Genomic DNA, 141,598 nt, shown 5'->3' on the forward strand with positions numbered 1-141,598 from the left:
GTGGGCGGGGCCCGAGCCGGGCGGTCACGTGGCGCGGCGGGGAAGAGCGCGGCGGTGCCGGGCCGGGAGCGGCGCTCGGAGCCCGCGGTCTCGGTGAGTGCGGGCCCCGCTCGGGGCTGCCCTCCCTCCCTCCCTCCCTCCCTCCGGCAGCGCGGACCCGCCCCGGGATCCTGCCTTGCTTGTTTCCCTCCGGCAGCGCGGACGCTCCTTGGGGTCCCGCCTTGTTTGTTTCCCTCCAGCGGCGCGGAGCCGCCTCGGGGCTGTCCCCGGCAGTGCAGACCCTCGGGGGGTTCCCGCTTCCCTCAGTGGCGCAGACCAGGGGCGCTGCCGCGGCCTCAGGTGCGTGCGGACCCGCCTTGAGGGCTCCCGCCTTCCCCGTGCTCCGGGGCTGTCCCCGGGCCGTTGTCACCGTGTCCTCGGCGGAGAGGGGGTGCCGGGCTGCGTGCCCCGGACGGGGCGGGAGGGTCCGGGCCCCAAAACCCGCCTGGTGTGTGAGGGTGCCCTCAACCAGGGGGTGCCTTGGGGCTTCACCCCCACAGCGCCTCGGCGGCACCTCCGTGTCCCGGCAGCCCCGGGGCCGGCACGGCGGCTCCCGCTCGGCCGCTGCCCCGGGGAGTAGCGGGGCCGAGCCGGGCTCTGCTCCCGGGGGTGCAGCCGGACCCGCGGGTGCGCTCGGCCGGGAGCAGCCACGGTTCGGGCCCCGGCACGCAGGAGGTCCGAGCTCCCTTGGAAAATCCCTCCTGTGCTGCTGTCACTGGCCGGAGAAAGTCTCGGAGCGCTTGAGTCACTGAGTGGCTGTTCCAATTCTGGGCTGCTCAGCTTGGCCCTCTGAAACTCCTTACTTAGTGTTTATTCTGTTGTCACCTTATGTCACCTCATGATGGCAGGGCTCTGTGCACAAGCACCTTTTTCTTATTAAAAGCATAGTGTGGTTATTCTAGAAAAGGGCAAGTAGTTGTTGATGCTGCTTTGGGGTGAAATCTCACAAAAATGAGCAAGAACAACGCACCTTAACTGTTTCTACCCTTTGTTCGTGTTCTGAAAATTGTATGTAAGTAGTGTAGTGTTAAAATCTTAAAATCTCTTGCACAGTCAGCAAAGGTTGAGTTTCTGTACTTAAACACTTGTTGAATTGTGTGGATGTAAATAGGCAAAGATTTGGTGTTGTGGGACTTTGTGTGTATGACAATGCCCTGTGTGAGCAGAGTTTGACTAGAATTTAGTAATCATTATGTATTTTCTTAGTAAAGACCTGAAGCTTTTTTCCTTCCCAGGTGGCAAAACAGGGAAGCAAAAGCTAACATTATATGTAGTTTGCTGTCTTAATCTTCTCATTTTTACTGTGTAATGCATTCCACGTTGTTCTGCTGAGTACTTTGAGACTGAGCCTTAGACTAAGGAGCCCCCATTGACCTTGCTATGCTTACATAACAAGGGGTTGTAAATTATATTCTACTCATAATATTTCCTTTGATTCTTCAGGGGTTGTAAATTTTATTCTACTCATAATATTTCCTATGATTCTTCCAAGGGAACATTCATGTTCTCCAAAAACCTGACTTCAGGAGGAAAGCCAAGAACGAGTTAAAGGATTTGCTAAGAATTTGTCTCAAATACTGTAAAACTCATTAGAAATGAAGCAGAATGTTTGCAATGTGTGCTTTTTTTTTTTCCCCACGCAGTTGGTATAGAAATGAATTCCCTGAGAGCAATTTCCATGCTCCGCTGACCAAGCAAGGCTTGTTAAAGTCTTGAGCAATGTGAATTACAGCCTATTTCAAGTGTCACGTAGCTGTGCCATTTATTGCAGATGCACAGTTTCTCTCTCAGTGATTAAGCCTCACCAACCCATGGGCCTATCATCCATATCTCCTACCCAGTCACCTTTCCAGTGGCTCTGTTTGCCCATGAACCCTATAAAATCTCCTTCTTCCCTGTTGGACCCATCTCCTGTAGCACCTTTCAAGCCCAAGGTTGAGATGATGCAGCTTTTTCCCTCTCCTGCCCTTTGCTCTTTTCCTTAGGGACAGGCACCTTTTTTTCCATTTAATGTAAAAGGTAATTTAGCTTTCTGCTGCCATAAATAGAGAAGCTAAGTAGCACTTGGCCATTTAGAAATTTAATAAAATCCAAAGGCTTTAATTAAACCTGTGAAATTCTGTTGCTGGCGTTTGTGTGGTATTTGCCAAGCTGTGACCTCTTTTGACTTCAGGAGCTGTAAATTCAGGGTGATTACAGACTGGTGAGAACTGGAGCTGTGCAGGTAACCAGAAGCATCTGTCTGCCCTGGCTGTACCCCTGCTAATCCCAAAACTGGCACAAAGTGTATCTGTGGGGCACACAGCTCTGCTGCTCTGGGTGTGCTCAGATATTAGAAGCACCAAAGTGCCTTTTTAGGGTTAAATGGGATTCTTGAGTTTTTACTGGTCTTGTAACTTCCTCTTTGCATTGTTCATTTTTTTCAATTTTTTTTTTTTGGTAGTGTGGGTTTATGAATTACTTAACTTTAACCTCATCAAGCCTTATTTCTTCAGATATTCTACTGACAGTGGCTGGTGTCACACCAAAAAACTATTTAGAGAGATGAATGAGTGTCTCAGTCACCTTGTGCTTGATCACTATTGAATTTTCCTTTCCATAGGGAGAAATTTCTGTTGGAAGTAGAAATCCCCTCTTTCTATTGCTTCATTTACTTCATAGAAGCACTAACTGACTTTCTTCAAGAAAATGGAACTAAACTCAGAGCTGGTAACGCCTAAAGGGAACTGCCATTTCTTTGTGTTGTCAAATCCTGAAATTCTTTACTAATTTATGGTAAAGGTGTGTTATAGATGGAGCAATTGGTTAAGAATAAAAGCATTATTTTTTTCTCTAAAACCTGTGTAATCCACAATTTAGCATCTCAGGTCTTTTGAGCACCTCAGTTTCAAGTCTTTTTCTATAAGAAAATAAATTATAATTAAAAGGATGTGTCCATGCTAACTTGCACAAGTTGGATGTGGACTATATGGATTGCTGCAGATATTTTGACTTCTAAGTCTATTTTCTTGGGAAAATGTTAATCCAAATGAGGAGAACTGAGATTAAATTGTTAATATTTGTCTACCTTTAGTGTGCATCCAGTCCTAATTCATTGGTGTAACAGGTATTTTCAGTCTGCTTAGTCATGGACTTCAGGAAGAAATATAACAAATATTTCATTCAAGTTTCAGCCAAATTCTTTGAACCTTGAAGCACTTGTAAGGGAGGCAGAACACCAGAAATGAAATGAATATGACAAGGTAGAACACAGCCTGAGATGGAATTTAGCTTTAACTGGTTCTCCTGGGAATTTTGCAGGAGGAGGAAAAAAGGATTTGTCTATTTAGAGTCACTGTGTATAACCCTGCATTTCATTCTGAGAACAAGATCTCTTTGAAGCTTCAGGAGCACTGGAAACCCAGACAGTTTGGCTTTTGGAAATTTCAGCAAGGCTGCACAGGAAACAGAGTTTGAGAAACAGCTCATTAACAGTTCAGTGTTAATAATAATGTTGGAGAGCCCATTAGATTTGGATATGTTCTCTAAAAGATGAGACAACCTGTTTTTAAAATTAATATAAAAACTGTTAACAACCTGAACAAAGCAAATAAAAAATCCACATTGGTTGTTTAAAATTAGTAAAAAAACTGTTAGCAACCTGCAACAAAGCAAATAATCCACATTAGTTGTTTAAACTTAGTGTCAAAATTGTTAGTAACCTGCAACAAGGCAAATAAAAATCCACACTGGTTGTTTGAAATGAATATAAAAACTGTTAGCAACCTGCTCAAAGCAAATAAAAATCCTCACTGGTTGTCTTCCCCACCAGCAGGGATCTGTGGGTGGTGCTCATGTCAGAGAGATCTGGCTTATCCTTAATGGAAGGTCAGAGGACAAAATGAAGAGCCAGTTTGGTCCAACAGATAAATTCTAGTGAGGGAAGCTCTGGTTTCAGTCTTGGTACTTCAGGGCCTTGAGGGGTAAAAAAAGGAAAAATAAATTTTAGGGATTTTTTCTAATGCCTGTATGGTTTTTGTTTTAATTTCAGCCTCTTCCAGGAAAGGATTTTCTCTGCTGTGTTTATGAATAAACACCAGAAGGGCAAGGAAACAGACTGAGAAAATGGAGGAAACACTTTGTCCATACAAACTGTAATAATAATAGATGTGAAAAGAAGTTTAATGTTATTTTTGCATATTTAAGCAGTTGGGGTTTGAATGGTTGGTGGGTGTTTGGTGGCAGTGCTGCTGGTTACTGTAATCAGTGTTTATTCAGTGTACTGGGAGTGTGATTGCTGTTTGTTTAACAGAGAACCTTTAACATTGTATCCTGGGTTTGTAAAAATGGATATTATTGTATTTGCAGCTTGAGTCCCTTAAACCAAAGCCCAGGAGGGCAGGCAGGAGCTCAGCAGGTTTTCTCTGTCACAGCTGTACCCCAGCTCTCCTCCAAGGCAGCATCTTGCCAACCTTTGATTATTTCAGACATCAGCTCACAGCCAAAGTGTGCCCTTACTTTATTTTTGTTTTCCAAGTACAGTATCAGTGCAGTTCAAGTTGGTCATGTACCTGAAATGCTTTTAAATTCAATTAAATTTTTAATTTAATCTCCAAACCTTACTGGAGGGCAGATTGTTCTGTCTGGGCTGATTTTATTTAGTCCCACATGCCTGGTTGTGCTCTCAAAGCTCCCTGCACGTTTCAAATGCTTTTTGTGACATGATTTGTGTTTCAGGCTGGTGGGAATGTTGGTGTGTCCCTGCCTGTGGGGTTACGGAGCTGTCCTTGTTTGTGGGTGTGCACTGGGCATTCCTTGGGCACAGAGCATCACATTTCCATGGCATGGCAGGACAGCAAGAGTTTCCTTAGGTAACTCAGTGGTTTTTCAGTATTTTGTACCTCTGAGTGTGCAGATCAGCCTGAGAAAGAGCTGCTGTATGAGATTTGCTTAAAACACACTTTCATGTTGGTTGATAATTCTTGTGACAGTTCTGCATTTCTGTTGTGTGTGACAATTCACACACAAATATCGAGTGTTTCCAGCAACTCAGCTCTTAAGAGCAGGGGAGAGTTGAGATCTGTAATAACTCCTAAGGAAGAGTTGTCTCATTTCTCTTCTTAGCAGGGATGAGATGTATTTAATCTCAGCATTCCCAGTTTTATACTGTCAGTGCTTGTTAATTAAGTTCAACATTTCATTCTGTGCATCAGGGAGGTAAACTGGTTTCAATGATGAAACTTCCTTGTGTTCTTACATGGTTTGTGGCACGTCTCAAAGTGAAAGCAGAGCCCTCCAGGCCTTCTGTAACAGAGAACAGCCTGGAAATGTCACCGTGGAGCAGGAAAAATTTATTTTACCTAACATCAATGTAATTGAGTTTTCCAAGATAAGTCCTGAGGGTAAGAAAACAAGTTAAGCTTGTGCTTCACTTCAGCTCCTCAGTTACTCATCAGATTTTACTGCTGCTTCCATTGCTGCCAAACATTAACTGTGATCATTTCCCTGGTCACTGACCTCTCTGGTAATAAAACCTTGCATTACTTTTTTCAGCATATTAACAAAATAATCTGGAGGTTTTTTTCTTGTCCCCTCTTTCCCCCTCAGTCACTTAACAGTTTGTGCATTGGGCAAAAGAAGTCCTTTCCATTAGCTGTTATTTCTATAAATCTCATTTAGGTTCAAAAATTTCTTTTTCCTTGGCTTGTCTTTATGAGCAAAAATAGTAATTAAACTCTTCAGAGGAGTAGAAATGGGACCTTTCTGAATGAGGTGTGGCAAAAAGCTTGATTTGCTGCCTGGGCTAACTCAGCATCACTTGTTTTTGCAAACAGAGGGCAATGTATGAGAGAGAGATGTGGAAAAGCAGAGTTACCAGCTGTGTCTGATGTGCCATCCTCTTGTTTCAGGATTCCAAGAGCTGCTGTCCCTCTCTCTCTCCTGCTTCCCCTAGAATTTAATATCTCACACCAGTGAACCACAGTTTGCTGCATGTAATTAAATGATCTCCTGTGTATCCCAAAATTAATAATAGGTGTCTGAACTCTTCCCTGTTTGGAGAATTCATGGGAATAAACACATGGAGTTTTCCATTCTGTTGATACCTGCTCAGGTTTTGACATCTACCAGAGTCACATGTGGTGAAGGAGTTCCTCTGTTAACCCCTTGAGTCCCAGAATGGTTTGGATTGGAAGGGACCTGGAAGCTCCTCTCACTCCAACCCTGCCATGGGGATTCCTTCCACTACATCTGTTTTATTTCAAATTCTGTAGGAACTGATGTCCTGATGGGTTTTGGCCACCAGCAATGAGCAGAGCTGAGTAGAATTCACCATGGAGGCAAAGTCTGTGGCCATCGGCGTGGAGGGGATGACCTGCAGCTCCTGTGTCCAGAGCATTGAGCAGCACCTTGGGAAGATAAATGGCATCCACAACATCAAAGTAAGTCTAACACTGCTTCTGGCAAAGGTTTGGGTGAGAAACCATGAGAAATTGTGCTCGGAGAGAGGAAAATAATGTAAGGAGGGTTTATTCTGTATGTTTCTTGGCAGGCTGATGGTGGAGGTGCATTGGTGTATTTCTGGTAAATAAGAGAAAAACAGGTGCTGGCTTCACTGCAGAGGGAGTTAAGTTATTATTGCTCTTAATTGATTATCTGCTTTACCATTAACTCAATATTGTGAAGTAATGGGGGAAAAAAAGGCAAGAACAGGATTTGTCCTAATTCAGGCTTTCTTTGCCTGGCTTAGTTTTAACTTTTTCCTTAGCTCAGCGGAGATAGACTAACAATGTTGCTTTATTCTGGCATGGGCTAAATATTGGACTGTAAAATATTCCAGGGTGAACTGATCATCCTTGCAGAATACAAAATTTTACAGTAGTAGTAATTGAAAAGTAGTAATGGAAGTAATTGAAAAGCTGGCAGACTTCTATGAATTTTGTAACCCAGCCTGTGGTAGAAAGAACAGTTCTAATCACAGAAAATTGAGAAGTTTATTTATTTAGTGTCTGTGTTCTGAAAGCATCCTCCTACCTTCTGTGCTTGCTGACTTTACTCCAAAGAAAATCATATCTTCCTGGTTTTATCAGCAGTTAACATCTGTTTTATGGGGCTGTCTTGGGTGAACACTTCCCAGAATATGGGTACAGTTTTAATTTGGGGTGTGTGTGATCATTGTCTGGAGCTGGTTTTGCAGGACCTATTGCAGTGCACTTCCCCTGCAGAGCAGGTCCTGCCCAGCTCAGAGCAGTTCCCTGTGGCCTGAAATAGGTGTTTATGTACAGAGATTTTGGTAAAAAGCAGCAAAATTTACAAGACAGCTCATTTTTCATCTCCCTTCAGCTGTAGAGGAGCTTTAATGTGAGCTTGTGCTGTGACAGCTCTGAACAGCCCCCTGTGCATGGCCAGATAAATCACTGGGTGTCTGCAAGCATGAGCCCAGATAAAGGCTAAAAGCAGCCTGTAAAATAATACCCCTAAAAATCTGATTTCAGAATCTTCTCTTTCTCCTTATTCTAGCAAAAGATGTCATTTTGTAAGCCTTGTGGTTTCTGAGAATACACAGGTGATCTTGGATAGGATAGGGAGATTTATACAAAGTGTATAAAGTGTATATGCAGCCCCAGTGTCCTTACAAAAGGAATGAAGTAGGTTTTTAAAAGGACTGTATTAAAGCTTTTGTGTTTAGGTTTTTAGGGAAATACCTTATCCCAAAGCTAAATGCTATTTCAAAAGATGCATTGCAAAACCTTAGTCTGAGTAGAGCAGGATTCTTAAGAAACTTTGAGGTCCTATTTAATAATTATCCTTCTTACAGCATCAGAGCTTCAGTCTAGGCAGATCAGTTGATTCAGAAAATTCTCTGGGAATAATAAAACAGGGATTTGTGTAGTGATTATGAATGAGGTCAGCAAGGGACATGAATGTTAGATGATTAATATAGACAAACAGCTGCTTTTAGGTTATTCTGCAATGAAACCCATAAATGTCCATGTTGCTAATTCTGCTAAGGCTCATAATTGGGACAGAAACGAGGAAAGGTGGTTCTTAAAATGATTTAACTGATGTAATTTAATCATGGCTCTGGTCTTTAGGTTGTACCTTTGCCCAGAGGAAAGATAGAATTGAATTGGTAATGTGGGCCTCTGGCAGGCATTGCTTTTTCCTTTTGGAAACTGCAGTTATTGTGTTTGATGCATCATCTGTTGGGAGCAAATTCAATTGAGGCTATGTGTACCATCAGATGGGAAAGGTTATTACCAATGAGGATGTCTGTGCATCACCAAAATGTACAGAGAGAGGAAAAACATCTTTAATGTTTGTCACATATCAGGTGTCTAAAGTGAGTTCTGGTGAAGTCTAATGTAGGTTTTTGGTCACAGCAAGTTACCAGCCTGTGCCTCCATTGCCTGGAAATGCTGGGTTCCTTTCACTGCTGCTAAAAGCTGTGGGTTTTTTCAAAGAGTGTTTTCTGCCATCCTTGTAGCCTGGGGCAGTTACTCCTAACTGCATTAGAATTACTGCTAACCGATTCCAGTTTCTTCTGTGGGCTCTTTTGCTCCAGGGGTTCAATTGGGTTAATCATCCTAATTGAAGGGAATTTGGCTCTGGCAGTTTCATGAGGTGGTTGGTGCTGTCTGGGTGTTGCAGTAGAGGTGGCCAGGCAGACTCTGGGGCTGGGATCTGCTCTCTGCAGCCCTGTGGGTGCACAGGAGAGCAGCAGTCACTCAGTGTGCCTTTGCTCTCTGAGTGAGTAGTGAAAGTTGTTCTGGAGGAGTGTTGCTAATCTTGGCAAGCCAGAGCAGTTTGCAGTGTGGGGCAGTCTCTCCCAGCTCTAGTGCTGTTTCCTCACTTTGTTTGTCCCCTCCAGGTCTCTCTGGAGGACAAGAACGCTGTCATCATCTACGACTCCAAGCTGCAAACCCCAGTGAGTCTGCAGGAAGCCATCTGTGACATGGGGTTTGATGCAACCCTGGCTGATTCAAGCCCACAACCTGTTCTGCCTGACACAATTTTCCTCAGCCTGCCTGCCCAGTCAGCCCTGACACCCAGGCAGATCTGTGCCACGCTGCTGAGCCACAAAGGCATCCTGGATGTGAAACTGTCCTCTGATCAAAGAACTGCCGTGGTGGCTTTCATCCCTTCTATCACCAATGGCAGGCACATTACCCAGATGGTCCCAGGAGCAGATTTGAGCATCTCTGTGCCAGAGGTGACACCTGGAACGTGGGAGGATTCCAGCTGGTCCCAGGCCAGCAGCGCTGTGCTGCGCCTGAAGGTCGATGGCATGACCTGTCACTCCTGCACCAGCACCATCGAGGGGAAGCTTGGCAAACTGCAGGGAGTTCAGAGGATCAGAGGTAAAACCTTTGTGTGTTTTTATGGAAATTGAAGCTGGCAAGCTGCAAGGAATTCAACAGATTAGAGGTACAACTTTAGTGAGTTTTATGTGAATTGAGATTGGCCATGCTGTTTGCCCTCTGATGGCGTTGCAGGTTTTAGATGAGATAGCTGAGCGTGACAGTGACTCTTTGTGGGCCCGGGTATTTAATTAGGTTTTTAATGTGGACTTAGTGTGATGGTGTTCACAGGGTCTTAGGATGAGGGGAGAGATGAGGATCTGACTCCATGTTTCAGAAGGCTGATTTATTATTTTATGATATATATTATATTAAAACCGTACTAAAATAATAAAAGATTTAATCAGAAAGCTAGCTAGGAATAGAATAGAAAAAATGAGTAACAAAAGCTTGTGTCTTGGACAGAGTCCAAGCCAGCTGACTGTGATTAGTTATTAATTAAAAACAACTCTATGAGATAATCACAGATGCACCTGTTGCATCCCACAGCAGCAGATAACCACTGTTTACATATTGTTCTTGAAGCCTCTTGGCTTCTCAAGAGAAAAAATCCTAAAGAAAGGGTTTTTCATAAAACATGTCTGTGACATAACCTTAGTGAGTTTTGTAAATTGAGGTTGGCCATGCTGTTTGCCCTCTGATGGCATTGCAGGTTTTAGATGAGATAGCTGAGTGTGACAGTGACTCTTCGTGGGACTGGGTATTTAATTAGGTTTTTAATGTGGACTAGAAATGAAGGAAGGAACCCACATTGGGGGAAGGATCTGCCTGTTACATGGGTGATGGTGTTCCGTGGTTGTTTTGCATTTGGTAGGCAGCCTGGAGTAGTCATGTTCCATAATTTTATTACCAGTTATAGAAATCTCTAATAACAGATGCCTTTTTAAAATTGTAATTAATAATAGTTCATATTTTCTGTCCAATTAAAAATCTAAAAGGCAAGACCAGCTTACTGATATAGTTACCTTTGGGATAAGTGTATTGCCATAGACCCCAAAACAAGGAGAAATTCAGTAAGAAGTAGTGATGCCATTTGTGAAAATCCTAGGGAAAGAGGAAAAATTTGAGGAGGAATTGAAAATTGTTGTAGTACTAGACAAAAACTGGTTAAAGAACTAAGTTCTTTGACCAATGAAATCAATGAAATCTCCTTTCTGTTGCAGTTACATTTGTGACCATTTAAAGTGTTGCTGCAAAGCTTTGACAAGATCCTGTGATGTGGTTGTTATGCTTAGGGCAGTGACACACACTTATTTTATTGATTAATTTCCAGTGTCCCTGGACAATAAGGAAGCTGTTGTTGTCTACCAGCCTCCTCTAATCACAGCAGAAGAAATAAAACAGCAAATTGAAGCAGCAGGTTTCACAGCAGCCTTCAAAAAGCAGCCTAGACCCCTGAAGCTCAGTGGGATTGACCTGGAGAGGCTGAGGAATGCTCAGCCCAGGAGCTCTGAGGCATCACAGAGAGAAAACTCCAGTGGGACTGGCAGCAAGACAGTTGTGTTCAGAGTGGAGGGGATGCACTGCAATTCCTGTGTCCTCAACATCCAGAGCACTGTGTCAGCTCTGCCGGCCGTGACGAGCGTCGTGGTTTCTTTAGAGAACAAATCTGCTGCTATAAACTACAACCCAAGCTTGATTAGCATAGAGAAGCTGAGGAAAGCTGTGGAGAATGTATCTCCAGAGAGGTTCAGAGTCAGCCTTCCTGAGGAGCAGGAGAACCTGGCACTTTTCCCCACGCTGGCATCTCCCCTGAAATCCCACCCTGCTGCCAAGGATCCCAGCCAGCCCCTCACTCAAGTTGTTGTGATCAATATTGAGGGCATGACTTGTGGCTCCTGTGTGCAGTCCATTGAGGGAGTGCTGTCCCAGAAGGCAGGTGTGAAATCTGTTCATGTCTCTCTCCAAAATGGAACTGGGACTATAGAATATGACCCACTGCAAACAAGCCCAGAAGACTTGAGGTCCTCAATAGAGGATATGGGATTTGATGCATCTTTTCCAGGTAATGACATGTGAAACTTTTACATTTACAAGAATTGTGCAGTTATGTTGAGGATTTGGTACTACCCAAGGTGAAATTTGAGGTCATTAAAGATAATGTGCACATCCTTTAACACATCAGATTTATTCAAATGATTGAGGTGTCTGGCAATATAAATATGTCAGATAAAAGCTGTTTTATGTCAATAGCTGCAGAAGTGGTTGGGTGCTCACGTTTAATCCTTTTCACCCTGTTCCTGCACAAACAGCATCCCCTGAACTGCTGTAAGGAGCCTGTAGTTCCAGAGCCCCTCTCTAAGGTAAAAACATTGGGGTTGCTTATGAAACATGCACTTGCATACAGAATCAGCTTTGTGCTCCAGGTAAAGTCAGTGAAACTGTGTGTGAAACGAAGGTTGCAATGCTGAGGTTTCAGGAGAGGACAAAGGATGTGCAACAGAACAAAGACAATGAGGAAAGGCAAAAGGAAAATAGTAACAAACCAGTAAGTTAATCAGTGTTCCACCTTTGTCTTGTTTTCTTTTGCTGTCTCCTTTGCAGCAAAGGCAGAGCTCCCTGTGGCCAAAGCTCAGCCCTGCCCTGAAGCACAGCTGGACTCTCACAAGCCTGAGCCACCCTCCAAAGTGCCCCCAGCCCACCCTGGCAGGCAGGAGAGCAAGACCATCTCCAAGTGCTACGTGCAGGTGACAGGAATGACATGTGCCTCGTGCGTGGCCAACATCGAGAGGAATCTGAGAAGGGAGGATGGTGAGATGTCTGTCAGCATGGTCTGTTACATCTCCAACAATTTGTTTGGAGAATCCTTCTGGCTTTTGCAGTGTTTTTAAGGGGTGGGTTGTCAGGACAGGTGTTCCTCCTCACTTCTGGCCCACAGGGTGGGAGCAGGGACATCCTTGCTGCTTTATGGACGTGCTGCCCAGACTCGGCTGTTGCAGAAGCAGCAGCTCCAGAGAATATTGGGGTCAAATAAGGGATCCTTTTGAAAGTAAAACATTTCTTTCCTGCTGGAGGGAGGTTCCCAGGTATGCAGCTGAAAGGCAGAGGCAGATGTGAGCTGAAGGGACAGTGTGAGTGGATTAAAGGGACACAGGTTAATTTTAGCTCTGCAAGTCAGGGCATTGCTGTCTGTGATTATATTTGCAGGAACAAACGGCTGCATGACTGTGATGTAACAGAGTCATTAATGCAGACTGTGTTTAATTATCATAATGAAGATGGACAAGTTTCAAGTCCAGCCTGGATTTTAATGTTTTTCATTCTAGGAAATGGATGACTCTAAATCCTCTCAGTGCCCAGTAGGATTGCACTGTTAGATCTTCCCTTTCTCATGCAGGTTCTCCTTTAAAAAGGCTGCAGGAAGTGGTAAATGCAGATCAGAGAAATATGCAGCACTGTGGTTTAGAAGAGCTTCTTTCAAGGAAAAATAGACATTTTTTCATGTAGCATGGACAGAATGTTTGTAATGAGACTGTTAAAGGCATGCTGCTCATGTGGAGTGATGCTTTATCTGTCACACCTGCACTGAGGTGTTGGTGTAGCTTCCAAACACAAGGATGTTTCTCTCTATATACAAGGAAACATTCCCAATTTCAATAAACTGTGTCGTGCCCTCGTGTTACAATAAATGCAGGATGTTTCCTAAGCCTGATCTGCCACTCACACACTCTGTTTCTCAGGAATCCACTCGATCCTTGTGGCCCTGATGGCAGGGAAGGCAGAGGTGAGGTACAACCCTGCAGTGATTCACCCTGCAGCCATTGCAGAGCTCATCCGGGAGCTGGGCTTCGGAGCCACCGTCATGGAGAACTGTGGGGAAGGAGATGGAGTTCTGGAGCTTGTTGTAAGCTGAGCAGTAAACCCAAACACCTCCAGCTTTTACTGCTTTTATCTGTTGGATCTGCCTGTGTTAGTGCCCACTGCCTAGAGTTTAATAGTGTAATAGAGATTAATTTATAAAAAAATTAAATATAATGGTACATCAGGTGTGTGTCACAGATTTTATCTGTCCTGCAAACTGTGCTGGCTTAAACTACTACACTGAAAATGTAGAGAAATATTCCTGTATTTTTCTGTTTGCTCTTCCTGTTGCTAAAATATACTTTTTTTTTTTTTACTTTTTGTGGCTGAGTGTAGCTCAGTGTCCCCCAGCTCTGAGACTGGACATCCAACAGAGCTTTAGCAGGGCTTAATTACCTTGTCCCTGTGCTGTGCTTCCTCTAGAAGGGTTGGAGGGGGCCCTGAGCAACATGATCTTGTGGGAGGCATCCCTGCCATGGCAGGGGTTGGAACTGGATGGTCTTTAAGGTCCCTTCCAGCCCAAATTATTTTGTGATTCTACAGTGCTCACACCCCAGATCAAAGCAATAAATTATGCAGCATAATCACAAGCACTTTTCCTACTTGCTAAGGTGCATTTGTCAGGTAACCTGTGCTTTGCCAACAGGAGGAACCTTTATTTTCCAGGTGAGAGGGATGACCTGTGCCTCCTGTGTGCACAAGATAGAATCCACCCTCATGAAGACCAATGGTGTCCTGTACTGCTCTGTGGCTCTTGCCACCAACAAAGCCCACATTAAGTATGACCCTGAGGCCATTGGTCCTCGAGATGTCATACAAGTGATAAAGGTGAGTTTCATGTGGGCACCAAGTCTCCTAAAATACCCAGGGTCCTTGGAGTTACACACCCCAGAAATAGAAAGAAAGGCTGCTGAAGCAAAAAAATAGATCTCTCTCCTTCCATATTCTTTCTTCTTATTAGCTGCAGAAACCTGCACTTTGTTTGTTCTCCCTTAAAAATGCTCTGTTACAGCTTTGCCTAATTTTTAAAAGAAATACTGTGAAAGCCAGGTCATGGAGATACCACCTATAGGGTTGTAGAAAAATCAAGAACATTTATTTAAAAATAAAATACAGTTGCAGGTGAGAGGTGAAATAAGTTTCTCAGCCTTCTCCTTCAGTTTCTCAATTTCTGTGCTTTAGGAACAACCATTTTAGAAAGCCACAGTTTAGAATAGTATTTTGTTCCAGAAAGGTTAATTTCTAGATCAGATTGCTTTTCTTTCCTTGAAAAGTAACTAAACAATAGTAACAGACAACAGGAACTAAACAATAATATTTTATACCAGAAATATTAATAAAGTTAATCAAAGTTAAGACTGGCACCATCAGTAATTTGGCAATGACTGAGCACAAAGTGTATTTTAGAACTGACTGTTCTCCTTTTTATTTTTGTGCTTTTTTCCCCTTAGGATTTAGGTTTTACTACTTCCTTAGTCAAAAAGGATAGATCTGCCAGTCATCTGGATCACAAACAGGAAATCAGGCAGTAAGTATTCCTGAACATACAGATTCCATAAACATCTTTGATTCTTTTTTGTTGCTCAACCATCAATTTATGGTTTTTTTCTGTGACTGTGCAGACTTACCACTTAAAATATCCAGCACCTGACTGCAATACAAATTGTTTTTTCCTTTTTCTTTTTTTAAATCTGAGGTGGAAAAGGTCTTTTGTGGTGAGCCTGGTTTTCTGCATCCCTGTGATGGGGCTGATGATTTACATGATGGTGATGGACAGCCAGCTCTCGCATGCTCACGCACACCGCAACATGAGCAGTGAGGAGATGGAGACCCTCCACTCCTCCATGTTCCTGGAGTACCAGCTCCTGCCAGGATTGTCTGTCATGAATTTCCTATCATTTTTACTCTGTGTCCCTGTACAGGTGAGTGGGGTTATGCCAGCTCGTGCTTTATTGGGCTTAAATGCTCAAATTGGAAGGTGATGAAGAAATTAAGTTTGAAAAGTGAATGCAATTGTGCTGATGCAAAATGCTTTTGAGGTTCTTATGTGCTTCTGCTGTTGCCAAAATAATGCTGAGGTGCTGGGGACTCCAGGGGTGGGGCAGGCTGTGGGGAGCTGTTCTGTGCTGGTTCCTGGCTTCTTTTTTCTACCTGTGTCAAGGTTGGGATTGAAGGCACTGGAGATGGTATTTTGTGTTCAGACTCAGGTGTTGATTATTTCTTACCCATGTTACAGTCTCACAGCAGTGAATTCTGCAGTTCTTCGCTAACAAGGCATAAAAATGGCTAGCAAGCTTTCTTTACAAGGTCTTTTAAGTCTTAACTATCCAACTAAGAAGTGACACCTAAATTATTTTCACTTTTGACTCAATAACTAATCACCTGAAGTCTCTAATGTGGACTTTTCTGTCCAATTACAAAATACCACCCAAACCCATGGAGAGGACGGTGAAGGAGAAAAACCAGCCACTGCCCTAAAACCTCCATCTTGCCCCATATATATTGCTATATTCTAAAATCTTAAACTCTGAGTTTTCCACCCTGTGATATTACACACTTCTAATCAAACTACACACTCACAATTTCAGTGCTGTCAATCAATTTTGGAAGCCTTCTCCAAGGCCTCAGGTCAAATATAGAATTTTATTGTGTGTCTGTGCCCTTCAGCGTAGAAAGTTTCAAATTCTCAGCATGCAGAACTCCAGCAGCTGTGCACCTGAGGCGGCTCCTGAATCCCACTGGGAGGGCACTGGGAATACCTGAGGGTGCTGTGGGAAGACCACAGCCCTGACTAGACCTGGGATTATGTTCAGGGAAAGTGGAAAATAGCACAAATAAGCTGGAAAAGCTGCTGCTGCTGTGTGCTGGAGCTGTGTGAAATGCCCTTGCAGGTGTTCGGGGGGTGGCACTTCTACATCCAGGCCTCCCGAGCACTGAGGCACAACACAGCCAACATGGACGTGCTCGTGGTGCTGGCAACATCCATTGCCTTCCTCTACTCCTTCATCATCCTCCTGGTGGCAATGGCTGAGAGGGCCAAAGTAAACCCTGTGACCTTCTTCGACACGCCCCCGATGCTGTTCGTGTTCATCTCGCTGGGCCGCTGGCTGGAGCACGTGGCCAAGGTGAGCAAACAGGAACTGTTCCTTCTATTCTTTTAGTGTAGTTTTAATATATCATTTTCTTTTAATATAATATATATCATAAAATAATAAATCAGCCTTCTGAAACATGGAGTCAAGATTCTCATCTCTTCCCTCATCCTGAGACCCCTGCAAACACCACCACAGAAAACATCCCATGCAAAAGCTTTGCTGGGTTCTTTAACCTTCTGTGTCATAAAATCATCTTTAATAACTCAACTAATAAAAGTTTAAATATCAGACTGTTTGCAGAAAATGTTTTGTTAAAAGGGTAAATTGCAACGTACACAGTTGTCATTTACCCAGATTTATTTTTTCAATAGTATAGTCAGAAAAATATGAAAATTATTATTCTAGGGTAAAACCTCAGAAGCACTGGCAAGACTAATTTCATTACAAGCTACTGAAGCTACTATTGTTACCTTGGGCCCTGATAACGTTCTTTTAAGGTATCTTGCTTTATCATTTGCTTTTTCTGTTGTGCCTTTTTTGTTGTTAATATGCTTAGTTCACAGACAAATTTTATTTTTCTATAGAACTATGAAGCAAATAACATCAGATTTGCTGGCAGATAAAAATATTAAAATGCAGAATTAACACTGCTCTGCTTTGCTTTATTGCTATTTTTTTCTGTGATAAGACAGAAAAATAAATAGATAAAGTGGATTTTCTTAAATAGATAAAGTAGATTTTCTTAACTGGAAAGTAAATAAAATCATGATAAAATAGGCCATTTCAAAGAGCACTATGAATTTCTTGTGATAATTTTTGTATGCACTAATGCCAGCCAGTGGGGTTGTGCTCTGTGTGTAGTGCCAGCTCCTTTGCTTGGGTGACTCCAGTTTTATTCCCTTACAAAACCTTTGCACCATTGCAGTGAGGAGCAGGTGGATGTGGAGCTGGTTCAGCGAGGGGACATTGTCAAGGTGGTCCCAGGAGGCAAATTCCCAGTGGATGGCCGTGTCATTGAAGGACACTCCATGGTGGATGAGTCTCTCATCACAGGTCAGCATTTGCTTTTTCCAGGGGTTAAACTCTTTTCCTTTAAACAAATCTCCAGAGGGGAGGTTGAAGCTGATGTGTTTGGATTTGGCAGCTGTCCCAAGGTGCCTTTTTCAGCAGTGCTGTGTCTTGCTATTTTTTTGCTCTTCCTGTTGCTGGAATTTACTCTTTTTTTTTTTACTTTTTGATTAGAATTTCTGATCAGAATTTCCCTTTGCTCAGGTGAGGCCATGCCTGTGACCAAGAAGCCTGGCAGCACAGTTATTGCAGGCTCCATCAATCAGAATGGGTCCCTTCTCATCTCTGCCACCCACGTGGGAGCTGACACCACCCTGTCCCAGATTGTTAAACTGGTGGAGGAGGCCCAGACCTCTAAGGTAGAGTATCACCCCATTTAACACTTGAGGTTTTGCTGTCTCATGCAGGCACCAGCACACCAAATCACTGCAGGGGTGGCTGAGACTGCTTGGATTTGAGTTGAAGCTGCATAATGAAGTTTCTTGCTGAGTAAGGACTCTGATCCTGTCTGCTGAGCCAAGTCTCATCCTCTTATTAAGTAAATCTGTAATTACCAAGTGTGGCAAGCCAAGTGTGCTGCAAGCAGCAGCTGTGATTCTTCTGTGCCTTCAGACACAAACATGATGGTGCTGAGTGATGTTTCTCCTTGCCAGGCTCCCATCCAGCAATTTGCAGACAAACTTAGTGGCTACTTCGTTCCTTTTATTGTGGCTGTCTCTGTGGTTACCCTTTTTGCCTGGATTATAATTGGATTTGTGGATTTTGAAATAGTGGAAAAGTACTTTCTGGTAAGTAAATTTCTTTAAACACCTTCTGAAATATTTAATAAACAGCTTTACAATTCTATTAGACTGCAGTGGTTCCCTTTCTGGATTACCCTTGCAGGAAGTTGTTGACTATTACAGCTCATGTTATTGCATGTTTTACATTATATATTTTTTAAAATTGTGTATTTCCTGCAGTTATACTAGAAGAGAATCCACAGTAATTAATCAGCTCTTCTAAGTTAGGATTTTTAAAAAAGCTAATTAAAAGAAATATTAAACATCACAAATTTCCCACCATCCATCCCTCCTCTGTGGGAAAAAGAAGTCCCTCCTGTCACAAGCTCCAATTATATATGTAGCCCTGTGTAAGTTCATCTTGGCAATCAGTGGACTTCATCTTGGTTACAAATTCTAGAGGAGGGTCAGGATCCCAGCTTGGACTTAAGCATTGCTCAGGTCACAGGGTTTCTTGTTTCAAAACTAATTAGAATTTCTCCATTTCCAGGAAAGCCATCTTCATTTCTGCTTTTTCTGTACCTTAGTGTATATATATATATCTTTGATACAGTATCTTTTATTACAGTGCATGATTAAAGAGTTGTAGTATGTGGTGTCTTGTTTAGAGGAATGTCCTATAAATGAAACAGTTGAAGGTAATTCACAGAATTCACAGAATCACATGGTTGGAAGAGACCTTCAAGATCATCGAGTCCACCCCAGCCCAAACACCTCACCCAACCCCTGGCACCCAGTGCCACATCCAGGCCTTGTTAAACACACCCAGGGATGGGGACTGCACCACCTCCCTGGGCAGCCATTCCACAACTTTATCACCTTTCTGTAAAAACCTTTTCCTGCTATCCAGCCTGTATTTCCCTTGGCACAGCTCGGGGCTGTGTGCTCTGGCTGTGTCAGTTCCTGCAGACAGAGCCCAGCCCCAGCTGAGCACAGGCACCTTTCAGGAGCTGTGCAGAGCGATGGGGGCACCCCTGAGTCTCCTTTTCTGCAGGCTGAGCACCCCCAGCTCCAGTGGGTGGATGCTGTATGTTGCAGTGTTGTGAGGGTCCCCAGGATGAGATGAGAGATGAGAATTTGACTCCAAGTTCTCAGAAGGCTGATTTATTATTTTTTGATATTATATTATATTAAAAGAAAATTATATATTAAAACTATACTAAAGAAAGAGAGAGGAGACATCAGAAGGCTAGAAAGGAATGAATAATAAAAAACTATGACTGACCAGAGAGTGCAACACAGCTGGACTGGGATTGGTCATTAATTACAAACAATTCACATGGAACCAATCAAAGAGGCATCTGTTGGTAGCAACCTCCAAAGCACATTCCAAGCAATCAGGAAATTATTGTTGACATCTCTTTTCTGAGGCTTCTCAGCAGAAAAATCCTGGTGAAGGGATTTTTCATAAAATATCATGGTGACATAGTACAGAACACAAGTTGGTTAATTAATCATTAATTTAATCATTCACCTTAGGTTTTGCATACTTTGCTGAGTGTTAATACTCGGCGGATACACGAGCAGATGTTTCCAGCCTCCAAGACAATGCGTAGCCAAATGAGTTGTTCTTGTTTCATTTCTTCCCTGACCCAAGACAATACATACCCAAATGTGTTGTTCCTGTTGTTTGATTTCTTCCCTATTTCCCCTCTGTGCCCAGGGCTACAACAAGAGCATTTCAGCAGCAGAGGTGATCATCCGCTTCGCCTTCCAGGCCTCCATCACGGTGCTGTGCATCGCCTGTCCCTGCTCGCTGGGCCTGGCCACCCCCACTGCTGTCATGGTGGGCACGGGTGTGGGTGCCCAGAACGGCATCCTCATCAAGGGAGGGGAGCCCCTGGAGATGGCACACAAGGTGGGTGCCCCAAGGCTGCCAGCCTGGGGGTTTTGCCAGCTCTTTGGAGGAGATGATGATGGAATGTCCGGTGTTGTATTGCAGTAAATTGTAGTGGTGTTCACAGGGGTCCCAGGATGAGGCAAGAGACGAGGATCTGACTCCATGTTTCAGAAGGCTTGATTTATTATTTTATTATATAGATATTATATTAAAACTATACTAAAAGAATAGAAGAAAAGGATTTCATCAGAAGGCTTGCAAGGAAGGAATGGAATGATAACAAAATCCTGTGTCTGACCGGAGAGTCCGATACAGCTTGGACTGTGATTGGCCATTAATTAAAGATAACTACATGAGACCAATCACAGATGCACCTGTTGCATTCCATAGCAGCAGATAATCAATGTTTACATTTTGTTTCTGAGGCCTCTCAGCTTCTCGGGAGAAAAAATTTTAAGGAAAGGATTTTTCATAAAACATGTCTGTGACACTAAATAGTTTATTTAGTTGTTGTTTTGCACTGGGTTATTGGAGATTTGCACAGAGTAGTCTTTATATTGCACTGAATATAGTTTGCTATATCATGTGGTGTCACTATAGGACACAAAACAACACGAGCACACACCACTGCTCTCAAGGTGAAGAAAAAGGAAGTTTATTTTCTAACTCCATCACTTACAGCTTTCCAAAAGTGACAGTGGATTGGAGGGTGACAGTGCCACCTCTCCAATGACACTGGACAAACCAACAGTCCATCAAATTTCTCCTCCTCCATAAAAGAATGCAAAACAATAAGTTATTTACACAAAGTGTATGAGAAAGTTTGCTACAAGAATGTAAACATCAGAAGGCTTAAAAAATCTTAAAAAATCAGGGTGACAATGTGGTTTGTTATTCCCCTCTCCTATCACATGGTTTCTCTCTCATGCACCCCTCTGCCCAATACCCCCTGGTGGTCTCTCCCCTGGTCAGTGCCTCCCCATTTGTTTGATTGGTTGTGATCCTCCCCTGCCCCCCATTCCCCTCGGGTATAAAAGTCTCCTGCCCTGGGTCCACAGCCTCTTGCCCACCTTGGAAATAAATGTACCATGGAGGTTCCCATGTAGGGAAGAGCACTTCCAGTCTTTTGTTTGGTATGTGTAGGATCTTGTGGGCTGGGGTCCATTGCTAGCTGGAGTTAGACCCCAACAGCCCATCCCAGACATGATCTTACAGCCCTGGTGGGTCCCATCCAGCTCGAGGTGTTCCCTGTTAGGTCATGACTCTGTGTTCAGAGTTAAAGTGGGTGCTTTGCCAAGGAGCCTGCACCTCCATGCTCGGTTCATTGAGTGAAATCTTCCTGCTTTCCTGCAGGTGAAGGTGGTTGTGTTTGACAAAACAGGGACCATCACCCACGGCACTCCAGAGGTGATGCAGGTGAAGTTCCTGGTGGAGGGGAACCTCCTCCCTCGGCACAAAATGCTGGCGATCGTGGGGACAGCAGAGAGCAGCAGCGAGCACCCCCTGGGAGCTGCCATCACCAAGTACTGCAAGAAGGTACTAGAGGGGCTCCCACACACAGCCTGCTCTCCCTGGGCAAGAACCTCTGGCAGGACTTCCTCAATGCCACAAGGCTGTTTGTGCAGGTTAAGCAGTTGCTGTGTCTCAATCTCTGCTGGTCACAGTGACCCCAAGATGTGTTAGAAAGTCTCTTTTTCCAGCCTGGAAGTCAAAGATGGAATCAGGATTCTTCTGTTCTCATTCTCAAGGTTGTTTGTTTATTGTTTCTTATGTATTACATTCTTTCTCTGGCCTGCTGAGGTCTGTCCAGCAGGTCAGACAGAGGCACACTGACTGCCTTGGGGCAGTGTTATCTTTTTATACCAAAAACTACACCTACATTATTTACCACAACTTCCCAATACCCATCACCTATGTTAGACAGTGAGCTTCTACCTTAAACCAATCCAAAAGTGCCACCATCACCCAGAACATGGAGGCCAAGAAGAAGAAAGAAGGAGGACAGGATACACCCAAATTCCTCCATCTTGGGACCCTGAGCCCCCATTCTAAAACCCCAAAAATCAAATTTTCACCCCGTGACAAACTATTATTCCCTTAAACTCTCTTGACTTGTAGTTCTTCATATAAAGGTGGTAATTTGCTCTATGGGTCAAAATCAAAGGCACGGGTGTCTTGGGCTCTGTGCCAGGGTCTCTGAGCCCCCTGGCAGGGGCTTGAGCCATCCAGGACAGCCAGAGGGATGTCCTGGGTTCCAACAGCTGTGTTTAATTGGGAAAGCTGAAAATTGTGGAGCCACATAAATCACACTGTATTAGAGGCACCATTCAGACCTAGATTTTGATGATTCTTTCCCTCCTCATCTCTGTTCTACTGCACTTTAATTTTGTGGGCTTTATAATTGCATTGTGATTTTATGTATTTAAAAACTTCATCAGTTTCCATCCTCTTTTCCTAGGAGCTGAACTCAGAAACCCTTGGGACATGTACAGATTTTCAGGTAGTTCCTGGCTGTGGCATTAGTTGCAAAGTCACCAATATTGAAGCATTGCTCTACAGGAAAAACAGAATGGTTGAAGAAAACAATGTTAAAAATGTGACACTTGTGAAAATTGAGGAGAATGCAGACGAATCAGTGCAGACTCCTTTGATCATTGATGCTGAACTGCCAAGTAAGTTAATTCTGGGTTTGAGAATAAAATGGGCAGGTTTTGTTTCTGTGTCTTTAGGATCCTTAGGAATGAGGTCATTTATTTCCACCTTGTAGAACTGGGCTGACATCAACGCACACATTAAATTGTTGCTCATTAGTTTATTTCGTGCTCATACATCATTCAGAACATTTAAGTTAAATGCAATTTCAAGTTGCATATTGAATATGGAACTGGAAAATCAGACAGGAGTTGTCTGTCAGCTCTCTCTGGCTTTACTTTGCTTCATCCCAGGTTACCATTTGCTAGCCAAAATTATGTGTATTTGCATAACTGGTTAGTTTTCACTCAAGAACAACTCACTGTTAGGCCTTCCAACTCCACTGGGCTGTTCAAAGAAATCAGAAGCACTGAGAAGGTTACTTGGTCCTTTAATGTCCTTTTTCCTGTGGTTTTTGGCCCTCTAACATGGGTTGGCTCCCCAGTACTGAAGAAATGTTGGTGTCTCTCTTGTAGAGGTCACACAAAAAGATGGCAGGGCAGAAAGTTTTGAGGAGTTCTTTATTTCTGTTTGGATTCCCTGCAGTGCTGTTCCAGTGCACACTGGGAGAGCCTGGCTGTGATGAGCTGCAGGGAACCTCCCTGGTTTATCCACATTGTGTGTTCTTCCTTCAGCTCCTGTGACCTCTCAGAAATACTCAGTTCTCATTGGGAACAGGGAATGGATGACCAGGAATGGCCTGGTGGTGAGAAATGAGGTGGACAAAGCCATGATGGAGCACGAGCGGAGAGGCCGCACAGCTGTCCTGGCAGCTGTGGATGGTGAGTTCAGGGCTGCTTGCTGTGTTCACCCACTAAATATCACATGAAACATCACATAGAGATTAATAAGTAGTGATGTCATAGCAGCTACAGCTGGAGCAGAGTAATGGGATGAAAAGAGATAATTCATCTGTTTTACAGCACTTTCTTATGGGAAAGGCTCTTCCTTCACTTCTTAGCTAACAGGACAATTGGGCATAATAATACAATGCAGAGACTTCAAATAAAGCAAAAGGGAAAAAAAGGATAGAAAAAAGGAATTTTTATGTTATGGTGGTTAGACAATCCATGTTCTATCTTACTGCCTTAATACCTCTTATCATCCCACCCTTTACTGTCAGTATGAGCTGGTTCTGGAACTGGACTTACTGGGGAAGTTAATTTAAATTGATAAAGCTCTTCATTACAATCACTTTCTTTCTGCTTTCAGGAGTGCTCTGTGGCTTGATAGCCATTGCAGACACTGTGAAGCCAGAGGCTGAGCTGGCAGTGTACACTTTGAAGAGCATGGGCTTAGAAGTTGTCCTCATGACTGGTGACAACAGCAAAACAGCCCGGTCCATCGCCTCCCAGGTGGGCTGGGGGCCTGGGGCTGCTTTCAGCAGGAAGGGTGGTGTGGCATGTTCATATTGCTGGTGGCTGCTCTGCTGTGAAAGATGGCAGTTTTAAAAAATTTGGAATCAAGATTGCAAGAAGTTTTTGAATGGAAGTAACATCAGCTGTGAATTCAGAGCTGTTTTCATATCATCAGCTGGGTTTGCTCTTTAGCTCATGAATGATAAAATGGGTTTCACTCTTCCTGGCCACATCATTCCTGGCAGGAGCTTTGAGAGCTGCTGGAAAAGCTGTGTCCTCTCTCTCTCTCTCTGTTCAGGTTGGCATCACCAAAGTGTTTGCAGAGGTTCTCCCCTCACACAAAGTGGCCAAAGTGAAGCAGCTGCAGGACGAAGGGAAGCGTGTGGCCATGGTTGGAGATGGGATCAATGATTCCCCAGCCCTGGCCATGGCCAGCGTGGGCATTGCCATTGGCACGGGCACCGACGTGGCCATCGAGGCAGCTGATGTGGTGCTCATCAGGGTAAGAAATCAGAGTTAAAGGTAGGAGGGGTCAGAGGGCCCAGGGTGTGTTGGGTGTGCAGGGGTGCACAGTCCCCATCAGCTGGAGAACTGGAGCAGAGGTTCTGCTCACCGTGTTTAGTGCAGTGATTATCCCCCTTCCACATTTTCTGGGTACTGCACATTTTGGGGTAATTGAAGTTTGAGAGTGGCAAAGAAAGCCAAAGTGACCTATCCTTTGGCAAACATAAATTACATTTGGGTAGCTCACCGTGGCACCTCCAGGGTTACAGGCACTTGTTCCTACACATCAGCTGCTCCCTGGCAGACTGTGGTCAGTGTTTGGAGCTGTCCTGGGAGGGGCTGGGGACATCACTGGGATTGTGATGGATTGGCCTGAGCAGAGCAGCCTCCAGAGGGCTCACTGTGCTTGGCCTGTTCCAGTGCACTGTAGTGAGCTGTAACACAAGTGAGGACACCACCTGTGTGCTTTCTGTCTTTGAGTGCTCCAATGAACATTTTCACTTGCAGGATGACCTGATGGATGTGGTAGCAAGCATAGATTTGTCCAGGAAAACTGTGAAGAGGATCCGGATCAACTTTGTCTTTGCTCTGATTTATAATCTCATTGGAGTTCCCATAGCTGCAGGTGTGTGAGTGCTGCCTGCACTAATTGGATTGGGCTCAGTGAGTAGAAGATTGCAGTGATTTACTGTTGGGTGGGAGAGTTTCCATTGTCTTTATTTCTGGCTGTCAGGGCAGAGTTTTCTGCCTGGGCATGTTGCAGTGGAAGTATTAGCTTTTATATTTTTCAGATTTTGTGCTGTCTTAGTGTGGAGTTCTGAGCTTCATATTAAGTGTTGGTGAGCTCTCTTCACAGAGTAGGGAGACAAAACAATTCCCCCTCTACCTGGGGACCAAGGACAAATGATCCAAATCTCAGGCCCCAAAAGCATTAACAACAGTGAACTGAAGAGTGAAAAACAAGAAGGGAGGAGTTAATTGGACAATTAACTCCAATATGCAAATGCAGCAGAACTTATAAAAGTGAGAGACCCTGTGACCAAGTCAGGGATTTTTGTGACCACTTTGGTTCATCTTGGGTGCAGCCCTGGTTGGGCTCTTGTGCTGCCCAAGGTGCATCCATGGAGGCATTTTAATAAATCCCTGCTTTATTCTGTAACTCTGTCCAGCCTCTGTTCTACATCAGCCTTCTCAAGGCATGAGTGAGCTGTTCTCCTCCCACTCTATGGATGTGCTCAGAACAGCTTCAGGATAAAAGGTTTATTGAAAGAGCCTGTGAGCAAGCAGTTTTATTGCAGAGTGGGCAGGACATGCCAGCTCTGAGTTTCAGGCTGAGGTTCTAGTTGGGATAAGCCACAAATCCTTATGTATTAAATATTGGTCATTTAAACTAAAATCCCATTTACTAACAAATTACAAAACAACTATAACTGGACAGTCTGTGTGAAATTGTATCTATTAATATATGAATAATGCAGTGTTCCTGCTCTGAACTTTCTGCTGATGTAATTTTCTAGGTGTCTTCCTGCCCATTGGTTTGGTTCTGCAGCCCTGGATGGGATCTGCAGCCATGGCTGCCTCCTCAGTCTCTGTTGTGCTTTCTTCTTTGCTCTTGAAGATGTGAGTAGGAACAGTCTTGTGGTTTGTAACTTGGATTTGAAGCTCAGGTCTTTTTTACTTTGAGTGACAGAAAATAAATGTGGGACTGTGAGAGCTTTTGAAGAGCAGTTCACAAGTCTGTGTTAAGCAGACAGCAGTGTTTAGAAACATGTAATTTTTAATGGGAAGAGATGTACAAACCAGAAGTGCTCAGAATGGGAAATTCCTAAATTATTGTATTTGCACAGTGCCCCATGGCAGGAAGGAATGATGAATCTGACTCTATGTTCTTAGAAGGCTAATTTATTATTTGATGTTACTATATTATATTAAATACTATACTAAACTATACTAAAGAATACAGAAAGGATACTTGCTGAATGCTAAAAAGATAATAATGAAAACTCAGGACTCTTTCCAGAGCCCTGACACAGCTTGGCCCTGATTGTCAAATAATTCAAAATTGTCAATAAGTCAAAGCAATTCACATGAAACCAATGAAACAATCTCCAAACACATGTGAGCACAACACGAGAAGCAAATTAAATGATAATTTGTTTTCCTTTTTCTCTGAGGCTTCTCAGCTTCCCAGGAGAAAATCCTAGGCCGAGAGATTTTTCAGTAAATATGACTGTGACACTTAAAGACCTTTGTGTGTTTGTGAGAAATCTTGTTGGTCAAATTATAAATGCCTCTGACTTGTGCATAATCAGTTCATATTTCAGTGTACTTCAGCTTCAGAGGCATTGATATATTATTGGAATAATTACCAATACACCCAGATAGGGCGTGCCTGAGCTTGTCTGGTCCTTGCTGCTTGACCAAATAGCGGCACTGTGGTGTTTGACCCCACAGACACTTTTGGCTGGTGGGTGTGTGGTGTTTGACCCCACAGACACTTTGGGCTGGTGGGTGTGTGGTGTTTGACCCCACAGACACTTTGGGCTGGTGGGTGTGTGGTGTTTGACCCCACAGACACTTTTGGCTGGTGGGTGTGTGGTGTTTCACCCCACAGACACTTTGGGCTGGCTGGGTGTGTGGTGTTTCACCCCACAGACACTTTTGGTTAGCTGGATGCTGCAGCTGAGTGCTAGAGACAAGTCCAGGCCTGCAGGAGCTCTGGTGGTGCTGGGATGGAGCTTCCCCCCATAACAGGGGCTGCTCCTCAGGTTTCTCTCTGGCAGAGAAGCTTTAAGGCGATGGTGAAGGAAAGGAGTCGTTCTGCTGGAGGGTTTGGATCCAGAGCTTTATTCTGGCCCACAGGCCTCTGAATGCAGCACCAGCTCCAAGAGAACTCCCTGAGCCCGTGGTTGCTGCTCCTTTAACAGGGGAGAGGGGCAGGGAAGGGAGTAGGGAGCCACTAACCAGGTACAGTAGGGGAGGTCTCAAGGGACAAAGGACACCTGGATGGCCCAATGCCCCCCAGGGGTAGGGGGCATCTTTTGAGTTCTGCCAATCACTCAACACCCTTCAGGAATGCCAGGACTGACAGTGCTGGGAGGGGAAAGGAGGGGTGACTGACACTCGTGGCAGGGAATTATCGGGGAGGGATCCGAATGCAACAATACATTTTGTTTTTTCCTTGCCCAGGTACCAGAAGCCGAGCTCAGAGAAGCTGGAGTTCCGTGCCCGTGGCCAGCTGAGGCACAGGAGCCCATCAGAGATCAGCGTGCACGTGGGCATCGAGGAGAGCGGGGCTGCCTCCCCCAAGCTGAGCCTGATGGATCGAATCATCACCTACAGCAGGGCCTCCATCAACTCCCTGCTCTCAGACAAGCGCTCTGTGAACAGCATCGTCCTCAGCGAGCCTGACAAGCACTCCCTGCTGGTGGGGGACTTTGGGGAGGATGATGACACAGCCTTATGAAAGACTTGCTCCTCCCACCCCACTGAGGCAAAACAAAAATACCCTGAAGCAAAAAACACAACCAAAACAGCTCTCGTGAGGTCTGTGCGTGTCCTGATCCTTGTGAAGGTCTTCTGGATGCATTTCTTCTTCAGTGTAGAGGTAGTTGTTGCAGTGACTTTCCAGAGTCTTTTGTGGTTTTTAATCTAGACTTACCAAAAATATCTGGTGCAGGGCTGTTGATGCTCACAAACAGGGCTGTGTTCCCATTCCATGGAGCTTGCAGTATAGCATTTATTTTGGCAAATTGTCAAAATACAATTAAGGAAACTAAGGAAGCAGAAACTGATTTCCCAGCCTTATACCAGGCTATTTTATCCATAGTGGAGTTCAGTACTGTGTGAAAAATTGTGAATTTGCATCTGCAAAATCCTGACAGTTCTGTTTGCAGAGAGATGTGCCTTACTTCAGAACCCTGTCACTCCCACAGCCTGCCTTCTGCCAGAAATGAGTTCTCTCAAATGCCTCTTCTTGTTGTCAACATCTGGTTCCAGCTTTTCACACTCCAGGCTTCAAATCATCTCCATGGGATCCAGATTCCTGCGTGGCAGCAAACAGGGAGGATTGGGGCCATCCCCACAGAGCTCTGCACGTCCTGCCCTGAGACTCTCTGCCTTCCTGAAGGTTTGGGCTTGGGAGGTTTGCTCATTCCCAGCCTCTCCTAAGCCAAAAACTCCTGCAACACCTGAATGCAATATCAGTGTGAGCTGATTTTAGCCAAAGTGTTCAGCTTTAGGAATGAGCAGTGCCCACCACCAGGATCTACTGGCACTACTCCAGTGAACCAGGGGAGTTTGTCACAGACTGCTTTAAAGTCTCTACAGTTCAGGCTTTGCCTGTCAAGTGTCTGTATTCTAGGAATGGCCCAGCATTGGTTGATCCAAACCCCTCTGCTTGTTCTGTGCAGATCCAGGCATCAAGAATTCAGACAGTTGTCATTTGTTGCTGAACTGCAATATCAAAATGCAGCTCTTGATCATGAAATCATTAATATAAAAAATATCCTCAGTGAGAAAGAGATGCTCATCAGCAGTGGCTGTTACCTGTTTGTTACTCACTGAACCTTGCTGTCCCCTTCCCCTGCTGAGGCAGTCATTGGTAGGAATTGCTGGGTTCAATAATGATGAATTTTATAATGAAGTGCAGTCCATGATGTAAATGTGTACCAGTTGTGCTTGTAGAGGAGAAATACTCAGTGTGGTGGAGACAAAGAGATTCTCTTCAATGTTCTGCTTTTTAACTCAAAGCCTGATGTCAGGCCATAGATTGTGTATGTAAAAAGTCCTGAGTAAACAACTCTTGCATTTTATCTGAGAACCACCAGAAAAATCCCATTGTGTGAGAGCAGAAGAGCTGTGCTGGGGATGTGTTTGTGAGGAAATCAGGGTACCTGTATTGCAGTGAGGGGAGCAGTATCATGTGCTGCTGGCTCGAGAAACAAAATATTTCTGTAGCAGGATTTGGGTTCTTAATATCTCTACATGAATACAGAGTATTTTTATAAATTAGATTACACATGTATGTAATATGTGGTGTTGTTCCATGCTGAGATCTATCACTGCACAGCCATTCCATGAGGTTTTGTTCTCTGTTTGCAGCAGCAGAGCTGTTTTTACAAAGCAGATTGTTACCCAAAGTTGTTTGATGTGTGAGGATGGGTTTTAGTGCTTCACAATCATGCAAAGATTTCAGTTGTCTTGTTTATCCACCCTCCTTCTCTGTGTTCCTAGCACGTTGTGCAGGTGCAAGGGAGGTATTTCCATATTTCTGTCTGTGCTCTGGGTGGTCTCAGCCACTCCTTCAGTGCTGGCTGGGGAGTGGATGGCTTGGAAATGCCACATCACCTCCCACTGCAGGAAACAGGGAGGTAATTCAGGGCTGCATTCCTGGTTAGCAAATAAAGCAGCATTAAGAACTTGTTAAACAATTTCCAGATGTATTTTTAGAGCACTTTCATTGTCCAAATGCTGTGTAGGTTGAATGTTTACAGCTTTACCTCCAACTTTTTCCCAACACAGGTATTTTTCTAGGCTTTATCATTTTCTGTGAAACTCAGTGTTTGATCCAGGTACAGCAAAATAAGGCTCTTTTTCCAAAGCAGGACACTTAAAGAGGTGCAGGATGATTATCAGGGAGTAAGGAACAGCAGCTGCTGGCTGGGGGGGTGTGCCAGCAGCTTGTAGGGACAGCCAGAGGATCAGGCTCTGGGGAGAGGAAATAACTGAGCCCGGGGTGGTTGGGGGCAAGGTGGTTGTGATAAACTCAGATTTTTTGAAAGCAGGTTCTCTGTCCAGCACTCCCCAAGGGTGAGATAATGACTTCTAGGATGTTTATATTGAGATTAAAATATTACAAAAGGTGCTTTACGTTGAAGAACCAAAATCCCTTTCTGTTTGAATGTACAGTGCAAGTGGAATCGTGTGGGAGCTCAGTGTTTTCCCAAATGTGAATGTTTTAATGTGTAAATAGGTTGCTTCTGTTGGAGACAGTTTGGATTCAGAAATTTAAACTATCACGTGGAAACACTCAGTTACAAACAATATTGTATTACTCCTTTGTCTATTTTATTGTTTTCTGTGTCTAGCTATTTATAAACCTGTGCTCTATTTAATAAAAAAGTACATATGCTCCAGGCTTTAAAAGTTACTCTTTGAATCTTACCAAACTTACTTTTAAGAGTTTAAAACACTTGAAATTTTATACAAAAAGAAAAAAAAAGAATGTGAAGTTGCCAGAACACAATGGAAGCAAGAACACACTTTTATTTATTCAAAACTATGCCTTTTTTTTTTTTTGCTTAGAACTTCCAACAAAATGTTTTAAACTGGAGAACATTTGTTACTCAGTTTTAGGGATGAAGAATGAAGAAGTTAATGCTGGTTGGAATGTTAATGTAGGGCTGTTACAGTTCTTTGCATCTCAGAACATGTTGTCTCATGTTTCCTGTTCTTTTAAGACTGTGCCTCCATCATTCTAATGGCAATTGTAAGCTCTGTAATAAAAATGTAGCATCCAAAGGCTGGTTTAAAGCATGTTCTTTCATCTCCTTTCAATATCTCTAGCTGTCTCAGCAAAAGGCCAAGGATTGGGGTTTAGGTGTAATTCCAGCTCTCTAAACACAACCTTGAGCAAACACTGAGCCTGTAGAGCTGGGGGCAAGTGGGACTGGTGAAAGTTGGGAAATTCTGGAATAATCTCATGTAGGAGCATCCCTGTGTTAGCAAATGGGGGAAGAGCAGAGGCTGCTGGAGCTCACACAGTCAGAACTGTCCCAGCAGAGCCCAGGACTGAGGTTTGTAACATCTCCAGGTGTTTCCAGGGGTCACTCACCCTTACAGTAAAAATGGGGTTTCTTGTGTTGATATGACATTTCCCATTTTGGTTTGTGCCAATTAACCCTTGTTCTGTCACTGGTTTCACTGAGCAAGTCAGGTTCAAGTTGCATCCAAATGTTTCCAGGATGAAGAATTTTGCTTTTCCTTAAGATCCAACCCTGTAATTTCATCCTCAGCCTGCCTCAGGCCTAGTATGCCCCATCAGGTGTGGAAAACCACAATTTTAGTGCTGGTTTGGAAAATGCAGGTTTGTTGCACAAAAAATAGTAACCAAAATACTTGGAACTATTTAATTTAGGCCTTGAGTCATTTTGAGTTAAGGCAGTATGTGAACCTTCTCATTTCAAATGGAACTTTGTTTTAGCCCTGACTGAATTAAAAATAAATAAAATTTTAAACGAACCTTATTAAGTAGCCAGGAGGCCCCACATATTACGGACTAAGTTGTGATACATAAATCTCTGCATTTGTCTGGCCAACACCTTTCATTGTGATTCAAGAAACAGCAACTTTGATATAGAACTAAAAATTAAGATTCTCCTGGAGTTTAAAATATCTCTCCTTTCCTGGAACCTGACAAGTCAATGATGTTTCCTAAGTGAAACCATGAGCTGTCCCAGAGTCAATTCTGTTACAAGCCCCTGATTTCAGTTTTTCTTGAGCTCAGTTTAGAGTCTCACCTCCCTTGGTGGCAGTGAGCACGGGTGAGGGGTGAGCAGAGCTCTCACATTCCATAGCACTGTTTTGTTAGGGAAAAATGGGTAAGTTATATCATCAAATTGAGGTTCAGTCTACATTGTAAAAATCAGTGGAACAAATACCACCTTTAAGGGCTCTGATAGAAAATGATACTGTAGATAATTAGGATTCATGTTCATTTAAAACTGTCTGTGGCATTAGAGAGACAGAGCAATGCTGTGTTCCTGCAGCCTGCCACAGCCAGGGTTCACACTGGAGCCTCTGCAGCCTCAAGCATCACCTTTGCAGGCTTCATGGAATCCATTTTCCATTTCACCAGAGTGCAGGTCCTGCCTGGGTTTTTGATGCTTCCAGTTCAGGGTGGCTACATCATCTTTTAAGATACTCTTTTTTTTTTTTTTTTTTTTTTCTTCTTAAGTAACATTTTTAGATCACATTTCTGCAGAGCAGTATGACAAGCCTTTAAGGTCAGACTCTGATTCCAAATTCAGCATCTGCCTTGATAGCAGAGCTGTGCTATGGGCAATGTGGGTTTTTTTTTTTCTTCCAGTTGACTGGGCAGTTTCAGTAGTAGCTGTGAATTTGTACCATGTCTGCTTGGTCATGAAGGAAAACTGCTGACCAGGTAAGATTGGGTTGCCTGTATCCCATCAAACACATCTCTAAATAATTTTTTATGGAGAGCTGTACACACACACAAACTCAGGTGCAGGAAAAAGAGACACAGAAGATTCTTCAGCACTTTTTAATTAACCCTTCATTCGATTTCATGCATGGACAGCCTGAAGCCTTTGTCCCTGCAGGTGTTGGGAATGACATTTGCAGGCATTGGTCAGGTGAGGGAGCAGCCAGGAGCTGTCTGCCCTTATTCTCTGAGCACTGTGCCTGTTTTTCAGGCAGCTTTTCCAGATTGGGTGCTCTTTATCTTTCCCACACGATCCCTGTGCTGGGATAATGACCATCTCCACTGCAGGGAGATCAGAGCACTCAGACTTGTGCCGCTGCCTGTTTTTAAGAGGAGGTTTAAAAGCTGTGGGTGGCTCCAAAAGCAGGAAGTTTCTGCAGCCTGGGTCACAGGACAAGGATGGAGATGCAGATTATTGGTCTCACAAACACACCCCAGAGCACCAGAGCCTTTGGTCTGCCTAAACTTGCCCAGTCCTGTTCCTGTTGGAGAAATGAAGCAGGATCATGCAGGAGAGGGATGTGCAAGTCTAAAGTGCAGCTGCTGCTTCATGTTCCTAGGAATGACTCCCTGGGACGGTCACAGGTCCAACCCCAGCTCCTTGGGTTTGTCATTACCAGCCCTTTGCCCTCCTGGCTTTGCTGCACTGGTTAATTTAAAAGTGCAGGGGTTGAACTGTTTGCGTGGGCTTTTTTTTCTTTAAATATTTGCAGTATATTCTAAATATTTCACAACAGGAGGGAAGGACAGAGAGGTGACTCAAGCGTGGAAGTGAGCTTTGAGTGTGTGTCTGTTTTTTGTAACTCCTTTTATAAGACAAAAATTCTCATGCCTGGCCATTTCCCATCTGTAATTGCATTCTGCCACCCCAAGTTCTCATGTGACATCCTCCCTATTCCTCTATCTCATGTTCTTCACACAAAAAAAATGGAGAAAAAGCAAACAAGGATAAAACCAGACAACACTGAGTGAGCTGCACTTCTGCCAGAACAGTGATCTTTGTAAGTGCACCAAGATTGCTCCAGGCTCTTATCCAATACTCTCCTACCTATGGGATATAGTGGAGTTGGTCCTGTGGAGTAGAGTCCTCTTGGTCATTTTTATTTATGGCTTGCTTGGTCCTTTCTTTCTGAATGTCCTGTCTACCTGGGGATTCACCAGTGTCCGGCTGTCCCTTTCCCCTCAGCTGTGGCACACAGCTGTCCCAAAACACAGGACACCACACACTGTGACATTCCTGCTTCACACATTTTTACCCCTAGGAGGTGACAGGAGAGCTTTTGAAATGAGAGCCTTGTCCTAATGAATGAAGCCATTTCCCAGGGAAGGCAGGGCTGCGGGCTGCAGCTGGGAAGAGCTTTCCTTTCTGAGTCAGCATTGAGGAATTTAACCTTTGCCTTTGGAGAAAGCAGCACAGCATGAAGTAGTACAGGAAGAAAGAAAGGGATTAATTTCAGAACAGTTAAAGAGTTACAGCTCCTGTGGATCCAGAGAAGCCTCCCTTATCTCCTCACAGGAGTGCCTCTAAGTGTCCACCTGTCACTTGTGCTTCTGGCTTGGATTAGAAGTGGCTCTGGCCAGCTGTGCTTTGAGTGGGCAATCCCAGCTCCTGAGGGGAGGCTGGGTTCAGGAGCACTTTAGGGTTTGACTCTCAGGCCTCGGTGAAGAATGGATTCACAGTGACACTTCCAGATGTCCCTGCCCACAGGGGACACTGTGAGCACTGTCCAGGGCTCTGGGTTACAAGGACCCCCCTGGTGACTGCAAGGTTGGCTCTGATTTGCTGTGTCACAGGAGGGACCCCTGGGTACCCCCCAGGTTTACTCTGCAGTCAACATTGAGACCGTTACTGCACCTAATTTAATTTGAACCTTGATTGTAGATTTACAGCAATATGAGATAAACTACAGTGGCAGACACTGACAAACTAAAGTGATGTTCCTGGTCTCCTCCATCCTAACTGGTGACCACCTCACAGGAGATTTCATGTCACCCTCAGTTTGTTCCCACTTGTGTATTTCAGGGTTTATTGCTGTTGGAACCAACACCTTTAACATGTCTGGGAGGCCCATCCAGGCTTTCCTGAGTCTTGCAGCAGGAGACTCCCACCCTTCTGCCTCAGGCTGGGTGTTTGCACTAGCCTGGCTCTCTAGGAACCTTTGTGTTTCATTTCTTGTCAGCGTGTGCTCATTTGACTCAGAATCTTTTAGGTTGGAAAAGACCTCTGACACCACTGGATCTGATCTTTGACCGATCACCACCTTATCAATGAGCACTGAGTGCCACATCCAGTCCTTCCTTGAACACTTCCAGGGATGGTGACTCTACACCTCCCTGGGCAGCCCATTGCAATGTTCAACAACCTTTTCCTTGAGAAATTCTTCCTGATGTCCAACCTGACCCTCCCCTGGCCCAGCCTGAGGCCATTCCCTCTGCTCCTGTCCCTGTTGCCTGGGAGCACAGCCCGACTCCCTGGGCTGTCCCCTCCTGTCAGGAGCTGTGCAGAGCCACAAGGTCCCCCCAGTCCCCCTTTTCTCCAGGCTGAGCCCCTTCCCAGCTCCCTCAGCTGCTCCTCATAGGACTGACTCTCCAGACCCTTCCCCAGCTCAGCTGCCCTTCTCTTGACTCCCTCCAGCACCATCCTGTCAGCAGAGAACTGACTTTGTCACCACCACTTTCTCAGCGGTATCTGTACATTTTTGTGAGCGTGGCAAAAAAATAACCCTGTCAGCAACAGAAAGGCCTATCCTATGGGCAAAACACAAAAGACCATGAGCTCCTTTTTCACCCAGTACAGTGCATTGCCCTGTGCTATTGTCACCCAATGCACAGCCCAGTGCACTGCGTTAGAGGCTGCACGTATGTCGGGGCAGGTGATTTTGGGCTGCACCCAGAACCTGCTATGGAGGCATGGAGTGACACAAAGGGAATGGCTGTGACCTGGCAGAGGGCAGGGTTAGGATTGCCTCCAGCTCTGGGGTCCCTGCACAGGAGGGACATGGAGCAACTCCAGAGGAGGCACCAAGATGATCAGAGGGATGGAATACTACTCCTGTGAGGAAAGGTTGAGAGAACTGGGATTGTTCAGCCTGGAAAAATGTAGGCTTTGTGGCCTTCCAGTACCTGGAGGGAACCTACTAGAAAGAGGGAGAAAGACTATTGACAAGGGCCTAGAGTGACAGGACAAGGGGGAATGGATGCAAACTGAAAGAGAGTAGGTTGAGATTAGGTTTTAGGAAGAAAAAAATCTTCCCTGTGAGGGTGCTGAGGCCCTGGCACAGGGTGCCCAGAGCAGCTGTGGCTGTCCCTGGCTCCCTGGCAGTGCCGAGGCTGGGTTGAACACTGGGGCTTGGAGCAGCCTGGGATAGCGGAAGGTGTTCCTGCCCACGGCAGGGTGTGGCATGAAATTATATTTAAGGTCCCTCCCAACTCAAACCACTCTGTGATGCTACTAAACCATGCTGCTGCAAGGTGTATCCCTTCAAACAGTTGTTTTGTCCCCGCTTGTCTTGAGAAGTATTTATGTAGGTCACTTAAAAATATCCCGGGTTTTGTCTCGTCCTTTACAGTCGACGCGTGGCCTCCCCAGGCCTATGGCTCAGCCGTGAAGCGCCCGCCCTTCATGTGAAGGATTCGCACCAGCCGACACACGTTTGGACACCATTTATGGGTGATTTTCCCTCAGATAAGGTGCAGAACGGTTAATTCGGTACTCAGGGACAGGACCCCGCACTCGGCCGGCGCCCTCAGGGAGCGGCGGCTGCGTGTGGGACGTGACCGGGGCCGGCGCCGCAGCCCCGCCCCCGTGAGGCGGGATGCCCGCTGACTGACAGGAGGTTTGACCAATAAAAATGCAGAGAGAACAGCACGGACCAATCGCTGACGGGAGGGGCGGGGCCAAATGCGCTGGGTGGTGGCGGCGCGGGCGGCGCTGCGGCAGAACGCGGAGGCGGCGAAGCGGACCAGCTTGAGCGGGACGGTGTGCTTGCGGCGGGTAGCAAACATGTCTCTCTCCAACAAACTCACCCTGGACAAGGTGGACGTGAAGGGAAAGCGCGTCGTCATGAGGTGAGGCGTTGCGGGAGGAATGTGCGTCGCCTGCGGGCCGCCCTGCTCTATGCTCCACGCTGGGGCCGGGTCGGTGCCCCCCCGGTAGCAGCCCCTTGCCCGCGCCTGGCGCATGTCGATTTGTGCGGCTTTAATTTCATTATTTTTCGCTCGCTGGGTGTTGGAGAGGCTCCTGCATCATCGTGGAGCCGGCCCGGCTCCCCTGCGGGTACGTGGCGGCCGGGCAGGGTGTAAATCCCGGCCCTGGATCACCCCGCTCGCTCGCACGTGTGTCGGCCACAGGAGGCTGCAGGGCAAATCCAGCCAGCCTGCCGTGCTTTTATCCCAGAGAACTACCCCAAAAAAAGCTTATTTCCCAGTAATTTTTTTCCTTAATGCAAATTAAAAAAGCACTGCAATAAAAAAGTGAAGATACGGCTCTGCTTAGCTGTCCAAATACCAATAATAATTAATTTCTTAGCAGGAATCGAATTATAGAATCACAGAATGGCCTGGGTTGGGAGGGACCTTAAATAAGGCCCATCTGTTTCCATCCCCATGCCAAGGGCACGAACACCTTTTGCTAGACCAGGTTGCTCCAAACCTCTTCTAGCCTGGCCTTGGACACTTCCAGGGCTGGGGCATCACCGCAGGGTTTCAGCACATCCTAGTCTGAAACCCTAAAATAGGCAGTCACTGCTTATTTATAAAGCATCAGTGCCTGAACGCCTCATGTTAAAATTGTTGCCAAGTCCTGGGAGATAAGGGCACGAAGGTACATCGTGATACGTCCTGCTCGAAATACTTTAATTATGGGGTAGTTTGTTCAAGGTCACTATAACGTGGTTACCGTGTGTGTGTTATCTGCTCTGTGAGTAGGCAGGGATAGCAAAAATATAGCTCCTGTTAGTCACAGTCTGATAGACAACTTGCTCTTTTTACCCCTTGTTTCTTCAACCTTGTTTTGAACTAGTTCCCTAATTTGATTATGAGAAACCAGCCCATGTAATAAGTGCTGAAGAAGCTTGCTCCGGATTTCCGTGCACTTTCTAAGTCTGATACAACAAAAGATCTCTGTGTAGAAATCTGTACCTGACTTTTTTTTTGCCATCTGACTGGTTTTTTTCCATTTCTGAGTCATGTTACAGAGAGCAGCCGTGCATTGGCAGGCGGTGGGCTGGGTTTGCCCGCTCAAAATCTCTGTTAATTAATGCTAATTAATTAATTTTGCTGTTCTGTGAGGGGCTACCCAAACCCAGCAGGTGAGCTGCCAGGCTCAGTGTCTCCTGGAACGAGTCACCACGTGCTCTCAGTAGTACTAAAATCGATACCTCTTCTTTTTCTCCTCATGTTCATGGTAATTTCGGCTTACTCACATCCTGCTTAGCTTCGGGTCCTAGTGCCGAAGCTTCAGGAAAAGTTGAGAATGGGGAGGAGAGAGCGCTCAGGGAGCTCAGATTTCAATGGTAGGGGGGAAGAAGGCTGAGCTGGACCTTTCTTTTGTAGTTTTGACGGCTCTGTAAAGCAAATTGTCCTTTTATTCTCTCCCTTTAGGATAATGCTTTTCTTTGCCCCTTCTAGAACTCGACCACTGTGCTGTGGGCTGCCAGTTCAAATTCTTTCTGCTCAGCTACTCCTGTTTTGCTGGCAGCTTTTGTCCTTTCTTCCCGTTTGTTTCACGTGCTGAGTGGGCTGCGGGGGGATTCATTCCCTCAGCTTGCTGAACGCAGTGTTTTTAATGTATAGAAGGATGGAGGATGCACGCTGTGCTCTCTGCTCCGGCCATGGGTGTTCCCTCCCGTGGCTCTGTGAGCGATTTCTGCCTCCGCGGTTACGCAACGCAGCTTCCTGCACATGGGCACAGGGATGCCAGGCCTGAAACTCCTCCCTGCCGCAGCTCCAGCTGGCACGGCTCGGGAAGTCACCTCAAGATCCAAGTCAGGTCTTCCAGGGAGAATGTGATAAGCCACAGCAGGGAGATTAGAGCTGCAGAGGACAGAAGTTAAAGCTTCCTTCAAATGCCTGCTGGCCACAGTAGTCCAGCCAAGTATTTCTGAAGCCTCATTTGGGGACACAAGGTCACTAGTCGTTCATTTCCTTTCCTTTGGATGTTCCTCGTTGGGGTCTGAAATCATATTGTTTAAAAATGAAAAGTTGTATCTGGGTTTATTTCCTGCTCAGCATTACTGCTGCTCTGGTCCTGAGCGTTAGGATGTGTTGGTGGCCCAGTTTTCCTGAGTTACTCTAGCATTTGTGATGTTATCACAAGCAGAAATGGCTGATAACACATTGATTTCAGAACAGAACTTGTCGACAGGCCATAGGTGAACATCTAACTCTAATTGTAACACTGCTTTTCTAGCCAACACCTTTACTGGCAGGTTCCTTCACTCATTTGTTGAATATTTAAAACTAATTAAATAAGTAGTAAAATAAATCTGTAGAATATTTAATTTTGCTTCTGATTTTTTTTTTAGGGTTGACTTCAATGTTCCAATGAAGGATCACAAAATAACCAACAATCAGAGGTGAGCTGTAATTTCCATCCCAAATGGAGGTTCTGCTGTGTCTGACTTCACCCCAGTACCTGGAACATTACCATGATTAAGCTGTCACTGTTCAAACCAGAATATTAAAGGTGTCAGAGGAAGTCCAACAATTTTTAATTAAACCCCCTGCAGTTGCTAGCAAACTACACTTAAATACAAAGGTGATACTCACTGTGGCTGCTGTGGAAAGCATATGGAAAAAATATGTTATTTTAGAGATTAACTTAAATTTCTTAAATTGGCTGTGGCCATTTCGCAGCCACATCCCTTAGGCTGTGTGTGAAAGTTGTCTCTCTTACTATCCAGAAGTCTCTGTGCCTCCTGCTTACCCTGGGGCTGTGGTAACTTGTTGTCTTTGTTAGAGTAATTGTTGCTGTGCAGCACACACAAAACCCTGGAGTTTACAAACAGTGATGCCAGCTGTCTTGCCCTGCTTGTGTGCCACTTGTAGGAGGTGCCAGCTTTGCTCACCACAATATTCTCACTGCTCATCATTTCTCTACTGGTGCAGGATCCCAGAGTAACCCAGGGAGCCTGGTACTGTTCAGGTGTGTCCTGGTATTTCTTAGCTGAGCAATCAGCAGAACTTAGATTACAAAATGCATTTTAATTCCATGTCCATGGAAGATAACAGTGAAATGTATGAAAACAGGCTGGGATGGAGAATGTTTTGCTCTTGTGCTCTGTTTCTTTTGCCATTTTCGAGGGACAGCTCCTGGGGCTCATGTGTAAGTGGTACTGATCTGCTTGCCTGGTAAACTCTAATTGATTCCTTATTAATTAGCTGTTGTGTGCTGTTGCAGAATCAAGGCAGCTGTTCCTACCATCAAGCACTGCCTGGACCATGGGGCCAAGTCCGTGGTTCTCATGAGCCACCTGGGTCGCCCGGATGGTGTCCCCATGCCTGACAAGTTCTCCCTGGCCCCAGTAGCTGTGGAGCTGAAGGCACTCCTGGGCAGGTAAAGTGCAAAAGCAGCCTGGTGTGCACCAGACCCTCCCTGCTGGGGGACCTGGATGTTTTTCTTTCCACCAGGAAGCCACTGGTGGGGTTACAGTGTGTGGCTTGTGTTTGCAGGGAGGTGTTGTTCCTGAAGGATTGTGTTGGTGCTGAGGTGGAGAATGCCTGTGCCAATCCTGCTGCTGGCTCAGTCATCCTGCTGGAGAACCTCAGGTTCCATGTTGAAGAGGAAGGCAAAGGCAAAGATGCTTCAGGGAACAAGGTGAAACTCATGTGTGCCTGCTCTGGTCTTACCTGCTGTTTGTGCAGACTGCCAAGGAGCCAGCAGCCTCTCCAACACACTGATTGTGAACCTGCTCTTAACAGGATGTCAGAGATCTGTAGTTCACTGTGTCCCACTGTTGTGCAAAAGCTTTGAGTGGAGTGTAGTGAATTTCCAAGATGGAGCATCTCAAGCATTTCCAAGACAAAACAGCTCAAGTGGAAGGCTATAGATGACTCTATAGCCTGACTCTGTCAAAGAAGGAGAAATAAACTAAATAGAGCTGTGCAAGAAACTGCTGCTTGTTAGGCTTCAGTATTGGATGTCTAAAATTTCGAGACAGTTTGTTGCCACCAGGCCCATAAGAATGGTTCTTCCTTTTTGGGTTACATGACTAATATTTCTGCAGCACAGGGCTTATCAAACCCCCTAAGCCTGTGTGCTCTTCAGAGCAGTTCTCTAGAAGCAGGCTGCCTTGCACCTCTGACATTTTGCTGAAGGTCAGCAGAGTGCTTGCTCCAGACAGCTGCTTTTCTTAGCGATGGTGACCCTGCTGGCTCACAGAGATCCTGTGCTTGGAGGGAATGCTGACATGGAGTGTGCCCTTTATGGGCTGACACAGGACTCCTGCAGCTTAGGAACACAGCACAGAGTTGGTGAGCCTGTGCAGATGGCAGGGGGAAATTGAGCAAATCTGGAATTATTCACTGCTAGAACTGTGTGCCACTGCAGGTATCGTGGCAGGGAGAAGAGTGGGGCAAGAATTTAATTTTCTCTGGGAGACAGTCCCTTGGTTTTGTGTGTTTCTGCAATTCCCAGGTGATTTAGCTGGGTGTGTGCATATGGAAGCACACACTGCACTGAGCACAACAGGGGAGGGGTGCCAGTGTCAGAGCTGCCTCTCCTAGCAGAGGTGAAAGTCAGTGCTATGGAAACAGTGATGCAATACAGGGTTGCTGACTGCTGCTTGAACTGTGTTTTTCCAAAGTAGATGCAGTGGTGGTGGTTCCTTCTGTCAGAGCCTCTTGTGTTCTGCTCACAGATGGAGCTGGTTCCAACTGGAGCACTTAGTCTCTGTGCAGCCAGAGTGAGGGAGACGTTGGCAGCATTGTTGCAGAATCTCTGTGGTCCCTTGCACTTGTCTCCTGCACAAAGTCTCTGCTTAGTCTCTGCTAAAAAGGGCCCCAAAGCTTTGCTGAGCCCTGCTGCCATCTCTTGGAGTGCCTTCCTGCCATTGTCCCTGTGGTGTCACATCTGGTGCTGGCAGAGGCCTCCCTGGGGTGCTGAGCTGACTGAGCAGAGCCCTTGGGAGGGGTGGCCTGGCTCCAGTCTGGGCTGTTCCCTGCACCAAGGGGCTGCCAGCTGCCCCTGAGCACTCACCTGCTGCTTGTGGGCTCTGCTGTCTCCTCATGCTGGGAGGGAGAGCTGGACTGCAAAAGCCATCCTGTGAGGATTTGGTAGGATGCTTGGAGTAGTCTTTTCACAGAAATACACCTGTCCTTACCCACTACATACTGCACTTATCTGCATTTCCAGCACTGGCTGCTTTCACTGTGGCCTGTTACAGTGTGCAAGCCTTTTATCAGACTGTTCATTGGTTAATCCTCAGTGCAGTTGCTAAATCAGTCCTTCAGGAGCTCAGCCTTTTACTTGTATCTCTTGGAGATGATGCTTGCTTTGTTCAGTGAGTGAGCATGAATTTGTTTAGCCTGATCCCTGCCTTGTCTCTCCACACCCTTCCTGTGCTACCTGTGTTCACCACACAACACTGGAACTCTGTTGGAGAGAGACTGGAAGGTTTGTGGTGCTGCAGTTCAGAAGTGGGAACAGTTTCAGCAATAGCAGTCTAGGGGAGTTTAAAGTGGAATTTAAACCATTTAAACTTTGTTGCTTCTGCTGGACTGGAAAAAAGCAAATGGAAGAGAGTGACCCACTGGATGGGCTGATGAGTTCCTCAAACTGACCTTTGCTTTGGATTTCAGTCAAATAGCTGACTTTGAGTTCAGATTCAGAGTCAAAGTCTCAGGGTACAAACTTGTCCTTCTTTCTCTTTTTAGATCAAGGCTGAGCCTGCAAAAGTGGAGGCTTTCAGAGCCTCTCTTTCCAAACTGGGAGATGTCTATGTCAACGATGCTTTTGGCACTGCACACCGAGCTCACAGGTGAGTCCCATTTCCCTTCCCCAGGCAGAACTGCAGAACAGTATCTGTTGTGGAAACACATCAAATACTGCCCCTGAGGAGTTGTAACTTGCTTTTGGGCTCACCCCACTGTCATTGTGCTGTGTTTGTTCCTCAGTAGTGGATTTACTGGAGGAGGTTGTCATCAGTGTATGCTGTTTCAGGTTTGTCTCTTGAAATGAGATTTTAAGACTTTTTTTAGACTTTGAAGATCTAATGATTACTTAGGGCTTGTATAAATTGTCCTGCAAACACAACATCCCTTTTTCTAAAATACTAATCTCTCCAGAGTTATTATTTTCATGGAGTGTGTTTGGTTATGTGTACTTGCAAACTGTAGTCCTCTTGGAAGAAGAAATCCCTGCTCTTGGGAATTCTTAATTTTCCTCTTGTTTGTTGGATCACTAGTTGAGATGATAAATGTCTTGCAAATCAATATTTCTGTGCAGAACCAATGTCAGAAGTGAGGCATGCACAGCTGTCTTATCAGGCTAGGAAAACAAAGCCCCTGTGTGTGTTTTCATGCAGGTCCTAGCTGTTCTCATTGCTGCAGCTGACTAAAGGGTTGGCTTTGTAATGCTGTGAAAAAGGAAATTTTTCCTTTCCTCACTTTTTACTTTAATTCTGCAGCTCCATGGTTGGTGTCAATCTGCCTCAGAAGGCTGCTGGCTTCCTCATGAAGAAAGAACTGGATTATTTTGCCAAGGCCTTGGAGAGTCCAGAGAGACCCTTCTTGGCAATTCTTGGAGGGTAAGGCTCGAGAACATTGTGACTGTATTTCTCTAACTGCCCTAACAAACGACATGTTATTTAAGCAAGTGCTTTCCTTTCTAGTGTACCTGCAGTTCAGATTAGTAGCTGACTCCTGAGATATGAGATGTGGATTAGAGAGGAGCTAACTGATACATCTGCTCCTGTGATGATACGATCTGACAGTTCATTGTTGTTCCCCAAATCAAGACAGTCCCCAGCAGTTTTTGCCCAGATGAGCCAGCAGAGCAGTTTAGCCATGAGGTGGCCCAGACATTGTCAGTGACCTTTCCCCCCAGTTCAGGGTACAGGAGTGCTCAGGCTCTGTAAATTGACATGACCTCTCATTATGCAACTGGGGCTGCATGGGCTCTGCTGGGCAGTCAGGGGAAATCAGGCTCTAAAGGGCTAATGAGGTTTATATTTAAATAGAAAAGAAAAAAAGGAATGCTGAATAATGCTCCAGTAAGCATTTTAATGCTGGCCTGCTAACTTGCAAAATTCTCTTTTTGCCCATTTCAAACAATTTTTTGTTGGATCATTCTCTAGAACAGCCTTGACATACCAAAGTCACAATATTCATTATTAATTCTTTTTCCTTTTCTCTCTTACAGAGCCAAAGTTCAGGATAAGATCCAGCTGATCAATAACATGCTGGATAAGGTCAATGAGATGATCATTGGTGGTGGAATGGCATTCACCTTCCTCAAAGTGCTCAACAACATGGAGGTATGAGGAGAACAATTCCATGTCTGCTCCTAGTGGGAAATGTGGTCTGAATGCCCCTTACATGTTCTGGGATTGAGCACAGGCTCTCTTGGCTCTCTGCAAGAGTAGGGAGCACTGAGAAATTACTTGACAATCCCTTTGCAAAACTCAGATTGCTCCTCTGTCTCTCCATGTGCTTTAAGAAAACAATATTTCCAGAATTGCTGTCTGGGCAGTTTGAGTGCTCATGTTCTCTTCTGTCATGACCAGGAGCTAAACAAACACCTCTCTTACTTTTCCCAAATGTTTCCTTTAGATTGGCAACTCTCTGTTTGATGAAGAGGGGTCAAAAATTGTCAAGGACCTGATGGCCAAGGCAGAGAAGAATGGTGTGAAGATCACTCTGCCTGTTGACTTCATCACTGCTGACAAATTTGATGAGAATGCACAGACTGGGGAGGCCACAGTGGCTTCAGGCATTCCTGCTGGCTGGATGGTAGGTTTGAGTGGGACAGGGACTGACAGGAGGAGAGGAATAGGATGGGTAGAACACCTCTTAAAGGAGTAGAAAGAGTAATTGTGAGCCTTGGCACATGTTCCTGAGGGCAGTCAAGCTGTGTGGAGTTTGTTGGTTTAATGAAATTGAAGCCCTGTTGTTTGTTCTGAAATTTTAAGTCTAAAGTAGCTTCTGTGAGATTTGGATTAAAACAGCAAAATTCCTCTCTGAACATGCAGATCTGAATGCAGTAAAAATCCCTTTTATTTGACTGGAATTTACGTAGGGTTGGCAAAGTTTTCTAAGGCTTCAAAAATCTGACATTGATTTAAAATTGACTTACTGGAAGATTAAGAAGTGTTAGGAAGATAAATACCCCCCCCAGACTCCACCCTCCTGCAGCAGCTGCTGGCAAATCTGTCTGTGAATGGAGAGAAATTCTTGTTTCTTGTCTGGGGTGAGGGAGAAGCTTCTGGCTGGGCATGGGGGATTTGAGCTGGGGGTCAGCAGTGATGACTTCTCTCACTTCCCTTAGGGCCTGGACTGTGGCCCTGAGAGTGTGAAGAAGTTTGTTGAAGTTGTGGGAAGGGCCAAGCAAATCGTGTGGAACGGTCCAGTGGGAGTCTTTGAGTGGGACAAGTTTTCCAAAGGAACCAAAGCCCTGATGGACAAAGTGGTAGAAGTTACTGGAAAAGGCTGCATCACCATTATTGGTAAGTAGTTGTGTTCTTGTTCTTCTGTTTCTAAATGCATGGAGGAAGCTTATGATGGCCAGTACTGTGATAAAAATACTGATCAAATTATTTTCCAGAAGTTCTCCTCTGTCCTTCAGTTGGACAAAAATCTGTATTTCTTGTGTCTCATGGATTCTGTTTGTGCTACAGGTGGTGGAGATACAGCCACTTGCTGTGCTAAGTGGAACACTGAGGATAAAGTCAGCCATGTCAGCACAGGAGGTGGAGCCAGCCTGGAGCTGCTAGAGGGTAAATCCTCTTTTATCTTCATTTGTTTTAGTAAATATGGAGTTCTGGGTGCTTTGCCATTAGCATTTATCAGGAAAGCACAACAACAGAGTGTCATGGTTTGATACTAACCTCTTTCACCAACCAAAACAACAACAACAAAAAAATCCCTTAAAAGTATTCTACTTTTAACCCCCTATATTCTCAAAAACATATCCATGTCCTCAGTAGCCACACCAAATACCAATATTCAAATCTCAACACTAATTAATTTAACCACAAACTCCCAAAAAACTCACTTCCTTATCAAACCAGGACACAGAGAAATGTCTTTTCTGTGCCACCATGTGGAGTTAGTTACATGTAGCTTTGGAGCTACAAGCTCCTCTTCTCCTGTTCTGTAGCTCTCACAGAGGAAGAGAGGAAGGAAAATGGAATATTCCTGCAGACAACACAGTGTGCTCCTCCCAGAAAGGAAAAATACTGGGATAGAAAACAAGAGTGGGCTGGATTTGGTCACTGATCCCTCAGGACATGGCAGCCAGTTGAAAATGCCCGGTTTCTGATGGGGGAACCTCATCAGAACAGTCTGGAATTCTTGCCAAAAGCCTCTTCTTCCTGTTTGGAATTCCCTTGGGTTTGGGGAGCCCTCTAGTGCTCACCGACAAACCTGCACGAGGGTGCTTGGAATTCAAAATGGAGAGGATTGAAGGGATTCTTGTAACGAGTTCCATTGTTCTCGAAACGACTTTTCATTTCCTCTGGTAATTTGCCGTTTCCCAGTGTGTGTAAATTATCCAACGCTGTCAACTCCTCTGGAGAGGAGAAACCTCAATAAACTGCCTTGCAGCTGCTGTTTGCAGGAGCAAGATGGGAGACAGAGCTTTTGTTTCTGTTGCCTAGGGAGTGATGGGGAAGGGAAAGAATGCAGATGGCTCGAAGGAAATGCTGTGTATTCAAAAGCACAAACTTGTCTAAGTTTTGGCCCAAAATATGGGTTTGTGTGTGTGATCTTTTAAATGTAACGGAAGTCTGGCTAATTAGAAAAGCTTCTGAAGATGAAGAAAGGGGAAAAAATCCCTGAAAACTCAGCAAACTAGTGAGTTGTGAACAGTGTTACAATTCAGTCCTGCTGCACAGCTTGAGCATTAGAAGGTTGTTTTTCTGAGGAAAGGCAAAACCAGAGTGGTGTCTGTTCATTATTAAAGTAGGACAAAAAGCTAAAAAATGTTTTAGAAAATGTTGCACTTTATTAATCTAGGCCCTTGTACTCAAAGCTGAGAATATTCTTTGCTTCCATCAGTTGGAATGAAATGTATAAATGTCTCAACCTGAGTGTTTTAGTTATTTAAAGACCTGAGACTCATAGGAGGCCTTTTCTCTTAATTCATTCTTAAAATTTCCACCACACTCCCCAGAATTCTATTTACATGCCACTAGGGATTTAAGAAAGTATGCAGCAACTCTTTAAATCCAATCAAAAATCTGTTTGCCATCAAATTTCATGGAAAAGGATGTTGGGTATTTGGATCTGGCCCTAGAGAGACTTGAACAGAAATGTGCCATTGCTGTTAATTGAGAGTTGGTGGCTGGGCTGTGTTAGGAATCTCTGCTGACATCTGGGTGGATTCACTGTGTGGAGCAGGTCCATGGAACCACCATGGTCAACTGTAGCTATGGTATTTTCTGAAAAATCCCTTTGCCAGGATTTTTTTTCCCAAGAAGCCTCAGAGAAAAAGAAACACAATGATTATCTGCTGCTGTGGAGTGCCACTGGTGCACCCTTGATTGGTCCATGCTGGTTGTTTCTAATTAATGGCCAATGATAGTCAGCTGGCTCAGTCTCTCAGAGTCATGAGCTTTTGTTATCATTCCTTTCTATTCCTTGCAAGCCTTCTGCTGAAATCCTTTCTTCTATTCTTTTAGTATAGTTTTAATACAATATATATCATAAAATAATAAATCAGCCTTCTGAAACATGGAAGAGATGAGGATCTGACTCTCTTCCTGAGACCCCTGTGAACACCACCACAGTCAACGTGGAGCCAAACTCTTCTGTTTTCAACCTATAATTCCTGATTCACTTTTTAACATTGCATCTCTTTGAATGTTGCAAAGTTGCTTGAGAGGTCCCTAACCCTGCTGCTGTGTTTTCTGTGTCCCCAGGTAAGGTTCTCCCTGGTGTGGATGCCTTGAGCAATGTGTAGAGAGCAGAGCCCCAGCCCGGTCCCGTGCACAGCCCCTGAGATCCAGCACTTCAGCGCTTCCGTGTTCCAGCTCTGCCAGAGGCACATCCCAGAATGTAAACCAGAACGGGGCCTGGGAGCAGGAGGGAGCAGCAGAGAGCAGAGATTTTCCTGACTGCAGTTTACATGATGTGGGTTTGTCCACTGTTACCCCACTTGAATTAACGTAGTTGAAGCTGTTGTTGTGAATTTAGAGTGTATATATTTATATTTTGCCTTTTCAAAGAGATTAATCCCTGTTAGACATATATCTCAGAAAGGAGTGCACTGTCCAGCTTCCATCCTAAAGGCATTTTCATCACTTGACACGGTTCAGAAACCAGAGAGACTCCAGTTTTTTGGAGGTTGGTTGTAATAGCTGCTGAATAAACATATTTCAAGTGCTCCCAGTTTGTATGTTGTCCTTATTTCAGATTTTTAGAATGGTCTGCATTAAAATACCTTCTAGCATCTGGAATCTGAGCTATTTCTCCTATTTCCTCTTTGTTTCTAGATCTCCTTTTATGTTTGTCTAGTGGTTCTATAAGCACCCAGTCATCATCAAAGTGAACTTGGTAAGGAAGTAAATTGCCAAAGATGTGCTGTTATGTTAAAACTTCAATGCCCCTCTTAAAAAAGTAAGATGAAAATTTGAATGTACAAGTAAGAAAAATGCAAGTTCAGCTGCTTGTCATTTACAGAACTTGCCTGATAGTGGGCAACTAATGTATTTAATGTCAATACAAGGGGAATTTTGAAGACTGAGACAGGTACAAATGAAGTCCCTGGCAAACAGAATTGTGCCTCTGTTCCAGTTTGTGGTCCTACAAGCACTGAAAGTAGCATGGTGAAACTGCCCAGTTGGACACTGAGGTTTGTGCGTGGCTTCCGCACGTGGCAGAATTGCAGCTGCTGTCAGTGGAGGCCCAGCAAGGTGCTTCCAGTGCCTGGAGCTGGATTTCCACATGGGCTGCCCTGTGCTGGCTCCTGTGCTCACTGCAGGGCCCAAATGTGAGCACAAAACCAAACCTGGGACTTGTCCAGCCTCAGCTTTGGGTTATGGCAGCAGTCACAGCCCTGCTCTGAGGAGAGGCCCTGCTCCAGCTGAACTGCTGCTGCATCTTCCTGCTGGATCCAGGAAGGGTGAGTGGTGTGGGGCAGCCAGGGCCTGCTCTGATTCCCAGTGCAATCCCAGTGGTGCTCCCAGGAGGTTCTGCACAGCACAAAGCATTGAGGATGAAACCATGGAGGGAATCCCTGAGGTAAGCAACAAGTCACAACACAGATTCTGCTTTTCAGTTCATTTCTATATATGAAATACTACCAAAACAAAATGAAAGTGTGTGTTAGAACACAGACACTGCCAAATTTTACCTGGTCATGAGGGAGTGTGAATGAAAACTCAGCAATGCTGAAGTGTGGTAAAGCTGCCATGAAATATTTAGCTGTTACAGTTTAAAGCTAAAAGTGACTATTGCAAAGAAAGTAGAAATAATGCAAATTACTGCAGCACTGTGATCTCCTCTTCCTCCCCTCCTTTGTAACTCTCCCAAGCATTGTCTGATGGCACATGAATGATGCACATTTTTGCTGTGCTGTGCTCATGTTTTCCAGGCAGGGGTGCAGACCTCCAACAGCTGCAGGAACGAGGCAAAGAAAGGAGGGGGCTTGTCAGCCACAAAAAGAGCATGGATTTTGGAAATCCAGTACTACAAAAACAAACATTCCACCGTGTCTTGTAACAGATCCTCGTTGTCTGGCTCTGCCAAACAAGACCTCGTGACAGCACAGCCCATTTTTGTGTCACTCTTGTGCCCCTGTGCTGCTGGACTCCCATGGAGCAGTAACAGCCTTTCTCCCAGCCCTCCTTTCTGGGTGTTTACAGTGGAAGGTTGGTGTGTGGCCACTACCTCTGCTGGCTTTTTCCTCTCTCCATCAAAAGCAACAAAACAAAGCTATCTGTAATTAAATACAGCAAGCAGTAATAATGCTCTGTACACACAGATGTCTCTGCTTAAAACCATTTTTCCACCTGAATTTGGATGCTTCCTACTCCCATCTCTAAAATATCCTTTTGTTTCCATATGGCTTATTTTGTGTACTGTGTTGAACACAGGAAACATGGCACAGCAGGGCCAGAGAGATACTCAGCTTTAAATAAAAATAAATTGTAGATAAAAATGGAGGAAGCATGTAAACACGAGACCGTATGAACTCAACCCTTGATGGCCAGCAGCTGAGTATTTCACTGACAGACTTGCCAGGGCCTTTCTTTAAGTTTTGCCTGCTAATACTTCTTTGACAGGTTGGCTTTTTACATTTTTATTGCTTTTGTTGAGAGTTTCTGGGGCGAGGAATGGTCCTTGTCAGAAACATGGTGGAAGAAAGTTTAGAAGCAAAGCTGTTGCAGAAAACTCATGATGTGATGGAGGTAATAGATACAGCAGGTTTAGGGGGCTGATAATAAGAGCCAGGTAAAATAAAAAGTAAAGAACTTTGGCCACACCTACTCCATGGAACAGTCCAGGCTGGGCCAGAGGGGCTGGAAAGGGCCTGGTGGGAAAGGCCCTGGGGGTGCTGCTCAACAGTAGCTGAGCATGAGCCAGGTGTGCCCAGGGGGGCAGGAGGCCAAGGGCACCTGGCCTGTCCCAGCCATGGTGGGGCCAGCAGGACCAGGACAGTGACTGTCCCCTGCCTGGGCACTGCTGAGGCCACTCCTCAAGTGATGTGTTCACTTCTGAGCCTTTCAGTTCAGAATGCCCATGGAGGGGCTGGAGTGTGTCCCGGGCAGGGAACGGAGCTGGGGAAGGGGCTGGAGCCCCAGGAGGGGCTGAGGGAGCTGGGAAGGGGCTCAGCCTGGAGAAAAGGAGGCTTAGGGGGGACCCTGTGGCTCTGCACAGCTCCTGACAGGAGGGGACAGCCAGGAGGGTTGGGTTCTGCTCCCAGGGAACAGGGACAGGAGCAGAGGGAATGACCTCCAGCTGTGCCATGGGAGGGTCAGGCTGGATATCAGGAAAAATTCCTCATAGAAAATGTTGTTAAACATTGCAATGGGCTGCTCCCAAGCAACCGGTGATAGGACAAGGGAGGTTCAGGTTGGATATTGGGAAGAATTTCGTCACGGAAAAGGTTGTTAAACATTGGAAGGCGCTGCCCAGGGAGGTGGTGGACTCCCATCCCTGGAGGTGTCCAGGGAAAGACTGGAGGGGGCCCGCAGCGCTCTGGGCTGGCTGACAAGGTGGGGCTCACTCACAGGCTGAGCTCGCTGCTCTCAGAGGCTTTTCCAGCCCCGCCGGTGCCGCGATTCCCCTCGGCCGAGGCGCGCTGCCCGCAGGCGCCGGCGGCTCCCCCGCCCGTGCGGAACTACAGCTCCCGGCCGGCACCGCTCGCCGGCCCGCCGGGGGATGCCGGGCGCCGTAGTTGCAGCCGCCTGCTGAAAGTTCCCCACGGCATCGGCGGGGGGCCCTTGCCGGAGCTCCCCGGCGTGGCCCAGCGCCGTGCCGGCCCGGGATGGATGTGCGGGCGGCCGCGGGGCCCGGCGGCCGCGGGGTAAGGGCGCTGCGCGGGTGAGGGCGCGGCCGCGGCGGCGGGGCGAGGCCGGCGGGCGGCGCGGGGAAAGGCCGGCGCTGTCCCCTCAGGCACCGCCCGGGACGGGCCCCCGAGGCGGGGCAGGGCAGCCGGGTGTTCCCGCTGCCCGCATGGGCATCTCCTTCTCCTTCCCCGGGCGGTGTGGGGCGGTGCCGGGGCTCAGCCCGCGCTGGTGGTGGCTGTGGGGAGGCGGCGGGGCTCGGGGGCTGTGGGAGCCGTCCCTGCTCCCCTGTCCGGCCCCTCCCCGGCTCCGCTGCCGGGTCCAGGTGGGGCCGGGGATGTTTTGTCACCCTCAGGCTCTGCCCTAGCGCCAGGGATGGTCCCTGCCCTGCCCTTCTCCTCCCCCGCACCTGCCCCAGCTCTGAATTTAACAGACATATCTCCAAATCCTCCTGCTTTGATCTCCGGGAGAGCAAATTTGGAGGGTGATAATCCCCAAAGGGTTAAAAGCTTTGCATCCGTGCCTTGGTTCGGCCGTCCCCGGTACGATCATTGTGGATTTCATTCACAGACTGAGTCAGGCAGGGCCATAAATATTCACCGTGACTTCTGCCACACGGTCTGAGCTGCTCAAACCCCTTCTGCCTCAATTCCCGGGTACTTTTTGGGGAAGGTGAGGGCTGGAAAGCCAAATCCTCATTGTGGAGGGGCTGTGGTGGACACAGGAGCTGGGGGGATGTTGAACACCCATTGCTTTTCTGGGTGCTGGCTGCAGCAGGTGGGAGAGCCCAGCGCTTCCACATTTCAGACTCCTGGGGGCTGAAATAATTTGAAATAATTCGAAGCTGAAATTTCAGACTTCTCACGACATCCACACCCCAACTCTGGCATCCTCACCTGCACTCTCCCATCATAACATGCATAAAGAAGATCTCCACTCAGTTTTCAGGTTAAAATTTTCAGCATCACACCTCTGATAAATGATTTTTAATTCAGCCCCAATACAATATAAAATATAAAATTCCGTTTTAGTTCATTTTTCATTTTTATTCCACTTTTTAATGATATTTTTTTCATTAAGCGTCTAATCACATCCGGGCATTTCTCATCAGTAAGGCTCAAGGTGCTTTACAAAAGAGGGAAAAATATGATTATTATCCTTATTAAGGCTTAGGTTTTGGGCAGCTTTTGCAGATAATACAAGCCATAAATAATTAAAAGTACAATCTAATTAGGAGAAATCCCTAGTTGTAAACTGAAATGCCACACTGTAGAAGGTGGTGTGTTACAAGGCATGGCCTGGTAACCTAATCTCCCTGATCAGAACAGTATCCCATTAACCCACAAATCTCCCCTCTCCTGACCTGTGTGCCCCTAGGACAGGTAATTCCATGTGCAGGATCCAAGGGAGGGAGTCTCAGTGACCAAAAAGCAGCTTGGAGAGTGTTCTAGTGAAGTTGCTTGGCATTTGAATAAAGGTCTTGTGTTTACCAAAATATCCAGCCTGAGCTGAGCAGGGTTGGGCATATAACTGATGGAGTATTTTAGCAGAAATAGGGCTCAGAAATAAGAAGCATTGCTCAAACTGGAGTCCAGAAGACACAAAAAAAAAAAAAAAAGGTTGTGGCTGGATCCAGTTCATCCATGTCCTAAATAGAATTCTCACCTGAAACTTGCTCTGAGCTCTTTGTCAAATTTCAAAAGTTGGAGATGGGCTTTCCTGTTTGGGAATTTAGTTTGCTTGTGCTGAACTGGGTCTGTGTATCCCGACACCTGCTGTCCTGCTGGGGGCTGGCTCCATCAGGATCACTGTTTATCCACATAACTCAGCAGCAGGACTATGTGGATGAAGTCCTTGTTCTCATTCCAAGTACCTGCTGTCACATCTGAGTTATTCTGTGGCAATGTTTCTGCTCTGATCTGTGCTTACCCAGCTCTCAGCAATGACCTAATTGCAACCTTCTCGTTAGGCAGAGAAATTTCTGAGTTTGGCTTTGCAGTTCACCTTCTCAGCAAGTAAATCTCTGCTCTGTGCCACCACCTACCATCACTTCAGCCCAGTGTTCATGAGGGATCATGAGGCTGATGGGGGCACTGAGTGTCTCTACAACAGCTTCTCCCACTGTAGCACTGCCATTTCTAACTCAGAGCAGGTGTAGACTATGTAGTCATGAAAATTCCTGAGTCTGGTGATCTCTAGCAGCTTTTTACCACTAAAGGAACTGCACCTGTGTTAGTCTGGTGGTGTGGAATTTCCTTGTAAGTGGGTGATATAAGAGCAGCTGAAAAAGCCCAGACTGCCTTTCTGCCTAAGCCTGATGTGGCTTAATCTTGGCCAAGTTGATGTAATTTTCAAATGTAACTCAAAGGGATGCTGATTGAAATGAGTCCCAAAATTCCTCAGCGTCTTGGACAGACCTGTATCTTGATATGTCTGTGTTGTAATGTCTTCATTTGTGTTGTGTTGTCATCTCATTGCTGGAAGCCCTGAGTAGTGGGGCATGGCTGGAGCTCCCAGGAATGCTGGGGGTTCTGGGATGTGCTGCACATGGCAGGGGAGGATGTGCAGAAATGAGGAAACTGGGATTGCAGACATTTTGAGCAGCAGAATGAGGGAGGGTGAGGGGGAAAAATAGAAAAGTCAGGAATAAAAACTAAACCACCACCAGGATTGTGGGTGATGGGTTCCCTGAGAACATTCTCGTGTGCTGCTGAGGAGAGGGAGAATAGATTTCCTGGAGAAGTGCATTTCAACAATGAAGCCTTTGGTTTCTTCCCTTGCACATTTGTAGAGCACTCACATCTTTCTTTCCCAAACCCCAGGAGAAATTCCTATTTCCTTTCATTTCCCAGTGTTTGTAAGGAGGTGAGCCACTGTTGGGCTCCTTTATTAACTTCACCTGTGGGAAGCTCCACGTGAATCCCTGGATTTCCCAGTTCTGACACCCAGGAGGTGTTTGTGGAGTCGAACACAAGGTGGAGGTTCCTGCACAGGGAGGGTTTGATGCTGTCCCAGTCCTGTGACTCTTAATCCTGCTTTGCTTTGAAGTCTGAAGCTCAGGAGTCTGCATTAATGATCAAGGGGCAGAGCTGAACACAGAATTCCTATGGCACAAAGGTAAAGGTGTGGGTAGGAATGTGGGAAGAAAAATATTTAAGAGCAGCCTGGCATGTATAGTTAATAATATTAAAAAAGTAATCATGTTAATGTCCTATAGGTGCTCAGGTTCTCAAGGCTTTGAGCATCTTCTCATCCCTTGTAGATCACCTGTCTCTGGCTGGATCCTGTCATGTGCACAATATTAAATTCCTTGAAGAGCAGAAAACTTCAGGTTTGAAAACTCTTGTCCTTGTCTGCAGTGGGAAACTTGCTCTGCCCCCTTAGGCAGGAATGTCTGTTCCTCATGCAGTGTTTCAGAGCTGTGCTTGGCGTTTGGCTGTCACTCTGTCCCACTCTGCCAAGTGTCAGTGATCCCTGAATGCTTCAAGAGTTCCTTAGGACTCTCAGCAAATGTGAAGCTCTTCTAAATTTGAGATCTGTCAGGAGCAGAATGCAGTAGAACAATTATTCCTGACTTTGACTTACAACTATGTTAAAACTCACTTATTTTTACCACAGAGTGTGTTCTTTTTAGGGCTCTAAGCTGTTTCTCTAATTCAGGAGCTGTTCTTCCCAAGTTTTACTTCATAAAGGAATATAGTCAAAAGGGCTGTATATCTCTACACATAATATACAGATATATACAGCATTGTGAAGTCTTGTGTATTTTTTTTGTTAACACAGGATTTCTTTATGTATTTAGTACCATAGTGTAAATAAATATTTATGGAGGTATCTGAGGTTTTCAGGTCAGCTCTGTCAGGTAAAAATTTCATCCAAATCCCAGGAGAAAAACCCCACCTCTGACATTGCTTTCCCTTCTTGTCCCCAGGGAATTGAAAAGACAAAATATTTTAAGACATTGAACGTGCACTGAGCTTTGGTTCATTAGCTGAGAAGGAGTAGGATGTCTTTCCACAGCTACATTCAACAGTGAAGAACAAAAAGCTACCTTGAAAAATGGCCTTTGGGAAGCAGATGGCAGAAGCCAAGAAACTTGAGCCCTTTGCTAATGAATACTCTGTCCTTAACATTGTCTCTTTTGTTTCCCACACTTCCATGAGCTGCACATAGATTCAATTTGCCAATTTTTAACCCTTCTTCCTGGTGCCTGATCTGAGCACAGTCTGGGAGCTGGGACAGCTGGCACTGAGGTTTTTGCTGCCTCCTTGTCCCTGTGCAAGCTCTGGCTCAGGTGTGTGAGGGCCCAGGAGAGATGGCTTGGGTGCATCCTGGGGAGAGGGAATCCAAGCTTTTCCAGCTTCCTGGCAAAGGGTGGAACAGACACAGGGCTGGGAGCAGGTTTGCTTTGATGAAAACACAGCAGCATTCCCACTGTGGCTCCTGTTGGGGAAGGTGTTGCAGCTGGGCTAGGACTTTTTAAAGGAGAGCTGTTTTTCTTGGCATAGCCCAAAAATTGATGGAGAGTCAGGGTGGAGCCAAGGGATTTGGCATTATGGGAATTCTCACACCAGCTTGTCTTTGTGTGGCAGCACCACAGAAGTGCTTTCTGCTGAGAGAAGCATTTACATCAGATGTTTATTTGAGGCAGTGAAATTTATTCCGGTGAGTGATGATTGCCCAGAGTAAATGCAGTTCTTAGTAATGGCTGTGTTGTTTCCAAAAGCATAGCTAGCTCCTAGAGTTGCTGTTTGCTAAATTGCTAGGGACCTAATTAATCATCAATTTAAAACAAAAATGGCATTTCATATCAAGAACATAATGCACTTTCATCCCTCATTTTTCTCTTGATAATTGTTGAGCAGAGATCACCAGCAGAGAGTGCTGGTGCTCTTCTAGAATGTGGCAGCTGCTTTTGAAAATGATGGTAAAATCTAATCAGACTTTTTTCCATAATTCTATTTTTAGTTTTTCATTTACATGAAAATGAAATGTTAATCAATTACCTGTAACTTGATATCTTGCTCTCTCTAATTATCAGTCTTTTGTAGCTTACTACAGGGAAAAGACTGCTTTTAGGAGCACATCCATGTATTCATAAAAATTCTAATTGACACTTTTTGAAGAAGTTGTTTAAGAGAAATGAATCTATTTTATTGCAATATGTTTTTTGTACCTAACTTTTTTTTTCTCCTTTCATTTCTCTTCTTTAATTTCATGTTCAGAACAAGCTGATTACAGTACAGCTTCTCTGTAGCAGGGGAAGATGGCTCTGCTCCTGCAATTACAGAGCTCTTGCATGCACATGGCACTCAGTGTTTCACTGAGACCATGCCTTTACCCTTCCCAGGCACTGCAAGGTTGCTCCCAGCCAGAGATTGCTGTTGGTTGGGCCTCTCTCATTTCTCACTTTTGAGTCTGCTTCTGATATCAGCATTAAAAATGAATTGCAAGAGCTTTAAATCAAAGAGCACCCCCTGTCCCCCATTCCTGTGGTATTTATCAATACAGCTGCACCATTTTAAGGCCTGCAGGCTTTGAAGAGGTTGGGTTTTTGGTATCAAACCAGCCATGGTTGTCCCCTCTTAGGCTTTATGGTCATTGAGATATCAGGATTAACAAGTCTGGTTTTTGCTGCAGAACCTGCTGTACATCTTTTTCACTTGTAATTTCACACAATCTTTAGTCCTTGAGAGCAAACAAATATTGTGCCAAAGTTCAGTGCTCCCATGCTTTACTCTTACAGTTCACTCTGCTCCAAATCCACTGGAACTTGAGGGAATCTTTCAGTTAACTCCAGCAGATTTTAAAGACACATCTCTTTTTAAGGAGACTTGAGGGGTAAGGGTGCAGGGAAGCAAGGGAGTGGTCAACTTTCCTACATCAAGATTGTTAACATATAATAGACATCAGCTAAAGGCTTACAGGCCCATCTTTGGGAGAAGAACAGTGTTTTGTAAGGAAATCACTTTGTCCAGACTAACCTTATTTTGCCCAAACTACATTTAACTGCAGGGCACTGAGGTGTGAATGTGTTTAGGGCAAAGCTGCAACATTTGTTTTTCCATAGTTGGCAGTTGTTTACCACTCTCCTGGATACACAGCTCTCTTCTGCAGTTCTGCACAGACAGGGGCCAAGGTTCAGCAGTTAGAATAATTCTCCTTACAGGTGGTACCTGATCAATCACCTCATGGGTGACATGTCACTGCTGACCTCTATATTACATTTCACTGTGGTAAGCTGTTCCTTTTTTCCCCCTTCCTTGCAGGCCTTTTCTTCACCCCAGGAACCACGCTGCACTTGAGTTACAATCCATTAGAGGCACCTCCCAGACTGACAGACTTTTAAAACTCTTCACACACAGCAGCATGAAAAATCTTAGATGAGCTGGGGCTGTGTTACAGTGTAAATCACAGGAGAGACAGGACATCAAGTTGGCTTTACAGAGGTTTCTGTATCAGTTACTTCCCTCCCAGAAGTTATGTGGTCATCAAAGTTTTATTGTGTAGAATTGGTAAAATAATACACTTGTATGGAGAGACACAGCAGTTACTTAGTGAAGGCCAGAGGAATAAGTAGTGTGTAACTGTTCCTGCTCATGTGTTTTGAGAATAGAATTTTTCTAGCAATTCCACGCATGTCAAGTTTGATGGTGGTAATTTCTGGTGCTTTTGATCTGTGAATAGCTGTTCTTGCCATCTTGGTGAATAATAACTCATGTGGTTCATGCCTCAATCCCTCATCTGTCTGATTCCCTTTCCATTCAGAAATCTTAGTGTCTCTCCAGCCATATCCAACACAGGACCCAAGGGTGCTTTTCAGGCCTTGTTACAGCTCAGGGCTGCATGTGGCAGCAACACCAAATCCTCTGCAAATGACTCAAAGATGGCCATGGCCAGCCTGAAGGTGCTGGGTGCTAAAACCAGGTGGTGAACCAGCAGCCAAAGCTGTCTGAGCTCACTGCATGTGGGCAGCAAGGCAGGGCCTCTGCAAGTGCAGCCTGAACTCCCAACCTGACTTTGGACCAACCACTCAGCCTTCTGGTACCTTGGTGCTTTCTCCACACATTTCTTGTGATTTTTACAAGGCTTTGAAATCTTTTAGTCTTGTTTTGATCTGTGTTCCCAAACATGTGGTGTTGGTTCGCTTACTTCCTTTTATTCAATGAGTATCTGTCAAACACACCTGGCAGTGTCCAAGGCCAGGTTGGACAGGGCTTGGAGCAGCCTGGGATGGTGGAAGGTGTCCCTGTCCAAAGCAGAGGGTGGCATGAGATGAGCTTTAAGGTCCCTTCCAGCCCAAACCATTCTGGGATTCTGTCTTTGTCTTCTATGACAAGAAATACACTTTCCCTTTTCAGAAATTCCTGTTCCTTGCTCCTGGCAAACATCCTCAGTTCCTCTTCTTAGGTTTTTTTTTTCCTGTTTCTTTGTATTACTGTCTGTTTACTGTCGGGTCATTATTTTGCCCAATAATGTATTTTATAGACAAAGAACCCCTCACTTTGGTGGGAACGTTCTGTCTGGCCCCAAGAGCTAAATGCCACTTCTGAGCCCTGCTAACACTTTATTTTTATGTGCGAAAAGAAAAGCTCTGTTAAACTGGCTCAAGATCAGAGCTGCAGGGAAATGAATTCAGGGCCCTGTGCAGAGTGGTGAGTGGATGCTGAGCTGAGCTGTGTCTGTACAGGAGGGATAATATCAGCAGCTTCCTGAGCTCCAGCTGCTGTGGACAAAGGGCGCCTGAGCTACAGCCATTCCTGCAGGCAGGAACTTTAAGATGGAGGAATTTTAAAGAATGTGAAGGACAACCTCTTAAAAAATTGTAGGTGGAGCAACTCTAGCTTTTCCTAAGCCTGAGATTTATTCTCCTGCTTTGAATTAGTTGCCGTTGTAGCGCTTATCTTTTGTGCTTTTTAGCACAACCACCGTGACCTTTGTGTGATTGCATAAATTGGCCCGAGCACGCTGGAACAGTTATTAGGAACCCCTTTCTTGTGCTGTTTCCTGAATTCCCACATTGTGGCGTGATGTGTGTATGGAAACTGCTCGCTTCCTCCGCTGGCAGCCGTTCAGATGGAGCTCCTGAGCACCGGCCTGGGCGGGGAGCTGGGTGAAGGGAGGATACAGGGGGAGAGTGCTTTAAGGAAGAGAGTTTGGATTTCATGCAGCTTTGTTCTTTTGCAGCCCCGATAAGGCTGGTATCTCCACTTGTGTGGGTTGAACACGAGCGGTGCTCCTGGAATAGGCAGCAGAGGTTAACACGCCTCGGGCAAGGCTCGCTGCTCCCCAGTGCCGGCGTGAAGCAATGCTTGTGCTTTCCTGATGGCTCTGCCTCCTCTCTTTACTCCCATATTTTCTTTGAGCATGTGGGAGGGAGACAGGATGTGTGACTGAAGCACAGTTTATAACTCTTTCCCTCGCTCGAGCTGTGCAAATTTCCCTTACAACGCTGCCCCACAGCATCCAGCAAACGTTGCCTTCAGTAGCTGCTTCTCCACTGGCTGTTTTTTTTTCCTTTGGCGTTTCAAACTGTAAGGTTATGGGATGTTAATGAGCTGTTTACATGTGTTTCTGCATTTCTTCCATTAAAACATTCCAGTGAATGAATGTTGGTTATGAGGGGGAAAAAAAAAATAGATGTTTGTAGATGCTGCATTTGGGATTTCTGTAATTCGACTTCCTGAATTTTTGGCCAAGTCTTTCTTTTCAATGTTAACATTTAGGAATGTTGGAAGGGATTTATTTGCTCAGAGTGATTAAAAGGTAAATGGCTGAATCATGCCATCTCTCCTCACATGAAGGCCAAATTTCACAATGCAGTTTTTGCACTTTCAGGGTTTTTTTTGGAAACTGGTGGCATCTTAGCCTCAAACCTTACCAAATTGGTGCTGCTTAGTGGACTTCATATTTGCATGATCAGGCCTTTATGCATTAAATCAGCTGTGGACACACTGTGACAGCTGCATTCAGTTTTCTGTTTCGCTGTTTTTTGAAATTACAATGTAATGAGCAGGAGCCAAGTGGAAGCTGTCACTGGGAGATTGTCCTCCTCTGGAGTTCAGGACAGGAATGGCCTCGCTGGGGGAGGATTCCAGTGCTCCCTATGCAAAAGCTGGAGGAGGAGGTGAATTGTGAGAAAGGCAGGGTAGATTGTTTGTACACAAATAAGTCCCTACTGAAGGACCAGTTTGTTATCTCTGGGCCTTGTTTAGACTGGGGCTTTGCCCTGATTACAGGGATGGGGTGAGCAGAAGCTGGTGTTGCTTAGCCCATTTCAGAACAAGAGCTTTGCCTCTCTGGTGCAAAGACTGGTTCCTCTGCAGAGCTGACTGTGTTACTGCCATTACTAATCCTCTATTAGGTCTTCCAAAACTAGACTGCCTTAAGTATTCCTTTTTAGGAGCATTTTGGGACCCTTTTACAGGCTTTTGAATGGGGTCACATGCACAAAAAGGTGGTGAGTCCATGCTTTGCTGTAAAGGTTGTGGAATGCTTAAAGATAAACTGTTTTAGGAGTTGAAATTCCACACTCTGATTCCAGGCACTAAAGCCTTCAGCAAAAGCTACCTCTGAATGTGGCCACCATCTTTTATCATGTGATAAAATGCTGAAACACAGCAAAATCAGAGTTGTATGTGGGAAGAACTGAAGTGTCTTCAGTCGTATATTTTCACACTGACAATTATTTCCAGCTGTGGCAGAGTAGTAGAGGTCTGTGGATATTTCTTTTCAGGATAGCCTAAGCTTTGGAAGATCACATGATGTACATTTTGGTTTTAAGTAGAACATTATATACAGGGATCTCCTTTAATACCCTGCCTATATGCAGTTAGTCATGATCAGTTCTTGCCTTGCATTTATTTTCAGCATTTGGCCAGCAAAAAGGGGGGTGAGTCCTGGGCTGGTGTACATTGCTATGAACCCATTTCAGTCCAGGGGCTGGGAAGGTTGGTTTGGTGGGGCTGACTCCTGTGGGTGCTTCCACAGCTGCCCAGGTGTGGCAGAGGGATCAGGGCTGTCCTGGGGGGCACGGGGCACAGCATCACCAGCCAGGCCAGGGAGGGATTGTCCTGCTGTGCTGTGCTCTGCACCGAGATGTTCTCACCTCCAATGTTTTGAGCCATTTTGGGCGTCACAATATAAAAAAGATATGAAGCTTTTAAGAGAGTGTACAAAGGAGGCCACGAGGATGGGGAAAAGTCTAAATGGAAACTCTTATGAGGAGTGCTGAGGTCCCTTGGTGTGTCCAACCTCGTTGTGTCTTCAGCATCCTCCCAGGGGCACTGGAGGGGCAGCTCCGATCTCTCTCTGTGAGCACGGACAGGAGCGCAGGGAGCGGCTGGAGCTGTGTCAGGGAGGCTCAGGCTGAGAATTCGGGAAAGGTTCTCTTGCCCTGGTGGGTGCTGAGGCACTGCCCAGGCTCCCCAGCGAGCTCCAGGAGCGTTTGGACGCCGCTCCGGGCACAGGATGGGGTGGTTGGGGTGCGTATGCGGGGCCAGATCCGCAGCGCTGCTCCCCGCGGTGGGCTCGGGCCCCTCCATGTGTCCGTGTGTCCGCACACAATAGCGGCAGCAGCGGCGGCGGCGGGCGGAGCGGAGCGGAGCGGGGGCGGTGCCGCGGGCGGGCGGGGCGGGCCCGGGGGCGGCGGCGCTTCCTGCCCGCCCCGGCCCAGCGCTCCCGCGGGCCGCCCGCGCCCTCAGCAGCGGAAGGAGGCGGAGGAGGGAGCCGTGCCGCCCGCTCTGCCCGCTCCGTGCCGCCAGCCCGGCCCCGCTCCGCTCCGCCGCCGCGCACAGGTAACCGAGGAGCAGCGAGCCCAGCCCAGCCCGGCCGGGCGCGATGCCGCGGGCCGCCCTTCGCTGCCGGGGCCGCGGGCGCTGCCACTGCCCCGGGCGGCGCTGCCACTGACAGCCCAGCTGCCACCGCCGGACGCGGACTTTCCCCTCTTTGTGTTTATTCTGCCGCTCTCGAGGTACCGCTATCCTCCTCCCAGCGACCGCGGGCAGGTCCTGGCTGACTCTGGGATTTTTTTTAACCCCCCTTCCAGCTCGATTGCTTGTTCTGAAAGTATATTTATTTTTAATAAAAAGTCGAGCCACAAATCCAGTTTGTATCACATTCCCCGTACTGTGGAGTCCGGTTTATTTCTGCGGTTAAAAAAAGTTTACTCCCCCTCCTCCAGTTTTATTGACACTGAGGATGAAGAAGGATTTGCAAATGAAAGCGCCTTGAAATACAGCATCTTTTGGAGAGAGCTCTGCAGTTCTCCAGCCCGTTAAATCTCGAATTCCACCCTTTGCCCCTGCTGAATCCACTGTTCTGCCCTTTACTCTCTGGGGTAAAAAACCAAACAACAACAACAAAAACCCGAGGGGAAAAAGAATACCTTTGGCAGCAGGGAAGCTTTGTGTGACTGACCCAACGAGCTACAAGTGTCCAGTTTCTGAAAAGAAGAAAACCCTTTTGTCTTCAGCAGATCACTAGGTAAGAGATGTGCTCATGCTGCAAGGGACTCTGCATTCTTTCTCCAGCCTTAACCTGGGATTTAGACTGGCTCTCTTCTCTGTCAGCTTTTGTCCATCACTTCTCTCTCCTGTAAAGTTTGCTTTTCATCTTGCAAAAGAAAAAAAGAACAAAATGCGCTCATCCACCTATTTCACCAGTGCTAGTAAATTGCCAAAACGAATAGTGATGTACTTGTGTGTAATTGGATTGAGTAAAACTCGGTGGAAGTCGCTGAAGTGGGTTTGTGTCAGGCTGTGTTTGAAAGCAGCTGTTTCTTGTGGTGCTCTTTTCTTTTGAGAAAATAATTGCAGTCATTGTGCTTGTAATCCACGTGTTGAGATTGTCTTTGCTGGTCGTGCTGCACAGAGGAGCATCTCTGTGCATTTCTGTATCACACGTGCAAACGGGGCTGCCACGATCGGCTGATTTCTTGTTTCACACTGGAATTTGTTTTACATTAAGTGCTTTACTGCTGTGTCACAAGGTGCAAAAGTGTTGCACCCATAATTAGCACGCCTTAACAGATTATTGAACATGGTCAGGAGCATGCTTGGCACTGTGCACAGTGAATATGAGGGGATGTTTTCTTTGTTTTGAGATTTTTTCTTCCCGAAGTAAGACTGAAAACGCAGCAGGGACATGTGCACATAATAACTGGATGGAGGCCCAGTCTCTGTGCAGGGAAACATATTTTGCAGAATACTCCTTTCTGTAGGGGCCAAGTGCTGAGTGTGTCCTGGTTTACAACTGATAATACCACAGAGAATGTCTCATTTTCCTTCTCCCCCAGCTCTGTACCCACATTCCTCCTTCCTTCTTTGCTGGCAGGCATTTCTGCAAGGGAAGGACCTGTGGAATTTTGTGTGGCTGCTAGTAGGACTCCTTGTGTCAGGGAAGATTGTATTGTTCCCTGTGGGATCACACAGCATCCCCCAGCAGGAGGAACTGCCTGTTCACGTGGTGGAACCAGCCTTGACATTGAGCTCTTCCCCGCTGCGTGGGTTTTTCCTGTGGATGATACAGGAAATGCTACATGTTGGTCTGTCCTGCTCCCTGTTCCTCTTTCTTTTTTAAGGTTTGTTTTTTCCCTTCCTCTTCCCTGGAGGGATTTGTGTGGGAAGAGAAGGTGGGATAGGTGGGGCAGCAAGGCAGGGTGCTGTGAGCTGCTGGGCCCTCAGACCTGGGGGTGCCTTGGTCTCTGCCGAGGTGCAGCAGCCACTGGGGCACCTTGAGGGGACTGACCAGGATCCCTCCTGGGGCACAGGAAAGGGGCTTGGTTTTGGCTGCTGTCTCACATTTTTCTGCTTGACTGTTTCAGGGCACTGAGCCTTTTCTACCAGGTCAGGGTGGGAACACTGGAGCTGTGTTCTGGAGCTTTCCCTGCGCCCTCATGCTGCTCCCGTGTGAGCATGAGCAGCATCACGTTGGGTTTTCAGGGCTGCTGTGAAAACATGAGCCCTACCATCAGGCCCATGACCCTGTTAAATCTCTGGGTCAGACTTTCACCAGGGTTACCTCAGTGACTGCTCCTCGAGGGAGCAGGGTCACGAGCTGAGCCTGGAAAAATTTGTGCTGTAGTTGAAGTTGCAGGTTCATCTGGGACACCTGGTCTCCCTCTCTTTTACTTACAGGACACTTATTTGCAACATAACCCCATCCTTCAAAGATTCCTATGAGGCAGAAAGACAAGAATGATTTATTTTTCTTGGGGAAAGGGTGGCATTTCCAGAAGGAGGGAATGGGGTGCTCATCCCACGAGTGCTTTGCCTTTTGGATTCTGGAGGTGTTTTGCAGGCAGTGCTGGCTGCCCTGGGGAGGGGGCTGGAGGCAGAAGGGAGCTGGGCAGAGTGGCCATGTGGGATGTGATCCTGGAGCTTGCCATGACACTTGAATTTAAATTGTGCTGCTGGCTGGTTCATGTGCTGATAGCGTGGTTCATCACCCTGCCTGCTCTGGTGACACACAACATCAGATTGTGCCATGAACGTGGGACAAGCAAAGCATTCCCCTTTCCCAGAGCACACTTTGCACTAATGCTTTGTGGCAGGGAATGCCACAGCTGGGCCACAGGGTTTTCATATGCCTGATACAAATGTATAAAAATTCTCTGTGGCCTCTAATACAGCTCAAAGGGCAGCTGATTTAGACGTGCCTGAGTGTTGAGGTCAGGAGATCACATTCCATAGGTTACTAGATGAAAGTGCTTCAAGAGGGTATAGCATAAATATTTGATTCATGTAGAAGGGATTGGTGCAAATCCTTTTGTTCCTTCCCCAAAGATGTTCTGGAGGAAAAGCACTGTTAGGAGGGAAAAAAACCAAACCCACCGAACAACAGAAAACTTGTAACTTCTTTGTGCTGGAGGAAGCTGGATGGTAACGTAGTGTATTATTGCTGAATTCCACTAAAATTCTTCCCGTGGGATACATGGTCTTGGAGAACTCTGAAGGGAACTAATGTTTTTAAGTGTAAAATGACTCATAATGCATGGGCTCTTGAGGTTGGGTTTAACATTGTATGCAAACATTGCCAGCTGGTGGGGATCTTTTGGGATAAATAAGAACTGTATTTGCACAAGAAGGCTTGAATGATGCATTTCAGATGCATCCTGATTAGCATAAGCCATTCACTTTGCAAAAGAATAGCCAGAATCCCAGAAGTGGAGATAATTTAATAGTTCTCTTGTTCTCTTTAGTCTGTCTTGCATCAGCAGACTGACCAATCTTTTTGTTTATTTGGAAATAAGGTTGCATTGCTTTGCTGCCACGTTTTCCTAACCATGACAGTGAAATTAAAAATTTGCAACCCCCATGCTTCTCCCACTTCTAGCCCTTCCTTTTGTTTCCAGTTGAGTGTAATGTGATTTATATTTTTTTTTGGTGGTTATTTTGGTAGAACAACTTGTACCATTTAATTCTTCCTAGGGCTCAGCACAATGATGCCTTGCTCCATGGCTGGGGCTCACTGTCACTGCAATGAGCAAGCAGCTCAAGGAGAATCTGAGCTCATTAAAGCTTAATTTTCTTAATGTGGAGTAAAATCTGAGCTTGGTTTAGATTGTTGTAGTAATGTATACACAGGAATAGGTCTTCAGTTTTAGAATTATCGACAGTCCAGGAGTGTGTTAATGTTTAAATACTTCTGGCAGTGAAAGAATTTGTCTGTTTATACCCCCCTAGTGGGGCAGAACTCCTTGTGCACTTTTTGTTTCATTCTTACTGGTGGCTTTTAAAGAGCTGCAGACCTCTGACCTGCAGGGAAGACAAAACCCAGTATAATAAAGATCTTACAAGTCCAGAGTATGCATTAAACTCAAACCTGGCTCCAAACACCTGTAAATGATGAGATTCTCTGATGCAGAATATGTTGTGAATTAAAAAGAAAATGATGACCTTGTTCTTGGCAAAAGATTCTTGGATTAATGGATGTTCCCACTTTGGTCTGAAGTGTAAATGCTTTCAGAATAAAGTAAGATGTCTGTTTTCCTCTATCTGGCTGTTGTTGCACATTCCCACATTTCAAGGTATTTTCAGACACTCACTTTTGAAGAAGTCCTCTCAAAGGGTTCCTAATCAAAGCAGCCTTATGGATTTTTCCCCCTCCTTGCTATTGTGGAGGATATAGTGGGAGTGGAATGTCCTTAGTTGCCAATGTTTGCTGCTAGGTATCCCCCTTCCATGGAGACCAAGTGTTTATAAAAGTGTGAGAACAGCCATTCTTGGGGATTGGCAATAAGGTCCAGGCTCTCTTTCTCCTCTTCTGTCCACTGGAATACAAGAGAGGACTTGGTTCCTCATAGAAGTGTTCCAAACTGCCTGTTGCTGGGCTTTTACACTTGCAGGAAGCACTGGAGGATTTGTCAAAGTGATTTAGTCCATTGTGTTGAATCTGGGCCACAACCCATTTCTCTAAGCTCATTCCTCTCAGGAATTCTTTGCTTTTTTTACTTTCTGATGAGTAGGTACTTTCTAGGTTAGGCTTCCACATACCCTGTACCTGATTTTTTCTCTGCACATTCCCCATATGTGGCAGCAGCATCGTATTGTAGACTTAAATCATTGTCTTTTATGAAAGAGCAGGCACCTACCTGCCCTGTGAGTCCAGTTTGGCTGCAGGAGTTGTTCAACCCTTTTATACAGGACAGAGTATATTCCCAAGCAGCTCTGGAATGCAGTGCTGGCCACAGGAAGAGCTTCATGCTGCAGCCTCCATGGCCATACCTTCAGCCTTTCCAAAAGCATTTGGTCCATGCTTTGGACAGATCTGATACTGGAGATGTGTCCATGTGAAAGGAATGGGCTGTATGGAGAACTCCAAAGTCAGCAAATATCCAAGTCTTGCATATCACCTGGCTCTCCAGAGCAGCCTTGAAATGTCTTCAGGACAGGAAAAAGATCCAACAGCTTTGGGGAAAAATAGTGTGAAGTTGTTCCTAGGAGCAATAATTTCTTACACATGCAATATAATCTTTTCTTACTTGCTTACTATGCCTGTAAGTAAATAGAATTTTTTGTGGTTGATGGAATTTGTGTTTATATGGACGCTTGGATGTAATTTTTAAAGTAAGAATAGATTTAAAACATACCTGTGTATAAATGGCCATTCAGGGCAAACCAGGCATTTGATGTCAGCAGGAGCTTGGTGCTTGAGAAGTGAATAGGAATAGAGAATGAAATATGAATTAAAAAAAAAAAAACAAAACCCTGAGAACAGAATTCAAAGGCCTGTGGAAACAAACCCCTGAAAGCTTTAAGATGCTGCCTTAGCAGAGTGGAGAGGTTTGTGTGAGGAGCTCAGCCTGGGTGCATGAGGAACGTGTGTTGGAGTCTCCCTGGGATGGAGCTGTGGGTCCCTGGCTCTTGGATGTGTCATCCTTGTCCTGGGCAGCTCCCACAGGGCTTGGCTGGCCCTGGACAAGTGAGGGCTCCCTCCTGTTCCCAAGGGCTGAGTGTCTCCTCTGCTCCTGGCAGGCACTCTGCATTCCTGCTCCTGCAGAAGGGCTTCACAGATAAATGCTGCCATTCAGCCTCGCTGCTTTTTTACTTTCTTGTCCTCTCTGAGAGTGACTCTTGTCTAGTTTGGTTGTGTCTCAGCTTAAAATAACTTTTTTTTTTTTTTTTTTTAAATACTAAATATTTGAAATTCCTGGGGAGTTTGGAGAGGTCTTTGGTCATTTTCCTTGGTAACCACTGTTGGGCTAAGGCTCATCAGTATTGGTCACAGTACAGAACCAGACTTTGTGTAAATGACAAAAAAGTTCTCTGATCCAATAAAATTGGTTTTTAAAGGCTTATTTGTATTAGCAAAGCACTTACAGTGTCCAATTGTAGACCAAGATGTTGTTGAACAGTTCTCTTATATGAATGTTTATGAATTAAGCCAGTTTAGGATTTTGTTTAATTAATTAGCATTTGATTAATTGATTAATTAATTAGCATTTGTGAGACCTTGTCTAAGAGTTGCGTCGTGGTAATATTTTCTTAAAATGTTTTGTTTCTCTACAGAACTTGTTTTTTGAAAGAATTACTTAATATATTAGGATTTTTTACTGGAACCCTCAAGGAAAGTAATTCCACATTTCAGTGACTTTGTTCCCATCAGGGTTTGGTGGACTTTTCCTGCTGTTCTAATTTGGGTGGTTCTGTGTTCAGCTGAAACAAATTTGATTGCTTCATACTGGGGCTAGCCTGTCTTGTTGTGGGGCTTGGGAAAATATATTTTCCTTGTTTTCCCATTGTCTTTTTGAAAAGAAACAAAGCTGAAACCGCCTTGGTATTTTTTGGAGAGCCAGAATTTAAAACCAGTGTGAGATGGCATCCCTGCCTGTGCTGGGGGGGTGGAATGAGATGGGTTTTAATGTTCCTTCCAACCCAAACCAGTCTGGGATCCTGGGATAGCCTGTGGAGGTGCACAAGGAGCTGATAATCTGGAATTTTCTGGAGTCAGCACAGCTGAGTGCTGATATTTGTGTTGGGTAAAAACAAATTTGGAACACTTTTTACTGTAAATGATGAAGGTTGAAGAGACCAAGAGGCATTACATAGCCTGTTCCACCCTGCCTTTGGGTAAGATGAGGGATCTGTGGAGAGCAGGCACAAAAGAGCACTCCAAAGTTCCATGAGAAAGAGCAGCTTTTGCTCTTGTCGAGCTGGGATTGGGTGTGGAACATTTGGATCTTCTTTAGAAGAGAAAAAGTTATAAAAAACGCTTAGCACTGCTGGGGGGAAGAGTGGATTCAGCATGTGCTGAAAGCCCAGTGGATTTCTGATCTGGGGAGCAGGGCTGGCAATAGGAACTGTGTGTGGGACACTGCTGGCCCCATCCCCTGCTGCTCAGGGGGTTTGAGGGGAGCTTCCAAAAGGCTGGGATGGAGGTCAGGGCCCAGGGAGGTGCTGGGGGAGGCACACTGCAGGATGTGTTCCCTTGGGAGCCCAGGACAGCAGCTGTTCCTGCCTGGAGAGGCCCTGGCGCTGCGTTCCTCAGGCAGGGGAGAGCTGAGGGCATTTCCTGCACAGGCCCTGCTGGCATTGACTGAGCTCTCAGGGGAGCAGGGAGGGTAAATCACCTTGGATTTGTGCTCCAGGAGCTGTGTGCTACCTCTGCTTTCTGTGCACTCACTGAAGCTCATTTAGGCTCTGAATCTTTAACTATTTTCCTGCAGCTGCTGAGGATCCTTTGCAGAAGTATCTTCTCCAGCTCCAGTATCTTCTTCTCCAGTAGAAAACTCTCAGAGGGTTCCTGTGCCTTCTGCTTGCACAAGTCCTGGGGTGCCAACATCCCTGATCCATTTAGGCAGGATCTGTGCTTGCTGTTACTACAGAAAATCTTCCCAGCAGTGATGAAGTTTCTGTTAGCAAGGCAGAAGTTGTGCTGGTGTGGTTTGCACGAGGTTTCCTAAGCAATACACCTAAACCCAATTATTTCCTACCGTAACTGCATCTGTTTTAGAGTGGTTGCTGGAATGCTCACATTGAAAGAAATCAATTCCCTGAGTGACATAGTTGTGGCAACAAAAAACATCAATATAGGCCAAGGCTTAGCCAGTCACCACTGTGCTAAAATGAATGGAGTAATATCGTCCTCCCAGTGTGGTGGTGAGGCTCAATTAATCATCTTATAGGTAATTAAAGGTTTTTTACAAGGTGCACATGAAAAGCCCAGGTGGTTATGATAAAAGAACAACACCAAAACCACTTTTATAACATCCTTGCTGTCTAAAAATACAGTGGGCTGGATCTTCTGTAGGATTTTAGTTTTAGTTTTAATTCATGCTTTTAACCCATGACACCCACTGAGATTTCTCACTGTTGGGCTGTCCCAGTACTGCACTGGGTTTGTGCCCTTCCTTGGGCCACAGCACCTCTGGCTGATAATTGGCAATTTATCTGTATTTTAGCTGTTTCTTTTTCTAAAGGAAACAAAAAGCAGACCTGAGACCAAAGGAGGGGACATTCCTGCCTGCTTTCTGGATTCTGTGGCTAGTCCCTTTAAATTCTGTGAAACAGCATTCTGAAATAAGAAGAGCTCCTCCATATGGGGCTTAAAATAGTTGAAATTGTGGTATTGCTAGAAAAAGCCAGAAAATTCCATAGTGGTTGTTTTCTTCTCTGCATCCTCCTCCACCTACATTTTTTATTTGTGTCAACTTACGATATAAATTTTCAGGATGCCACAATTGACATATGAGGAAAAACTACCTTAAGGTGGCACAAAATGGATGTATCTCTTTGAGGATCATATTTCCATTGTTTTCAGGACTGCTTAAGCTTTTAGCTTCGAATTTTGATTTTATTTTTAACCTAGATGGTGATTCCAATCTTTTTTTTTTCTTTTTTTTTTTTTTTTTTTATCTCAGCAGCAATTAAAAGAGTCTGATCCTATCTGTAGGGACAAATGATGCACTGTCAACATTTTGCTCCCTTCTGATAATGCACATGAAACTGGTTTGCGTGTTTGAAGATTACATTTTACTCTCACATGGTTTTCATTATCTGAGAGCCCCGAGGAGAGGCCTGGACTAAATCAGGGGAGGAATGGAGAAACCACACAATGCAATGAAACTGGTGCTGAGGCATATTTGGGATGGTTGTGGGACAGGGGCTGCTGACGACAGAAGCAGGGCGCTGCCAGAGTGCCAGCAGCAGCCAGAAGTGGAGCGTTCTCAAAACACAAAACAAAGCTTGATCTCGAGTTCAAACTGCAGCAATTCCCCAGTTCTGCAGAGATAATAACTGGGAATCGCTGGAGTTTGAGGCAGAGGAATCTTGCTTGCTCTGTGCTGGGAGGAATTTCTCTGAAATGAGACCTGGTGTGGCTGCAGCTGAGTGAGCTTGAAGGTTTTAGCAAGAAGACATCTAAAAGGTGAGATCTTGGCCTTTCTGGAGTTGGTAGCAGTGGAATTTGTGTTTCATTAATGATGCAGAAATGGCAGAACCTCCCCTACAGGGTTGTGACTGTGCACATGTGTGAGCAGGGTTAGGTAGTGCTGCATAACAGTGTAAGTAATTGGGTATGTGATGTCTTCATGTAGAAATATTCTCCATAAAAACAGCTGGTTTTCCTATTAGACTGGTATTTTGAGAATAAATTGTCCTGCTCCTGTCACTTTTAAAATTTTAGGGAGGAACTTGAAATCCCAAAGCATTCTTTTCAAAGTGCTTAAAAGCCACTACACATTCCTATTTATACTGGGCTTTGTAAGTGTTTATTCTTTTTTTCCTTTGTAATATAAAGCCTGAATTATGTTGGTGAAGATTATAGGAACTTCCCTGTGAAGAAATTGATACTTTTTAGTGAGGGGAGCAGTAATTCAAAGGTCAAGTAAGGTCTTGTCAGTTTTTTCCTTTGAGATGTAATTTAGAGGGGATCTTCCCATCTTGATGTCTTGACTTATTTATCTCCAGCCAGGCCAAGCAACTTGCTGCCTTTTGTTCAGCCTGCCAGGCTTCCCTGTGCCAGTGACATGTTTGAGGGGCAGGATTAGGGACAGCCTAATCCTGGCTCAGGTGGACTCAGTTTGGCAGGGAGAGTTGTTAAAACCAGGACCAGTGTTTGGTTGTTCTCCTGGCCTTTCCTTGCTGCAGCACGATGATCTAATACAATGGGTATGCATCTTATTTGCCCCCCTCCGGGTGACATTGTTCTTGTTTTTCGTTAAAAGAAGGAAGTTTTTCTTGTTTGCCCGGTGACTCTGCCCTTCTGGAATGAAGATGAGTAATGCTGGCAGCACTCCATGCACCTGCTGGGTGCCACCCTGCGGGATCACCTGAGCCAGGGGTAGCAGATGGAGGCAGGCAGGGCCAGGAGGGTTGGATGGGAGCTGGGGAGGTGTTTATGGATGGAGTCTGGAACTCCTCCTGGTTAGGAGCAGGTGCTAAAATGATCTCACAATGCTGGGACTTGTTGGGTGCTGCCTTGCAGGTCTGGGTGTTGGCGCCAGACGTTGGGAATCTTTATTCTCCAGGACTAGCCTGGTGTGTATTCTCTCCCTTCTCCTCCTCCTCCTGGTTGGGTAGGACTGGAAGAAAGCAGTGGTAACCTCCACTGGTCATTAAATAATTTGGGACCTTGCCTCTGAGTCCCTGATGCTTCCAGCCACTCCAGAGTGAGCCTTGGTGCAGAACAGCCACGGTTCAACGACACAGGTTGAGTGAATTCTGCAGGATCAGGGATCAGCCTGCTGGGCTTTGCGTGGGCCATGGAGCAGCAGAGTGTTTCCATTACCCAGGGGTGACTCAGCATGGGAGTATTGCCCAGGGACCTCACAGCTGGTCCTTTCCACACTGTTTCCTGTCCCCTCCTCTATTACAGAGTGCAGGTCTGACTGAAGAAAGCTCAGCACCTAAAAACCAGCCAAAAACTTCATCTGCCTGGTAGCATCTCATCCCCTCATCCCCTGCTGCCAGCCAGGATGAGCAGTGTCACAAGCACATCCTTTAAGAAACCACAGAATTGCTCTGCAGAATTTGCTGCTGGAGTTTGAAGTCTGACACTGGATTGTTTGGCGTGTGAGTGACACAGAATTTAGGAGTAAAACTGAAAGTGCTTAACTGTAGTGCAGCCCTGATGAGGTGGTGAACCTGTTCCCATCCCACCTGATGTGTAAGCTAATTAGCTCCTTGGCTAAGCAGTAATTCTGGGCAAGTATGCACAGGCTGTCCTCACAGGGACTCTTGCATTCCTCTTGGTTTCACAAGCTAAAGAAAGATGCTTCTCTTTGCTTGTGAGGTTATTATTGCTCCATGCAGGTTAATTGAGCTATAGCATTAGAGCCACTCATCAAACAGTGGTGAGTCTCTCACTTGTCTAAGCTTGTTTATTTTTATAATGCTGGAAAATATTTGCATGCTGTACAGAAATGTGCTGCTTTGGTTCCCTACAGCCTGACAGTATTATCATTTTAAATTCTTCATTAATCTTCCTTCCTCACGAGGGACTGGCAAGGTTCCTGTGCATAATTACATGATGTTTAAGACAGAAGCCTCAGCTACTGGGTTTTTACACAATGCCCTGCAAACATGAGGCTTTTCTTCCTTAAATAGTACCTACACTACCCCCATTTTGTGCCCATTCTTGATCTCAGCGTGGTGAAGCATTATTTGCAATTCCTGTCTTAGTTCTACCAGTTCTAGGTTCTGATGTTTCCCTCAAATTACCAGCAGTAATTTCAGACCAGAGTTTAGAATGAGGTGTAAGATGATAGAGCTGCAATGCTTGGGAGCAAATTGCAAAATTGATTCAGCCTGGGAAATCTCACTGTGGTTGCTTGGATGAGATTTGATCTAAACCTGAATTTTCCACTGGAAAAGGTGTTTCTAGGCTTTGTGGCTATGGAAAGTGCACCATCCAATCAATACAGTTTGGCAGAGCTCTTGTCACTCTGATTTCAGCCCTATCAATCATAATAGATGTAGGCTAAACCCCCAAATATGTCTGTTTAAAGTATCTACAGAACCTTCCCAATTTCCTTCCAGCTCTATCATAACTTTTCCAGTGCATCTCACTAATTTCCATCTTTGGCACAGTGAAAACTGAAATTGCTGGAAGAGCCTGACAAAAAAAATAGAGTTTGGTGTCCAAATAAATAACACATGGGCTTCAGCACCAATTGTACTGTTCATTTTTGTGTTTTGTTAATAGAAAAGTTAACTCACTGGTTTTGCCAGGAGTTTTCAGCCTGCTCAGAAAGCAGACTCCAGGAATGTTGCCACCCAAGTTAGTTGCACAAGATTTTCTTTGTTAATTAAAAATAATGGGATAAATCTGGAAAAAAATAGGCTACCAGTTGGTATTTAAAGAAAGCGGATTTGTTGGCCAGAATATCTTCATATTATATCTCAGCCCACCTTTTGCTTTGGGTTTCCAGGTTGATTTCTAGTTTACACCCACACTAAAATTAGTAGTATTGAGTTCCAGCAAATGTTTTTCAGTGTGAACTGTGCCCTCCCTCCATCAGCTCAGCAGAATGAGCTGGTAGTGCTGAGGAGTGAAGCTCTGCGTGTGAAATGGTTCCTGGAGCATTTGAAGGAGTTAAACATGCACAGATTGGATTTGTCTGTTGAAAAAAAATCTTTAAGGCAGAGAGGCTGAATCTCAAGCTGGATTGTATCTTTGTATTAAAAAAATAAACAATCCCCCCCACCACCACCTCCTTAGATTTTTCCAGTTGAGACAAAAGAAATCTTTGGGTGGAAAGGCAGCATCATATTGCATAATAAAAGCCTTTTTATACTCTAATAAAAAGGGTTGCTCAGGGCAGCTTGGTTTTAAAAAAAATTATAAAAAGAAGAGTCAGTGATGATTCTGGTGTGGGGGGGATGAGGAATCCTTAACTTCTGTTGTGCAACACTGAGAAAAGAGGCTAGAAATTGCTCTAGTTATCTGCTATCTTTAATGCCTGCTTTAAAGGTTCTTTCCTGCATATTTGCTGGCAGCTGTTTTCAATATATCCCTCTTGAGCTAAGTCACCAGTTAAGAATTTGACATTAGCTGCTTTTTTCAACCACCATCTTGAAGTACCACACCACACAACACTGCCTTGTTCTCTCCTTAGATATTGTTCATGTGCCTTGAAATTGCTGTTGACACCTCAAGTATTTAACTTCCAGATCTGAGATAGTTTTTGTTGGGTGTGGATTTGTGCTGTAATAAGTCAGAGACAGAAGTATCCACGTCTGCATTCCTTCACTACATCTGTTCACTTTATTTTTTGCAACATTCCAGGAAATTAAGTTAAATTATACGTATCAATGAATATTTTTAGTTTCACTAGTTCTGTTTTCATTGCCTTTTCTTAAAGTATGAACACACTGAGTGCACAAATATGTTCCACATCTTTTGCATTGCTTTTTCTTTAGGACACCTTCAGTAACTGCCTCTTGTAACATGCCTAAATACACATTGTTCTGTATTCTCCTGCTTCTCCTCTCAATGGTTAAAGTTTCTTTACTGCTTCATATTCTGAAGGAAAAAAGTAACGTAATTAAAGAGTGTTTTGGGAATTAGAGCTGTGCTCTGCAATGTATTTCTGGCATAAACTCTTGTCAGTGTCCTTTTCTTCCCCTGACTTTCCCAGTCTGTAAAATAAAGCTAATATTCACAAACTGATCACTCTCACAGTCATTTCTAAGGCACAGTGTGTTGAAGTTTATCAAGCATTTCACAGTGTCACCATCCAGCAGAGGATTTCTGCTGACACAGTTTGAAATACTCAGCACCACTGGCAAAGGAGCCATAAGCACAGGGCATCCTCATCTGTGCTGCAGCTTTCATTCTGAGCAAAAAATAAAACAATGGAGTCAAAGAATTAGCAGGTTTTAATCACTGTTTCACTTGGAGGCACAGATGGGACAAAGCATTACTTGGCAACATTTAATCTTGGAGCAGAAATGGTCATGATTAAAGCAGCAGCTGGAGTAGATTGCTGGGGACGCGGGGGTTCATTCATCCTAAAGGGATCAAAATTGTTGGGCTCTGGGAGAAAACAAGAAGCTGCAAAAGGAAAATCTGAACTATGGGCCAAGGTTTATTATTTTGAGGGTCTCATCTGCTGGTTAAAATGGTGTTTTCAATGCTTTCCTCAGAATTATTTTGGGAGCGAGGAGAGTATCAAGTGATCAGGCCTGCTGAAGAGGAGCCTGAAGCCATCTCTGAGTGGAGGTCCTGGGTTTGCAGGAGGAAGGCTGAGTGTGTCCCCCCATGTGGCAGAACTGCTCCTCCTTCCCAGGGAACTGCAAGTGAAGGACAAAGGTATGTGCCACTTCAAACAGCATTTCAAAGGAGTCACATTCTAGGTCAGCTAACAGGGCCTGAATTCCTGCCGTGGTGGGCAGCCTGGAATGAGGTGGATTTTAACTTTCTCTTCATTAAGATTTGCAGGAGGCTTTTGTGTGCCCAGTGGGAGTCCTTGTGTTGCAGGGTTGGCTGGTCTGAGGGAGCAGACGGGGAGGTTGTGGAGGTGCAGCACAAAGCAGACCCTTCAGGCCTCCTGGTTCTGCCACAGAACAAACTGTTGGGAACAAGTTACCTTCTGCTGAGGGACAATGTAATACAGAAAAGAGGAGACAAAAGAAAATGCTAGAACACCAACACGTGTTCTGCTGTCAGGGCAGAGCTGTACCTTGGCCAGCGAGTGAGGCTGAGCTCTGTTCTGAGCTGTTCTAGCTCAGAAGTAGCTCTGCTTTCAGTTACATGTCTCAAAGGTATCATTAATTTTTGATATTTCAACTCAGGCAAGGCCAATGGGCCTGAGTTTCCATGACACACTCCTGAATCCACTGGGAGACTGAGCAAAATGCAATTGCTGTTGGTCACTGGCCTAATCTGTGCTTAGGATGTGCCTGACATTGGCTCTTTGTGTTTCTCTCATTGGGACACAGTGTTTTTTCCTGCCACTCAGAGGTCTTTTACTGTTCCTTAGATCAGACAACTCTTTTTCCTCCCCTTGCATTTGCATGCATTCCGCTGAGGATATTTAGATGTGTGTGAGGATTTGGTTGCCTTTGTACAGCAGGAAGTTCCCGAGTCCTCACTTGCACCGTGCCTGGGCTTTTCTGCAGCAGGGAGAAGAGGTGCTGATCTCACTCTGGGCATTTCATAACTCTGAAAACCTGCTGGCTAACTAGGTATTCATGGATTGCTTTATCCAAGCCGAGAGATTTCTTTACTTCTTTTGAACCATATGCTATCTCAATGGGCTTCTTTTTTGTTTTTTTTCTTTCCCTTGAAACCGACACGTTGCTGATTTCACACTTCAATCCTTGTCTGCCTACAAATATGGGAAGTGTATTTCACTGTTGGTAACTCCAAGTATAAAGCAAACAGGTTTCAGGCATTTTTACCATCATCCTGTGAATTCCACGTCTCCTTTTTGCCCGAGATGCTGTCTGAGGTATTTGGCACGCATCCCTACTGCTTGCAGCAGATTGATTTGCCTATAAACTTTCAAGTCACCTTTCATCACCTTTGTGAGGCTTTGCCCCCCGGGCATGCACGTCCTTCTTAGGTCTCCACGGGCCTTGATGACCCCCATTGTTATGGGAACCTTTGGTAATCTAACCTGCTTTTTTTCTGCATTTCAAGCAGTCGCTCCTGAATATCTCTCCCTCCATCCACTCAGGCGCTAATAACCGTGTCTCCTTTCCTTAGGTCAAGGGCAGCTTTTACATTCCACCCAAAAGGCACCACAGTTTGAGATGAGGAATTCAGAAGAGCAAGCAGCTACGACAGTTTTACAGCGCCTGCTGCAGGAGCAGCTCCGATACGGGAACCCAAATGACAACCGCAACCTTCTGGCCTTACACCAGCAAGCCACAGGCAATGCCCCCCCTTTCAGCAGCACCGGCAGCCCGGCCCCTCAGAACGAAGGGCTGAGCTCCCAGGAGCACCAGCTGGTCACCCATGCTGCCCGCCAGGAGCCCCAGGGCCAGGAGATACAGGTGGACAACAGCATCATGGAGAAGCAGCTCTCCCCACGCCTCCAGAACAGCGAGGACCTGCCGACCTACGAGGAGGCCAAGGTGCAGTCGCAGTATTTCCGGGGCCAGCCGCACGCCAGCGTCGGGGCCGCCTTCTACGTCACGGGCGTCACCAACCAGAAGATGAGGACTGAGGGGAGGCCCACGGTGCAGAGGGTGAGCCCGGGGAAGGTGCACCAGGACGAGGGGCTGAAGGACCTCAAGCAGGGCCACGTGCGCTCCCTGAGCGAGCGGCTGATGCAGCTGTCCCTGGCCACCAGCGGCGTCAAGGCCCACGCGCCCGTCACCAGCGCGCCTCTGTCCCCGCTGTCCCCGCTCTCTCCCCAGCAGTCCAGCGACCCTTACAAAAATTCTGGCTCCAATGAGTTCTACAAGAACTCGGTGCAGCCCCCTTCCCAGCCCAGCATCAAAGGAATGGAGCAGCGGGGGCCTCCCCCAGAGTACCCTTACAAAAACGTGTCCACCCCGTCTATGAACTGCAAGCCTCAGGACTCGGGGCATTTCTATAGTGAGCATCGCATGAGCCAGCAGGGAAGATCTGATGGGCCCATGATGAGGTATCAGCATCCCCCTGAGTATGGCTCAGTCAGGTAAGAGAGACCTTAAAACAAGCCCTGTGACAGCCATGTAGGGAATGACAATATAAAACTCAGTCCATGAATGCCAATGTAAAACTAAAACAGCCACGGTAGGGAATGACAATATAAAACTCAGTTCATGAATGACAATACAAAACTAAAACAGCCACGTAGGGAATGACAATATGAAACTCCTGAGGCAGGTTTTCCTTCCACAAAGACCCCATCTTCATTATGTGAGATGACATGTTGTGTTCAGCTGTAGACTGTCTGGAACGACTGTTACCTGCTTCAGGAGCTGACTAGAGGCCTGATGCTTTTTTACAAAAAAAAAAAAAAATCCAACAAAAAAAAGAGATGCTGAGGCCTGATACTTTTTTACAAAGAAAAAAAAAAACAAGCCAACTTGATTTTATGGTATGGGGAAGTTCAATGCTGAGGCTCCAGAGCCTCACAAAAGCTTTGCTACAAAAGCCAAAGTTATGGTGTGATTCATTGTAGAAACTTGTAGTTACTTATTCCAAGACTTAGGTTGTTCTTTAATTACATCCGCCAGACAAAAGATTTTTCTTAAAAGTGCATCACATAGGACAGGAGAAAATGAATGAAAGCAATAATGGTGCAGGTAGCAAAAATCACCTCTGAGAGTCCTGTAGAGTTTTTAGAATTTTATTTCCAGTGGCCTGAAGTGTAGGAGAGGAAAATTGAATATGCTTTGTGCCTCATCCCAGGCTTGCTTGTTCAGCTTTTGCTCATTTTTCTTGCATCATTTGAAATCTCAGCCTGTTCTGGTTCCCTCTAGATAAAGAGCTGGATTTGGCTTGAGCCAAACACTGATGTCCATGTGGGAAGATGAAGTTTTATTAAGGTGGGCTAAAACCCCAGCCTCACTTTACCTGTTCCCATACCATCTCACCTCTGCCTGACCAGGTGGGATCTGGTGTAATGATTTTGGCCTCATTTTGAAGCTAAAAGGATAATTCAGAGGAGCAACGAGAGGATGTAAATGGAGAGGTCTCTGTGAATTTGTGTTTGCCCATTTTGAGGGGAGCATGAAGAAACCAGTCAGTATTTAGGAGCAGAGTCTGAGCTTTAGGGAGTTTGAATCTGCTCAGAACCTTCCTAGCCCTATGAGGAGCTATTTTCAGAGTTTGTCCACCATTGTTTGTGATCTGAAATGACTTCAGCAGCATACAAGCCTGATGAAAAGGCCCTTTGATCTGGCTAAATAAATAATAAAGAGGCCAGGAAAAGGGGAAGTAAAGGGTTTAGGGGGGGTAATGATTGTAGAAGCTCGTTGTAAATGTTTTTGCAGATTCAAAGGCCTCAAACCTCTGTGCACACAGGACAGGGAAACAGCTCCTCAGTGGTTCTGCTGCATCAGAAATACTCCTTATATTATATGCAGTGAGATGTAGCCTGCTTGCTGTTCAAGGGAGAGGTATTTGAAAACACGCCAACAGTCAGCTCCTCTAGACAGGGTGATTTTTGTCTGTATTGGATGGATCCTGGCTGCTTTGAAAGAACATGGTGGGGGGAAGGAGGGGGAGGAGAAAGGTTCAGCTGGCAACGTTTCCAGTAGGGGAAGCAACTGAAATTTGTCTTCAAAGCACTGGGAATCTAATGAGGTTACTTTTTAACCTAAATAGCTGCACAGAGGAGAGGTTTCCTTTGCAGGCAAATGCTGGAGCAGTAGAACAATTGCAAGACTAATCCATAAATTACAGAGCAGCGTAGCAAAGGAAGGCAGCGAGCCCTCTATTCCCCTCCCTCTCCCACATGCTGTAAGAGAAACTGTCATTTAGACAAGAAACCTTCTGTGTTGCTAAAGGTGCAGCTGGGTGATGGTGTGTGGGGATTTTAAAGGCAAACAGCTCCGGGGAGAGCTTTTGCCTCTCACCAGGAGCGTCCTTGCAGCCTCCAGTTTTCCTGCACCGCGGCTCAGCCTTTATCGGGATCCATTTGGATTGGTAAATGTGTGCATTTTTTGAATTGTGCGTCAAGGAAACAAAGCCCCTTCTCTGTGCTCCCGAAGCCACACCCTTTTCTGCGGGTTTTTCCCCTCATTGTTCGGGGGAATTTGAGGGTGACCTAATGATGCGGTTAAATAAAACTCGTTGAGCAAGATAAACATTGGGGAATTCACAGCATTCTCATGCTTCACCCTCCCCAGTCTGGGAAAGGAATGGGCTGTGTGGTAAGTTTAAACCAGTCTGCAAACAGTTTGCCTCACCTGCTCCTGGGCGGTGCAAGTTTGGGAACAGTGTATGTTGGTAATGATGTTGGTTTAATGTAAATACCGGGCATGCTGGAGGCATCTCTGCTGTTATTTGGAAATTTTACAGAAAGTTTAGAAGAGGGCTGGCCACATGTGAAGCTCCAGAGTCGGGTTCTCTCCCTAATACTTCAGCTGCACTTTAGCATTGGTAGTGAAAACAACCCACCAGTCTAAGAGCAGAGCAGGGGTGCCTTGGGCTCCGTGTCCTGGGGCTACAAGGGCTCCTGTGGCAGCACAGCGAGGGCTGGAGCAGCTTTGGGTGCAGAAAAAGCCCCTGCCTGATGCATTTTGGGTGCAGAAAAAGCCCCTGTCTGATATATTTTTAGATGCAGAGGAAACTCCTGTTTGGTGCATTTTTGGGTACAGAGGAAGCCCCTGCCTGATGCATTTTTGAGTGTAGAGGATGCTCCTGTCTGTTCCATTTTTAGGTGCAGAGGAAGCTCCTGTCTGATGCATTTTTGAGTGCAGAGGAAGCTCCTGTCTGATGCAGGTTTGGGTGCAGAAAAAGCCCCTGTCTGATGCAGGTTTGGGTGCAGAGGAGGCTCATTTCTGATGCATTTTTAGGTGCAGAGGAAGCTCCTGTCTGATGCATTTTTAGGTGCAGAGGAAGCTCCTGTCTGGTGCTTTTTTGGGTGCAATGAAGCTTCTTGTCTCTCTGCTTCAAGCGCCATCCTCTGTCTGGAGCCCAAGTGCCTGAGCTCCTGCTGTGGTGATTAATCCCATCGACTTCACAGAAAGTTTTTGAGAGGGAGGTCTGCAGAATTTGTCCCATAATTAGTGAATCACCGTGTGCACTGCGTTCCCCTGAGCAGCATCAAAGTGGGGGCTAATCAGGTGTGACTGGGCAGCAGAACAAAAATTCCTGGGTTTGATTTCGGCTGTGTAATGGAGTGGAGCCTGCTCCCTCCCGCGGGCAGCATTTCCTGCTCGGTGCAGGAGGGCGACTGGAGCTTCTTGAACATGAAACAGGCAGGAGAAGCTGGGAAGGCATTAGAAAAAAACCATAACGAGCCAGAGATCTTTCCTGATCCATTCTTCTGCCTTCCCCACTGTGCTGCTGTGCCACAGACCTTGTGTGTGTCCCTCTGTCCTGGCAGCCTGAGCACCCCATGGCTGCAGAGCTGCCCTCGCTCCCTGGCTCTGCCTTCCTGCCCCAAAAGCTCAGCTCACCCTGCTGGTTCCAGAGCCATAAATGCAGGTTTGTACTTGGCCTCTGTGGAGTTCCTCTGCCCATGCCAGAGAGCAGAAATTCCTGCCTGGTGCACAGAGAAGTGGCCCTTAAAGTCATACTTTCAAACCCAAACACTTGTGGGGATAATTGCTGTGAGTTTTGTTTTCCCCCTGCATTTGGTTTATTCAGGTCTTTGTGACACTGAGGCAAATGGAAGGAGGTTGTGTAATTTTGTTGTATATGTGTTTTGAGAGTCTGCATTTTTTCTGAAGTGGTTGGTTCAGATCAAATTTTGATTGCTGTTGTGGGGTTACCTGAGGACTCATTCTCTCATGGAGGGAATTTTCTGCTACCATTTTATCAGCAATACTGTTAAGAGACACCAATAGTTGTTTTTACCTTTACATTTTGCAGTGTAGCATAAAAATATTGAAAAATCCAAATTGTGTTCGTTTACCTTTCTGACTCTCTCAACCCCAAATTGCTTTACCAGAGAAATAAATTCTTCATTTCTCTTGTTAATATAAAGAAATCCCAGAGCCAGGTATTTTTTACCCACAAATTATATGTAAGCATTTTATAAGACAAAATTGTAAGCAGTGGGAATGCCAAAAAGTTCTTTGAATGTGTATGCAAAAGTTTTCATGCAAGATCTTAATAAGTCTGGTGTCACTATGAGGTTACTAGGATTTTTAATGCAATTTTTAAAAAGATGATATTTTTAAAATATAATTCTTTAGGATGTATTAACCCAGTTGTGCTGTCTCATTCTGCTGGGAATATAAATGCATTTGGGACATTTTGGAAGCTTTAATGCTGTTAGTAATGCCACAGAACTAGAGGCTCCAAGCTCTCATGTTCTAGCTTGAGCCCACAAGATTGATACAATTTCAAGACTATGAGAGGCTTTGGATGTGAGTGCCAAGATGCTGGAATTCTTGGAAATGTATCCTGTTTAGAAATGCTCAGCCATGATTTCCTAGAGTTGTTCTTTACAATAGGTTTAAAAAAAAAGGATCATTACAAGGCATGTCAGTTCCACTGGCCCTTCAGAATTAAAGTGCTGCTGTTGTGTTTCTGTGGCCATTATTTTGTTCATCTCATTGATGCTTAGGATGGCAAGGTTCTGCCACTGGGTCTCTGTTGACAGAATAACAAGATGTTTTTAGTCAAATAGCTCAAAATGTTAACACTGGCATTTAAATCTTCCTCATGAGGCTTTTAAGATTAATTCACTGACACCAGTCTTCCTCAGTAACTGCTCCAGGTTGTTTTCAAACTGGAAAAGAGTGTTTTGTGGGTTGAAAATTGGTTTTTTGCACCCATGAGGCAGACTGGCAATGTATTTCTTTTTGATCTAACTCTGTAGGTCATCACAGATGAAATGTCACAGCAAGGTTATTCCCTAATTGATTACAACATCAAAGCAGAGCTGTGGTGATAGGTAAAGAGTAAACTCAGGGAGATGAGTGGTTTGTGAGGATGCAAAGTTTTAACTCTGCACACAACTGGGTGAGCTGAGAAAGCAGCAGGAAACCACCTGAGACAAACCAGGTGACCTTGAGCATGGCCTGTGATGGTTTTGCCTCATTCTTCATTAGGAGAACTGGCAAATGAAGTTAATGAAATCAGTGCAACAATAAGTAGAGCTGCCCCCCTGGGAGGAGAAGAACCAAATTGCTGCTACTAAACTGAACATTCCTGAGGAAATTAATTGCACATCACTCTTCTGCATGACCCCTGAAATCCTCATGCTGCAAATGATCATTTCTGGGGAAATACAGCTCCTGAAATGATGCTGCTGGCAGGCACCACAATCACCTTGAATGTGAGAAGGAGAGAAACAGTAGCTAGAGCAGTGATTCTTTGTTTTTCTTAGTTAACAAAGGCTAGATTTGTTTCTCCATTAAGGAATTTGAGCAGGAACTTGGAGGTTTCTCTGCAGGGAAGCAGGGCAATGAGACATGAAGGGCATGATGCTGAAATAGTGAACCTTGTGCTGGGCTGAGAGCTGCTGCCAGATGTGAGTAAAGCCCAGATGTGAGTGGTGGGTGCAAGGAGTGATTCCCTCTTTCTTGGAGAGCAGGAAGGATGGTGCTGAGTGTTTGAACTTGGGCTCAGGATTGTTGTGTGTAACCCTTGAGCTCCCAGCTCAGCTTCCTGCTCCCTGCTGTCTGTTCCTGGTGCTGTGGGAATGCTCTGAGCTGCCTTGTCCATCCTCTGCAGTGCAGGAGTCCCTCCTCGGAGCACAGGGGGATGTTCTGTAGCAGCTCTGGCCGGGTGGAACAACACTGTGTGCTTTTCCAGCTGCAGGGCTGAAGTGCATCCCAAAGGGTGGGAATTGTGTCAGAGCAGCAGGACACACTGAGCTGCCAGGCTGGGTCTGCTCTGGCCTGAGCTCCATGCTGAAGGGGAGACTGGCTGCAGCATGAAGAGGGAGGGACTTCAACTGTTAGAATAAAGAACCTCCAGAGAAGTTAAAGGTTGAATGTTTTTGGAGGAGAAAGCAAATCCTGCCTCCTGAGGTCATCCAAGCATGATAAATCCACACAGTCTTCTCAGGGAGATTTCTTACTTGGCTGATGCAGCAGGAGTTGAGCTGGGGATCTCCAGAGCCTGGGAAATGTCAGAGGGTGTAGCTTGGATTTAGTTCTGTGGTGGACTCAGGCAGGTTATAGATTGTTAGATGTGTCTCTGATAGCCAGCAGAGTTATTGTTAGGAGCAGTAAGCACACCTACTGCATAGGTCAGGGCAGGGTGGAATGAAAATGCTGCTTCTGATTCTTTGGCTGGTTTCCATATCCTTTATTTGTCTCATTTAGCCAGGCTGCAGTTTATTGATTGATATTTCAGAAAGCTCAGATCAGTGATGCTGGAATAGTAGCATCAAGCTTAGCCAATGCTTTCAACTCTCTATCCTGGCTTGCAGAAGAAAATTAATTGTTTTCTTGATGACAGATGGCACATTTAAGGCCAGAACAAAAGAGCCTGTTCCTAGCAGTCCTTAGTTGAGCAGTTTTATCCACAAAGTGTGGAGAAAAGTTATGAAAATAATTTTGGCCGGTAGTTGTTGATGCACTTTCTTTTAGTACTTCTGTAAAAAAAAAAATAGTTTCTAGGAAACACTTTTGTGCCCTTAGGATAAATTTTCTGCTAAAGATTTGATTTTGAAATGTTTTTTTAAATGGAAGAAAGCCTCACCTGAGCCTTTTGTATGGGAAGACCTGTGCACAGGAGCTACACAGCTTGTCCCTGCTTTGTGCACCTTCCTGTGCATGACTGTGATGGAGCCTGTGCTCTCTGTTTTCCAGGCAGAACCCAGATGTGCAGCTGCAGTTACAACAGAGACCACCTCACCACCACAGCCCAACTTCTTCCTTGACATCCCTGGGATCTTTGACTTTGCTCCAGTCTCCTCCACCCTCTAGGCTGTCCCCATCCCAGCACCAGCAACCTCTGACTCCCAGCCAGGCAGACCCTGGCGTTCTGCCCCGGCCCCAGCAGCCTTTCCTGTCCAACCCAGTGCAGCAGGGGGATCTGTACCGACTATGCCAGCCCTTCCTGGGCCCCCAGCAGCAGCAGCAAGGAGACTCCTACTCCATGAGAGCCCAGCAGATCCCTTCCCCATACCAGCAGGTGCAAGTGGATCCTTTTGCCATCGTGTCCAGGGCCCAGCAAATGGTGGAAATCCTGTCTGAGGAGAACCGGTCCCTGCGGCAGGAGCTGGATGGGTGCTATGAGAAGGTGGCCCGGCTGCAGAAGGTGGGTGGATGTGTAATTCAGGCATTCTCCTGTCTCTGGTCTAGTCCCTAATTGAATCATTTAATCTGCAAGTGTTGGATTCCTGTGCTGAAGGGATTGATGAGGTACTTTAGAGTCTTTGGTATGCAGATTGATTAGTCTGTGTCCTGTGCCTTTGGGCAGCAGCTTAACTTTGGCAGAAGATGGAATCAAAGCCTTCAGTTTTCTGCTAACAGTTCATTGACCATGCTCAGAAGCACATCCTCCTCAGCTGCTGAAGAGGCTGACTGCTTGGCTAAGTTAAGGCTTGTCCATGATAGCAGCAGGTTTCATTTTCCCTAAAAGACTTCAGAGCTGCAGGAAGGGCCTGTTTGGCGTGGCACAAGACCACAGCCACTCAAGGAGGCTCAGAGGACATTGCTACAAACTGGTTGGCACCACAGTGTGCAGGGCAAGCAGTGCTGCTATGGCTACACTAAAGACATTTGGACTGCAGGACTGGGACTAACACTCCTTTTGTCTCTCTCTCAACACCACACAATTTCCATGAAAACTTAATGTCTTGATTTGGACCCAGCCATTTGCCACCTTTGGCTTTGTGGAACAAGCAGAATAAATGATGTTAAGACATTTAGAAGGAAATACCCCAGTGAGACCCATCATTAATGTGCATGTGTGGAGGTATTTCCATGCTGCCTCACAGAAATAACTTCTTGATGACCAGTGGTTTAAAGCTGGGCAGCAGGTCAGCTTTGCTTTTGCCTTGCAGCTGTGGAAAAGCTGATGCTCCTTAGCAATTTAGGACTTCATGGACCTTGCTGTGCTCTTTGCACTGTGTTTGGGCCAGAAAAATGTGTGGCTGCTTGTCCTTGAGTTCAGGTGACCAGTGTGGCTTTCCACACTCATTATTCCCCATGTTACCTCTTACCAGGGACATAGGTTCATTTGGTTGTATTTTTTTGGAATTTTTCTGGCCAGGAAATACTTGAGATAATTGTTTGACAGCTTCCTGATAATGACAGAAGGATACAAATGCACTTCCCTCCACCTCCCTGTTGATCACTTGCTTTAGACAATGCTGATGGGGTTTGCTATGGTGTGGATCCACACTTCCCTAGCAAATCATGCCCAGCAAGGAGAGTTAGGAGAGAATCTCCTGCTCTGGATGATCAGAGAAGATTTACACTGAAGGATAAAACATATCCTAAATGAAGGATAATGCATATTTTATTGCAAAATTATTCAGCCACTGGTATTCTTTCTATAGAGGGATTCATCATGGATCTGAGACTTTTACTTAGTGTGTAAGTGTAGGTTTCCCTCAATGAAGAACACTTGAGACAAAGTAATCTGTCTGAGACTATGAAATTTGTCAGTGAAAAAAAATAAGTGCTTGTTTTCACTTCCACTGCAGCTGGAAACAGAAATTCAGCAAGTTTCAGAGGCCTACAAAAACCTGGAGAAATCATCCTCTAAGCGGGATGCCCTGGAAAAAGCCATGAGAAACAAACTGGAAGGAGAAATTCGTAGGCTTCATGATTTCAACAGGGATCTAAGAGGTAAATGAAGTAAAACTTCTGTTCTTCAGTGCTGGGGGTTTTTATTGTTATGCTTACTTGGCAGGACAGAGTTTTGCTGCAGAATTCACACGACTGGAATATGACAGGATACTCAGGTGCATGCAGTAGTCAGAGATTTTAAGCACTTGCTGGAGGAATGGAAAAGACAGGTTTAGGAGAGGGCTGCAGTCTTTCATTTCCAGCCTGTTTCTCATTGACAAGAAACATGTGATAAGCCAAATACCATAAACCAGATGCAAGCCTGGAATTCTCTCATGTCTTATATCCTAGAGACAATTTGTACAATTTGTTCAGTTTACACAAATGGAAAGAGGTTTTGCTGACTGCCTAATCCCACAGCAGGCACGTTCATTTTATTTCCTGTCCAGTGACCCTTTTTGCACTGACATACAAACTGCAGAGTATCTGTTCTTCCTGAAGGTCTTGTCATTCCTTATCAGTGTAGGCATCTGGTTTTTTGGATCTCCCTTCCTTTTCCAGAGTGAGCTGCTATTGGTGTCTGGTTCTTGCTAAGAGGCTGAGGCAGCCCCACGGCTGGCAGCAGAGTGGTGTTGAGTGGTATTTGACCTTACTGGGGGGAAAAGTTTAAACATTAGTTTGGAAGGTGGAAATCATCTGCAATTTGACATTTTTGAAGGTACACAAACAGTTGTTTAAACTGTAAGTTTAATTTTTTTTAAGAAAGGCTTCTGATTATCCTGCATGCTCTCACTGCCTCACGTCTTTTACTAAGACTCACAGAAATTGTTTTGCATCCAGGGAGTAAAGCCATGCATTTCCCAGTACTGTACACTAAGGCCTGCATTAAATAATCTTATTCATAATAAAACACAGCATAAACATTTCATTCTAATTTTCACAGACTGATACAAGTTTTTAGCAGCTTGGAGCAGCAGAGCTGTTAAGCTGTTTTTAGGGTTTTACACTATTCCCTCAAGTAAGGTAATTGGACAACAGTAATTTAATCTCCTGTTAAGATTTAGTGGAGAGTTATAAGAGATCTTTTAATTGCATGGTGGGATTTATTTGTGTGGAAAAAATAAAGGCATAAATTGAAAAAATAAACTTCTGTGTTACAGACGTTTAAAATAATTTCTTTGGAACTTTAACCTTTTTTTGTTTCATTGAGTGTATTTCCTTAAGGACATAATTCAAAACATTTCAAAAGTGAGTGCCAGTTTCTCATAGGCTGTAGAATTAGCAGATCCATTCCCCCAATATCAGGAATGCCCTGAGCAGATGTAACTTAAAGCTGTTAATTATTCCTTTTGCTTGTATTGAATTGTTTTGCAGAACGCATGGAGACAGCCAACAAGCAGCTGGCAGAGAAGGAGTTTGAGGGCTCTGAAGACAATCGGAAAACCATCTCCCAGCTCTTTGCACAAAGTGAGTTTCACAGCCTTTGTGGGTCACTGGAAAGCTCCAGTCACCTGCCTGGGAGGACAGTGCAGCAGGTTAATGATCAGCACAGAAATCAGGGCAGTGGCAGCCCAAAGCTGGCAGTGGAGAAGGGAGGAGGGATCCAAGAATTCCTTTTCTGTCAGTATCTAAAGTCCATCTGGTGGGATTTATTAGAGATATTGGAGCATAGGTAATTTTCAGTTAAACCATAAAATTAGTGTTTGCCCCATAATTTACATATTTTATCCATCTATTTTATTCCTTGAAAGCTTTGAAATGAAACCTTCCCAAGCCAGCAGGAGTCCTGGCATGAGTTAAGGCCAGCAGGAGAGGAGCCTGCTAGGTCTCTATCTCCTTCCTCTTTAGTTTGCCACTGCCCTATCCTGTTGAGCAAAAATAAAGGAGATGATGAACACTCCTGCAGTCTGCTGGGCTGGGTGAGGGTCAGGAATTGTGTCCACAGCAGTGGATTTATCACAAGGCAAACCAAAATGATGGGTGTGAAATGCTGCTTTTCCTTTGTTCTGAAATGTCTTGAGGCTGACGGCGTCGGGCCAACTTTTCTCTCATCCCACAGTGTGCTCCACCCTTCTGACAATGCTCACTTTTCTCCAATTGTTATATAAAAAGGTAGTACAATAAAATTGCAAAACAGAGTTTTTCTGTGGTGTAATAGACACTGCAGCTACCCTGACAGATTCTGGTGTCCCTCTCTTGTGTCATCTTTAGCTTATTCCTTGTGGTTTGCCTTGCAAGCAAATGGCTGGCAGGATGTGAATTCCAAACTCCTGGTGGTACTGGGAAGTCTGGGAGTTTAGTCTCTCCTTCTGCTGGTGGACACTGAGGTTCATAGGTGCACCCAGAAACTGGGGAGGTCAAAGCTGTGGGGCCTCTCCTTTTGGATGAACATGGAAGCCACAGTCCTGCATTTAATCAGTCCCAGCATTTCTGGGGGTGCTGCAGGCACTTGTCAAGTGAAGCAGTTCTCCTTTGGAGAAAAGTGTGCAACAAAACCTCCAAAAGCCTCACTGCAAGCATTTCCAGATTAACAAACAGCCTGGTAGCACTGACTGATACCTGCTGGCACAATGCCACCCTGTCTCAATGCAGCTCAGTCTCTGCAGTATAGTGCAATGTGCTCACACTGGCAGCAACTCATTCCTGGGTGGAGGAGAAATGCTGGGAAAAGATGGGCAAAAAAAAACCCCATCATGTGATGACATTTGTCCTTATGTCCTGGGCTGGCCCTGGGTTTGCTCTGCAGAGCTCTGGGTGCTGTTGGTGGACAGGTTTGTTTTGCAACCTGTGTGTGGGCTGTGTTGATTCCCTGGCAGAAGGGAATCTTTAGCTCCTCTGTGTTGCTAAAGCTTTGCTCCTGGCTCTTTGCTGGCAGAAGAAAGGGAGTAATTGTGGTCCTGTAAATATAGTTATGCACATGCTTGCACAAATGGGCCTGTGTGCTCCATATGCAGTCTGTCCTAACACCCAGCACCTCGTTCCTGTTTTTCAAGCCTTCCACTCCTTGTCCTCATTCCTTTGTCCTGGGATATTGGTTTCTGGAATGCAGTTTCTCTGGTGTCATCAGTGCTGGGTGTAGATCACTTCAGGGAGTATTCTGTGGTTGTGTATGCAGCAAGTGGGTTAATGTTATCTTTGGAGCTGGTTGGTTTGAGCTGGGAATGGCAACATACACAGAGGACATCAGCTCTGTGTTGTGGCTTTGCCTTACACCCTTTGTGATAATTTCTCCAGTCTCCAATTATTTTTATCCTATCTATGTTTTTATGAAGGCAGTGCCCTGTTCCTGCAACACTCAGCATTGCTGCTCCAGCTCTTCCTGGAGAGCAGCAGAAAAGGATGAACTGCTGTGTTTGGGGTGGCAGGTCTGCTCTGGGAAGGGACAGAACAGATGTATGTGCCTCACTTCTGGCCCAGGGGGTCAATTTTACAGGCAGTAGAGGAGGACTGAGCAGTTCTTACTGCTGGTTTGTTTTCTGAAGATACCTCCTCTGAAGATATTGCCCTGAGAAAGGACAGAACCCCCTTCCAGTTTGGGGGGTCAGTGTGGAAAAAAGGAACACAAGTTTTTCAGGAACACCAGTCTGCTATCTCTCTCCCCAGCCTGAGATATTAAAATTACTCAGTTTGTTTTCCACTGCTGAAATCTCAGAGGTGAGGAAGTGCCAAGTTTCACTAACCATCTGTATAATCACAGCAAATTACCTGAGTAACTGTACTGAGTGATGCACCTTCTGTTCCTTCTCACTATCTTTGTGGCACATTGTTGCTTGAAGGTATCATACTTGTTTTTCAGGATTACAGGTCCTTCTCTTCCTTGAAAGCCATGTCCTTTTCTTTTCCCTCTTAGCACTAGATTTGCATTCTCTTTCTTCTGAGAAGTCCCATTGCAATTTTCCCTTCACCTCTGGAGTGAAAGGCTCCTGAAAACTGGACAGAGACAAGTGCTGTGCATTGATAACTATCACTTTTTTATCCACAGACAAGGAAACACAGAGGGAAAAAGAGAAACTGGAAATAGAGCTGGCTGCTGCCCGCTCCACCAACGAGGACCAGCGGAGACACATCGAGATCCGAGACCAGGCCCTGAACAACGCTCAGGCCAAGGTGGTGAAACTGGAGGAGGAGGTAAGAAAGCTGAGAAAGAGGAGTCAGGGTAGCTTGTGTGCCAGCAAAAGTGGCTGTGGGAATGAGTTTGTCTTGTGGAATTTATAAGGAAATCTGCTTTCTTCAAAGCTGTTTCTGTCAGTTTAGCTTTGTGTTGACTAGCTAAACAGATAAGCCACAAATCTCTATTTCCTTGGAAATGCTTTTGTCTAAGCAGCCATATTTTGTTTTTCTTTTGTTTCAACTTGTAAAAGTGGGCTGGAAATGGAATCTCAGCCCTGGAAACCTGCTGAACTTGGCAGAAGTTCAGATCTGGATGGACTTTCAAGTAATATCAGATGAATGTGGCTTGTCCCTTTGCCAGGTGTGGGGACAGTGCAGATCCCCGTGTGTGCCCAGCATTTGTAATAAGCTGGGCATGACCTTAGTTGTTTTCTCTGCCTTTCTTCCCAAGAGGGGATAATACATTTGAGCTGCTCAGCTGGGCAGCTTTCACAGCAGTTTCTTTTGCAGCCTTGTCCCTGCCATCATGGCTCTCACCTTTGCCCCTTCTGCGTCATGGTGTCTGTCCTTTCCTCTCCTGCCTTCTCCTCTCCTCTCAAAGGCCCCATTTCCCACTCCAGCCTCTGCTTCCTTTACTCCTACTCTTCCTCCATGGAGAGTCTCAGGAGGAAATCTCCTGGCCAAGCACACTTCCTCACTGCAGATTTGTTCTCCAACCCTGCCATCTCCCTGGCTACCAGCACTCAGCTGGGCACTGTGCCTATGCCCACCTGAATTTTGCTGCTTTCAGAGACATTACTCAAACCCTCCACTTGTCTGCTTTTAGTTCTCTCTCCCTTCAGGATCCCATTGTGCCAACAGAGGAGGAATGATCAAATACTAAGTGAATATCCTCCTCTCCCAGGTGCAGGTGTAGCTCATTCCTGAGTTTTAGCCTGCTCTTCTCTGAGCTCTGGATTTGCCTCAATAGCCCTCCCCTGAATCTTCCTATGTCTCTCCCTGCTATCCTTAATTTTTGTCATTCTTTCAATCTCTTCATGGAAGCCTTCCCTCAGTCCCTCTGGATCTGCCCTGGAGCTGCTCTGCTCATTCAGGATGTTCTTGTGGGTTTATCTGCTGTCATAACCTCTTTTAGCCTGCCATGGCTGACTTGCACTCACTCAGGGGACAGGGAGCATTAGGTTATAGGATAATTTACATCTGCCATGGCTCTCTTTAGCTCTCAAACTATTGTCTCATTGATTCTGCAGTGTATTGGAGCTCTTTGGCTTTCATTCAAATTTCAGCACCTTACTTAAAAGTCTGATGGGTCACTAACTCCAAGGACATGGGACATCCTTGTGGTTTCCCTGGAAAATGCTTGGAGTCAGTGTGGATGAGGTGCTCTGATAGCCGGGCCAGCACACACAGCACTTGGCTGGGCTGAACCTCTGTGTAGGCACTCTTTTTGGCTCCCTCAATGTAAAATTGAAGCCTTGAGGGGTAATAAATGTATGTTTTATTTTCCAAAGACTGCTCTTGTTTCAGTAGAAGAATTGGGTTCAGTGCTGTGGCAGAGTATTTCTGCCTAGGTAGAACAGTGAAATAGGTAAGTCACTCTGGGCTAAATTGTATGATAGCTTAAAAAGCACACACAGGCTGATCCAGGGTGAAATGATCTGCATGAGGGCTTGTGGTCACAGACATCCAACCTTTGCTCCAATCCCAGGGTGTGCAGGAAGTGCCACCCTTCCTGCTGTAGATAAATATGGAAGTGTCTCAGTGAGGGAGCAGGAATTAACTCTGCTTTTTCCTAGAGGTGAGAGAGAATAAGGGGAAACAAATGCTAAAGAGTCACTTTTGCAGGTTTCCCAAATCACTTTTTAATGAAATACTTAGGATTAGAACGTATTTGTTGCCTCATTAGTGTTGAACTGTGGAAAGTTCTCCAATCCCCAGGCTGTTTGGTAATTCCCAAAGGCAGCCAAGGAGCTACTCAGAGCTCAGGGCACCTTTAGAAAAGGCTGGGAACACCATTCTGAGTTAGTGGCATTCAGTGGCCAAGAGATATGAACCATTAGTGGATTATTTCTTTATTCTGTCCAGGTTAATCTGAGTGACTAGTCCCTGTAAGTGTCAGGAATTTCCAAACTGGTCCTGCAGCAGAGGGTGGAGTTTCTTAGGCTCAGGTTTGGCAGCTACTCTGGCTCAGGGCCTGAGGGGGGATGCATATTTCAGGTGTTGCCTCCTGTAATGTAAGTTTTCACCTTTTCTTTTTGCCCTTTCCATTTTGACTTCCTATTAAGCAGAGTAACCTTCCCTTGTGTGCACCAGATCTTTAAAAATGAATATTTCCATTCTAGGGAGAGCTATAAGCAATATATGACTGTAACTGAATTTAAATGTTGCATTGGAATTGGAGCTTTAGATTCTTTTCAAAACCCTTGGCTTGTATTGCCAGTCTGGACAAAATCTGTAAAATGTAGACACTTGTCTACACCTGTGGAGCTTTGAGGGTTTTTATATATACTGGATTTCAGCATCCAAGTTAAAAAAAGGAGAGATAATGGGATGTTCAATGTGATGGAGAAAGGAATGATCTTGGAGATACTGAAGTGCAGTGTGAAGCAGTTGGATGCAAAAGTAGACATTCACAGAATGCTTCTCCTGTTAGCAGGGGTGAAATGGCTCTTCAAATTTAGAACAAGCTGCCATTAAAGTTTTTGATAGTGTGGGGTTTATTTCTGCAAAGTGCAAAATAGGGTGAGTGTTCATAAATATTTAAAGCAAACTTAAATGTGTCTACGAACAGAATTGCTAAGTATGTATATGTTTTATATATAATATTTAAACTTTACTACTTCTCTACTCTCCATAAAGATACACAGTTATTAACCCCTATTTTCACTTCTCTATATTTGTTCTTCCCTTTAGTAAATGTTCCACAGTTTTGAATAAATCAGCAGCTTACTAAAATTGTTTCTAGTGAAGTATTGGTCTGTGGTTTCTGAAATCAAAACTTCAGATTATTTTCATTACATGTAATACATTTGACATAAATTGAACATATTTGAGGTAAAATGAAAGTTGGCTTTAAAATGTATATCACAGTCAGAAAGAGTTAGTGTTAATATTTGGAGCTAAAGCAATGAAAAATTCTCATTGTGGAGCATTTGTGAGGGTCTCAGGTGGGATGGCAGCAGGGTTGTGGTTTCTCCCACAGGATTTAACCCCATGTGCTCTCATCCACCTTGAGCCTGGAGCAGATGGAGCAGCTAAGCTGGGCTTAGCTTTGGGCCAGGGCCAGAACTTCTGGCTTTGCAGAAAGGACCATCCTGACCCACCTGACTCTGAGGAAATGCTGACTTGCTGCCAGTCCTTACCAGACTTGGAATGCTGCAGGAGGGAGTTTGGTGCCAAATACTTTATCTAACCACAACTGCTGAGTGCAGAGGCTGCAAGTGCTACTGGTTTTACTTTTTTTTCCCCTCAAATTGGTCATTTCTGCTTACCCTATTTAATTTATACCATGGAAGACCACATTTCAACTTAACAAAAGTTTGTGGGTTTTTGAGAGTAGTGTAACTTGTACTCCTTTGCTCCACTGCTTTACAAATCACTTTTTTACCAAGTGCCTCAAGGACACAGCTTTGAAGAATAATGACAAGCATCAGGAAGATAAAAATATCTGCTCTTTGCCATCCTCAGACACACACCTTGCAGTGGGGAGAGGAGACAGACCACCTCTCTAATGGGTAGAAACTGGGGGATAAAGCAGGGGACAAGTTTGAATGAAATATCTTTTTGTTTAGAAGTTCATAGATCTTTCAGCCATCACAATTCCAAATTGAGCAGATACCAGCTGAGATAATGTGTTCATTTCTCACTCTGCTGTTGTGCAGAGAAAAAATGCTCTATTTCTGATAACACTGAGGGTTCTGTCTGGGGGGAAATGCAAAAATACATTTCCAATGACATCTCTTGTACTTTTTATGCTGTGCCTGAGATACTTTCAGAACAGAGCCCTGGCTTGTAAGGAGGAGACCCAAAGGAGAGCTGTCTGCTTGATGCCTGCTCAAGTTTTTTCTAGTCACTATAAAAAGATATTCCTGGTCTCCACAGCTTTGTTTCACATAGACTCTGAGAGCTACCTAATAATCCTTTCAGGAGAGAGTTTCTTCTAAAAGGGACAAGTTTTGGATGGCTTGTCACTCCTGGATGGATTGGGTGCCTAGGAGAGAAACCTCCCTGTTTTCCCTGAAACTGCTTCCTTCTAATGAGCTGCATTCTTGTGACAGAGCTGCCTTTTTATTGCCATGTCACTGTCTCACATGTTCTGCCTGTTAGTGATTTTCCAGCGGTGGCTTTGAGAGTCAGAACTTTATTTTAACACAAACACAAACAAACCGGGCGACGACATTGTGACATTGCCATGCCACAGACACTGTTCCCTAGCACGGGATAGTGTTACCAAATTGTTTCAGCAGGAATTCTTGCTGAGGCCACTGGCGCCTTGTTGGGCCTGAATTCAAACAAACTGAGGGTTCAAAGGCATCCTAGAGGAATATATTCCAACTGCAAGAGGGTGAGGTGATGTAAACGTGCTTGCTGGCTTTTTCTTTTTTTTTTTTTTTAACTACATTTCTGCCATAGCAGGCAAATTCTTGTGGGGAAACACTTTTTCAGCTGCATCTGAATGGATTCAGCTTTAGGATAAACCCAGAAATGTTATGAAAACACCCTGAATATATTAAACAAAGGACTTTGAAGACATCAGAAATAGTGGGTGGGAGACAAGCAGATGCTGATGAGTGTTACCAATTTGCTGAAATAGGAGTTGTCCAAGATGAAGAGGGTAATGGCTGGGTTTGACAAAATGCCTGGGAGAGTTCTGAATCAGTGCAGGAAGTCTTCTCTTCTTCCCCAGAAAAAAAAAAAATCTTTGCTGAGTAACTCATCTGGAAGCAATGAATCTCTTTCCTCAAAGAAGATCCTTCCCCCTCACCTGCTGTGTCCAGGGCTGTGTTTGTCCTACACAGGCAGCTCCAGCTGGAGGATGTTACAGCCTGCTTTGTGCCTTGACTGAAAATTCCTCATTCCTGTGTGCCCCTGCTCCCTTTCCATGAACCTCTGTGTACTCCTCAGAGCCTCTGCAAGGAGCTGGGATCCCTGAAAGGCATTGCATGGGTTGTAAAAGCCTAAATAAATGAGGAACAGTGTTTGGCTTTTAGAATGTTGTTAAATCATTTTCTGCTAGGCAGTTGTAGTAATAATCAAATATCCCCCATTTCTGAGAGGAAAACTTGTTTTTGGCCACTGATTTTAGACCATGCAGGTACATGCCAAGGGAGAGGGGAAGTTAAATGAAGCTGGAAATACTTGATCAGGCAGCCAGGGAATCTTTCTGGGATATTCCCTGCCTTGCTTTGCAATTTTGCCCTGGATTTCTGCAGAGCCCAGGTCAGTCATGGTCATCTTTATTTTTCTTGTCCTGAGTCCTGGTGCAGAATTTACATAAACTTTGTAGTAAATGGCAGCTGGAGAGTGGCTGCTCCTGTTTACATTGGTTTAGTTAGAATTACAGCCTGACCTCTGATGCTTGGTTAGGACATTTTCCAAAGCAGTCAGAGACTGACCTGGAGATGATAAGGACATTATTGAAATTGTGCTGTAGGAAATGCTGGGAGTGGATACAGTCATCCTGCTGTGCTTCCAGACATGCACTGACGTTATTTGAGATCTTACATCGTAAATAGGTGTTAAAATAAAGATACTCTCATTAGCAAAATGCTCTGCATTTTCAGAGCACCCTTGGAGGCAAAGCAGTTATGATACATTAAGTGAACATGAGCTTGCTTCTTAGTTAAATGCTGTACCATCAAAAGGAAAATTACTGTCTTGTCAAATTTATTTAAAATTACATCCCAAAGGGTGTGACTGCATCCTTGTAAAGCTTCAGGAATGAGCTCTTATCTGGAGCATGTGTTCTCTGCAAGGCCTGATGCAGAGGAGAGAATTCCTGTGTCCTTTGATGCCATCCCTGCCCTGGTGGATGTTGCTGTGGCCCTTGGCACTGAGCAGCCAATTTTGGTTCTTTGCTGGGAGAGGGAGGGTGGGGAATCCATGGCAAATGACCAAGAACAAGTCTCAGCTCGCTGCCTTTTTTCCTTCTTCCCATCTTAGTTATGTCTTCAGCACCTTGGCAATACTCAGGAAATTGTTTCCAATTCCTGTCTTAGGAAAACAAGATCATACTCTTGATTTCTGGTAATGAAATCCCTCTGTGCTTGGAAGAATCATTCCTGATCCTGTTAACAGTGAGAGCTAGATCCACTCAGAGAGGTGAAAACCAAAAATGTATAAATTTAGATTTCCCTTCTAGCACTTCTGGAGAATCCTGGTGCACAGAAAAGTAAATTTTTCTCACAAATACTTGCAGCAGCAGAGTGACAGAGCTGGAAATGAATGAGAGTGCCAGAATATGCAGTGACTTAACTGAGGGCAGCAAGTGCATGAAATGAGATTATCTTATAGAGAAAGGATAATTCTGACAAAAGATATCAGGAAAATTGAGTTGTCTGGAGACATCCCGTGCCTTTAAAGCTTACTGAACACCTGAGTTCCAAAAACCAGAAAATCATTTGAAGAATTTGTGAATTAATTCCAGTTTTAAGCTGTTGAAAAGAATACACACACCAGCCCTAAATCTTCCAACATTCCTAATTCTTCCTGATGCTGGAAGATGAAGTGCATCTTATGAAGGGATAAAAAAACGTTGTGTTTCTGCAAAGCCACTGAACAAGCTGTGCCTGTACTCTGGGGCTGGTGCCCGAGTCAGGCGTGTGCAGGCAGTGCTGGGAGCTTGGGCAACACCTTGTGTTGCAACTTTTCACCTGCAGGTTTGGCTGATGGGAGAACCTTCAAAGTGGATGTTTCAGTGGAATTTCTGTGTCCTAATTCTGCTTTTTGGCTGGGCTCTTGGTATTCTTTGAATGCAGGCCAGAGTGTTAATCCACACATATGCATACTCAGGTTTGTTAATTGCGAAACTGTAAAAAGTTGTTGGTTGCTGCTTTTGCAGGATTTTACCTGTGTGTTAAAAAACTGCTCAGGAATTGAAATGCTTGGTAGTAGGTAATGAGACCAAATGTCCAGCACCTCATCCTTAACTTTATAAAGAAGAGAGAGGTAGGAGAGCTGGTTTTGAAGGGATTATTTTTCAGCTCAATGTGTGGTATTTCACTGCTAGTGAGTTTATCGAGTTGTTCCTCACTCTTGTCCAGGTCAAAACCCAAGATACTGAGTGCTCTCCATATCTGGGTTCTGTCTGACCCTGTATTTATCACTTTTGGCTACTTTGAGCTGCTCTTAATCTAAGTTTAAACCTGGTGCATTAATGCACACTTCAGTGGAGTCTGACAAACTCTGAATTGGTGTTATCAAGTACTATGATCTGGAATAAAAAGATTTATTAAGTATAACACATTCATTGATTTTCTGCAGAGCAGCAGTCGACTATTAAGTTACATTTAAATGTTCTCATCCCTCCCATTCCAAACAAGCTTGAAATCTTGAGCAATCAAAGAATAAAAATACCTTTCTACTGTACATGCACTGGTGGGAAGTCCTTTGGCTGGATTGCTCACTGTTTGTTGTAACTTTTATTATAAAATTCTTGTTTGGGGAAAATCCTCTAAGGCAGCAACATTCACGCTGTGAGATTAGATGCCTGCTGACTTTATGGAGAGAAGAAAAGGATACTATGTCTGAGATTAATATTGCTGGGAGATTTTTCTGTCTCTGTTCTTTGCATTGCCTGAAGGAACAGGAGTGAGAAAAGGCAAAATTTTTTAAGGAACACATGATCAGACCTTTTTGGAGCAAAGGTGTGATGTAAGAAGAGCTCGTGTTGTTCAGATCAAAGTATCCTGTGTGTGCTGAGGCTGAGAGCAGATTCCTGGGGAGCACTGGCAGCATGGGGCCAGCCAGCCCTGATACTTTCCCAGAATACTTTCCGCTTCCAAGAAGGACTTCCTGAGCCAAAAGTGGTGTCTTTTGTCTTTAATATCCCTCAGTGGACTTTTCTTCCATCAAGCTGTAGAGCAGCTCTTTGAACTCACATAAGGGAGTCTGTGTTTTGCATTGTGGTGCTTGTCTAGAGCTTTGGCTCTGACTGTTGGGAAAAGTTGCCTTCTTCCTGCTATTTTTGTATTTCAGGGTTTATGACAATCAGAGCTACAAAAGCAGTGCCCCAGATTTGCTGCACAGGGCCAGCTAATTGCAATTGTTTAATCTTTTCCCAAACAGAAAATAATGCCCACAGGTGTGCCGTATTTCCTATATTTGAATAGAACCGGGCCCTGGATATATTTTATTTTATTTTTAAGTAATGTTTTAGTTTTTATTCTGTGTGAACTGTGGATTAATCTTGCTAAGACAGTTACTGGGGGCTCAGTGTAGTACTTTTTGTTGCTTCTTGTGAGGCAGGGTGGCAGCTTGGTTTGCAGGACGAGCAGTGGAGGAGGATGGAAGGGCAGTGGCAGATACAGAGCAGGACCTCTCAGGCCAAGAAGAATGGCCGTACTGATGGGATAAACCTGCCATGGGGAGAGCTTGGGCCATGGCTGGTGTGTGCTTTGATCCTATTATCTTCTTGTGATTGGAAAGCAATAGGATGCTACAAATTTTGATTCAGTTTCTGAAAATGCTGCCAGCAATTTTCAATTGTGCACTGAGAGTGTTCCCAACTTGGGGATCAGCTCTAAACACTGCTGCAGTTTCCTTGGAAATGTGTGTCAAGTCACTCAAACTCTGTTTCAGTCCCTGGTGCCCTTTCTAGTCCATTGCTGCTCTCAAACATTTGCCATAGATAATTTCTTCTGTTTCCCCCTTGTTACCATGGGGTCACTGAGGACAAAAAGGACAAAAACACCCAGCAGGAGAGCAGAGCTGGGACAGAGCTGCAACATCCTGAGTGGCCAGGCCAGAGCAGGAGGCCAGGGCCCACAGACAGCATGGAGTCTGTCATGAACCATGGAATGGTTTGGGCTGGAAGGGACCTTCAAGATCATCCAATTCCAGCCCTCTGCCATAGGGACACCTTCCACTGTCCCAGACCCATTGACAGCATGGAATCTGTCACGAATCATGGAATGGTTTGAGCTGGAAGGGACCTTTAAGATCATCCAATTCCAACCCTCTGTCATAGGGACACCTTCCACTAACCCAGGCTGCTCCAAGCCCTGTCCAGCCTGGCCTTGGGCACTTCCAGGGATCCAGGGGCAGCAACAGCACCTCTGCCCACCCTCACAGGGGAGAATTCCTCCCAACATCCCCCTGACCATATGAAGCCATCCCCCTTGTCCTATCTCTCTCCATCTTTCCTGTGGGCTCCCTTCAGGTGCTGGAAGTCACCTGGACATTTTCTTCCCAGCAAAGCCTGAAGTTCACTCACTCATTCCCATTGTTTATGCTGCCTTTTCCTGCTTTGTTTCAGCTGAAGAAGAAGCAGGTCTATGTTGAGAAGGTGGAGAAGATGCAGCAGGCCTTGGTTCAGCTGCAGGCAGCGTGTGAGAAGAGGGAGCAGCTGGAGCACCGGCTGCGCACCCGGCTGGAGAGGGAGCTGGAATCTCTCCGCATGCAGCAGGTACCCCTGGCCCTGCTGGGCTCCTGCTCCACACACAGGAGAAAGGCACTGCATTTTTAATCTGGTGTTCTTAAAAAACTTCTTTTTCACTAGTTATATTCATGGATTTCCTCCATTGTATTGCTTTCACCTGATTTATAGATAAGGAACAATAGAGGATCCATCCTGTGACAAGATCAGCCTCATAGCTACATGCTGCTGTACCTTTAAATACCATGGCTATGTTATTTGAAATTATTTAAAAATTCTTGTTCACAGTTTGTGATTTTACATAAAATTCATTAACAACTGGCCTGAAAAGAGGCCCTTCAAAAACCTTTTGAATTTGAAAAAGCACACAAGGGTAAACTAGCAAAGTCAATTCTATAAATGCAGTTGATGGAAATAGATGGGAGTTTCATATAGACTGTATTGCAGTATTATTGAGAGTCTTTTTTCAGTGAAAAGAATGAATGAGAAGTAGATTGTGCAATTGTGTTAAAAATTACATTAACTTCAGCCTATGTTAAATACAGATAAACTGTCAGGTGTCTGAATTTTACTGGAAATCGGATGCAGGCCTGTGCTCTAAATCACATTTAGTGATTAGCTTTAGTGATTCAGCTTACTTTTATCCCCTAACTTCCATCTCTGCATAGAAATAGATATTTAAATCTTGGGGTTTTGTGTAGGTTTTAGTAGGAGTTACAGTAATTTGCTAAACTTTTCTGTTACACTTTTGGAAGATCAGGTATTCTAAACCCCACAGCTTTTTACATTGAGCCTGAGTCAACACCAAAATTGTTTTCCTGTCATGGTTAAAATTCTGAGCTTAGCATAAAATAGTTAGTTTGCCCTATTTCTATTCCTTTAAACCATTTTTTAAAAATATGTTTTAAGTCAAATGTCTTGCTCATGTGGGATTCCACATGAGACTTCCATATAAAACTGCAAGTTTTATTCATTGAACTATTATCTGAGCAAATCTCCATGTTTCCTTACATTAAAAGGAAACACTGCCTGCCTTCCAAATCTTGCTTTAGAACTGAATTATTTCAGTCCCTAGCTATACACTGATCATATTAATTTAATAGTCAAATGCTGTAAAATATTTTTGATGTATTTTTTGGGAAGGGATGGCACTAGTCAGTGCCTTGGTGAACACTTGGGAGTCAGTCTGTGTTACAGCAGGCATTATGGAAGGGCTGTGCACATCACACATCTATAGCACAGTCCAGCTCTGGGATGCATATTTGGGACTTTGGGAAGGCCCAAATACACATCTTTGGAAAAAAAGATACTTTTGGGCAAAAAGGCCTTGGGAGGATTATTTTGCATCTCAGGTGTTTTCTTGTTACCCTGCCCAACACAGCATAAAGCCACTGCATTTCCCTCTGGGGGGTTCTTGTGTCAAACCAGTGACAAAAAGCAAAGCAGCCAACCCTGAGCCTTACAGCTGCATCCTGAGACTCCTGTTTTTGTGTGCTTTGTTCCTTTCCTCCTGGGGCTCAGCGCCAGGGCACATCTCAGGCTGCCAATGTCTCAGAGTACAACGCCACAGCGCTGATGGAGCTCCTGCGTGAGAAGGAGGAGAGGATCCTTGCTCTGGAAGCTGACATGACCAAGTGGGAACAGAAGTACCTGGAGGAAAGTGTGATGAGACAGTTTGCTTTGGATGCGGCTGCGACTGTGGCTGCTCAGAGGTAAATGGGACTTTTCACAGCACTGGGATTATTTTCTTTTTCCAGCTGAATGTCATATTTCCCACCCAGGAATGTTGTCATGCCATCCTCCTGTGATTGCTCATCCTGTGGTCTGAACAGCTCCTCAGAGCTCTGCAAGCAAGTGGAGCTTGGCTGCTCTTCCTGGGAGCTGTGCAATTGCCAGCAATTAGAAATGTTTTTCCAGGGGAAGATTCCTCCACATGCAGGATCCACTTTCCAGACTAAAATTGTTCTGAGCCATTCCTAGATGCTGTTGATTCAAAGGGGAAGAGGTTTGGGGTTTTTTTAATTTTTAAAACAGGGATCAGTCCTTGCTGAAGTCATGTGAGATGGGGTGAGCTTGGTGATTCACATCATTCACCCTGAATGGCTTCCTTGTTCTCCAGAATGTTTTTGCAAATTACTTTGTGGTATTGTCTGGTTACTAACCAGAAGCATCTACTAGGAAATTCTGCTCAAAACATTCTGCTGTGTATGGAAAGCACTGCTTGTGGGGGTGGGAAGGGGTCTGAAATTTGGTAACAAGCTCCCATTCCAAGACAACTGTACAGAAACACTTACTATGGCTGTGAATAGGCCAAGTGCCTCAGCTGGTTGGTAAATGAGAGCTGTTACTGGAGTGCAACTCCTTAGCATTAGGCCTTGCTTGCATGTCATTTCATTGCTCACTAGTTCATGGTTCTGGACAGCAGATTTTCCTGTAGATTGTTTCATGAGCCAAATCCAGATAGGGATGTTATTACAACTGGCTTCCCAGCTTGTAAGATCACACTGGAATTACAGGGGTGAAGCTGCAGATCTGCTGTGTTGGTGTTTAAAGTCTTATCTTATCTTGCTCCAGAAGGAAGCAGTTATTTTAGGGCATTGATGCTTCTTGTGCACTGTTTTCCACCTCCCCAGAGATTCCCTGAAGGCTCCGGCTGCTGCTTGTGCTCAGAGGCCAGGTTATATTTTCAGCGTGGGCTGATAAGTTGGGGCCTGGTCTATTGTTTATCATGGACTGGGAGGGGATGTGTTAGGCCTGCTCAGGTTTCACCAAATGAACAAGAATGTTGTCCAGTCAGGAAAGAGCCTCTGCTTTTCCATTTCCATCTAGATTCCACTAATTCCAGTGGCAACCTCATCAACACTGCCCAGATTTCTTTCCCTTGCCTTTAACAGTGGAAGCTGGCATCCCTTGGGAAGCTGAGGTTGCAGGAAGATGCTTTAGAGGCAGGAGCTGGGTCAGGTTGGGTTTCTTTGGTGAAGGATCTTCTCATATCCTGCCACATTCACAAGTAGAATGAAATACTCATTATTTGGTTAGTGGACTGACCAAGTATCACAGTGTTAACATTAGGCCTTATATTAGTCTGAAACTCTTTTCACCTTTTTCCAGATTATTTGGACCAAGCTGCTTAGGATTGCTTAAGAAACTTCCATGCCTTGTTCCCTTTGATATTCACATCCCCTGTATGATACTGTTGGAAGGAGAAGGGGAAAAGCTTTTAATCTGAAGAGAAGTGCCTGGTGTTCCTTTCCCCTCCTTGTGTCCTTGGATTTGCCTCCTTGATCACTTCAGAGTAGTGCAGTGACTCAGTTTAGGTGAGGCACTGTCCCAAAATGGACAGGAGGTTGTTGTTATAATGATCTCCATGTTTTTGTAATCCCTCTTCAGTAGGACACAAATGAAATTAGGAGTTGAATTTTTGAAAGACACTGAGCCAGCTTAAATGCAAAAAAAATGTGGATATCCATGTTTGTTCCATTTGAGCAGTACTTTTGTGCTGCTGGGGGAAAGCAGCAAAGTTAGCAGGTCCTTCACGTGCTGTAAGGTCCCTCATGTGCTGTCAGGTCCCTCATGTGCTGTGCTGCTTGTTGCAGGGACACCACGGTGATCAACCACTCGCCCAACCCCAGCTATGACACCTCCCTGGAAGCTCGCATCCAGAAGGAGGAGGAGGAGATCCTGCTGGCCAACAGGAGATGTCTGGACATGGAGGGAAGGTAAAGTGCACTTTGGTCCTGTCTGGCTTCTTTGGGACAGGGATTTGAGATGAACTGCCTGGGTAGACGCCTCAGAACCAGAAATTCTTGTGTCTTCACCAGCAGCAGCCATGTCAAATGCCAGACACTCATTTGGCCAAGGAAGTAATAAACACAGCAATCCAAAACCTGTCTTGATACTGAAGGCTAATGCAAAAAAGTCTTGTCTTAGATTTTTTGCATCTAGCTTGTTCCTCTTCTCTCTTCAGGGCATCTTCATCAGACCCCAGGCTCCAGCCACCCTTTAACAGGCTCACAGAGCTGTTTTCCCTGGGGTTAGGTCCCCAGTGCAGACTCCCCAAAATGTGTTAATTCTTTCTGTTGGTCTCAGGTCCTGCCCATTATTCTCAGGTTTGTTTCAGAGCTCCTTCCATGGCTGTTTAGAGCAGTTTCTAGCAGCCAGAGGGAGGTGGGTGTATCTCACGTGATCTGCTCTGTAGGTCGGAGAGCAGCCAGTGCCCAGGACAATCTCCTGGCATCCTCCCTCCACCTCTCCAAGTGCCTAAGGGAGCCCTAATCACAGCCATGAGGACACTGAGGCCTCAATCCAGGGAGATGGGAAACACTTAAACTGTTCTTTTTCTTTGCCCCAAAGGATTAAGACCCTGCATGCCCAGATCATCGAGAAGGACGCCATGATCAAAGTGCTGCAGCAGCGCTCCCGCAAGGAGCCTGGCAAGACAGAGCAGCTCTCCTCCATGAGACCTGCCAAGTCCCTCATGTCCATCTCCAACGCTGGCTCAGGCTTGCTGTCCCACTCCTCAACCCTGAGCAGCACCCCCATCCTGGAGGAGAAGAGGGAGGACAAGAGCTGGAAGGGCAGCCTGGGTAATTTCCAGATACCAGTTGCAATTCTGATTCAGAGCCAGCTTGGAGGGAAGGCAGGGGCAGCACAGGAGGGTGTGTTGGACAGATAGAGCAGCTGGCCTGGCCTGCAGTAAAGCTGTAGGATGGGACACATTTGAAATAGGTGCTTATTTTAATCACTTCTGGGAATTAGTGACTTCTGATACTCAGGCTCTGCCATTAGATATGTAAACCTTTATTCCTAATTTGCCACCTGATTTTAGGGATGTCTGGGATACAGTTTCCAAGGTTCCCAAGCACTTGCTTTCAGCTGGATGTTACAGCTGGATGGTGGTGTAAAGTCTCCTTGAATTGCAGCAGAGATTTTAATCAGGATTTCTATCCTGTAGTGTTGTGCCTGCAGCAACATGACTCCTGTCTGGAATGGCTCAACAGCATTGTTTGAGAAATGGAGTTGTAACAAAGCAAGTCCCAGGTGATTTTTTTTTTCCCTGGGAGAAGTTAGGCTCAGAACTGAGAGTAAAAACCCCTGAAATGTAAATGAGGACCTGTTGCAGGTGATTTCAGAGTGCAGATTAGTGCCCAGCTGCAAGCAGCAACATGGGGACACTGCTGTTGTTCTGGTACTTTAGCACCCAGGGGAGGGGGCTGCTGTGCAAAGGCAAACCTGTGCTGCCTCTTGAGGGAGGGTGCACTTTCCAGCTCCTGCAGCAATCAGTGCAGAGTGGTGCAGAGCTGATAGCAGTTAGTTTTCTGTGATTGTGACATTTCCTTCCCTTTTCCCACACAGGTGTTCTGCTGGGAACAGAATATCGCTCCGAATCCATCCCCTCCACCCCTTCTCCTGTCCTGCCCTCCACACCACTGCTGTCAGCCCACTCCAAGACAGGCAGCAGAGACTGCAGCACCCAGACAGACAGGGGCAGTGAGCAGGGCAAAGCTGCTCCTTCCCCTGCAGCTCCCACCCCAGCACGACTCCCCAGCACCAACCTGAGCTACAGTGCAGAGAAAACAGGTAACAGAGCTGAGCCCCAGTGCCAGGGGCACCCTGCCACCCACTCCCCATCTCTGGGGCAGCCCTGACCTCCCTTCCTCCCTCCAGGCAAACTGGGGTTGGTTTCTATGAGGACAAGTGTGATTGAGTGGTCTCAAACACACTGAGGGAATAAAAGAAAAGCCTGAGGAGTGGCAGCATAAGTGTGGGCACACTGGGCAGGGAGGTGCAGCAAGATTTGAGAATTGAGAACAGGGAGATGCAAATCCCTGGGCAGTCAGTGTCTGCTCTGAAGTAAGTTGTGAGTAGGATGTGGGGTTTAAACACATGGAAATGGGCTGTTCAAACTGGCTATTGCATTGAGGGGGCATCCAAAGCCAGGTGGACTCAGAAGGGGGAGGGAGAAGGAGGAGAGGGAGCTATCACAATAAAGCTGCCTTGGTACCACCCCAGTCACAGGAGCAGCTTCAGCCTTGGAGATCCAGTTGACAGTGACTGTCCCAGGAGCTGAATTTGCTTCCCACAGAGCTCCCAGCTGGCAGGAGCTGCTCATTTTCCAGCCCACTCTGCCAAATCAATGCAGATTACACAACCTTGCCTCTTCTCCTTACAGACACATTACAATGCTGTTGTTCTTCATGGCAGAGAGTGTTTGCCTGGGCTCTGCCTCCTGCCCATGCTGTGCTGTTTAATGGGTATTGAGGGAGAACAGGTCTGGTGGTGAAAATCCACGCTGACTGCACTGGTTTACATGCAGTCACTCCAGTTCTGTGGATTTGTGTATCAGTGGGAGGTACCCAAAGGGAATTTGATAAAATTGCTTTATTTGTCTGGCTGCATATGTGGGAATTGAATGTTTTAAAACTAAATAAGTTATTAGCTGTCTTTAGCCAATGATACAAGATGACTTAAAGCGTTAATGTCACATTTTTAACCTGATTGAAGTTTCACCTTTAATTGTCTCTTTTTTTTTCCTCACCACATAGATGGGCCACTCTTCCACTCCAGCACTCTTGAAAGAAAAGCCCCTGTTCAGACTGTGGGGCAGGACCTCCCAGATGGAGAGATGGTAGAATACCTCATCTGAAAGGCTGTACCAGGATCTAAGCTGGGATAACAGTAGCAAGAAATTTGTAAAAGACATTTTTATTGGGAAAAAAAATGTAGTACCTGAGTAATAAAAGAACACTCAGCTGTTTGCTCTTGTATATTATGTCTCAAAAGTTTGGACAGGTTAATTTATAATTTGTTCTAAATTATAAAAAACCCGTAACACTTGTTCTTTGAAGGTTTCCCCCTTTATTTTTTAAATACTGGATCTGGTAACATCTGGAGAAAAAAACTAGACCTTAGGTGCACTACATCTATTTCATTTCAGTGTTTTTAAAGTCTCTTAAGCAGAAGTACCTGCTCTCACAGGTGCTGATACATGTCTAGCTTGAATGTAGTGAGGTGAGCTTAATGGCCTTAAAATGATCAGAACCAGGGACATGGTTGTGAGCATCACTTAATGGTGTTGGAATTCAGCTGTTCTGGGGAGCTTTGACAAATCTGAGCTGTGATCAAGGGACATTTCCCTTTCACTTCCTCTTCCTCTCAGTGTAAGAACTCAGAGTAGGTGTTTCATGTTCATAGGTTGAAAAGATGTCCATTTTCAGTGTGGTAACGTATTTTTAAACTTCCCAAGTTCCTTTTTTAATTATTTCATTATTAAAACAAACTACTCTGGTGATTAATGTCACATTTCATATTTGTAGTTCCTCTTGCAAGATTTGCCACACTTTTATACTTAAGTACTTTTTCAATAATTTTTACAGTGGATAGTAAATAATATATTGCATTCATGTTTTACATGAATTAATAAGGAGAATTTACAGGCCCAGCCCTGATCTGCTAGATCAGATTTCTGACATAATTCCATTGGCTTTAGTGAAACTACTTCAAATTTACTATAGCTCAAGTGGGAAGCTCTGTTGTAGATATAACAACTTAATCTACTGTATCTGTGGAGATTTTTCTCTGTAGCAGACTTTTCTATATTTCAAATACCCTTTCTATATTTCAAATACCTTTTGTATATCCCTCCTTTCTGGAGAGACTGGATTCTTTTTCACATAGCAAGGCTTCAGAGGTAGAGCTTTAAAGAGAAGCTCTGTGTAAAGGTTCAAGTGGCAGATTCTCTCCTTTCAAAATACTTCTTTAATTCATCTGAGGGGAGAGAGCAGTTTAAAGAAAGTCCCAGAGGCATTACAGAAAAAAAGTTACATATTTAAGTCATGAGGTTCACTTGCAGAGTTTTGGGAACTAGCACAGATGCAGCAGTGCTTTGGTTACAGAAACTATAAGGAGATATTAAGACCAATAGAAGCACATGAGTATTTTTTTGTTACTGTCTTTGCATTTTATTAAAACACTTCAATATTGATTTCTGTTAAAACCTACTCTTTTTTTGTACTTGAAAATTAAAATATTTCATTAGCCAGTGGTCACACACTGGGAACCTGGCTAGTTTCAGCTTTCTGTTCAGCATTAGAGTAGCAAAATTTTCATTACAGATATTTCACCCCAGAAAAAAGGAAATCCAGCAATTAATTATCACAGAGTTAGTGAATGTCTTTAATTCCAGTTTGACCCTACTGCTGTGGTGTTCAAATGAAATGGCCTCAGCAGCCCAGCAGGGATCACAGGAGTTCTACAGTGGGAGGGGACAGGTGGTGCCTAAACTCAGCCCTGAGCTTTCCTTCTGATAACAATCACTGCAAATCCAAGGAAAACCCTTCCCACTGTTTCTGGCAGCTTTGCTGCTGGTGAGGGACATTCAGGCCACACTCCCAGTGCTGCAGAAGGCAGAGGTGGCCAGGGGTGGGCTGGGAGATGCTGTGGCCAGGCACTGCCAGGCTCTGTCTGTCCTGTGGGATGTCTGTCCAGACAGTGCCAGAGCTCCCTTCCCTCTGAGCCATTCCCCACTCTTTTCCAGGCACTCTGTCCACCACCACCTCATTCTCATCCCTGAGAATGTCTTGTTTTGTTTCTCTTGGTTTAATTCCATCTCACTTTATGATGTAATGCCCACCCTGGGTGATTTGATTTCTCTTCCTCCTCCACAGTTGTTGGATATTCAGCTTTTCTCATTAGCTCAAGGTGTTCACCTTTTTGCCATTTCAGCTTAAGTATCTGTATTATATTTTATAAATTTGGCTTAAAATGAGCAAGGGAAATCAAATGCCATTAAGTGGCAGTGTGAGTGGGGGAGAACTGTTTGAATGCTTTTCTCTTCCTTTAGAGTCAGGAAAAGTAATATTCCATCTTTGCAAATACATTTCAGCATCTGGAAAAAAGTTTTATGAACTGTAGGGCTCTAAATAAACAGTTACAACTCTCTTGATTCACATAAATTCTAAAATGTCTGGGAAAATTTGGATATTTTACAGATAAAACTTCTTTCAGAAAACTGATTTTCTCCAATCAGTATTGGCTGTTCAGGTGAAAATAATTGGTTTATCCTCCCTGCAGCTCACTGATTTCAAGTGGAGTGCCACTGCATTTTATTTTTACAAATCAAAGAGGACATGACAGCTTTTTGTGAATAAAATACAGCAACTATCTCCTCCAGAAATGGAAGCCAGGCTGTCTCTACAGCCTGAACCATCAGGATTGCAGCAGCCTTGGCAGTTCCTTACCCACTGAAGTAATTTTGGAAGATGATGCAGTTTCACACTGCTTAGGTCGGGCTCTTTGCCTTATTTTGTATAATTTCAATTTCTTCCAAAAAAGCAAAACCCCAAAACTTTGCTGTGGAAGCTGGAGGTTGTTTTCTTGGGAGCCATCAGGAATGTATTTTTCCCCTGGAGCTTCCTCAGAGCCATCCTGATGTGAATGTAAACGAGCTGCTTGCTTTGAGGAAGATGTGTACCATAGTCTTCAGTCTCTGTACAGATTTTTATTTTGTTTTTAAAACAGAACCTGCTTTAAGGAGACAAACTGCACACCTAGTTCCTTTGCCTTCTGTAGAGCTTATTTCTAGTAGAAAGTGGTTTTTAACAATGATTGCAATGACCTTTGCAAACCAAAATTTTAGACTAAGAGTTTTTCTTAAACTCGGGTATTAGAAGCAGAATTGTAGCTTTTATAAAGAAAGCCACATATTCTTTGTAGAGCAAAACAAGAAAATGAAGTTTAGTTATTTTTTCCTCTTTCCTTTCACTGCTTACAGAAAGGCCAAACTCCCAAGTCCTTCCCTTGGGCAGTTCCTTTGTGGTTTCACTGCTCAGGGAACTGCCTGAGATCTGGAGACTTTTGTTCCACCTGGCCCAAGGTTGTTATTAAATTAAACAGCTCCTACCTGCAGCTCCCGGGGGGTTAAAGTAGGGATTTAGTGTCTGGGGATGTGTGAGGAGTCTGCAGGGGGACACTGAGGTCACCACGAGTGCTGGGGCTGAAGTTCTGCCCCTGTGGGCTGTGCTGGAAGCTGAGCATGGCCTTTGCTGTGGTTTTTGGGGCTGCCTGGGTTGGGGGGACACTCTCAGAGTTTTATCCAGGCCCATTTCCAAGGTCACCTCCTGCTCCAGGGGCCAGAGTGTGTGGGACACCCCCAGACCGGGCTCTGCACAGCAGGCAAACCCAAATTCACACCAGACAAACCCAAATTCTCACCAGACAAACCCAAACCCGGAGTGCCCAGGGCAGGAACAGCCAGGGGTAGCTGAGCTTCCCCTCCCCAGGGCTGGCACAGCTTATCCTGGATTCACCCTGCTGCCCTGGCTGTGCTCTGTGCCAGGGGCTGGGAGGGGGGAAGGGTCTCTTTTCATGTATTTGTATAGGAACTCTTTTGTAAAAGTTAGTGGTTTTATGTCTAGGAAGTAAAAAGACATTGTAAAATGTAATTGTACTGTATTTATGAAGAAAATACATTTCTTTTCAAAAAGATCTTCTTCTAAGTTGGTTTTAGAGTTTGGTTTCCACCACCATCATCTTGCAGGGTTTTGGGGGGCAAATGGCTTTGAGCAGTTTCCCTCCCAGCAGGGTTGTGGTCTAACAGGGGCCCAGTCAGCTGCTTCTCTTTGGGACCCAAAATATCAAAGCATGAATTAAAATACTAAAGTTTACAATTTCACAACCACAGACAGTGTGTCAAGAGAATGATCTTTCCTATATAAATCTATATGGAAGTGAATCACGTGGTTTGTTTTTCCCCCCTTTATTTAAACCATCCAAGTTTATTTTGTAATTTGTGACTGGGCTGTTTTGTAATTCAGCTGTTGAAACAGCCCTTAAGTCTTTGAAGGTTTATGGCAGCTTTAATTCTAGAAAGAAAACAAAATAGTCAGTGTAAATATGCAGCAAGAAGTATTGTAAATGTTGTGTATTCATGTATTTTTAAAGAATGGACCCTGTATTTTCAGCTTTTTTCCACTGATTTTCTTCTTTTGCAGTAAATTTGTTTGGTATGAGAAGCTTATGGAATATAAAACAAAAACAATCTTCACCTTCCCTCCTCCTCACTACTGCTTGGCCTCTGTCTTTGGGTTTTCAACTCCTAATGGGAGATTTTACAGGATAAAGTAATTGTCATTCCAGTCTGTTCCCTTAAGCATCCCGAATTATTTTTCCCTCTGGCCGTCCCTGCAGCTCACACCTTTTATCAGCAGATTAGCAGCACTTTGAGCTGCGGTGAGAGCCACCTCTCCTTTGATGCTGGTCCCTTTTCCAGACATCTGAGGCCATCAGCCCACGAGCAGCCTTCAGCCCTGTGAGTATTTCCCACATCACAGCCTGCACTAGACCCTTGTGCCTTTTGTTCCTGTATTCTTGGTGCATTTTGCTGCCTCCTAATTTATCTCTCCCCTCTGCTGGTGTTGTCGGAGGGAAGGAGCAGGGATTACTGGGAAGCTGCTTGAAAGTTGTCAGCCTTGATGCAATTTCACTGTTGACTTTTGAGTTTGATCTTAACATAGCTGTCACCTCCCCTGCTGTAATAAATACCAGCCTGACAAATCCCGGGGCCAGTGGTCAGCTCAGCACATCCATCCCCTCCACTCTCAGGCCTTTTGATATTGTTTCTATAAATCTCTCTGGAGTGCCAGAGCAGAAACAAGAAGACAAAAAAAATCCCCCCAAAAACCCTCTAAACAAAAACAAAAACAGCAAACAAAACAACAACAAAACCAAAACAAAAACTCAAAAACAAACAAACAAACACAACAAAAAACCAACAACCACCAAAAAAAACCCACCAAAAAAGCCTCAAAAACCCCAACCTGGCCAGATAAAACTGGAGGAGCTGGCTAATAGCTGCTTTATTTAATAACACAAGTGTGGCCCATCTGCACAGGGGTGTGAGGGGAGTCCTTGGTCATTAAACAAGCCCATGTGGGCAGCAAAGATCCAACCCCTGCTCTGTGGGGAGCAGCCAGGAGCCGTGCAGGGAGGATTTGGGATTTCTCTGGGATTCCACTGCCCTCACCTTTGCTGCTGTCCAGCCCTTAAACCCCTCCAGAGGCCATCCCTGTTCTGCTGCTGCATCTGCTCAACACCTGCAAGGGAAAGGCACCTCCTTCAACCCCATTATCTGCTACTCAGCCAGCCAAGAGCTGGGGCTTAAAAGGGAATAAAAATGAAAAGGCTGGTGGTTTAGGTTTGGTTGGTTGGGCTTTTTTCCCCCCCTCTCAGTTGGCTCCAGCCTTTAGGTGAAAAAGCTCCTTTGCTCCAAATCCTCACTAAGTGCAGTGGTTGATTCCACGCCAGCCCCATGGGTGGGAGGAGGGAGTTAGAAGCTAAAACAGTGCACAGTGAGTACAGCACATTCCCAAGGGCTGCATTATTCTATTTATTGTAAAGTCTTGCCTGTTATTGCTGTTAAACACCTCCAGAGAAAAGCAAAATTCCATAATGCCACAGGACCTTTCCCAGCAACAACTCTGTGCCTCCCCTTCCTGCTCCCCAAGGCAAAATTGGAGCATTTTATGTATTTTGGAGCATTTATCTGAATTCTGTAAGGAAGAACAATATAAAATGGCAGCAAAACACTGGCCCTGTGAAGGTGCTTTTACAGTGCTATTTATGTACAGTGACGTTGGAATGAGATAATCTTCACTTTGTACTGTGGAGGTAAATGGGAGAGGAAAATTGTCATTGATGTTTTGCCAGAAGGGGCACTAATCTTTTAAATACAAGGCTTTTTAAATATATATATATATACATACATAAATACATGCAATTTATAAAAACTGGTAATTTTGAGAACCAAATTGTACCTGATGAAATTTTCTTTTCCTCCCTAGTCATGTTTTTCAAACATAAATGGGCAGGTTTGGAACCTCATTGTGTCTCTACCCTTCTGTTTCCTGTTGCTGCATTTCGGAACTCAGAAATAAGAAAGAACCCCTCCTGTCTGCAGCTTTTCAGTTCTTTATTTCAGTATTCTGAGTGTATTTTGGTTGCTCTTCCTTTGCTGGTCACCCCAAAGGACAGGATGATGCCTGGGTCATGTTCATTCACAGCCACAAAATCCCTGTCTGCACATCCATCCCCTTTAGCAGGAGGAAAATCCCTGTCCTGTCCTCCTGTGGGAAGCACCAGCACTTCCCTGCTGGGGCACCCAACCCTGCAGTACCTAAAAGAGACCAAAAGAGCTGGAGAGGTGTGACCGTGTTCACAGGGGTCTGAGGATGAGGGAAGAGACGAGGATCTGACTCCATGTTTCAGAAGGCTGATTTATTATTTTATGATATATTATATTAAAACTATACTAAAAGAATAGAGGAAAGGATTTCATCAGAAGGCTGGCTAAGAATAGAATAGAAAGGAATAATAACAAAGGCTTGTGACTGGGACAGAGAGTCTGAGCCAGCTGATTGTGATGGGCCATTAATTAGAAACAACCACATGAGACCAATCCCAGATGCACCTGTTGCATTCCACAGCAGCAGATAACCATTGTTTACATTTTGTTCCTGAGGCTTCTCAGCTTCTCAGGAGAAGAATCCTAAGAAAAGGATTTTTCAGAAAATATCATGGCTACAGAGAGGGACTTTGGACCAGGGAATGTGGTGATAGAACAAGGGGAAATGGCTTCAGAGTGATGAAGAGTGGGTTTCGAGGGGATATTGGGAAAAAATTCTCCCCTGTGAGGGTGGGCAGGCCCTGGCACAGGGTGCCTAAGAAGCTGTGGCTGCCCCTGGATCCCTGGCAGTGCCCAAGGCCAGGCTGGATGGGGCTTGGAGCAGCCTGGGATGGTGGGAGGTGTCTCTGCCCAGGGCAGAAGGGTTTGGAACAAGATCCCAGCCTGTTCAGAGCCGAAAAATCTACACTTGGGCCCACCTCCAGCAGCACACACCTCTCCCTGCCCACCTGGGCACACAAACAAAGGCAAGAGGCCCGAGGTGTCAGTGGCATGGCTGGGAGGCTGAAAGCAGAGTCCTCAGCCTCGTTGGTCTGGTGAGCTTATCCCCACACTTTAACCCTCTGCAGCCACATTATCTGGGACGTGGACTCAGGAGAAACGAGATTTGCCAAGGAAGAAGGGCTGGAAGACTTAATGAGCTGCCTGCTGGCCCTCAGCAATTAGTGCTGGACTGTACAGCCCAATTAGGGCACTATTAACTTTAGTTCTCTGGAAATACAGCCATTAATATTACTAATAATTCTCCTGACCTCAAAGTAATTGCAGAACATTAAAGGAGAAAACTGTTTCTAATTAAGCAATTCCCAATCCTTCTGTTTTCTCTTTTTTCTGAGCCTCTGGTGCCCTCTGAGCCATCCCAGTGTGGGCCTTGCCTGGCTCAGAGATGGGATGTGCAGTGGGGCAGGAATTGCTGTCCCTGCTGCTAAGAGGTGACATCGCTGGAACTCTTCAGCACTTCAAACCCCAAAGTCTGGACAAGCCATAATCCTGCACTCTCTAAACAATTTCTGATGGGAAATCTTTCACTCCCAGATTAAGCCCTTGGAAGGAGAATGAGAAACTTCCACTGGTCCCCAAATCACAAAATCACAGAATGGTTTGGGTTAGGAGGAATCTTGTTCCAAATCCCTCTGCCATGGTCAGGGACACCTCCCACTGTCCCAGGGGGCTCCAAGCCTTGTCCAGTCCAGCTTGGGGCACTTCCAGGGATCCAGGGGCAGCCTCAGCTGCTCTGGGCACCCTGTGCCAGGGCCTCCTCACAGGGAGAATTCCTTCCTAATATCAATTTAAATTAAAGTAATTGCATTAGTGGCAACTGTGAACAACTTGTGAGGAGAAAATAGAGGTTAAAGCTGAGAAAATAAACATCAGGAGCTGGAGATGCCCAGCTGGCACAGCCACGTGCTGCAAATCAAACTCAGTTTGACCTGCAGAGTGAAACAGTTCTGCCTGTACAGACACAGTGGGCAGGGGCTGCTCTCCCCCTCTCACAGCCCAAACAAAGGCTGATGAGTGACACCCCACATCACAAAAATCCAAAATTAACCCTTCCCACAGCCTGCTGTGATAATGAAACCTAGATTTCTGTTCCATTTCAAGCACCAGGAGGAGTGAGGCTAAGCAGCTATGCCAGCTCCACTCATGGGGGGTGCTTTGGTGGTTTAACCCTCAAATGCTGCTGCTGAGTCTTCAAAAAAATAAATAAAGAAAAAAAGATACCCCATGGCTGGATGGGAAAACAAAGTGGCCGAGCAAACCAGGCTTGAATCTACCATGTGTAGGGAAAAGTTTTGATGCTAACACATGTATTTATTTGTTATAATTATTAACCAGGGGCTTGGGGTGCTGGGGCCACGAGGCATCACCAACACAGTGATGGTCCCTGTACCCCTCACTGCAGCCACACAAAATGCTGCTCCTGGCCCTCCTTGGCAGGGCAGCTGTGTCCATGGGCACCATCCAGCCCTCAGGCACTGGACTGGCAAGAAAATCCCATTTTGCAGAGTGCAGCCCTTCAGGGAGACCCAGCTGAGGCAGGGCTGGAGCCTGTGCCCAATGCACCTTTCTCACTTTGGTTTTTAACATGAAGGAAGGCAAGAATGGGATTTTGGAAAGCAGCATTTTTCCTCGAGAGTTTCAAGCAAAACACGGAAGTTAAACAGCAGGATTTGGGCTTTGGGGAACATTTCCACCTGCAGCTCAGCACAGCAGGGAACATAAAGGAACCGCCTCTCCCAAACATCCGTGCCTTTTAAAAAATGAGCATTTCATGCTTCAGAGAGCAGTGGAAGAGAGGCAAATCCCATTTCTCACCCAAACAGCGCCATCGGTGTCCGTGCTGCTGCTGCGGGCGCTCCCAGCCCCGCAGATAAACAGATCGATAAGAGATCGATAAGGGAGAGATAAGAAACCCAGCCCCGAGGCTGCAGTGCCACAAGGCAGTCCCCAAGACCTTTATTAAATTCATCTGTGCTCCTGAAACAAGCGGTGCCTCGTTGGTTCCACAGCTGCACAACGCTGCTCTGGAGGAGGCAGGAAAGGCAGCGCTGCCCTGGGGGCTCTGTGGGGACACCAAGGAGCAGGGAAGCCTCAAATGTCATTAACTTAAAAAAAGTATATTAAAAAAAAAAATCAAATCAAACCCACCCCGCACCCGTGTCTTTCCAAGCACATCAAAACCTGAGGAGGGAGGCTGCACACACTTTGAGAGGACAGATGAGTTTTGTCCCGGTGCCACAAAAAAAAAAAAAACCCTTTACAAGCAATGCAATACTGAAATAATGGGTCTGGGGGCAGCATCTTTGTGAGCTGATCCTTTTTGGAGTATCTTTGCACTTCACCACCTCACAAAGCAGAGCCCACACCCAACCCTGGGCAGAGAGGTCAAAACCGGGCAGGTGCCCACGGCCTGGGAACAGGCACAGAACAGCCCTGAGGGCGCCCCAGGCCGTGCCCACATCTCCTGCCCCATGCCAGCTTGTCCTTTCTCTGGGGCCCCATTGTCCTGCAGTGACAGGACTATGAGGAATGGGTAAAAATTAAAAAAGGAGAAATTTAGCTTAGATATTAGGAAGAAAATCGTCTTCTGAGGGTGGGCAGGCCCTGGCACAGGGTGCCCAGAGCAGCTGTGGCTGTCCCTGGATCCCTGGCAGTGCCCAAGGCCAGGCTGGACAGGGCTTGGAGCAGCCTGGGATGGTGGGAGGTGTCTCTGCCACGGCAGGGGTGGGACTGGATGACCTTTAAGGTCCCCTTCCAACTTTAACATTCCATGGTTCTATCCCAGCCACCATCAGCTTTTCCTCCGTGCTCCGGCTCAGCCATGCCAGCGCCGCAGTGCAGGCCCGGGGGGCTTCTCTGGGGACATCGCGGCCACCCCGGGTCCCGGAGCACGCCCGGTGTCACCCACCGGGCGGAGGAACGCCCTGTGTCACCTACCGGGCGGGAGCTGACGGCTCGGGCTGTGTCTGCAGGGTCGGCAGGGTCAGGGCACTGCTCTCCCCAAAGCCTCTAGATGGCAATCGCTCCCAGCCCTGCTAACCGAGCCTCCTCCCGCAGCTCGCCGGAGCCAGCCCGGCCTCTGCCGCCTGCAGATGCTCTGAGCCGGTGTCATTTGTCACATCCCTCCTGTCCTGCTCCCTGCCTGTTCCCCGGGGCTCTGTCCCTGCTCCTGACCTCCCTGCTCCCGACACGGGGCTTTGGGACGAGCCACCAGCCCTGACATCAGCTCCTGTGTCTCACGGGGGACAAACACACCTGGAGAAAAATAATCAAGTCACCCAGTTTATTCCCAGCTGGCTAGAAGGGATTTTCTCATGGTAACCAAACTGTAAAGTGTATTTTTAAGTGGAGAGTGACTGGCCAGCCAAGTAGGATTTTGCAGGCTCTCTTGCTGCCGTGGGTGCCAAGGAGGGCTGAGCCCAGATTTGGCCAACCCCACCTGTGGGGGACAGGGACCAGCGGGGTCCTGCTGTGGAACCTGAGACTGGAGCAGCTTCCAGCCGGGAAACTGCAAACCCCGCCTGTCCCTGGCTGTCCCCGGCGATGGGTGCAGAAAATGGAATTTATTGTGCTCACAGGAGAGCTCCCAGACTGCAGCTGCCGGGCAGCTAACAGGGCAAATATTGCTGCTTTCTCCGGTAAAATGTAATCACAGACTGCAGCCTCACTGGTGGGAGGTGGGGAAAAACAAGAGTCACTTTCCAGCTGTGTTTCCTCATGCTCACACTTGGGCACTGCTGCTGCTGCCTAATTTCCATTTTCAGGTTCCTGGGCTGCTGGGGGAGCCAGGCAGGGGCACCAAGGCCCTGGGTCTGCTCCATCTGCTGCCTCATCCTGCCTCCATCCCATCCCATCCCATTCCATCCCATCCCATCCCATCCCATCCCATCCCATCCCATCCCATCCCATCCCATCCCATCCCATCCCATCCCATCCCATCCCATCCCATCCCACCCCACTGCCCACCTCTTGGTTTTCTCAGCTTTTACAGAGACAACTGAGAGGTGTTTGAAAAGGTTTTGTTCTATTATCAGCCTCAATGAGTAGTGAGACACAAGAGATGTAAAACTCAATGCCATTCCATCAGAAGTTAATTTATTTTTTGGTTATAATATTTCATAAATGCTTTTTTGGTTAATTAATTTTGTTATATAATGTTATTATTTTAATATTAATTATATATATGTTTTCTTTATGTGGCTTTGTTATAATTTTTATAGTATTTTTAGTAGTATTTTTATAGTATTTTTTAACATTTTAATTTTTAAAAATATTTAGGTTTTTTGCAAGGTTATATTTTGAAATTTGTTGAAATTTGTCTTTGTTTTAATTTTTAGAAAATAATGTTATTTTTATTTTATGCTTTTTAAAGTTAGTATATTTTATTTTAATATTCGTATATAGATGTATAAGTTGTGTGAGCTTTTTGTTAGGTTTTGAGAATTAAAATAAAATTTTTTAAAATGCCTTTCAGTTGCCCCATCTCTGTAAAAGCTAAGAAAACCAACACACTCCATCCTCCTTCAGTTTCAACAACTTTTCCACAAGTTCAGATTTTGTGAGGAAGGTGGAGCCATGGGCAGGGCAGGCTGTATGGAGCTGGCTTGCAAGCAAAGCTGAGTTAATACAAGAAATAACTGATGATTTTTGAGTGTATCCATAGCAAGGAAGAAGACAAGGCTGTCAGCATGGAAACAGATTAGAAAAGATACATGAAAATATTTGTAAGCTAGACAACGTGCATAAGTAGATGTGTATACGTGCTATTTTAAATTTTTGTAGAACTTTTGCCAATTATATTGACGTTAATTGCTTTGCACCAATGAACAGAATAAGTTATTGGGATGTAGTTAATGGCTTAAGATCACACTTTGTTAAGAGAACAAAATAAAAATCTTTTTTCTTCTTGGACCCTGATCACGTGTGGGTGTCACGTCTGACCCAACAGTGACAAGGGTGCAGCACATCCAGAAAAAGGAGCTGCTCACTTTCCCTGCCTCAGGAACAGCATGAGCTGCAGGCATGCTGGACACCAAGCAGCTTTCCCAGCAGCTTTGCAGGGCTGCTTTTCCCTAGTGAGACATTTGCCCAGGGCTGGAGTTGACTCAGCACCAGGGATGAGGAGCTGCAGAAGGGAGCAAGCAGAAAATAATGAATCATGATAGAAAATGATAAATCCCTGCAATAATAAATAATGCAGTAAGAAGTAATTAATTATCGCCATTTATGCTGGGCTGCCTGGTTATTGGTTTAGATGTGTTGCCAGCCTAGGCAGCCCTGACTCCTCCAGGATTTCAGGATCTGTGTTCCTCCACCTTCCCTGCTGTGCAGGACTCGCATCTCCCGCAGCAGGAACTGCTCCTGGGCTCCCTGGCAGGGCTGCCCTGTGCCTGTGCTGTCACCAGGTGTCCCTCAGCACAGCTGTGTGTCGGGATCAGGCTGCAGGGACAGGACAATCACCCCTGGGTGACCCCGGGAGGACGTGGCTGCATCCCAGCCCCGGCTGGAGCCGTGATGTCAGAGGCACCAGATGGCTCCTTTCTGCCCGCTTTAATGGTGCCTAATGAGGTCACTCCCATAAAAGAGTTAATTATTTCCTGGGAGCCATTTGCTAACGTAATTAAGTCTGTTTCATGCCTGGTTTTAGCGACTGCCTGAGAGCAGGGCTGGTGTGGAAGGCAAAGCAAGGGGTGACTGCTCCAGCAGTGCCCTGTGCTGGGCACCCACACCAGGAGCTTTTCTGTTCCTCTTTCCCAGAAATGGGCAGAATTTCTCATCCTGGGCTGATTTTTCATCCTCCTTCCCCCCAGAAGCACTAGAAAGGCCATTCCAGGGCTGCACAGTGTGTAATGTCATTTGTAAGTGCAAAGGATGGGTTTTAATGACTTGTTGTGTCTGGTATCTTGGAGGTGATGGAGCCTGGAGGAGTTTCTTCAGTTCTTCTTTCTTAGGAAGCACAGATGGCATCCTGAGCATTTTTATTGAAATAAGCAGGAAAGGGCTGTGCTCCCAGAGGCCATCCTGCTCCTTCTCCCAGACCTGTGGGTGAAACACAACCACGAGCATCTGCCAGGGCAGCGCAGCCACAGGAGCAACAGCTCCAGCTATTCCCACACAGGCACGGCTTTAATTAAAAAATAAACTGTCAGACACCATAAAAAATTAAAACTTAAATGCCTTTAACATCCATCTGCAAGTCTGCTGGCAAGGCTGAGGAGGCAGAGTGGCTGCCACTCCCCTCTGGGCCTCGAGAGGCTCCATGTCCCCACTCAGGATCCTGGATCTGCTGCTGGTACCTGATGTTGTCCCCCCATGGGGTGGCATTTGGGGAGCACACCCTACTGGGGGTGCAAGGATGCTTTGAGTGCTTTCATTGAATTTTATTAGGATTTTTCTGCTCCCTAGTGGGTGTTGCAGGTGTCAGCCAGGTGAGGAGGAGTTCTGTGGCCACACAGCAAGGCTGGTGCAGGGAGGTGCCCCCCTGCTGCAGAGCCCATGGGACAGGAGGTGACAGTGCCAGGTCTGGCCCTGCTCCCTCTCAGGGTCCCAGTGGTCCCAGTGATGGGGACAGCCAGCAATCCCACAGGGGAACTTTTCGTGTCCCTTATCTCACTCATCAGGAGCTGGGGCAGTTGATTGCCTGCAGTGGAGGGAGACTCCCCAGGTTCTGCCTGGAACCTCTTTTTCTCCCCTTTTTTTTTTTTTTTTTTTTTTTTTTTTTTTTTTTTTTTTTTTTTATGAATCTGCCTTTTGCTGTTCTACCCCTGGAGAAAGTGGCACCATCCCCTGCCCAGTGATGACAAACCCAGCTCCCCTCCCGGGTGTGCTGCCGCTCCTGGGTGATTATTCCTGTTAATTATTTCCTTCAGAGCAGAAGCCAGATGCAGAGCTGTCAGCTCTGAGTGCTGCTTGGCTTTTACTCTCCCATCCGCAGCCACTGGCCTTGGAGAATCCTCCTGGAGCTCTCAGTGCCTCTGGCAGGAGGACAAACAGCAGAGCTGCGAGGGCACTGTGCCAGCAGCGCTCCCAGCCGGAGCTGTGCTCCCAAATCCTTCCCCTCCTGCTGTTTGTCTGGATGTTTGGGCACAGGGATGTGTTGGTCAGAGCAGAGGATGCAGGAGCAGAGGCTGTGGCTGGGTACCAAACCCTGTCTGAGATGGGCTGCTCTGCCCAGCCTGGGCCCAGCCCCAGCCCACAGCTGCTGGCCCTGGGTCCTGCAGGGGTCTCTGGGTCCTTCGGGGGGGCTCTGGGGGCTCTGCAGAGGGGAGCAGCTCCACTGGAGCCAGAGCAGCATCAGCATGGCTGTGACAACAGGGCTGTTCCAGCACAGACCTCAGGGGGCTTCCTCTCCCTCTGTGTGGGAACTCAGGAAATTCCTCTGGGTGCCCTGGAGGACTCGAGACCCTGCCCAGGGGGCTCAGAGACCCTGGCACAGAGCGCAAGACCCCTCTGTGCCTTTGATTTAGCCCTTGGAAAAAACAATTACCAACCATGTATGAAGAATTACAAGCCATGAAAGTTTAAGTAGAATGATAGTGAATTTATCACAGGGTGAAAAATAGTTTTTTTGTGGTTTTTAGAATGGGGGTTCAGGGGGCAAGATGGAAGAATCTTGGCGTGTCCAGCCTTTCTCCTTCTTCTTCTTGGCCTCCATCTTCTGCTGTGATGGTGGCACTCACAGATTGGTTTAGAGTAGAAGCTCACTGTCTAACATAGGTGATGGGTATTGGGAAGTTATGGTAAATAATGTACACGTAGTTTTTAGTATAAAAAGATAACACCACTCCAGGGGCAGGCAGAGTGCCTCTGACTGTCCTGCTGGATGGACCTCAGCTGGACAGGAGAAAGAATTTTATAGATAAGAAACAATAAACAACATTGCGAATGAGAACTGAAGAGTTCCGACTCCTTCTTTGAGTGCCAGGCTGGGAAAAGAGAATTTCTGACACACCTTGGGGTCACTGTGAGCAGTGAGAGCCCTGAGACCTCTGGGTCAATGCACTGAGTGATCATCAGGAGGGACAGGCTGTGCTGGGCACATCAGCTGCTTCTGCTTCCCCTCCCTTCATCCCAGGCTCGCTGATTGCTCTGGCCCCGTTTGCACGTGGGGAACGCCCAGCTGGGGATGATGGACAGGGAGATGCTGCTCAGCAGGAGCACCACTGAGTTATTCACTCCCCACTCACCCTGGGGATACCCCACAGGCTGCACCACGGGGCTATTCCAGATTGATAACCTTCCTGGCAGGGCTGTGAATGAAAATAGGGTTTCACACCCCAGGCTGCACCTGTAAAGCAGCAGAATACAGCCCAGCTCTGCTCCTGGGGCATTGGATGATCCTTCAAGGGGCTGATCTCTCTGCCTCTCGTGCCTCCTCTGAAAAGAGGCTGCAGGAAGGAACCCCAGAGCAGGTGTTTGCTGGCACAGCAGTGTTTGGAGGCCTCTCTCTATCCATTTTTCATTACAGTGCTTTACAGCACATTTCTGGAAGCAGCAGAGAGGAGCATCTGCTGACAAGAGCCCCCATGGCCATCAGAACTGGAGAGAAGCACTGGAGCCAGGGCAGCAGCTGGGCACAGGCACTGCCCAGAGCTGGGTGGATTTCAGTGCCTCATCAATCCTTGCTGAAGGGGCAGAAGGGAGTGGCTGTGTCTCCTCAAATCCCAGGGCACCCCAGAGCAGCAATGGCCAGCACCAGCCAGGGCCCTGAGAGCCTGCTGCTGAATCCCCCATCTTTACAGTGATGGAAAGAATTCAAAATACTCTCTGCTGGTGTTTGGCACGTCCTTTTGTAATCTTTAATGCTCACCTCTCCCTGCTGAATGAGCTTCATGGATTTCAGGAGGCCTGGAGGGAGAAGAAATCACCCTGACTCATGGCAGTGACCTTCAGGAGAAGCACAAGTGCCCCAGGTGAGCTCTGTGTGTGAGGAGCTGGTGCCAAGGGCACAAACTGGGTGCCACCATGGTGCTGATGAGCTGCACAGCCACCATGGACAAAGCTGAGGGGCAAGTGCTGTTCCAGGAGGTGATGATGCTCACACTCATCATCATCATCAGTCCAATGTCACAGCCCAGGGCTGGTCAAGCCAAGGCAGAGCCACAGCCAGATGGACAGGGCTGTTTATCTGCACTACCACCACACCACCTGTGTGTCTACAGCGCTGTCAAAGAGCAATAATCCCTTAATCATCTGTAAAAATGCCAGTTTTTCTTGCAGGGAGAATGACTGTCAAAGGGTTCTTGCAAATTACTCTGGAAGCTGGCACAGAAAAAAAGAAAGCAAAGCCTATCTGCTCCTCAGCCACCTGCCCCAAGTTATTTTTTGCTTTCTCATACCTGGCTTTTCTCTGGGGTGAAATGCTCAGGGCTGGTCCAGCAGCAGAAAGCAGAGCTCAGGCTCTGGCAGTGATCCCTGCTCCAGGGTGGCTCCAGCAGCAGCATCCCATGGCTGGCGAGGCTCCTGCACAGCCAGGCCATGAGGGACCTGCTGCCTCCCCTGATCACCCAGCACACAGCCTTGTGTCCCTCTGTCCTTTATCCCACCTGGGCTGGCAGAACCCTGTGCCAGAGGGGCCTGGGAGGGTCAGGGAGCAGCTGGAGCTGCTGGAGGGCAGGACAGGAGCACCTGAGCCACTCCTAAACTGGGCTGAGCCCCAGGTGTTGGCCAGGATCAAAGTTTGGCAAGAAAGTCTCACAGATATGTGTGCTTAGCAGAAAGATTTGTAAATGTAGAGTCTGATGAAGGAAAAGAGATGGAAGCAAGTTTTGATATGGAAGAAAAGAATTGCTGAGCCAGTCTTACTGGATAACCAAGGGTATGCTCATTAGAAGGGGTTTTTATGACTTAGAGCAAAGGATAAACCCACCCCAAACAAGATGTTTTTACCAAGCAGGAAGAGAGCACAGGCAAACAAGGCAGCAAATGTAGCAAGTAGAAAAAAGGTCTCAGAATTTTCCACTACAAGAAAACTGAAAAACAACTTCTAGCTTAAACTGTAATGTACTAACTTTTAGTGATTGGAGAACAGTAACATGAATATGGTAATTACAGTAATTATGATAGGCTATAGATAAAAGTTAAGCTATAGATTGGTTCTACTGCATTGAGACGCTCAGCAAAGAAAAGTATATAATGCATTGTAACCAAAAGAAAAGCATATAATTCATTTGTAACCTAAACAAAGGGTCTTCAGGCCTACCTGCAGCTGGAGCTGACAGCTGTAGGCACAGCTCTGTCACCCACCATCCTGGACTGCTGTAACCTCTTGCAAGGAATAAACTGCATTTTGGAGAGTGGCAGGAATCCTGCATCTCTCATTCAGGCTCTTACAGCCCTTGGACTGAGGGGATTCACCTGAGTGCAGTTTGGCTGGAGGCTCTGCCCTCACAGCTGCAGCACTGCTGGGTGCTCTGCTGGCTCTAAAACCTGAATTCTGCTGCTGAGCTTTGCTTTGTGCACCTTGATTTTGCATCCAGGTTTTGCCCTGCACATAACATGGGTTATGACAGTGCTGAACCCCCTCAGCTGTTTTGGTGGCCAAGCCAATGTCCTCATGCCCCTGCCTGGCTGGTTTGTCCCTGTCATGGGTTGGCAGCAACGTTTGCTCCTTTACTTTGTGGCCTCCTGGCTGAAACAGCTCCTCCATGGCCAGGTGGGACACAGGAGATAGCTGGGATGGCCAGGGGGCTGTAAACCCCACCAGGACAGGAGGAAAGCAGCAGTTTGGAAGTTGATTGAAGTAAAGAATTGAAGTGGAAGTCCAAGCTCCAGCTCCTTCCCCACATTCTCCATGCCAAGTCCCCAGCAGCCCCAGCCTTGCCCTGCAGCCCATTCTGCTCCCAGGCCATCCCCTGGGGATGCTCCCTCTGCAGTGGTGCTCCCAGACAAATTGCCACAGAAACAGAGCCCAGGCACACAAAATCTGCCTCTGAGCCTGGGCTGAGGGGTTCTGCCAGGGGAGAGGCTTTGTTCATCTCTGCTGCCTCCCCCCTCTGCCCCTGGGGCTTGGAGCTCCAGAGGCAGCAGGGACAGGGCAGGGAAACTCATCCCAGGACTTCCTGGGCATGTTCCAGCTTTCCCTGGGACTCTGAGGGTTATTGGTCCCTACTTCTGTGACCTGGCAGGAGTTTGCAGTGATTTTTAATAAAAATGCACATGTTGAGCTGACTCTGGTGGGGACCAGCTGCAGGTCAGAGCTGAGGGGAGAAACTCATTAAAGGGCAAGGCCCTGAATGCTTGGGCATCATCAGAAACAAATCAGACCCTGCTAATTGGCTCAGACTGTTGCATGGCTGCATTCAGAGCTGGCTGCTGGTCCCAGTTTCCCTTCCCAGTGGCACTGGTGGCTGGCTGGGACCCCCTGTCCCTGCTGTCCCCTCTCTGTCCTGCCCCTCCCTGCTGGATGGGCCAGCCCTCACCTTGCTTGGTCCTTGTTTTGTGGCCAGAAAAGAAGGAAATCTGGCTACTGGGTGGGGAATAGACTCTAAATTATTCTGTAGTAAATCTCAATCCCAAAATAAAGCCCAGAACCTCAGCAGGGCCAGAGCCACCCCACAGAGGAGCTGCAGTGGGAGCAGAGGAAAGGCAGAGCCTGCTCCCTCTTTTCCTCCACTGTAAGGTGCCCAGAAGAGGAGGCTTTCCCAAAAAGTTCCTGTTCCTTCAGGAATTTCTCTGCCTCTCCCTGGGTTTCCAGCGCCCAGCCACTTTTGGGCAAGGTTGTTCAGCTGGGTCCATTGCTGAGCAGAGCTAACTTTGCCTTCTACTCACTTAGGTATAAATAATCTTTTACTATATTAATTACTTTGCACAGAAGGATAAGACATAAATTATAACCCAATGGTTATAATTGCATGTTCTTAGCACGTGTGCTTCATTACTAATTATCCCCCTTCTCCCAGGCAGATTAAAAAGGAGAATCATTGGATTGTGGCTGCTAGGGAATGAGGCTGCTGGGGGAGGAGAGGGAGCCCCTCCTTGCCACCAAAGGGGTGTGAAATACTGCCACAAATACAAATAAAGCCCCTTCCCTCCACAAATTAAATTAGTTGGAGGTGGTGCCTGCAGCTTTCCTGTGGGACAGTGATGCCCATGGCAGCTTTGAGACCTTCCTCCCATTCCATGCCTCCCATCCTGCTTCCTTCCACTCACAGTGGAGCTTATACAAAAAAAACCCCAAAACCTGTATTGAAAGCTTTTTTACTCATTCCTGCTAGGACTGTGGCTTTTCCTCAAGTGCCCTTTGGGGCAGGGTGAGTGGTCACTGGTTCTGCAGAGGCTGCAAAAAAGAAAGAGGCAAAAAAATGTCATTGTTGTGGCTGTAAGTGATCCCCAGCATGACCTGCCATCTGCACTTGGGTCACTGCAAGAACTGAATAATAAAATGAATAATAAAAAGTTCTTCACATCCTCAGCCTGGGTACAGCACTGGGCATCACCTCTGGTTCTGTGTTCACCATCAGCCCCATGCCACCTTGGGGTACCCAAGGATGGCCTTGGGTTGTGGATTCAGTTCCAGATTTAACAACCCAGAGCTTCCAGGTCCTGCCTGTTGTTCCTGCTTAGGGAAAGGACACACTTGTACCTGCAGTGGGCAGCAGGTCCTGGCCGAGGCACCTGGAGTAAAGCTGGAGTTCTCCCTGAAGCCACACTGGGTTTGCTCTGCTATAAAATCAACCAGATCTCACCCTTGGGACAGTTTCTCCTCGCCTCCCTCAGCAATCCTGCACACAAAGTCCCTGCTAGGAGAGCTCAGCTCTGCACAGCCCAAAGCCTTCCCCAGCCCAGCCTGCAGCAGAGCCCTCAGGCTCCACCCCCTTCCTTTCAGCCCAAATAACACCTGGAAGCTTTTTTTGGACAATTTTCCAACCTTTGGGTGTCCCAAGCTGTGTTTGGTGATGAGGCTCAGGGGCAGCAGCGCTTGGCCGTGCTCTCAGCAGGGAGTGAGACCACGCTGAGTCCTGGTTTAAGGTCCCCCTAAGGGTTAGGCTGAGGTTAGAGGTTTCCAGAGGTTCCACTGTGGGATGGAAGGCAAGGAGCAGCCACAGGGTCAGGGTGATGCTCCTCCCGCAGCAGCGCCTGAGCCTGAGCCTGAGCCTGAGCCTGAGCCTGAGCCTGAGCCTGAGCCTCCCTCCGAGGGCTCTCCAACACTCAGCCCAGATCCCGCTTAAAAATAGCTGCAAGTGTTAATTGCAGGCACTGATGGTTCAGCAAGCTCCTGCTGAAACCTCAGCTGAACCTGGGAAGGAGCAGATAAAGCACGATCCTTTTCACAGCTTGTGGAAAAGCTCGGTTCTTTGGGATAGGCGGGAGAGCAGGGAGCGTGTCGGCTCTGCTCTCTCTGTGGCAGGAATACAGAGTGTTTGCAAGGTTATCTCTCTCTGAATGGCAAATTTCCTCTCCTCTCATAACTCCTTTATTGCTATCAGCTTCCTTGACAGAGTTTATTTTGGAGGACGTATTCCATCATTTATCAAACTCATCACAGAGATACTTGGACTTTCTGTACGAGGTGTGAGAGGCTGTGCCAGCCTCGGTGAGGAGCTGCCCTTGGCAGGGAGGGTGCTCATCCATCCCTCCTCACTGCAGTCCCTGCTCTTATTACAGCCCAGAGAAACCAGCATTTGTTATTTGTTAATCCAAGAAAACATTCCAGCAGCTCACAGCCGTGTTGACAGCACATCCCTGCTTTGCCTGAGCCTGGTGTAGGAAGCTGCAGGATTTTCCCCCTCTTTTATCTGAATTTCTGCAGGGAAGCAGCCCCAGCTCTTTGCCCTGAATGAGAGAACTATTGCTGCAAATGGGCTTTAAAATTATTCTATTTTACATTGCAGACTTTGAGACATGAGCAGAACTCACACATAAAAATGGCTTTTTGTTGTGCCACGCTGATTTCACAGGCAGAATGTTGCAGGTGAAGCTGAGAGATTGTGATGGTGTTCACAGGGGTCTGAGGATGAGGGAAGAGATGAAGATCTAGCTCCATGTTTCAGAAGGCTGATTTATTATTTTATCATATATATTACATTAAAACTATACTAAAAGAATAGAAGAAAAGGTTCTCATCAGAAGGCTAGCTAAGAATAGAATAGCAAAGAGTGATAACAAAGGTTTGTGGCTTGGGCTCTTGGTCCAAGCCAGCTGACTGTGATTGGCCATTAATTAGAAACATCCAACATGAGACCAATCCCAGATGCACCTGTTGCATTCCACAGCAGCAGATAACCATTGTTTACATTTTGTTCCTGAGGCCTCTCAGCTTATCAGGAGGAAAAATCCTAAGGAAAGGATTTTTTCATAAAAGATGTCTGTGACAAGAGATGAAATGAGTTCCTCCACCCTGGAGGCAGCTTCTCAGGGCAGAACCCTGGTGCAGCAGTGGGGATGAAGGAGTGCAGAGCCAAGAACAGGGATGTTCATCCTCCTCCTCCAGTCACGAGGGGAACAAAACCCCCCCAGCCACCAGGGTGTTCACAAACACCACAGGTGCCACCCAGGGTGCTCAGTGCTCCCCCAGACACCACTTGGGTCTCTGAGCTTCACCAAGTCTCGGGTTGCTGTTGATAATTGCTGCCTAAGATGTGCAGGATGTCTCTGCTTCGGCCCCGCAACTGAAGAACGAGTCTGGACTCTTCACTTTTTGGTCTTGAGGTTGTTTATTAATTCTTATCTATAAAATTTTCTTTCTGACCAGCAGAGGTCTGCTCAGCAGGGCAGCCACAGGCACTCTGACCGCCCCTGAGGCGGTGTTGTCCTTTTATACTACAAACTACATATAACATATTTACACTTAATTCCCAATACCCATCACCTATGTTAGACAGTGCACTTCTACTCTAAACCAATCCCAAAGTGCCAACATCACTGCAGAAAATGGAGAACAAGAAGAAGAAGAAGGAAGGCTGGACATGCCCAAGTTCCTCCATCTTGTCCCCATAACCCCCATACCAAAAATCCTAAAATCTACATTTTCACCCTGTGATAATTTTATTATTACACCATTCAAATCTGTGTGACTTTCAGGTCCTCATACAAAGTTGGCAACTTGCTCCAAGGGTCAAAATCAAATCCTCAGGTGTTCTGGGCTGTGTGCCAGGGTCTCTGAGCCCCCTGACGGGGTCCTGGCAACTCTGGACACCTGGAGGGATGCACTGACTTCCGACAACCAAGCACATAATTGCTCTTTCAAATAATTATGCCTTGAATTAAAACAGTTCCTGAGCACCCTGAAACCTTCATCTCAGCACCTCAGCAGGGAGAAGCTGTGACAGGGCCAGGAGATGAAGATCCATGGGCAGGGATGGCTGCCTGGCTCCCAGCCCTGAGGGATTGTTCTGCCACTGCTATCACAGATATGAACTGGCTGTGGCCAGACTGGGGAATTTCTGAGTTTTCTGGGAATTTACAGTATTTTTATCATATTTTGGTTCTGGCAACCCCATCCACCCCTCCCTCCTGTGCTGCTCCCAGAGGCCACATCCAGCATCTCACCCCTTTTGTGTCTGAAATGGAAGAGAATCAGCAAATGCCTCATTTGCTGTTTTGCATATGCATCAAAAAATGGCATCATTTGTCATGGTTGACAAAATCATCTTTCCTTTTTTCTCCCCTTTTTTTAATTTGCTGTTATTTGGGGACAAAACAAGGTAAACAGCGAGTGGTGTCCTGTGCAATGACAAACAGCTCCCAGGCAGAAACGCTGCTGTGCTGCCTGGGCTCTGTAAGAATAATAATAATGGCTCTGTAAGAATAATAATAATAAAAAAGAAAGACATTAGTATACCTGGATTCATTACAAGTTCAGTAAAAGCCTTCAGGAGGAGAGGAAGCTTTGTCATTTAACTTGCAGAATTGCCTAAGAAGAGGAGTTAATCAACCCATGAGTGATTTACACTCACTGAAGGGAGCTTGTCAAAACGAGCCCAAATTTTATGTGTCTCTCTCCTCTGGAGAGGAACAGGATATACATTTTCCACAGGCTGGTAATGTAATAAAGCAACTTTCTTCCTTGGAAATTGCATCTGAGGTGATTTTTGCTGGCTGTGGTGATGTCCCACCCCCATGGGCACCCAGGACCTCCAGGGCTGATCCTTGTGTCTTGCTGCCCTTGGGCTGGGGGGTCCCTGCTCGGGGTGCTCCAGGGGGCTCTGTGTGCTCCACTTTGGAATATTTCTGCTCCATTCCCCATCCCCACCCCAGCTGTGCCTCTGGCCATGTCCTTCCCTCCCTTCTGCACATGGTTTTGGCTCTCCTGGCTGTGCCAAGCACCATCCCTGGTGTTTGCTTCCCCTTCCTGGCTGCCAGGGCTTCGTCCTGTGCCAGGGCCAGGGTGGGCAACCCAGAGCTCCTACCCACAGCAAGCCTCCCCTCCACTCCTATCTGCTTTGGGGTGCTGAAGCACAGCAAATAATTATTCCCTGCTGCTCCAGCCTAATGTGTGTCTCCATTTCCTATAATTACGTGGCCATTCTGAATTATTTATTTATTTTAAAATTGCAGCAGCAGAAGCAAGCAAGGGGGCATGGACAGGATTGGTGCCCAGGCTGCTGTAGGAAGGTCTGGGCATTTAATAACCCCTTTCATAATGAGGATCTGATAAATAAGAGCCTTTTAATCCCCATGCAGTGCTGGGTGAGTGAAAATGGGAGCTCCTGCCAATCTCCCTCCAATTGCAGGGAGCTCCAAGAAGGGTTCTGGGGGTGGGGCCAGAGCTTTCCCCTGCCAGGCTTCATCATTCCCAAGTATTATCAGAGAATCACAGAGTAGTTTGGGCTGGAAAGAACCTTGAAACTCATCTCATTGCATCCCTCTGTGGGACACTTTCCACTATCCCATGTTGCTCCAAGCCCTCATCCATCCACACACTGGATGTGCTGGCCTCTGTTCATCCCTCAGTGCCTTTTTGGCAGGGCTCTGGTGTTGGCTGGATCCATGAGGAGCTCTGGCTGTGCCTTCCAGGAGCAGCGGGACGAGGCTGATGCTGGGGAGCAGCTCCCCCTGACCCACAGCCTCGCCTGCAGCCCCCTCCCTCTCTGGGGCTGGGGCCTTTTGCCCTGACCCCTGCTAAGGGTGACTGCCCTGAGCCCCTCCAGGTGTGCTGGAGCCTTTAGCAACTCCTGGGATTGATCTGGAGCTCCGAGAGGCTCCGTCAGCTATTGGAATATTTACCAATACACCCAGATGGGACGGGCCTGAGCTTGTCTGGGCCTTGGTGCTGAACCAAACAGTGGCACTGTGGTGTTTCACCCCACAGACACTTTTGGCAGGCTGGGTGTGTGGTGTTTCACCCCACAGACACTTTGGGCTGGCTGGGTGTGTGGTGTTTCACCCCACAGACACTTTGGGCTGGCTGGGTGTGTGGTGTTTCACCCCACAGACACTTTTGGTTAGCTGGATGCTGCAGCTGAGTGCTAGAGACAAGTCCAGGCCTGCAGGAGCTCTGGTGGTGCTGGGATGGAGCTTCCCCCCATAACAGGGGCTGCTCCTCAGGTTTCCCTATGGAGGAGAAGCTTTAAGGCGATGGTGAAGGAAAGGAGTCGTTCTGATGGAGGGTTTGGATCCAGAGCTTTATTCTGGCCCACAGGCCTCTGAATGCAGCACCAGCTCCAAGAGAACTCCCTGAGCCCGTGGTTGCTGCTCCTTTAACAGGGGAGAGGGGCAGGGAAAGGAGTAGGGAGCCACTAACCAGGTACAGGAGGGGAGAGACAAAAGGACAAAGGACACCTGGATGGCCCAATGCCCCCCAGGGGTAGGGGGCATCTTTTGAGTTCTGCCAATCACTGATGCCCTTCAGGAATGCCAGGACTGACAGACAGTGCTGGGAGGGGAAAGGAGAGGTGACTGGCACACCTGGCAGGGGATCATCAGGGGAGGAACCCAAGGTTCTGAGGTAAACCCTGAAATCACAACACCACACTCAGTACTGCAGGACTGCTGCAGGAGAGCTCAGGCTGCAAAGGCAGTGCCTTTCCTCGGGCTCTGCTCCTCACAGAGCCCCCTGCAATTCCCCCCTTGGGCACGCAGGCTTTCTCAGGAGTGACTTCCATTAAGCTGTGTGCGAGGGTTAATTAATTTTTAATGTTAACAACCTTTCCTTTGTGTCACATGGAGGTTGAGCAGGGCTGCAGGAGAGGCTCCGTGCTGTGGACGCCTTTCAGCAATTATCCCTGTGAACAGAATTTTCTCTGCTCCATCCTCTACCCTGTAATCTAGAGAAAGTGACATTTTCCGTAGCACAATGTGGGTTAGGCTCTCGTTCTGATGATGCTGCCTTTGCCAAGGGATTTTTTTCCCAGTGGCATATGGCACGCACTGTTACATCTGCTCCCATTTCCAAGTGATCCTTTACCCTTTGTTGAATTTTTACAAATGCTATCAGTCTAAATAATCCAGAAGGCTGCTATGGCAACAAAATGAGAATGCTGCTGCTCTCTCTTCCCTTCTTTTCCCCCCTTTTTTAACCCTGGAGTACAAGGGAGGAGGATGTTGGCTGTGTCCTTCAGCAGTGTGGATGCCTTGGGATGGGGTTGGATCCCAATCAAACCCCACCACCCTCCCAAGTCTGCTGAATTGTCCTGCCTGCAGGAAAGAGCAGAGAAAAAACACTCAGATGATCTCTGTAAGGGCTGTGTCATGTGTGGGGATGAAGCTCTTCAAGGAAAACACCATAAATCCCATGGCTGTGCCTGGTGGGGAGGCTCCCCAAAGCCATTTCCTCCATCCCAAGGCCATTTCCCCCATCCCTGGTGGGGGGAAGTTCCCCAAGGCCATTTCCCCCATCCCAAGGCCATGGTGGAGGTGCAAAGTCTTGCACACAAGTGTCAGAATCAGCACCTCAGAAATTCACTAAATTAACTTAACGAGGCAGGCACAAAGGGCTGGTGGATCACTCACCAAGGAGAGCTCGGCCCAGGCCTAGAGAAGATGCAAATAATTTAGATAATTAGCTGCAGATAAACAATCCATGAACCAGCTGGAGTGAGGAAGGGCTGCACACTGGGACCTGTTGCTCTCACCTGGATTTTGTTCCTTGGAGGGAGGGGCTGGGGCAGGCAGGGCGAGCAGAGCTGGTTTTGGGGTGTCCCAAGGGCCTCCCAGCCATGGCTGCCAGGGTCTCATCCCACACCATCCCCATGAATCCTGCAGCAGGGATATCCCTCTGTCACAGCACACAGCCAGAACCCCTCCCCACATTCCTGGGCACCCCTCTCCAGTGTGAGCTGTGGGGGTGGGACACAGGGAGGCTGTGGATGGGTGCTTGAGCACTGCTGATTATGGCTGGGAATGAGATTTGTTAGCAAACCATTCCTAATTCCTGGTGCTCCCAGGCACCAGCTGTCCCTGAGGGCTGCCAGCCCTGGCTGCCAGCTGGGGTGGCTCCAGGCCAGAGGCTCCTCCAGAGGAGCTGGGGCTGCCCCTGGATCCCTGGCAGTGCCCAAGGCCAGGCTGGATGGGGCTTGGAGCACCCTGGGATGGTGGGAGGTGTCTCTGCCCATGGCAGGGAGTGGAACAGGATGGTCTTGAAGGTGCCTCCCAACCCAAACCATTCCATAATTCTGTGATTCCCTCTTTGCTGCAGCTCCATCCCAACCCAACCCATTCCATAATTCTGTGATTCCCCCTCTCCTGCAGCTCCATCCCAGCCCAATCCATTTCATAATTCTGTGATTCCCCCTCTCCTGCAGCTCCATCCCAGCCCAAACCATTCCATAATTCTGTGATTCCCTCATTGCTGCAGCTCCATCCCAACACATTTCATAATTCTGTGATTCCCCCTCTCCTGCAGCTCCATCCCAACCCAACCCATTCCATAATTCTGTGACTCCCCCTCTCCTGCAGCTTCATCCCAGCCCAACCCATTTCATAATTTTGTGATTCCCTCATTGCTGGCAGCTCTATCCCAACCCAAACCATTCCATAATTCTGTGATTCCTCCTCTCCTACAGGTCCCTCCCAGCCCTGGCTCACCTGAGGAGGATGGATTTGCAAGGAGGGTGGGTTTGTGATCTCCTGCTGCTGGGTACTAAATGTTTCTGATATTCTTCTGCTGCACAGGAGAGCTCTCAGCCATAAGAAACCTGTCAGACCTCTCTGGTACAAAGGTACTAAGTTAATAAAATTTGTCCATAAAATCAGACAAAAGGCATCACAGTTTTATTAAGATCTAAACTGTGCAGTCTGTTTTATTACCATCCTTTATAAATTATCCACCCAAACCTCTGTCTTATGCAGACAGCCTGTACCCAGATTTACTGCATTCCAAAGACTCTGAATTCCCTGGTGTAGTGCAGGGAATGGCTGTCCCAGCTGTGGCAGTGTCCCAGGCCAGGCTGGACAGAGCTTGGAGCACCCTGGGACAGTGGGAGGGGTGGAACAAGGTGATCTTTAAGGTCCCTCCAAGCACAAACCATTGTAGCAAGCTGTTCAGAGAAGGGGGTTCCTGCAATGTGCCCCCAGGAGTTGTTCCTGATCACTTCTGTCCAAGAGATCAAAGACAGGCTTTAAAAACCCCCCAAAATCTCCAGGCCACACTTAAAGCCATTGTAAAGATGTTTAGAAACCTGACATTTGGCCCTGACAGCAGATCTTAGCAGGCTCTGAGTGTTTTAAATGCTGTTTTTCCCTCTGCTTGGGGAAGGGAAAAGCTGGTGTCGTGTCAGATCCCAGGCTTGCAGGTGCTGTGAATATTTTACAACCTGTTGCAGTGATGCTGGAGGAGATTTTGCATATCCTGACCCCTTCCCACGTGGCCAGAGCCACTCCTGGACTTGCCACCATAAATGAGCAGCAGCACTAAGCCCTGCTAAACCAGGCAGATGCCAGAGCAGCAGCTTTTCCTCTCAGGGCAGGGAAACTCCACAGGGCTGGGGCAGAGGAGGAGGAATGATCTCCCCTGCTTCCCCTCAGCCTCCCTCCAAGCAGTTTTCAGCTGGTGGCTTGGGAATAAAAGAGTCACCTTGGAAATAGCAAAGTGAGATGGGTTTATCTTTAAAAGCAGATGCCTTTTAATAGATTGGCAATTTTGTCTCCATTATTATCTGAACCACAGCTCTGCCTGGGGAAGGGCTTGTGTGTTTTATACCTGCTTTTGTGAAATCATACAATTACAGAATGATGGAATCACAGAATCAGAAAGGGCCTTAAAGCCCCTCTTGTTCCAAGCCCCTGCCATGGGGATGTTCCACCAGACCAGGTTGCTCCAAGCTCTGTCCAGCCTAGAGCAGTCACAGTCTGGGGAAAAATGTGTCACTGTAATAAAAATAAACAGTTTATTAATGAAACCTCATTATATGGGGATTCATTAACTTCCCTCCTCATCCTCATAACATCCAGTCCTGGGTGCAAGGGCATGAGCAGGAGTGGGTGAAACCTTGGGCTGTTTAATGGAGAACAGCTGCTCTTTGGGCAGCAGAAAATGGTTTTCAGACTCAAGATACCCATGTGTGGAGGTATATGTGTATATATTTATAAAATAGAGATTTTTTCCTCCCTTGGATGAGTTTCAGGCCTCACTCCACTGATTCATCACCCTCAGCCTCAGAGCACTGAACGGCTCTGACTGCCACACGCGGATGTGATCTTCCCTGAACAGACAGCAATTCATCACTTTTGCCATCCAAAAGCAGTTTTTCTTGGAGATTGCAGTGCAATCTAATCTCAGGCCTTCTCCCCTCCTACAAGGTGCATCTGATGGATGCAGAGGTGACAGCAGAGCTCCTGGCTGGATCGAGGTTCTGCAATCATTTCCTGCAGGGGTGTTTTGGTGGTGGGGTTTGGGGTGACCTCACACTTGGTGTGAGCTGGCAGGGACAGAGAGAGGTCCTTTGTGTCCCTCCAGGAGGGGTCACTTGGTGTCCCTTCCCAGTGACATGTTAGAGGGGGATTTGGAAAAAATATGGCTCTCCCAAAAGCCTCCTGAATGTCGCTTTCACCAATGTCTCCTTTGGGGCTTCGGTCCCAAAGAAAACACAGTGCTCAAACCCCAAATTCCCCAGGCTGGAGAGTCGTGGGGTGGAACCCTGTCTGATTTCCTCCATCCAAATCCTGCCTCCTTCTGCCAAACTTTCACTCATTGCCATACCCAAAAATAAAAGTGTCCTGCTGTGAACTTTTGCAGGAAGGGATTGAGGGCTGCTCATCACGTGCAGCAGCCGGGCTGGGAGTGCTGGTTCCTACAGGGACAGAAGAAATTGGACTCTCACAGCCTGGTGCAAGCTCTGAGTCACCCTGCAGCCTCTAGAGCAGCTGGGGATCCCAATTCACCATTTCCCGATCCCCCAGCCAAGGAATTCCTGAGCAGCCCCTGGAGCACTCCAGTAAAAACAGGGATTTGAGCTGCCACACCATCACAGGGATGCCATCCTGCATCATTGCCAATAACCAGAGAAAAAAGGCCAAAAATGCCACCCCAGAGATGCAGCACAGCTCAGGAGGCATGGCTGAAACACAGGAACAAACTAGGAAATAGTGATAACTATAAATAATATTTGTTTTTCGGAACCATCCCATTTCTGTCAGTGAGGCTCAGAGGTTTGTCATTTATTGCCTCTGATTTTCCTATTTCTTCAAAAGCAGAAAGGGCAGGGAAGTGATTTCTGTCAGAGCAGTTCAGAGGAAGAAATTTACTGGAGGAATTTTTCAAAGGGGAAAGTACAAAAGGATTGATTTTCTTAAAAAAAAAAAAAAAGCCCAGCAGTAAAAAGTAACCATAAATCAAGCAGCTTTCTAAGAAGATAATTTTAACAACATTTGACATCAGTAAGGGTGAGCTGTTCTGCAAAAATGGGTGTCTGTGTTGTCACAACAGCTCGAGGAGGGGAGGATGGGGCTGAGGGCAGCCTGCGTGTTTTGGGGAAATAAGGAAACTTTGCCTGCCAGAGAGGACAAAACATTGCTTGGCAAAATGCTGATAAGAACAAAGAAGTTTATCAATGTTTTATTCTCTGAGTCTTGAGGACTTTCCCATATTTCAGCCAAATTTCTGAGCCTGTGCAGAACCCAGCTGGTGGAAGAGAGCAGAAGTCAAACCCCAAGGGATTTGTGTTGGGAAAATGATGGCAATGGGTTGGGAATGGCCCAGAGGGGCTGTGCCAGCTCCTGGGCTGGGTCATTTCTGACCAGAGGCACACACCAGAGCCATGGCCACCTTCAAAGCAAATTTCCAACCCTTCCAGGTGCTCTGTGACCTGCCAGGGTTACCTGGGCAGTGCTCAGAGGTGTGGCATTCGCATCCTCTGAAAAATCCCTTTGCCCAGGATTTTTCTCCTGGGAAGCTGAGAAGCCTCAGAGAAAAGGAAAACAATTTTTATCTCATCTGCTTCTCCTGTGTTGTGCTGGTCTGGAATGTGTTTCGAGATTGTTTACCCACAGGTGATTGTTCCATTGGATTCTGCTGTGAGTTGTTTTCACTCTTTGGCCCATCAGGGTCACACAGTGGGGCTGGAAAGAACACCGAGTGAAAGAGAAGAAAACTGAGTGTTTAAATCAGGCAGAACATGTTTGCTCAGGCTGGAGATTACCATCCAAACAGGACTGCCCAGGTGTGGCGTTCACATTCTCTGGAAAAAGGATTTTTCTCCTGGGAAGCTGAAAGGCAGCAAGAGAGGCCTCAGAGAAAGGAAAACAATTCTTATCTCATTTGCTTCTCCTGTGTTGTGCTCATGTGGAATGTGTTCGGAGATTGTTTACCCACAGATGATTGTTTCACTGGATTCTGGTGAGAGTTGTTTTCACTCTTTGGCCAATTAGGGCCAAGCTATGTCGGGACTCGAGAGAGTTTTCATTATTATCTTTTAATTTATTTATCTTTTTATCTTTCATTATTATCTTTTTATTTGTTATTATCACGAGTTTTCATTATTATGTTTTTAGCATTGTGTAAGTATCCTTTCTGTATTCTTTAGTATAGTATTTATATATATATATTTATATATATAAATATATAAATATATATATTATATATTTTTATATTATATAAAATATATGATATATTTTAATAATATATAATATATATAAAATATATATAATACATATAATATAATGTAATATAATATAATATAATATAATATAATATAATATAATATAATGTAATATAATAGTAAATTAGCCTTCTGAGAGCATGGAATCAGACTCATCATTCATTGTGAGTCCCCACAAATACAACAGAGGGGAGGGAGAGGCTTTGCCCTGGCTGGGGGGCTCTGGAGCTGGGCTGGGCAGAGCAGGAGCAGCAGAGATGATTCCCCCAGCACAGCCCCTGCTGCTCCCTCCCTGCAGACATCTCCTCTCCGGGAGCTGCCCGGCTCCAGGGCATTTTTAAAGTGTCATTTATTTAAATGTTGCAGTTTAATCTAACGCCCCTGCTGCGGGGCTGATGTGCCTGTAGAGTGAACATGCAATTCTGGCTTAAAAATAGCATCGTGGTGAGGAATTTCATTTTGGGCCCATTTTTCACCCCCCGTTTCTGGGCGAGGTCTCGTTTAATCCCTCCGGAGGTGGGAGCGGGGCTGTATCTCTGTAAACAGCCATGTGCTACAATTAATAACACCTTGTAGCTGGCTGTGCCTGTGCTCAGGCTCCTTGTCAGAGTAAAGATCTGCTTGTAGATAAGATGGAGAGTTTATAAAGCAGCATAATTAATAACCCGCTACATTATTGCCTCCCCATCCTGGCTGCCAAGCCGCCACAGGCCCAAACAAGTGACAATTACCGGAGAAGATGACACAGAAATACAGCTCCAGCTCTGCCCCAGGAAGCACTGAGGTCCTTTTTGGAAGTTGTTTGGCTCTTAGGAGTGATGGGAAGGGTTCCCCTCCCTGTGGAGAGGTGACGCTGGTCCTGCAGCCCCAGTGCTCATGCTGGAGCAGGGCTGGGGCTGATGGATGTGTCATGAAGTGACATCCAAGTGAGTTATCCCTAATTTTGAGCCCCTTTTCAGCAGCTTGTTTCAGTCAATCCCCCTCCAATTTCAAGCAGGAAATTGGGGTTTTTTGGTGTTTTTCTAAGTCGAACCTTAATTTTTAATTTTCTATTAAAAATAGAAAAGGAGGCTAGATTTCAATTCAAGGTAATTAAACTCTTAATGAAGCACCTGAGCAATCCCTCAGGGATGTGCAGGGAGGCACTGACAAAGAGCTGGGGGGGAAAAGCCATGACACAGAACAGCCTTCCCCCAGGAAGGAAACCAAACACCTAAAACTTGTATTTTGTTTAATTAATGATATTAATGAATATATTAATTATTCGGGCACTGAGGGAGAAGCTGGGAAATGTTAATCTGGTTGGCTGGGAGGATTTTGGGTGTGAGAGGAAGGTGGGAAGGGACAGTGCCATCCTGGCTGTGTCCCCCAGGGGAGAGGGACACAGGAGGAGGCAGGAGGAGGAGGAGGAGGATATGCCCAGATTCCTCCCTCTTGTCTCTTGAACCCCCATTCTAAATGCCCAAAATTCTACTTTTTCACCCTGTGACAAATTAACTATCATTCTACTTAAACTCTTGTGGCTTGTAAATCTTCACACAAAGTTGGTAATTTTTTTCATGGGCTGAAATCAAAGGCACAGGTGTTTTTGACTCAGTGCCAAGGTCTCTGAGCCCCCTGCCAGAGTCTCGAGCTATCCAGGGCAGCCAGAGGAATGTCCTGCATGGCACCAGACTCATCTCAGAGCAACCAAATCCCAAATCATGGAATCCTTTAAACTGGCAAAAACTTATTGGGGAAGACAGCCTGGGTGTCCATGGCAGTGCCAGACAAGAGTCACAGCTCTGCTCCTCAGTGCAGAGGAGCAGCAAGTGAGAAGTGCTGCTCTGGGCTTATATACAGGGGAGGGAGAGATGGAAACATCCAGGAGGAGAAAACACAACACACTTATCACTCAGCAATTATTGGCAAGACTAATTTGCCCCTGAATGCTGCAATAAAGTGATTCCCAGAATAGTGCAGCTGCATGAGTACCAGGAAAATGATTAAATCTTATATATGTGTGTGTGTGTGAGTGCAATGTTAAACAGTGCTGAAATAGGAAGGTCAGACACTTGGAAATCTTGAATAAGCACCTTTGGGCCCCAGCTTTGCTGCTGTCCTCAGGGGGAACAGGGCCCAGCTCCAAACACACAAAGGCACTGCTGCTGGATCTCTGAGGGCTTTGCAGACATCAGCACATCTATCTCAGAAATTCTCTCTTAGAGCCAGGTGGGTATTTCCTGCTATCCCAGCACAAGCAAGGTGATGAGCTTATCACTTGTTACAAGCCCTTGGCCTCATCTTCTACAACTTGTCAAGTGGCCACAGGATTGAGGTTTCCACAGGAAAATCTGTCATTTCATACATGTTTACCAGTGAAAGACAGAAACTGGTGAGAGATGCCTTGCAGACATTTCTCCTGCCAAACTGATTAAAATAGTACTGGGGGAAAACAACAAAAAAGACAAGAAAAGCTTTTGCTGTTCTTCCCTGAACAGTTTAATCTTAGCAGCAGTGCAAGCCATGCCCTGGGCTGCTTTTGTGTACCTGAGCTCTTCTGCTTCCCTCCTGACCTCGTGGTTTGATAGCTCTCCTCAGATCCCTCTTCTTGTGTAGTGCTGCTGCTAAGGGAAGGGCTGTGCCAGATATTAGTGCCTAAATACTGTTCATTTCTGGAAAAATACATTTCCTCCACCAGGAGAATCCACAGCAGGGCTGGGAGGGACAGGGCTGGATGGGCTGGAAAGCCTGAGCTGGTTTAATGGTTTGACAGCTTGGTTTCAGCTTTGGTCTCTTCAGAGCAGAGGCAGCTTGGGCTGCTAGT

The 141,598-nt window shown here is 46.0% G+C and overlaps 3 protein-coding genes across 3 annotated transcripts; all 3 read left to right on the forward strand.

Annotated features, from left to right (window-relative positions):
* The first annotated feature begins 937 nt into the window (after positions 1–937).
* ATP7A (ATPase copper transporting alpha) lies at positions 938–30,999 on the forward strand. The gene is made up of 23 exons (XM_058814422.1): positions 938–1,051; positions 6,291–6,458; positions 8,888–9,377; positions 10,651–11,382; positions 11,922–12,128; positions 13,058–13,221; positions 13,845–14,006; positions 14,630–14,706; positions 14,875–15,100; positions 16,070–16,303; positions 16,679–16,770; positions 17,199–17,326; positions 17,546–17,700; positions 17,995–18,129; positions 19,787–19,981; positions 21,317–21,499; positions 22,422–22,635; positions 23,290–23,436; positions 23,867–24,009; positions 24,311–24,514; positions 25,024–25,141; positions 26,034–26,136; positions 27,706–30,999. Exons 2-23 carry the CDS (start codon positions 6,351–6,353, stop codon positions 27,980–27,982), a joined length of 4,494 nt encoding a protein of 1,497 aa, XP_058670405.1. The 5' UTR covers positions 938–1,051; positions 6,291–6,350; the 3' UTR covers positions 27,983–30,999.
* A 5,652-nt stretch (positions 31,000–36,651) lies between these two features.
* On the forward strand, positions 36,652–48,283 carry PGK1 (phosphoglycerate kinase 1). Its single transcript, XM_058814056.1, has 11 exons — positions 36,652–36,808; positions 39,265–39,315; positions 40,140–40,295; positions 40,412–40,556; positions 42,614–42,717; positions 43,366–43,485; positions 44,100–44,214; positions 44,510–44,689; positions 45,225–45,402; positions 45,574–45,672; positions 47,818–48,283. The coding sequence occupies exons 1-11, from the start codon at positions 36,744–36,746 to the stop codon at positions 47,856–47,858; spliced, it is 1,254 nt and encodes a 417-aa protein (XP_058670039.1). The 5' UTR covers positions 36,652–36,743; the 3' UTR covers positions 47,859–48,283.
* A 13,836-nt stretch (positions 48,284–62,119) lies between these two features.
* AMOT (angiomotin) lies at positions 62,120–111,309 on the forward strand. Its single transcript, XM_058814122.1, has 13 exons — positions 62,120–62,889; positions 75,993–76,158; positions 77,557–78,475; positions 85,224–85,674; positions 87,068–87,212; positions 88,527–88,619; positions 91,135–91,280; positions 100,738–100,887; positions 102,379–102,569; positions 104,454–104,576; positions 105,211–105,443; positions 106,213–106,437; positions 107,403–111,309. Exons 3-13 carry the CDS (start codon positions 77,604–77,606, stop codon positions 107,501–107,503), a joined length of 2,730 nt encoding a protein of 909 aa, XP_058670105.1. The 5' UTR covers positions 62,120–62,889; positions 75,993–76,158; positions 77,557–77,603; the 3' UTR covers positions 107,504–111,309.
* Positions 111,310–141,598: the final 30,289 nt, after the last annotated feature.

Source organism: Ammospiza caudacuta, chromosome 14 (genome assembly GCF_027887145.1).
Source record: "Ammospiza caudacuta isolate bAmmCau1 chromosome 14, bAmmCau1.pri, whole genome shotgun sequence".
Lineage (NCBI taxonomy): Eukaryota > Metazoa > Chordata > Aves > Passeriformes > Passerellidae > Ammospiza > Ammospiza caudacuta.

Excerpts from the sequence above, each read along its gene's own strand:
- ATP7A (XM_058814422.1), top strand. The coding sequence starts at position 6,351 with ATGGAGGCAAAGTCTGTGGCCATCGGCGTGGAGGGGATGACCTGCAGC. Across the intron at positions 13,222-13,844 it reads ATGGAGTTCTGGAGCTTGTT|GTGAGAGGGATGACCTGTGC; the intron begins GTAAGCTGAGCA and ends TTTATTTTCCAG. Across the intron at positions 21,500-22,421 it reads TCACCAAGTACTGCAAGAAG|GAGCTGAACTCAGAAACCCT; the intron begins GTACTAGAGGGG and ends CTCTTTTCCTAG.
- PGK1 (XM_058814056.1), top strand. The coding sequence starts at position 36,744 with ATGTCTCTCTCCAACAAACTCACCCTGGACAAGGTGGACGTGAAGGGA. Across the intron at positions 44,215-44,509 it reads AAGTGCTCAACAACATGGAG|ATTGGCAACTCTCTGTTTGA; the intron begins GTATGAGGAGAA and ends TGTTTCCTTTAG. Across the intron at positions 45,403-45,573 it reads AGGCTGCATCACCATTATTG|GTGGTGGAGATACAGCCACT; the intron begins GTAAGTAGTTGT and ends TTTGTGCTACAG.
- AMOT (XM_058814122.1), top strand. The coding sequence starts at position 77,604 with ATGAGGAATTCAGAAGAGCAAGCAGCTACGACAGTTTTACAGCGCCTG. Across the intron at positions 87,213-88,526 it reads TTTCAACAGGGATCTAAGAG|AACGCATGGAGACAGCCAAC; the intron begins GTAAATGAAGTA and ends ATTGTTTTGCAG. Across the intron at positions 106,438-107,402 it reads CTACAGTGCAGAGAAAACAG|ATGGGCCACTCTTCCACTCC; the intron begins GTAACAGAGCTG and ends CTCACCACATAG.